Source organism: Solanum tuberosum, unplaced genomic scaffold (genome assembly GCF_000226075.1).
Source record: "Solanum tuberosum cultivar DM 1-3 516 R44 unplaced genomic scaffold, SolTub_3.0 scf00334, whole genome shotgun sequence".
NCBI classification, from domain to species: Eukaryota; Viridiplantae; Streptophyta; class Magnoliopsida; order Solanales; family Solanaceae; genus Solanum; species Solanum tuberosum.
The window spans coordinates 304,394-432,938 of record NW_006239254.1 but is presented as its reverse complement, the minus strand read 5'-3'; the positions used below and the strand labels follow the sequence as shown (position 1 = coordinate 432,938).

Sequence of the window (128,545 nt, the reverse complement as noted above, 5' to 3'; positions counted from 1 at the left end):
ATATTGAGTTGAGTATCCAGAGTCGAATAACATATCTTTGAGTTGAGTATCTTATCCTTGAGTACTTCTGAGTTGAGTAAGTTTGAGTAGTTTTGAGTAGTTTGGAGTATTCCTAGAGTTGAATGAGAAGAGGTAAGTATGTTTCATTCCTCTCAAGTTTCAAGCTTATGTTTATGTTTTAGAATTCCTCTTACATGCTCGTACATTCCACGTACTGAGCCATTTGGCTTGCATCTTCTCATGATGCAGACACATGTATTCAGGATCATCAACAGGAGTTTCGTTGATATATCCGAGAGTTCGAGTTAGCTATGGTGAGCCTTCTTGCTTTCGCAGGATTTCATTTACCTTTCAGTTATATCAGTTGTTAGGATGTCGTGGGTCTTGTCCCAACTTCCATATTTATCTGTTAGAGGCTTCATAGATAGTCAGTATAGTTGAGAAGTCTGTATCATTTAGTTTATTAAATGTTTTAAAGACTAAAGTTGCCTTTTTATGGCGAGTTGTATATATTTTATTATACAAAGTTTTCTTTGGACTTAAAGTTTGTATTTAAGTTTTATGAACTTTTATTTCAGTTTTAAGCTTTTGTATGCTTAAGTTAGTCTTTCGTTTGTAGTCAGCCAGGATGAGAGTTCGCTTGGGGGACCAACAATGGTTCTTGAGTGCCGGCCATGTCCAGGGTGTAGACTCGGGTCGTGACAGTTAAATAAATAAATTGGGAGGAACAACCAACATAGTTTGTGGTGCACTAGTAAAATTACTTAACTCTTAATCAAATATTTCAAATTTTAACCCTGAATATGGAGAAGAATCGATTGGGAGTGTCACCCCCTAATAAATCCTGAATATGGAGAAGAATCGATTGAGAGTGTCACCCCCTAATAAATCTTGAAAATGAAGAAAAATCGATTGGAAGTGTCAGTGTGTCATCCCCTAATGAATCCTACTATGAGCGATTCAAATTTAATTGATGTTTTAATGTGGACATCGGACATCAAATAGAAAAAAGGGAGGGACGAAGGAGGGAAAAACTTTAGTTTCATCGTACTCTTTCTCTGAGTCCGGAGCCTTAAGGGCAAAAAAGTTGGTCAAAAATTCTAAAAGGGCAACAAAAATAAATTTATAACCAAAAGGGCAATATTTAAACGATGGGCTAACCACCGTGAAAATTAGGATAAGGCACAAGGTGCAGCTCCCTAAGTGCCTTATAAGGCGCGAGCTGACAATGTCTTACAAGACACACGTCTTTTGTGCCTTGTAAGGCGCATAGGGGTTGCGCCTTGTTCTTGCCTATTAATTAAAAAAAAAAAAATCAAGTGTGAAAATTTTATCATTTGTATTGTTCTAGCTAAACTGACAGCTATTTTGTGGAGTATATTTATTTTCCTGTGTAATGTACAAACTTGCACTTAATGTGATTTCGGAAAACTGAAAATATATTATGTACGCATTCAAATTGTAATGAAGTTCAGCTATTTTTCATATTTCATTAGTATTTAGGTAGGCAAAAAATATTCACATACTTAATTAGATGAGAAGTTTATTTAGTTTCTAAGTTAATAGTTTAGTTTTTTTTTCATGTTGAAAAAGTTTTGGGTAGCTATAATTTTGCAAGTGTATAAATTTTAATATTTTTCCGTTGAATTTATCAAGCTCATGTTTCTTTTTGTCAAAGAAATTAGAGGTTATTTTTTTTATTGGAGGACATTATAAAATTACACTAATAAAACGCCTCTAGACTCATGTATGAATTTAGTTATGTGAGGCTTACGTCTTAAGCGATTGATTGTATGTCTTAAATATTTACCATACAATTTTACCATCGACATTAATTAGTTATTTCAAGTTGAAAACGTCTCTGGGGATATCCATTGAAAACCTCTTTGTTGCTTGTTAATATAAAAATAATAATCTTAAAACAAAGTCATGAATTTTTTAAGAAAACAGTCTATGGGGTCTGGACCAAATTAAAAGACCTTAGTCTTTATTCTAGATTAGTTAAAGTGAAAAAAAATACTTATATAATAGTCTTCATTTGCCAGCTATTATATCATATGCTCATGCCAACTCAGTGGTATTACCATTAAAATTCAAAATTGATTAAGTCAATCATATCTCTTTGGCCAATTTTTTTGCCATTTAGCTTTAAGGGGTCGTTTGGTGTGATGGATAAGGAATGTTAATTTCGGGATAAATTTTGAGCACTCTTTAATCCTTTATTTAGTTGCACAACATGAGATAACTTATCCCTGTATTAATAATTAGCCCTGCGATAAGTTATTTCTATCTTTGGGTGGAATAGTAATATCGGGATAACTTATCCAGGTATAAGATAGATAAAATGACAAAAGTATCCCTTTAAACTCATCTTATACCTCATTTTTTATATCCATGTATAATCATATATTATTTTTAATACCATGTATAATAATAGTCATAACCTTCACTACTCCTTATTTTTATTATAATAATTCTTCATATTTTTTCATTAAAAAGTTACACTATATAGATATAATTTTATTTATGAACTTATTTGACTAATTCTTATTTTTAATTTAATTTTAATTTAATTTCCTTACTATCAAATTACATGTTTTTAACTATATGTTCTTTTAGCCACTTGAAAATATATATTTTATATATCAATTAAAATGAGAGATAAAACGAAATGCTACAGTACTGAATACAAGCTTCTTGTGCAGTTTTCTCTAAAATTATTTTATGTTGGTATCCTTTTTAGCTAGATTTTGTGTATTTTTTTATTATCTTCTTTTCATCTCATGTACGCTAATTTCAAGAAAAATTCTATTGTTAGTTCACATAAATTTGAAGGAAATAGTAACATGAAATATGATTAAAAAATGAAGACAATTTTAGTACTTTACAATTTAGGAATGATATGTGTTTAAATGAAGTGACATAATAATAAATTATTTTGTACTTTAACAAATTTAAGATAAAAAATTTATTCTTAAATACATTTGGTATAATTATGGAAATGCACACACAAAAATATTTAAGCTAAATAAGAAAAAAGTTTTATTTTTAAGAATAAATAACTAAAGATTGAAAAGAAAAAATAAATAAAAAATAAATAAATATATATATAAACTAAATAAATTGAAGGGTATTTGTAAATAAACAACTTGTCCTTAGAATTTATATAATGCATATTATATTGAAAGCAACCAACCAAACAATCAATAAAAAATAATCTCAGCATAACTTATCACACACTAACTTATTCCAGCATAACTAATCGCATCATAACTTGTATTCAAATCAAATGACCCCTAACCAGTGTTTTAAAAGACTCTGTTGGGACTCGCCTTGGGGCTGGACTCTAGCATAACGCCTCGAGACTCGAGTGTGGAGCTTAGTTCTATTAGATTTACGCCCTAAGCGCCCGACGGAACACCCTAAGAACACCCAACGCCCAACGCTCGGGGCTCGCCTAACAGATCTTAGACAAATTATGTGTTAAAAACTTTAGTTAACATTGTTGACCCTCATAATTAATTCTTGAATAAATGAATGATACTTCATAATTTTTTAATCTATAGAGATAAGAAGATTGGAAGTAACTCAAATAACAAGTTGTAGTATTACATTTATACTATTTAATAGCATTGTGAAGGTGATTATACGTTACGTAACATTTCTTTTCAAAATACGTAACGAAATTTTACTATTTCACTTATCATTGGTCTTCATAATTTTGTCATAAATCTCGAAGTTATCATATTTTATTTAGCTATTTGAAAGTAATTTTATTTTTATTCACGAGTGATGTTTTTATTATAATACTAGTAAGTTTTATTGATTATTTTCTTTTAGGGGGTGAATTGTATAGTATGATAAAAATATATATTTTTAGAAAGAATGATATTTTTACATTTTAAGATTTTAATTTAATTCTTCTTTGTGGTAAGTTTTTTTCTGATTTTTATAATATACAGATAAATAATATATCTATATATAGATTATTATTATTCTATTATTATTATTATTATTATTATCTATATTTGTTTTTCTTTATATGAGGAGATTGTGGAAAGATGGTTAAAAATTAAAAATATACCTTTCCACAAAAAAAGGACCACAACTTTAGAGTGTTTTTTTTTTAATAAATACATACACATAATCAGATTTTAAAAAATTTAAAATCTGATTTAGTGTGGTGCTGACATGTGGCACTTTTTTTTATATGTGCAGTTAGATGGTTCAAATTTAAAATTTTAATTAAATTATTTCTTTTTTTATTTATATTTTATAATCTTAAATTGCAATTTCAAACTATTTAATTTTTAGTTATTTATAAACTAATTTTAATAAACTTTATTATAACATCTTTTAAAACAATTTTAGAAGTAGAGAGTTAACGTCTGCGGTTAGAATTTTTTTAGTTTTTTCTTTTTAATATTTTTTACGTGTAATTTAGTTGAAGTAGTTAATGTTAATAAACTTCATTATAACACCTTTTATATATGCTTTCACTATTTTTTTTGTATAATTTTTTTTAAAAATAGCATTCTTTTTCCCTCTATTTTTTAAATACAGATTAAAAAAGATTGATTAAAATTTGTAAATTGTATTTTAATTTTAATTAATAGATTATATAAAATTAATTTTACGTAATTATTAAAATAGTGATCATAATCTGAAGTTGCATATATATATGAATAAGTATAAAAAAAGTATTAAAAATTTAAAAAATAAAACAAAAAGTAATGGAGTTATAAAACATATAATTAACTTTCAGATTATTTAAAATATAACATATTTAATATCTAATATGTACATACTTATATGTATAGATTTTCCTGGAAAAAAAATGCTCAATTTTAAAAGTTTTTGACTAATTCTCTACTCGTTGAAAGAGTGAAAGATTAACATTGAAATATGGAGATGATCTTCATGTAATTTTTCAATGTTACTGAGAGATTCATCATCACTATCTAAGCCACTAATGTTATTTCATGAAACTCTCTTCATTGATGTCTTTTGATTTTATGCTTTGATCAATAAATTTACTTTGTTGGTTGCTTCCATTTTAAAAAAAAAATAAAGATAAAACTTACGTGAATTCATGATTGCTTTAAAAAACTTTCAAGCATATATGCAAAATCTTGTAAATATTCAACCTAAAGATAAATTATTTCACATCTAAATATTATCATACTCAATATTAAAAATAAAAAAATAATCCATAGTCACAACATAATTAAAAAAATAAAAATACATTCATTCATTTTTGAGGGTTTTCAATTTATTTATCATTTTTTAATCCTCTATATAGTACATAAAAAACAACATATTTCCTAACAAAATAGGAAGAAAAAACACATAGGCCTCAAAAAGTGAGATTTTCCAATATTACCACAAAGTCTATTCAGTACCATAGTTTCCAACGAACTCCTCTTTCTTGAGATATGAATTGCTCACTTAATTGTTCAACTTCTCTTGATTTTTCTCGATCATTTTTTCTTGACTCGATTATGATCATAAATTTGTACCTTCTTAAAGGAAGGATAAAGAATTTTTTGGAAAACAGTTACGTTGATTGGGGAAGAACTATCCGTTTGTTTGAATATTTTATCACTAACCACTCCTTTTATTTTAGGATAGAAGTGGGAAGTTAATGTGCAGTTAAAATATTTTTTTATTCTTATTTTTTTCACTATTATTAAATAAAAAATGTGCAGTTAGATGGTTCAAATTTAAAAAATACCTTTCCAAAAAAAGCAACACAACGTTGAGCTTATTTTTTAAAAAAAAATTAATTTTAATTTTAATTTTAAATTTTCTTTTTAGTGTTTGAAATTTCTATTTTTATTTTTAGAATTCCAATTAATTTTAATTATTTACAAATTTTGTTTTTTTTGGTAGTGCTGACAATAAACATTTATAATTTTTTTAAGAGTCAAAAACGTGTTAAAAATATATAAAAATTATTGTTATTCATAAGTTTTTATATTTTTATTTATAAGTTTTTATTTTCAATATTTGATGACTTATGTTTTTTACGGGTTTATTTAAAAAATATTTTTATTTTTATATTTTTAGATTTTAATTTAATTCTTTTTTGTGGTAAGTTTTTTTCTGATTTTTATAATATACAGATAAATTATGGAGTATATCTATATATAGATTATTATTATTATTATTATTATTATTATTATCTACATTTTTGTTTTTCTTTAAATGAGGAGATTGTGGAAAGATGGTTAAATTTAAAATATACATTTCCACATAAAAAGGACCACAACGTTAGAGTTTTTTTAAAAATAAATACATACACATAATTAATTTTAATTTAAAAAAAATCTGATTTAGTGTGGTGCTGACATGTGACACTTTTTCTTCTCCTTTTATATAGATAGATAGATTTTCATGGCATTTAGCACACTGTTTAAATATTGTCTTTTTGGTTATAAATTAATTTTTGTTGTCTTTTTGACCAATTTTTTTGCCCTTTAGGCTCCAGACTCAGAGAAAGAGTACGATGAAACTAAAGTGTTTCCCTTTAAATATTACTCCCTCCTTCGTCGGCCTCCCTTTTTTTCTATTTGATGTCCGATGTTCACATTAAAACATCAATTAAATTTGAATTGCTCATAGTAGGATTCATTAGGGAATGACACACTGACACTTCCAATTGATTTTTCTTCATAATCAGATTTATTAGGGGGTGACACTCCCAATCGATTCTTCTCCATATTCAAGGTTCAAAATTTGAAACCTCTGATTAAGAGTGAAATAATTTTTCTAGTGCACCACAAACTATGCTGGTTGTTCCTCCCAATTTATTTATTTAACTGTGCTCAAATTTACAGAAGAAAATGTATATTTTTAAAATTTATAATTAAAAAAATCATGTATATATAAAAATAATATTCCCTTTGTCCCTAAATACTTGTCCACTTTTGAATTGACACACATATTAAGAAAACAATTAATGACATAGCGAGTTTACCATTTTACCCCTATTAATTATGAAGTGGATGAAAAGTTCTACATTTTTCAAAATAATTAGTCATTTAATTGAGGGTATAATAGGTAAAAAAAATTGTTCTTTCTTGATTTGTCAAAATGGACAAGTAATTAGGGAAAACTATAATAGGAAAAGTGGACAAATAATTAGGGATAGAGAGAGTAATATTATTTCTTTGAGAGTAGATACCAAAAATACTTTTTAATTATTTACCTATTTTACTTTTGATTGATAAAGTTATTTAATATCTACTGCGGGTGAAAATAAATGAAACTAGATGGTGACATGGCTGAAATCGACGTAATTATGGTGCCGTGGTCGGTGGTGTGCCTTTGACAAATGCACATGACCCACTTGAGAGATTTGTTTTTCCTTTTTTGTACACACTTCTTCATTAAAATTCTATTTGTCACTTTTTTATTGTACAACCTACTTTACTGCTTGTCTGCTTCCAATTTCATTAATGTCTACATTTTTTAGAAAATTATACTCCATTTCTTTCTCTCTGTACAATAATAATTGTCCACTATTAATTTATCACATTTTTTAAGAAATTATAAATATATGATAATTTTACTATATTTCCCTTTGAATATATTATTTTCGTCCATTTTTAATTGTCATAGTTTTCTCTATTAGAGTCAAACGACAATAACTTTGACTAATATCTTACGATGTATTTTTTCATCATATTGATATAAAAAAAATTGTAATTTAAAGTACTTTTCATATAGGTTTTGAATATATAATTTTTTGTTTAAAATATTGAATTAATGTAATATAATTAAACTTTGAAAATTAGTTAAATTGACGTTCGAAAAGTGCAACATAACAAATAAAAGTGGACAAAGGGAGTAATAAATAAAATGTTTTGAAAAATGTAATAGAGAAATGACTATAATTAATGATAAGGTTAAGTTAGGAACTAAGTGTAAAATTATTCATTGATTTCATAAAGTGGACAAGTATTGTTGGACATCCCAAAATAGTATAGTGGACAACTATTGTTGGAGAGAGTATACTTTTATATTTTGTAATTTTTAAATTTTAATATGTCAAATGATATGTATAGTATTACAATATTTAAAAGATTGTTTTGATATATTACACCATTTTTTAATTTTAAGTCACAATTAAATTAACATACACAAATTGTTGGAGTCCGAGACTTGGGTTCAAAGCTTCTTGATCTCATTATATATATATGATCTTGGACCGTTGAACAATCTTCTCCTCACAAATTAGCTTTTAAAGTTAGAGTTAAATCCAAGGTTGACATTTTTTTTGTACAATATACAAATATATATAAAAGATCAACGGGTCAAAGAATCAACTTGAATCTTCTTTCTTTAGGTACATATACCTATCTATTTTTGGGGGCGGTGCCAAGAACAAAACAATTATTCTCAGGGCTCGAACATGAGACATTTGGTTAAGAATAGATAATCTCAATCATCCCACCACACCCCAATATTTGAAGTATATATGTGAAATTGTGGATCAACTCAAAAAATAAATATAAACATAAGAACTAACAAGCGTCACTACAATAAAAACAACTTTTAGAGGTAATAATTATAGACATAAATAAAGAATGTTAAAATTTTTACCGGCATTAGTTAAGTGTCATTAGAATCAATGTTGTTAAAGGTTTTAGGGACATATATAAAGAGTGTTAATTGTCGCTAAAAATATATATTTAGCGGCAATTAATCTATTGCCATTAATTAATTGCCGCTAATAATAATTTTGATAGAGTGTGTGCTGATGGTATACAATTATCAAGAATTGATGTCTACGAATTAGGTAGCTAGGCTAACAAATGAATGATGCAATTAGCATAGTATAATAAATGAAGTCCAATTCGTAGTAAAAATATAGATTGCAAACTTATCCTTCCATGTCTAAGTTTGAACATGTCAATACAACACTTATAAATAGAGTATATATGATATGTCAAGAGGGATTTATATATATAGGTTGGTCAATTTCGCAAATTGCTCATTGAAACTTTAGTAAGTAATTGTTAAAGAAAATCAAGTGGCGAGATAAATATCTTTTTTTTTAAAAAAAAAACAAGACGAGATAATATTATTTATATGATGGGATCGATACAATAGGATCAATCACATTACTTGTAGTGTTATAGACTAAGTTAAGTACGAGATTTATACATCTTGTAATAGTACAATTATTACTGAAATATTTAACAAAAGAAGTTCCACCCGTATCTACTTCTAATACTTCTAAAACTAACACCAGAGAAACTCTTTTATCCTTTGTTTGGTTACTATTTTTTTCTATTAAATATAATAAAAAATATTTTTATAAACAAATCAAATAATTTGAAAATAATACTAGCTAGATAATCAATCCGACATAACTAATTAACATATCTTCAACCCAAACGACCCATAGTCAATAACTTAAGATTTCCTTTTGCAATAAAATATAAAATCTAGTAGACTAACCCACCTTATTTAAGATTCTATTTTTATTCAATTTCTGGTTTGGTTAGTTAGGCAACCAGCCTAGCCCTTGCACATGGTCGTAAATCAGATGGGGTTATTGATATGATCTGGAGAATTGTCGCTAACAATTGGTATTCCATTCTTATCAATGGACAAACTTATGGTTTTTTTCATTCTATCAGAGGAGTGAAGCAAGGATATCCTTTGTCTCCTGCTTTATTTATCTTGACTGTTGAAGTCTTATCTATAGCTTTAAATCATTTGTTTGTTCATAATTATTTTAAGAGTTTTGGTATGCCTAAATGGAGTTGACTCTAGGGGGCGTATCGTCTACTAATACCTCATTTTAATCATATGCTACTATAAAAATCATTAATATTTTTTAAAAAGGGTAAAGATTGAGTTACTGCTATTATAATGCATAGTCAGAAGAGAAATAAATGGTATCATTATTTTTTAGTTCATTTAATTCAATTCACTAGGTTATTTATCTATAAAAAGATAAAAGATCAATGAATCAAATAATATTAGTTTAATTTTCATATCTTCCGAAAAAATTGAAAAAACTATAGAAAAGTAATATTATGAAATTAAAGAAAGAAAAATCAATTAAATAGATTTTGTTAAAAAAATATTCACGACTTTTAAAATTTTTTGTTTGATTAATTTAATTTACTTTATTGTATATAAATATTTTCTTAACGCAATTTAAAATTTAATAACTATTCATCTATCTTCAACTTAGTATATGAAAAGAGAGCTATATAAAAACAAAATGAGCAATATAAAATAAGAAGAATAAAAGATAAAATTACAAAGAATGTGACCAACAAATTTAAATAAAGACAAATTGAAAAATTGAAAAAAGGAAATATTATAAAGAAAAAAAAAATGAAAAATAAAAAGAATAAAATTTCATATTCAACCCAATGGAAAAGACTCATTGGATTGGGAATCTGACCCCATCTCAGCCTTTTAAAGCAGCCAAAAAAAAGAGAGGTGGAAAATGTTGCATACAATGGGAAATGAACACAAACCCTTCAAACCAACAATGACCCCCCTAAACAACTGCACCATCCTTTTCTTTAGTATTCAAGAGATTCATTTTAATAAATATACTTTCATAAAATCAAATTTTGACTTTATATATACATTATAATTTTTCGACGAATGAGATTCGGATGAACCCGGTACACACAGCTCCGCCTTAGTCTTAAGTCATTTCTCCAATAATTTCTTAATGATAACCCTTTTAAAATATATTGCTTCAGAAAAATCAGAAGACAAATGACACTCTCATTATATAATATATTTTTAATTTTTTACATGAAAAAGTGTCTAAAATTATCTTCAAACTATTGAAAATTGTATAAAATTATCCTCAATCCACCTATTGGCTCCCAAATACACATACCATCCACTTTTGAGTCCAATATTGATAACTTTTTTAACGAACAATCATTAAATATTTTAAATAAAATTTTTAAATACATGACAACCATTTATTGATTACCTTTTAAGTTACTTACATTAATTAACAAACCCACCCATTCTTAATTATATCCGACCCCAATCATATACACCCGTTCCAAATTAACTTAACCCAACCGATTAAATCAAATACACCTTTCGTTCCCAACATTTCATGACTTCATCTTCCAATCTGAATGGTAGATGTGTTTACAAGGCATTTTTCGAGCTTCAGATCCTAAATTGAAAACTACTTTATGAACAACGCAATGAGTCTCAAAATTTACATGATTCGAAGCTATTTGAATAATCTGCATGGATTCAATATGTGCTAACTGATCAAGTAATCGATCAAACTTAGATCCCATCAAAACTATGACATCGTTGTCCACAACGGCCGAAGACCTGATCATAGTAAACCTTTCAATCGGCATCTACCATTCTGATTGGAAGATGGAGTGAACTATTGGGAATGAAAAAGTGTATTTGATTTAATCGGTTGGGTTGAGTTAATCTGAGTTGGGTATAATTATGAATAAGTGAGTTTGTTAATTGATTTAAGTGAATTAAAATGTAACCTCATGGTATCACTGAGGTTTACTTTTAATTCTTCAATGAGACTTCCATAATGTCATCACAATATGTCTATTTACTATCTTGGTATCATTCATGATGATTGCTTCAGTCCTATTGTGAGACAACTCCATGATGATGTCGCATTATAGTTATATACATATATACTTTTGTGGTATCATTGAGGTTTGCATATGTCCTTAATGATACGAGTCATAATATATTTATATACTGTCATGATTCACGAAAGTTTGTTCTAGTTCTTTAATGAGACATTTCTTAATCATGATTAATTATTTGTTATTGTAATTTATTTATCAGTCTAAAAATAATTATTTAATAATTTTTTTTATATTTTTGTATATTTAAAAATATAAAAAAGCAAAAATATATACATTTCATTTATTTAGATTTTGATTTAAAAAAAAAACTAGTCAACTTTGATATTTTTTCTTATTTATTTATTTATTATTGTACTCTAGTTTATTTATTTATTATTGTACTCTAACATTAGGCACACCCTTTTCTGCAAATCTTGGTGAGGTTAAAATTCCTATTGTTGTTTAGCAAAAGTTTAGGCAGTACAAGAAATGGTTCAAAAGTTGATGAGTTTGAAAGAGAAGTTTTGAATTTTGAATTGGGCTATGTAGACAAATGTTAAGGTGTTAACTGTAGAATGTAAAATGAGTATAGTTAAATTTTGGTTTTCTTGATTTTACCGAATTAAATTAATTAAAAATAAAAAATCGAACCGAATAAGTGAATTTTAAAATTTTAAATTGAAACCAACCGTTCAAACCGAAAAGTGAAATCAAATTAAAAAAAGTTTAATTTGGTTAGTTTTTTCGATTTGGACCGTAATATGCCAAGCCCGCAAATTGGGCCTAAATCAAAAGGGGACAGACTCTGTAATGACTTTGGGCTAAATGAACATTTAAGGAATTATTTAAGAGTGGGCTATGGGATGGTAATTTGTTTGATTTTACTGTCCAATTAGTGTACTAAATACACACACAATATATCATGCTATTTTATTTTTTTCAGCTATTACTGACATGATCCATCTCATTACTGAATTATCATGCTATTTTATTTTTTTTCCTGTTTTTTTTGGAGCCTTGTAGGGTTTGAGCCAATTTTTCTCTACAACATGGCCTGTGCTTTCCTTAAATTTTAAAGTAAAGTATCCTATATTTTAACATAATAATGATAAAAGTAGTATTTCTTAGGATGACATAGCCTTAAAAGTGAAGGGCGAGATTCAAACGAGGAGCATAGAGTCACCAGCTATTTGCTAACTTGAAAATGTGCGTCTTAAATTGTGATATATATACACTATTACTGCTGTAACGAACTTTGTTTCTTCCTAGAATTTACTATTACTGCTGGAATTGAATTAAGATATTGTGGTTAAATATTGCAATTGAGTTTCCTATCAAATAGATGCTTACCAAACTAAAATAGAGAGATGTAGTAACTTATTACAATCCAGTTCAAAGCTACTCTTTTAAAAATCATTGTGTTTTCACAGCTTATTTATATTTGCATCATAGTGCCCATTAATGGATTAGTCATTTACATGTGGCTGGCTCTTCATGGGGCTATCAGGTGATGTAAACATAGGTTCCCTGATTTCTATCTTTTCCTCTTTATTCATTTTAAACTTTATGTTGAATTTGCTTTTATTTCCTATATCAAATTTGTGTACACTTGATAATGTGGACACTCTATCCAATAAAAATGCATGTTAGGTCTACTTAGTTTTGTGGCACCTATGTTGAGAGGCAGACTCAAGATTTAAAGTCTCTGAGTGTTAAGTAAATTTATCAATTAAATCAATTTAAGCGTTGAATCAAATTATTCATTTTTTTGATTATATGTCGACAAACCTAACAACAAAATATAAACACTAATAAGATGACAATTTATGTATTCAGACTACAAATTTCCACTCCACATTATATTCAACTGAGATCATGAAGTGAACAAAGCTAAAACTTTTAATAATAACATCATAAAATATTCATCATTTATTTACAATTGTCTCGACGAGTTCTCATATTCTGAAAGCAGTCAATGATGACATCATTACTTACATTTACAAATACATTACGCAAATCATTTAAATATTGATCACCAATGTTATTCTGCACTTCATTTTTTATGTATGCTCTCTTTACAATTGTCGTATCAACATTTAAAATTAGAGTCAACTTCACAAGTGAATGAGTTTTCACAAAATTTGCCTCAATAAATGCCTTTGTCAAATTACAAATTCCTTTCAAGTTGAAAAATTTGGAATTAATTACCTCCTCACATATGAATTATGAAAGTATCGAGTTGGTAACTCAAATCTAGAGAAAGAAAGCAACAACAACGGGCTGATTGGGCGAGGGAGGTTGATCTTTGGAGAAGAAAACAGACATGATTTTCGATTTGAAGAGAACAAAACTTTTCTTTTTAACTTTTATATCTTTAAATAAATATAAACTAATAAAAAATAAAAGAGAAGTAAAAGTTTAATAAATTAATTAGTTAAAAATAATCATTTATTAATGCTTAATAATAAATCAATAACAATTAGAAACAAAAATAAAAAATAAAAAATTGTAACCAACAAGATTTGATCCCGCAACCTCTGCAGACAATATATGACCCTTTGCCACAGGCACCACAAAGTACTTTGTATCATTGGGTGGCAAATTATTTATATGTTATATGTATATATACACCCATATATAGTTTCTGTCAAAACTCGTGGGTGGCATGGCACCCCAATGAGCCTTCATAGATCCGCCTCTGCCTATGTTACTCGAACTTTTAAAAAATGTAAATGACTGCATGTCGAATTCTCAAATACGACACGAATACAACATGAAAAGTAGAGAATCCATGCAACTTAATGTAGCACTGCACTCTATTATGAGATGGTGAATCATTCTCCTTCCACCTTTTTTCCCCCTCTCCCTTCTTTTGTTCACATCAGTGTGTCCGATTGAACTTGACACACGTCCTATGGTTTTTCTGTGTGCCTTTTTAATATTTTCTAAATAAAAACGACTTCCAAGATTTTTTATTGCACAAAGTGTTCAAAATTTTGAGAATTAGTTGTTTTCTTACTTTATAATTTTTCTTTACTTTCAATTACATAATATATAACTTTATTATTATTATTTTCATGGATTTTGTGTTTCGAATTTAACCTTTGATAATTTTTAAGATCTAATGGAGCTCAAAATATTTTTTTTCAGATTGCGGAAAAAAATAATTTGGCTCAAATTTGTCTATTAATATAGCATGAAAATTATTACACCCCTAAAATTGTTTACTACTTAGAATATTATACAGTCATTTGACACTAACAAAATTCTTATAAATTCTAACAATAACATAAAAAATTTACTCTCTATATCACAATTTGTTTATTGCTGAGAAAACTTTTAAGTTCATACGTATAAATTAGTTTAGTTTAATTTGATATAATTACCTAATTAATCTATTTGGCCCACATAAATCAAACATATAACCCCAACTCCCCAAAATACCCCTACTATGCCAAACAGGAGCAGATCTTTCTATAACCCAAAATTCAGTTGATTTAGGGTTTCACGTACAACTATGTCGATGCCGTGTGATTGTGGAAGGACTGTAAAGGAATCTCCACCGGAGAAGAAATTGAAACTGGATGCGGAGGTTGATGGAGATCAAAACGGGAATGAAGAATCTTCCGGTTATGATTCCGATGATTGGACTACTTGGCCAAATAAGGACGCCTTTATCAAGTACTTTCAACAAGTAAACGAGAGCGATGTATGTTCATTCTTACCATTCCTTTTCCTTATTACACTTATCACAATTGCCATTAAAATTGTATGTAGTAATTTAAAGTAGAGTGTACGCATACGTTACCCTCTATAATGTTGTTTCCGATAGACCATCTGCCAAAGGAAAAACATTTTAAAAGCAGGTCGAAAGAGGAAATACAACTTTATGTTAGAATATGCTTTTATTTTTGTATCGTTTTGTGCCTAGAGATGTCTGTGTGTTTTACATGAATCCCTCTTTCAATATGCAATTTTTTTTCTGTATATGGCTCAAGACACTATGGAATTTTATGTGCTAACACTCCGATAATGCATTCCTCCTTTCTGGGTCATTCAACATCTATGTGCGGTAAAAAGCTGGTTAAACTCAATTATTTTTTAAAGGGGTATGTTTGACCTACATTCTCTTGAATTGAATATCTGACGGGTAAGAAACTTTTAGTCATATATATCTGTGTTTGTGTTTGAAATTTGAAGGAAAAATTACCCTCCAATTATTGGAAATGGAGCCGATATATACCCTCCGTTTGAGTTTGGATGCAAAATTACCCTCACTGTTACACAATTGGATCAATATTATACCCTCCAGTTATTGAAAGTGTTCTTTTTTGTGTGACAACTGAAATGTTGGAAATTCATTACAACTTCTCTTTACCTGTTTATCATCTTGTCTGCACAGACATACATACATACATATGTGCATGCATAACTTGTGTATATGGCAGAATCTGCTCCATGAACAATACACATTCTGTTGTTGTACAAGCAACTATCGAATTTGTGATTATATATTACTCTCTTTGTTCAGATCACTCATAATTCAAATGCTGAATTATGCCCTAAAATATAAACCTTTTGACTCTGTTGATATTCTCATCTCGTTGTTTGTATGTATCTTAACAGGGCTTTGACTTTGACGAATACCCTGGGTCGTCCATGTATACACCCATCCGCCCCCTTCTAAAATTTGAAGGATTACCTAAGTTTGCTGATGAAATCAAGGGTTACGCTTCAATGGCAATCAAGCATTACTTTGGCGATGATGTATGATCTATATCTTGTTATTAATTTGCCCATTTATGTTGTGTAATTATTCTAAAGTATTGACTATTATTTGTAGGGGAAGGAACGCAATGTTACGAAGATTGTAAAGATAAATGCAGGTGGTCCTCGTGACGTTACCTATTACATTACCTTTAGAATTGATAATGAAGGGAAGGAAGAAACTTTTCAAGCTAAGGTGCAACTCCCAATTGGGGGAACAATAGAATTTCCAATTTGCAGGCGCAAGGATTAACTTCTCCCCTCATGTACAAAAACTTTGGTCTCCGGTTTACTATAGTGAATTAGTTGAAGACTTAAAATATTGTTCTTTGTTTCAATTCTCTCTTTTTTTACGCTTTTCTATATCCCAAGACCACACTATTTATAGGTGAAAAATTCTTACTAGCAATGAATAGAAAAATAACGAGGAAGATAATAGGATAAACGAATGGCCTAAAGCTTACATAAATTACCAAAATAAAGAGGTAGAATTATGGGTGAAATGATGAGTTGGTGGTTATAAAAATTACTAACAACTAATGACCACATTCTACCACAATTGATGAGAGTAAAGAGGCATCAATGAACATAACATGATACATAATGTGACTTATGATACATTTTTATTAATATTAAAATGTCACACTAACAAATTCTCTTTATTATAATTATCTTCACCCCTAATGTCTTTGCTTATATTAGGTTAATGATGAAAAATGTCAAGTTTAGCTAGTGACCAGTAATTTGTGCACAAACTGATAGAACTTGACATTTTTAGTATGCTAGATATTTGCTTTTGTATCAAATAGTATGCTAGTAATTTGTGCCTAAAACCATTAAATTGAATATAATCTATCAGTTTTGAATAAGTATTAGTAGCACATAATGTTAGGTAGATTAATTGCAAGTAGAAAATATCTAGCATACTATTTGATACAAAAGCAACCAACTGATTTTGCATTATTTTCACAGCTTGAATGTACAATATATTGAACCTACGGGATTCATCCTCAACTATTATTATCAAGAAAAAAAATCCTAAACCGTTACAAAATCGGTAACCCGATAAAAATAAAATCTAAATTGTTATCAAACCGTTAAACCAATAATTCATTACCGAAAAGTAATACAACATTTTATCGATTCAGATTATCAAATTCGATTTGATTTTAGACAACTCTAGCTAGGGTGATGTGCATGTTGTCTTATTCTATCTTGAGAACAAATGTATCAAGATTGTTTTCAACAGACTCTCGACTCAAGTAAAACATATTAGAAATCACGTAACAAATATACATGAAGAAGTTATACTGAAAATAACAAAGAAAAAAATTGTAACAACAATAAATAATAAGATAATAAAAGCTAAGGAGATAACATGTGATTTAATTAAAAACAGTGAAATAACTACCATATATATGCTACATACATAACAACATAGAGTAAGTAGTCCACATTTTAATGAAAGCCTAAAAACATGCATTGTTTCTTTCTGTTTTTGTTAGGTCTTTTTTTATAGTTAAAAAGGAAATTGGAGCAGAAGACAAAGGTTGTTCACAATCAGTCTCAATAATATTACTCTCTGTATTCTCCGTTTTTCCCAATGTACAACATAAAATGTAGTGGAGAAGTTGTTTTCAATCTATCCACGACTCAAAAAAAGTGTAATTAACATAAGATTGTAAGAAAACTAAATTTTTTAAAAGTTAATCAACATGAATAATGCAAATGAAATGACAATAAATAGAAAAAATTAAGAGTATAAAATACTACATAAATACTAATTAATATACATAAAATACGATAACACTCGATTACCTACTACTAGTTTCTCTAGAATTATTTAACTATATCAAAATTCAAATAAGTTTATATAAACAACAAGAGAGTTCCTGAAAAACCATTCCAATAATAAAATAAAAAAGTTCAACAAAATGATAATTTGATTGGAATAAAATGGTACAAAGTCCCGAACAAAAGTTGAAAATCGTACAACGTGATCATTACCATATATTAGGGATAATTTCAGAAATTTCCCCTCAAGTTTGACCTTATAATAGTAACCTTCCTTGTGGTTTTAGTTATTACGTTCACCTTCCATATTATGATATTTTTATAACGAAACTAATATAAATGTTAAATTCTCTATAATATTCCAAAACTACCCTTATTTGCCACTCTTTGCTAGAATTGTAGGTTCTTAAATCTAAACACCTTCTCAATTTTTTTAAAGTGAAAAGTAATTCAAAACTCATGCCAAACACCCTCTTACGAATTTTCAAATACAAAAATAGAAATAATATATTTTGCCGAAAATGACCCTTAATAACATTGCATTTACAATAAGTAAAATGTATTTATTTTTGCAACAAAAAGAAAACATTGTATTGAATGCAGAGGTGGATCCAAAATCTGCATTTTATGTGTTCTATGTCGGGGCTCTACCACAACTCATTTGATTTATAGAGGTCTAAATTCTATTTTAAAACTAATTTAGCATATTTTTTAACATCACAAAATTACTATGTTTGGACGAATCCATGTCTAATGCACTTGGTCAACACATTAGTTGTGGCCTAGAGAACCAAGTAAGGCCCAAATTAACCAACCAACAAGATTAAGATTCAACCAAAACCTAACAAAGAAGAACAGATAAACAATAATTACTTCAGTAACACATTGACTTGCACTAAAAACTGCTAATAATGATTTGTTATTTTCTTATGCAAGCATTCACATTGTTAAGACTAATGCCAAGAAAGAGAAATAAGAATTTGTTTGGTGCATTGTTTTTTTTTGGATTAGTTCGATACCGTTTGTTAAGGTGGATTAGTTCCAACAACAGTATGTGCCGGAGCTATTTTACACGTTTTTCTTTCAAATTAGGAGTTGTGGCTTGGTGAAGCAAGTAATACTGAAAGTAACCAACCAACAAAATTAAGATTTAACCAAAACCTAACAAAGAATAATAAATAAGCAATAATTACTTCAGTAACACATTAACATACACAAAGAACTGCTAATAATAATCTCTTATTTTCTTATATAAGCATTCACATTGTTAAGACTAATGCCAAGGAAAAGAAATAAGAACTTACTTAGTGCATTGTTTTGTTGTATAATTAATAAATTTTCTATTATTTGAAACAAGAAGTAAGCCGACAAAGCAATTGTCAAGGCTACATCGAAGGCGGTTAAGGACAAAAGATTGACTTAGAGGGATGAAGGAAGTGAAAGAAGTTGAAAATTTGTGGTCACTTTTGGGGACCACGTAAATAAAAAGACTAAAACTTCAAAAGTTTAAGTATTTGGATTAATTGTTTTGACTACTTTGATGACTGAAAGTTAAGGTATTTGGATTGATAATTTTGACTACTTTGATGACTAAGATTCAGGAATAGTTTAGGGCTTTGGATTAATTATTTTGCAACTTTGACAACTATTTCATTCATAGACTGTTTCAGGTCTACAATCTTTAGTCTCTTACATGATCATAATAGTTTTTATGATTCTCTTATAGCGGCTTTCTTATAAATAAGTTAATTGATCAGATCTTATTAAAATTTATATATTAATTTACTAAAAATATAGTGACCAATATGTACCTATATTAAATGGTAAAAAAAATTATTCTAGGCAGAACATGCTCTAAATCGGTTCACCCAACATGGACACAAGAATATTAAGTTAAAAATAATAATTTTGTAATAGTCAAACTTGAGGAGAATTTTTAGGCCCAAATCGATTACTTTAAATAGAAAAGTAAATATGTTTTTGATGAAGATTTTTAGGCCCAAATCGACTACTTTAGATACAAAAGAAACTATATTGTTAATGAAGATGTTTAGACCCAAAATGACTACTTTAAATAGAAAAGAAACTATGTTGTTAACGAGAATTTTTAGGTCCAAATCGACTACTTTAGTTAGAAAAGAAACTTAGTATTTTGCATAATCACCCGTAGCGGGCCTGTTGTGGTACTCTGACATTGTAAAAAAAGCATGTCTTGCTTCTCAAATTTTCCTCATGATCCCGCAGGCTTGTTGTGGTACTCTGACATTAAAAATCATCTTAGCTTGCATATTAGTGTATTAATGCTCTTTGTGTAAATAAGTGATACTTCTTGATGAATTTTTCAAAAACAGGGATGTAATTTTCTTTACTTTCTTTTTAGTGTTGTATTCATTCCATTTATATTAATAGGAATTTACATTGTTTATGTTAGTTAGTCTTGTATGTAAGCACACAGGTACTTAGTTACATACGTACTTGTCAAAAAAATAATTCAAATGGCAGTAATCAAAGTTAATGATAGAGTATAAAATGTATTGACAAATGTGCATTTTGCTACTAATTCTCAGTATTGGATTTTGTGAAGTCAAGAAAAGAAGCTCTATACAGAATTGAGTCCTAGAAACAAAACTTTTGCAGCTATACAAATAATGTAGGTCATAGGATGTCTTTAACTCATCTTTTAGATTTAGAAAAACCTTGTGACTGCCCATTTATGAAAATTAAATATGAGTTATCTAAAAACAAAATCAATTAAAATCTCGAAGATGTTGAACTTCCTTAGAATTATGTAAGGAAAATTCAAGAAAACCTATCATATGCTTTGGTAATAATGTATAGCTTGATAAACCTAGTAATTTAATCTGCTAATGTATAGTTGTTAATGCAAACTAATTGGTCCTGGGTGGGAAAAGAATGTCTCTGTGTTGTGGAGGATCAGGGAAAATGCTGTGAGTTGATAAATTCAAATTTAACACTTGCATTTTCATTTTATACATTTTGTCTATTACTATCTTACAAGTTTTTGTTTGTATGATTCTTTTGTTCATTAAAGGGGCATGTTGGGCATTTGTCGCGGCGGAAGCCATTACTGCCTTATACCACATTAAGTTGAAAAAGATGAAATTGTTGTCAAAGCAACATGTTATTGATTGCTTGTTAAGTGTATTCAAAACGTCAAAAAACATTCGATACCACGAAGAAACAGGGTGCTACACCAATCACTACAACAATTACTATCAATTTGCAATGAATGAAGGAGTTTATTCTGATGCTTCATATCCATATGTTGACAAGAGGGGAAATTGTCGTAACCTACCGAACGAGGTAAGCACATACTATTGAATTTGTTGTTGGGTTGAATATTCTGGTTTATGTTACATCTTTTAAATTGTGTAGGAGAAAACAAAAATTAAGGGGTTTAAAAAGGTTGACAATCTTGACATGGGCAAAAAAGGAATTGAAGAGCTAATTCGAAAGCAACCAATTAGTGGATGTGTAAAATTGGTGGACAGCTTTCAGGGGCATTTAGGAAAGGTAAGAAGAACTCAATTGATCGACTTTTTGTGTTTATGTTTTCTTTAATCTAATTTCATTTATGTTGATAGGATATCTACATGGACCAAATTGAAAAGGAAATTCACTTTGAAAAGTTGCTCAAAAGTGGAAATCAATCCTCTGTTGAACGTCATGTAGTGTTTATCGTATGCTTTGGTGTTGAGAACGGCATAGAATATTACTTGATTAAAAATAACTAGGGAGTAAAGTGGGGTTGAGAGGAGCGTTGTTTCAAGCTTATCTTTTCCGGTTCTTGATGACTAGATAAATAGTCTTTGATTCCTGGTTGGGCTCGGTTAACTAGTTCTCTACTATTGTTTTGTGCTACATTAACAGTAGTTATTTGTAGAGAAGCTTTGAAGTTCAGCTAACTGATTAACTAGTGTGTTTTTACTGCTTTTTGTGCTATTGTTGCAGCTCTTGGTTGAAAATTATGACCATATATGTAATGATAAATTTGTTGTTCATGTGTCATGTGTTTGCATCTTATATTAATTTATGAAACAACCTCAATGAAAGGCTACTAAAAATACTCGATCCATTTTTAACTGAAACGATGTGTATGTTAATGATCAGTTGATCATGACAATCTTGCTCTTATTATGTTAGATATTGATAGAATGCGTGCGTCCACTATCAGTCAACGGACCAGGTCCTTTGACTCAGCAAGAACAGTAATGAAGAGTAGACAATAAAGAGAACACAACACAAGCAGTTTACATGGAAACCTCTTTGCTCAAGGGAGTAAAACCACAACCTGTCTTATAGGATTTTCAATTGTTTCCACTAATCTCTTCAAGCAAAAGTGAAATACAGTTACAACCAAAGTGAAAAGAGGTTATTAATCTCATAACTAAGTAATAACTCTATTACTTACTGAGCCTAAGCAGATACCACACTGCCCACTAAGCTATCACCACTAGACAACTTAGAATTCAACTAAGCAGATACCACACTGCCCACTAAATCAACTAACTCCTAGATGACTTAGAATTTTACTAAGCAGTAAATAATGTTGCCTACTAAATCAGTTAGCCTTAACTGATTTAGACTTTTACAAACGAACACAAGATCTGAATCCTTTATAGATTAGGAACAAATTTACAATGTTAGTACTGAAGATATAATCCTAAAACAACTAGACAGCTTCCAGCTCTATCAGGTCCCTATTGTTCTTGAGGATGATACTTCTCTTGAGTGTTAGCCTTTGCAAAAGTTCTTGAGAGTTTTCAAGTTGCAAAAACTAAGGTTGTGTCTATTGGACATATCCTGTATGAAGAATAGACGCAATCTTCGAGGCCATACCATTGGCCAAGGTTTCTACCATAGTTGGAGACTGTGCACCAACCAATTGTACTTTTTACAGCCTGACATTTGTGTGATATTGACACCAGGATCAGGTCCCTTTACAAGGTTCCATGATTTTGTCAAATCACCAAAACTGCAAATAACAATTTCCCAATTTTTGATGATGACAAACTCCACACAAATGCCTTCATTTCCATTCCCCTTGTCAATCAGACCCTTATTCATTCCCCCTATCAATCAGACTTTCCGCCAACCTACGCAACCAACATTTTAATTTTCCCCCCTTTTTGGCATCATAAAAAAAGAGTGCAGTAAACCAGCAAAACAAATAGGATTGCTAAGTAAGATCATGACCAAAGGCAACACCAAGATGGTTATAAAAACATGAATAGAAATAAATCAGTCACAACAAAACAAGAATCAACTTTATTGCACAAAAATCAGCAGTCAATACATTAAATTTAAACTGACATAGAGAACCCCGGACACTGTCAACACAAAGGAAAGACACAGGAAGGGACAGAGAAGAACTATGAGGAAGGAGGTTGATGTGAGAGGGACTTAATAACAAGAGTAAGCTTAGCATTTGCTTCATCATTATCCTTGATCAATTTCTCTTGTAAGGCAACATTTTGAGCCAGGATCACATTATTCTTCTTCCTCAGCTTGTTGACCTCTGCAGTACCAGGTCCCTTAGACTGTACTTTGAGTAACTCAGCCTTCAATAGGGCAATCTCCACATCTTTGTTGCTCACACGCACAGTCATCTCCTCCAGCTCGTGCTTCAACTGATCTTGTTCAATTACCAACTGAGATATCTAGCTCAGTGGACCAGTCTTTCCTTCAATGCACTCACATTCCACCAGAGTAGTTAGAGAGAAGGATTGCTTGGCAGTTCCAATTTTACCCTTTCCTACTGGAATGTTCAGATGTTGAAACACCTTGATCAATAAATAGCCATAACCCATGCCACGTTTACCCTTGTGTTCAATCACCGATTTGTACATATGCTCCATCATTAGGGCTGGAAGGTCTATGGGTTCAACCTTGCATAGTGATTCCATGATGAACATATCAGTTGCAGAAGCGACTGTCCGCTTTTCGGTCCGAAGAAGAAGCACTTTATTGACAAATTCAAACAACAGCTGGTACTCTCATTTAATGAGTTTCTTTTGAATCCTCGCACGGTGCATGTCAGGGAGTTTGGAGGATTCTTTCACAAACTCATTGGTGCAAGATTTTCTGACTACGGACCTGATCCTTTCTCTGGGTACTTCTAGTATTTGTCCCAACAGTTCCTCATCCAGATGTAAACTTTTGTCTCCTACCATGGTGTTGAGGCTACCATCCTCTGCAAATTCTACATTATAATAGAACTCTCAAACCTGCTCTTCATATAGAGCAAAAGATTTGATCTTGAACAAGTGAGTCCACGATTGAATCTCCACAAGATCATACAGAGAATCCATACCTGGCTTGGTAATGATATCAGTATCAAACACTCATCCTCCTAGAACCTTCTGTAGGCGCAGATTATTAACAATTGATTGTTTGCTTACTGCATAGTCATCTTTATTCCTTTTGGGACCTCGTTCCTGTGCAGAGTCTTGCTGGAGAACATGAAAAGTTTCTTTTTTCCTCTTTGACGGCTCCCTCCTCTTTTATGAGTCGCTTCATTTTTCCTTTTGTAGGGTTACCCTTCGTGACCGCAGATGCCTTAGATTTTCTTTTACTGGTCTTCTTCACTTGTTTTCCTTTTTCCTTTCTAACATCACCCAGGGGAGAGTCTTCTCCCACACACTTATGCTCAGAAACTTCAATGGAAACATTCACTATATCATCAGTAGGCATCTCAAAGACCGTATCACCAGATCTTCTTCTCCTTCGATTTTCTGCCGTAGTTGTTTCAGTGGACTTCATAGCATCCCCCATAAGTTTTTGAGAGACTGCTCTAGTAAAGGGCCTTTTTCTAGGGGTTTCTTCTGTGACCTTTTCTTTTCCCTTCGAGGTGATAGGGACCATTCTCCTTTGCAAGGACCACTTGAGAAGGACATTGTCCTCGTCAGTGTCACTAGGATCAGAATACTGATAGACACCAACCTCTGGAATTTGGTCAAATACGGGTTAAGAACCTTCAAGTATTTCATCCACAAAACTTCCTGCTTCTTCATTCATTACCCATTTCTCTCATTTGTGCTAGACTCTCGATAACCAGGCTTTCACTGGCGGCAAGAATATTTGACTCAGAGAACTTACTATTGGGAAGATCACCCTCAAACAGTTGGTCAAATAAAATACCTGAGTAGGGACTAGGTTGATGTGAGGGTGCAGGGTTATTAAGATCTATGGGAGTCTGGGGAGTAAGAGGACTGGCTTCTGTAATGTTGACCGGAGAGATGGTCGACATTTTCGACGGAGAAGGAGCATCAGATGATGTATAGAATGCCACTGGATCTATTTCATTTAAGAAGTCTAGCATTTTCTTCGAAGAAGACGATGACTGAGACATGTTAGAGAGAGGAGAAGACATGTATTGCAGAGAGAGAGAAATATTAGAGCTTTTGGCGGAGAGCTTTGAGAGAGAGGGAATTTGAAATGTGAAGAGATGGAGTGGAGGAAAGTTGTATAAAAAGAACTGAATCGCTGTGTCAGGTCCCTGAATATACGCGTCGCTTGGACTTAAAGCGATGGGACAACGGTCAGAATGGTCGATGACTGACACGTGGAGATCTCAACGGTTCTCATTCAACAGTTTAAATAAAATGTAGAGAATGCTAACCTTTGGAGAGGACCATGTCCCGATCTCCAGGTGTTATTCATATAGATTATAGATAGAAAATAAATATAGAATCAATAAGTTATCCATATTCGAAATTCGGAAATTACAAGTTTAAAGAGGAAAAACAAAAGGCACAGACCATGAGAGGGAAGTAATTGCACTGACAAATCCTATAATTTGCAAATTATGTATAACGAAGTATGCATCATATTTTTCTCCAGAATAAAATAATACTTAGTTCTGACAAAAAGTAGAGACAAAATTTACCTGCGGTGCTTGACATCATATTCATTGCTTCACACACCATAATATATATATATAATGTGTTGCATATATATTTTTAGCTTTTATTATAAAATTTGTGTAACAAAATAATAATTCAAAAATGTATTTTAAAAGCTAGGTCACTTGAGAAAATATTTGTTATTATGATACGGAGACACCATTTAAAATTTGTGAATTTAAAATTTGAACTTGTATTGTTTTTACTGTAATTCATTACTTTAGTTATTTATTTGCTGAAAAGAAATAACTTGAATAAGCGGACAAACACAGTTACCATCTAGCAATAAATAAGTGAAGAAAATCAATATCGTATAGCCCCATAATGGTATATAGAAATATGTCTATTGAATTTCATGCTCTAGATTACTGTAAATGCACGTAAATACCTCCAACTCTAAATACTGAATTAACTAAGAGAATTGAAATTTAATGACAAAAGAAATCTTAAAAATTATCAATAACTTATCAAATAGGATGAATAAACATATTTTTTCGACAAAATTTGCTAACAAAGCAAAATAGATGTACATTTATCAATTCAGCCCAAACATAACTTTCAAATTTGTTGTCTGATTTTATAGCTGTTTTTTTTAATAATTATAACATATCTCGTGAAATCCGTCTAGGGAGTGTAGGGTGTGCACAGATCTTACCTCAATTCAGAAGACCCTCAACTTAAGTCGAGTATAGCAAATCAGAGTAAATATGAAAAAGAAAAATGACAGTGAAGAGAATATAATATCATATAACAACTATTACGAAAATAATAACAACAACAACAACAAAATATGTAATAACCGAAACACCATAAAAACAATTGGTGGTAGAAAGCAAAAGCAAGACAATACAAGAATAAAAGTACTACTACAACAGACACCACTAAGCTTAAACCCTTTGGAAAGCAAGAGAACACTCCATTACAACCTTCTACATTAATCGGCGATCTCCATGCTTAAGCATGCATTTTCTGTAATTGATGAAATTAGTTTCGTTTTTCTTCTGAGCTTTGAAAGGCGAATTAGCTTATGTATTTGTCAATAATAATTTTACCTCATGCACATGATATTTATAAGCCAAAAGTTTGCCTAGAATTCTGTAGAAAGCTCAAAAAGTTTATGTTTGGAGAATGGAGAGACATTCTTAAAATGCGTTTTAAAAACACCTTTTTCATTTTTAGTATTTAATATAATATAATATGATATAATTATTATTTAATATTTAATTGCTTTAGATATTTTATAACATTTTTGAATTAAGATAGGGGTAAAATAGTATTTCAACTTTTACTTTTGTGACTTCCCACTTTTAATATAATATGATTACTATACTATATTTTTTACTTTAAAATATTTTTGTCCTTATATTTTTAGTCCAAAAATATCCTTTAAAACAAAATAGTAGCTAAAAAAAATACTTCTTTCTGACCGTCACTTCAAAACAAGAAAAAATAAGTAATATTCTTTCAATTTTTTGGGATAGGATCGAATTAAATATGTGAGATATATAAGAACATATTAAAAGAAAAAAAAAGGAAAAAAGTTTGATATATACCTCAATGCGATTTGAAGTTGATATGTATAGTCATTTGTTATAAAATTAGCTCACATATACCTTTTATCACACACAAAGACAGATCTACCTAAGAGTTAGGGGTTCACCCAAATCCCCTCAATTGAAAAATTATATTTTATATGTAAAGTCAAATTTGAGTATTTTGTGTATATAATATTAAATGAAGCCTCTCAGTACAACTGATTAACCCAATGGTCCAGGTGTTCAAGTTTCAACGTATCACTCAGTTTGCAAGTTCAATTTCATATTTTGTAGTTTTCTCCATTTTTTTAGTTAGCTAACCTTAGCGGACATCTCACTTTGTTTTTCATCCTATAATTTTACGTATTTACTTTTTCATATTTCGAATTCCTTGAATGAAAATTTTACGTTCGCCATTGATCACGCCCCTAGCAAGAAAAGGCAGATATTGAGGATTTATACAAACGCCTACTGAAATATATAATAAACTCTTGCTAAAGTTGTAGTTTAATAGGAAAATTCTGCGTCAGCCATTGATCACACCCCAGCTAGAAAAGGTGGATATCGAGGATTTATACAAACGCCTACTAAAATGTATAATAAACTCATGCTAAAGTTGTAGGTTGATAAGAAGCGGAACATGTACTAAGAAAAGGTTACCTATATTAATTCAGAATGTTAATTAATTAATTAACGGAATTAATTTGCGTAACGGAATTGTTTTGAAAATTCGCGTAACGGTACAATTTGAAAGTCGCTCAGAAGGGACATGTTCCTTCCGAACAAATACTTCTAATCCCTTTAGACATCATCATTGTGAACATACTTGTGTTATCTCTTGTATTCAGGTTAATAAACAAATAGTAAAGATGAAACAGAAAAACATAAAATAAAACTATCCGAGTTCAGATAAGTATCAACTATGTGTTCTTAAGAAAAAATTTAATCCCCTCAAGTACCCCATGGTTGTAGATTAATTTCTCCCAAGATAAAATGGATTAAACATTTAAAAAGTAGTGGTACCTCAAACTTCGATAATTTTAGCAAACTCAAAAATGCAGCAACGAGATCACACACACAGACTCGATTGATCGACAATTTTATTTATAAGAAGAGAATTTTCATGTGTCTACCTTTTTTACTTTATTGCGTGTACAAGTTTTTGTCCAGTACAAATAGTTTGTTGCCGTGAAAATCAGGAAGCACGATTTTAGATAGAAGAATTGAAATTTTCAAATTTTAAAATCAATTTATGTTGAGGAATTTAAGGAGAAAATAAGGTAAAGGATTATGAAAAAAGAGAAGGAATCATTTTTATATATGAAATGGGACGACTTACACGCTTATAAAAATAGAAAAAGTCGACAACGTAATTGTAACCGAGATTTGATGGCGAGTGATAACTAAAATAAACTATAGCTATGATGACTAATTAACTAGTATAAATTTACTTAATCGCGTAATTTCCCCGTATAGTAATGAATTGTGGAGCTATGATGACTAATTAACTAGTATAAGTTTGTTTAACTGCGTAATTTTCCCATATAATAATGGATTGTATTTGTTATACCACTTTCTCTGAGTCTCGTTTGCTCCAAAATCAAATTTTATTAGGAAATACTTGTACAAGGTAAATTATTACTCGATATATAATTTATTCTCTTATGTTATCCTTTCTATTAAACACTATTTAATATTTAATACATTTCCAAAGCTTAAATTTAATATATTCAAAGGGTAATATAGTAATATTATCTTTATTATTTATTGTTTCTTAAGTTGTGTGTCAAATTAATAGTGGACAATTATTATTGGACATAAGAATAATACACTTAATAAATTAGATTTTAGTTGATTTTTAAAATTATTAAATATAAGAAACATAGTAAATTACAATTTTATCTATGGTAGATTCTTTTAATAAAGGGTAAAAAATTGGGGAAACTATATAAATAGGCCATAAAATTCAAAATATTACAAGTTCATACCCAAACCTAAAGTAATTTTTAAAATACTCATTCTCTCATAAATAATTACAGCTTATACACATTCATTAACGCTTATAATTTTCGCTTAACTGATACTAAATCAACATATAGTGTATTGGTATCATTAAGACTAATAATTTTCGCTTAATTGATACTAAATCAGTATCATTTATTGTATTGATATCATTAAGACTGATAATTTTGCTTAACTGATACTAAATCAGTATACTTTATTGATATCATTAAGTTTTCTGTTCAAAAATTACTCATTAGCAATGATACTATAAGAGTATATATGTAATTGGGTTAAGTAAGTAATTTGATTTTCTCCTCTTATCATATTTGTATAACTTGATAGTGTGTATAGTATATCCAATAGTGTTAGTGAAAAATTACAAAATAACATAATTACAATATTACAATTGAAAAATAAAACGAAAAAACAAAAATTTCTTCATGTTGAGGCACAGATATTTCGCTTTCTTTAAGGAGATTCAAGCCCACTACAACAATTGTTTTCACCGGTCCAGCAATAGTCCTTCTTGACTTGTCCCCTCTTGGATACAACAACCTTAACACAAAATATAACTCAACAACTTTGGACAAGAGTTGAGTCCAAAGCTCAACAAAAAGAACACCTCCCTTCAACTAATAAGAACTCTCTTTTTTGACTAACTTTTTCCTCTTTATATTTTTCTTGTATCTCTTAACCAAATGAAGATCACCACTATTTATAGTTGAGAAAGTCTAAATAGCAATGAATAAGAAGATAATGGGGTAGTAAATAGTGAAGATAAATGACCTAGAGGTTACCTAAGTTACAAAGAATAATGGAAGAAAAATTATGAAGAAAGAATAATGGAAGAAAAATTATGAAGAATTAAGTAGTGGTCATAGTTGACCACTACACACGTTCTGCTAGAAAGCCCCAACGGACAACAAAAATTCCCAACGTTCACATCAAACTTAATCAGCAATGAAGTGTGACAATTAAGCCAAATTCAATGGCTAAAGGAGTAATGCACCATGCTGAGTAATTATGCTATAATGGTCTAATTTCTGACAGGTATGAAACCATGGAATTGGAGAAAGCACTTCAACATAATTTTAAGAATATTAAAATAGTCCTAAAACCAACAATTTAAAATATGAAAATGCTCCTAAAACCAACGAATAAAAATGTATGTTGATAGTTATGAGAGATAGGATGGCAAACCATTAGATTTGAACTGGATTTCATTTCAGTGTTTGTAAGATCACTCAGAGATGCAGATGGAGTTGGTACTCCTTTCTCTACAAAATCTGGTTGCCTCTTTCTCTCATTCTATGCATAATTTGTGTATATGATGGAATCATGGAAAAATGATAGCCTGGTTAATTTGCATAAAATCAACTTCATTTGGACCATTTCTCCAAAAATGTCTTTACACTACAAATACAATTTAAGTTACTATAGAAAATTGTTTGTCTTACATACTTCTCATAATTCCATTCAAGCTTCTACTATTATCTGAAACTTGGGCCAAATTTTATGTCTTCGTTTGAAATTGTTGCGAAGACGTAAAAAAGTGTTTAACCAAACCTAATTACTTCATTATTTGTACATATAAGCCCAAACACAAACCCATATTACACAAACAACAGTAATTCATTAACCATATAGTAACTGCATGCACCGGCTTGAAAAACAAGTAATTAACATACATACAATACTTCTTCGACTATAACTGACTACTACTACTATAGCACTACACAGAGATTAGGATTGTTGTTGACTCCTTTCATTCATCCGGCAGCTACAGTCACAGAAGCAGCTACTCCACCAGGAGTGGTGGACATGTCGTGTTTGTTCCGTAGCTCCGCCCCTACCACTCCTTCTGCATCCTGCCTCGTCGCTGCCTTATCTGCCGGCAATACCTTAGTAGCACCCTGCGCAAGTTTAAATTAGCTTCAAGTTGAGTCTATCTACTATATCGAGTCTCAATTTATGTGGGACAATTCAAATATATCAATGGGGCAACACTGGAATATCGAAATACAAACTTCTCACAGTAAAATTCATACGATTTGTTACTAACCGATAAGACATCTCCAAGCTTAACTTTGTCCTCGTCTTTTATCATAGATTCATTATAGGCAGCAGCCGACTGAGCAGTGGCTGCTACGCCTCCAGGTGTGATAACATTGCTGCCTGTTGCGCGTACTTCAGCTGCTTGGATTGCTGCTGCATCGCATTGATCCACTGGTTTGCCCGGTATTGTTTGTCCAGCAGCTTCAAGAGCTTCTCCTATTGTGATTTCTCTCGTACTGCCACCACCACCACCTCCTCCGGTGGTTGCTGCTCCTTGTGGCTGTCCTCCGCCACCTCCTGTTGGCTGAATGTATTGTCCAACTACCTTTATGTCATCAACCGTACATAAAATTAGCCGCTAATCAACAAATATAGGAGCTAGCTGACCTTTCAATTGGTGAAGTGCCAAAATGTTGTTGGCAGTGACGGATTCAGGATTTGAAAAATAAAACATAGTGCATGAAATTTGAACTTGAAACTTAGAGATGAGTTTTGAATTCCCTATGCCACTAATTAAGTCGACCTCCAATCTTCTGTTTAGGTGAAACATTTGGAACTACGGTGGTCGTAATTTGGCCACCTAATCAAATCATTTGGTGTTTTCATCATTTTATTTTGACGAAAAATAAGTGATATTTTACATAATCAAGTTGCGCGCAATACATAATTAGTAATTAATAATGAGACAACTTTACCTGTCCAGCAACTGATTCAGTAATAATATTAGCTCCAGGAACCGCCGTCCCAGTAACGGTAACACCCTCTCTAGCCGCAACATCAGTAACATCACCCGGTTGAACCAAACCGGCGCTCACGTTAACATTAGCAGCTGATTGCATGGCAGCCGCTGGACCGCTCTTTTGCATCTTCCCGAGCACGGCAGTTTCAGCGCTCTGCATCATGGCTGCATCTTCCGGCTTAACAGCTTTTTCTCCTAGCTCACCAGAGACAGAAAAAACGTCGCCGTATTTGATCGGATCGGCTGCTTGATCACCTTGTTCCCTTCTTGGTTGTTGTTGACTCATTTTTTGTTAAAATTAAAACACTTGGAAATTATGAAAAGTAGATGTAGGATATGGCTAGCTAGCTCGAGCTAGAGGAAAAAATGATATATATGAATGTGTAATGGAAGAAGATTGAGGGATTGTTTGGATGGAGATGAGGGATTTTGGGACAAGTGGCTATTTGAAGTAATGTGGTGGCGTTAAACTATAGATATGGCAGGCCACTTGTCAAACTACTACTACTACCACCTTGAATATTGGCGGGTGTTGTGAATTAAGATAACTTTGTAAGGGTATATAAGTTAGACGTGGTGAATAAGACATATTCAGTTTATATTATTAGGTTGAAAAAAATATTGAACAGTTTTATTTTGGATCCAAGCTTTTTTAGCTATTGTTAAAATTAAAAGGTTTAGGTATTAAAAAAATGATTATGTAAATTATGTTGAAACTTTGTCTATCACCTTAATTAGTGCATTACTATTTTGTTATGCATATTCTACGTTATAACTATATATATATAATAGTGCTTGTGTTGGTAATCAAGTTTGTTACCGTGGGAGTGTTTGTAACTATTAAGTGCGGAGCTATATGGACAATTCAATCGAATTTAATAAATTTTGTTTGCTACATGGGTAATTTGATCGAATTTAATAAAGTTTGTTTGAATGGTATGTTTATATAATAAATTTATTAAATATATATAATTATTAAAAAATAAAATTCAATATTATCACTTAAAATTATTATTAGAAAATTTGGTACTCATAAAATTAAATTTTTATTATTATAGTTCGTTATCCAATGCGGGCGCTTGTATATTTTCTTCTATTATTCGCCTTAAGTTCATAGCAAATCAGTTATTGCTAATGTTTATATCGACAATGATCTGATTATGTCTCTGTTTGGTTGGAAGCTAATATTCGAAACTTTCTTCTTGAATATGGTTAATTTGAACCCTAATTTGCACCATAGAACTAGAATAACGTGACACCAGGGTGTATTTGGTATGAAGTAAACATTTTGTAATTAAGTCTTATTATAATTGGTGTTTAGCTAGTATGATCAAACTTTAAACCAGCTATTTCAAAGCAAAAGCCGATAGTGTAATAAGAGTTAAGTTGTGACTTGCAAATTAATATACGCAATTCCTTTTTCGTATTGAGGATTATATTTTTTATTTGCATAACCTAATTTAATTTACAAAGTAGGGGACCTTTACATAACCTGATTAACGACTAATTACAAAGTACCAAAACAAGTAAAGGAACAAGCTAATTAACGAGGAAAATATTAGTAGTAATATTATATACATTGTGAGCCAAGCTTAATTATGAACTTCTTTCATTTAGTCTTGCAGCTGCAGCCACAGATGCAGCTACTCCACCAGGATAAGCTGTTGTCAGGCTTGGATTATTCCGAAGCTCCGCCTCCATCACCCCTTGTGCATCTTGCCTTGTCGCTGCCTTATCAGCCGGTAATTTTGCAGCCGCACCCTATAAATGTTTGATTCCAGTATGTTTAAGATCACAAAATTTAAACGAATTTAATTAATTGTATATATAAATGAAAATCAATCATAATGAAATTGCTAGTCTCTTAAAGAGTCGTACAGTTAAGACATCGTTTAATTTGATTTTATCAACATCTTGAGTCAATCCTTCATTAGCCGATGCTGCTGATTGAGCTGTGGCAGCTAATCCTCCAGGGGTTACAACACTAGAGCCGGTGGCTCTAGCTTCAGCCGCTTGTATTGCGGCTGCATCGCTCTGTTCCACCGGTTTCTCCCCTGCTGTAAGGGCTGTTGCTGCCAAAGCTTCTCCTATTGTTATAGGCGCTTCCTCCACATCTCCCTCTGTTGTTGCTGCTGCTGTTGCTGGAAGAGGCTCAACATATCGCCCCAATACCTACAATTATCATTTAATTGTCTCACCTGACATCTACGCAATTTGTATAAAATTGACAAGCGTGTTAAAGTCACCTGTCCGGCAACTGATTCGGTAATTATACGTCTACCGGGGAGTTTGGTTTCAGCGACAGTAACACCTTCATCACCAGCAAGTTGAGTGGTATCTTCATGACTAACATGTCCACTTCTTTCGTTTTTGGCAGCAGCAGTCTGCATTACAGAGGCAGGACCACCCTTTTGGTTTTTCCCAAATACCATGGATTCAGCACTTTGCATCATGGCTGCATCTTGTGGTGCAATTGGTTGATCAGCTAACTCACCTTTTACATTAAAAAAGTCTCTGTATTTTAGGGGCTGCTCTGTTTCAGGCCTTTGAGGTTGTTCTTGGCTCATTTTTTTTTTGTTATATACGTATGCTTTACAAAAAAGGGTTATATATATCGATTATTTTCTTCTAGGGAAGTTTTTGTGTTGGAGATGCTCCAGGGACGACACGTGGCAACTCTGTGCAAACGTGGCAGACTACTTGGAAGCAGGAATGGTGACTCAGATTGGCAACTTTGAAATGTTCTTGAATAACCAAGATAACTAAATGAAACGTCCAACATTAGCCTTAATTGATCGCGATAAACAAAACTTTGGCATAAGCGATTTTTCGCTTCTGCGTTTCTAGGCTTCACAATAGCTCCCTTTTATTTCCAATTCCATTCTTTTTGCTTCCTTCAAGTTTCTTAATAATCATAATCACTGCTTAAAATCTATTAGTTTTTTGTTGATACGGCTAACATGAGAATCATGGCTATTGAAGTACAACAGTATACATCTATCTCAGAGGCAATTACTACTATTTACAACTAACTCCACTAGTATTGTCTTATTAAGAGATCAATCTACATACATACAGTTCTTATGCTATCAATTTGGCAATAATCAGAGTACAAGCTTCTTGGAGGCAATTGCAAGGAGAAAGCATAACTACACGACACAATATTTTCATACCAATACGAAAATTTACACAAGGTCATCATCCGAGCTAATGTTTTTCGAGTCCTGTGGGTTTATTATACTCTAATTTTATGGCTAACAGATACGTGAAACACCAAGAGTTTGGTCACTGTTTAGGAGGCAGGAGACCCACTGCTTACCTCCAAACCATTTCCTGCAGATTGAGAACCATATGTTATTGAATTGAAAACTTTGCCTAATCAAATGCAGAACTGAAAAGAATTTGATACACTAGCATCGACATCAGGTTAAGAGATTCAAATTTAAGAGTGTAAAGAACATCGGTTTTCTCTTGTGTTTTTGCCTTCTATGAGGTTAAGTATAGTCATCCAATTTCATAAACTTCAAAACACTATCACTTCGGAGGCAATATGATATATAAACATAAAACGGAAATCTAACCATCTGGATCAAAGAAAAAGGCTTGTTTGGTCTTGCCATCTGGTTGAGTCCTCTCGTGAACTTCAATTCCTTTCTCCTACATGACAAAGTTAAGAGAAAAGCAGTGATCGGCAGATCTATTAGTCATGGATAACCCAGAATTGAGAAAGAAACGAGACTAAACTTCCATCACTGAAGAACAAAAGACACTGGTCTACAATTCATGCATTAACATTATCTAAAACAAATAAAGCTATAACTCTGCAAAAGAACAATTAGCAGTATCACATTATTTTAACCAATTTTCAATTGCTTCACTTCACCTCCTATTAAGATGAAGCTAATGCTTTTGTTTTAAATACTCAATAGTCAATACAAATAGAACAAGAAAACACATGCTACAATACTGCAGTCCCCTTGAGAAAACTCAAAGATGCAACAATTAATCAACATCTCTTCCTATCCTTCACATACTCATTCAAAGGAATCTCGTTTACACACCTTTATTTTCAAATTGTCGTTACAAGAATTAACATCATCTAGAAAGGTAAAAGGGAAGTAATGGATAAAAAGATGTCAAAAATCATCAAATTAAAGATGATACCAACTCTTTGACATCAGGGCAAAAGAGCAACTCGGTGAACTAAGCTCCCACTATACGCCCGGTATCAAATTGACAAACCACCAAAAGAGCGAGAAAAAGGGGGTATTAGGGGAAGGGCCGGACCACAAGGATTTATTGTACGCAGCCTTACCTTGCGTCTCTACAAGAGGCTGTTTCCACAACTTGAACCATTAACCTCCACATCACATAGAAACAACTTTACCAGATACGTCAAGACTCTCATTCAACACTTTGACATCACTTTTAACATAATATTTAATGAAAATGCTTTCCCTTATTCCTCAATGTTGCCGATCACAAAATCCTTGTCTCCCTCATCACATTCTAGCTATTCATCTTTTGCTTTACTCGATCAAGCTTCTGAACATCTAGTGCGTTCACATTCTCCTACACACTCTATCGCGCCAAGGTCATTATCAAATATTCTAATTGCATTATCTATCCCCTCTAGTACTCAATAATCCAATTCTTGAAACTAACATTTTCTTTTAATCATAGTAAACAATTAATTTAGGGTAATCTTAAACAGAAATTGAAATTGAAAACAGCAACAGATCTTCCATAATACTTAAATCAACCCCCTCCCACCCCCCAAAAAAAAAAAAAAAAAACATTAACCACATAAAACTTTTTAACAAAATTGAAAGAGGATAAAATAGAGATCAACCTTGAGTTTCTGAACAAAATAATTGAAATTGGAGATGGTGAAGCAGACATGGTGACCTCTGGGCAGATTCTTCGGGTCGGCGATGGCTGACGTGGCACTCCATGGACCTTCTGGAAGCTTCGTAGTCGGGTCTCTCTCGATAAGGTGAAGATAGAAAGATGGTGCCAGCTTCAACCATATCACATCAAATTCAAATCTTGGAGCTTCAACTTTCTCAAACCCAAATATCTGCAAACCCATTTTCATCAAACAATCAATTTTACTCTAATTTAAACAGAAAAATCATAACCCTGATGTGATTTATGAAACTTAAGTAACGAAAGTTAATGCATTATCAAAACCTCAATGTAAAATTGGGCTAGGCGATTGATATCAGAGGATTCTCGGGAGACGTGATTAAGGCAGGTTCCTTGTGCTGCCATTTTTGTTGTTGTTTGTGTCTAGAGAATTCTAGTAGAGATATTTATTTGGGAAAACTACCTTAAACATACTTTTATATAATTACATATTTTCTCATTAATTAAGTGTTTTATTATCGTATATTGAGGAATTTATATCTAAATACATGTATTTTTGTTATCAAAATATACTAAAATAAGGAGAGACACGAGTGAGATAGAAAGGGAAGGGAGATAGTCATTATCCCAGATACATGTGAATCAAACTAGATTCATGTATTTTGTATGTAACTAGTGTGATTTGCATGAATCTGATTACCAGATGCATAGGAGAGTGGTGAGCAAGATGGGTGGGAGGTGGGAAGAGTTGTCTATGTATTTCAACTATATGTGAATTCACTTGAATACAATGTATCTAGTAGAATTTTCATATAATTTTGACGTATCCGAGATACACGTATCTAGATGTATATGGAGTGTATCAAAATATGATAAAAATTTAGTAATATTACAAATTAGTGTGTATCTAAGTAATAAACTCTAAAACTAATTGGATTTCTATAAGTTACCTTATTTATTTGCTGGGCTTAATCAACTATGCAACGTCGTAATGGAACATGTACACTCCGTCTGATCCATATTAAATGAATTGTTGGAGTTTGATAAAAGTTGAAGTTACTTTTCATATCTATTTTCTTTTTAATTATTTTTAAAATATTTTATTAAAAAATATAAAATAATTAAGAATCTCATTAAATAAAGATAAATATTAGAAAACATTTCAACAGTTTTCTTTAATTTTGAACAGTTAACTTATTTTAAATTATGAAAAATATCTAAACAATTTGATTAATTTGAATTAGATGGAGTATTCCTAATTCTTGTAATAAAATATTATTTATATATTTATAGAATATAATCTTTACCAAAAAATGGTATGAATGAGAAGTTTTTGCACGGATACTTAATTTAATTTCCTAAGTATAGTTTAGAGATCCTTTTGTCTCTCTCAGCATAAATTCAATGGAAATTAAGTTGTGCAATATAAATTGTGTAGTTTTTCAAAATTTATCGTAACGTGTAAAAGTTAAACTTATGTTTTTTGGTATATATTCTTTATCATTTTTAGAAGAAGAAGAAGAAGATATGTGTATTATTATTTTTCTCAAATACATTATATCCTTCTAACATATAATAAATTATATGTTTTACAATATAACTTATAAATATAATGATACGAATATATAAACTAGCTACATTTGCTATTTTTCTATTAAATGTTGTATCTTGTAATATTCCGAATTAGGTCTGCTGTTGTATCGACTATCGTCATATAAATACTGCTGTATGTACCAAAAAGAAATTTCTGGGTACTTTTGTTCCTTTGTAGATAAATAGAACATTGTTTGCTTTGGAAAAAGAATACTTTTGCTCCAACTTTCTGAAATGAAAAGTAAACGAATTTCATCTTAATTAATTCATTTGCAACTTTTTGATCATATTTCCTTTTTTAAGTATACTAACTAATGGACTCATCTTATTTTATTGACATAATTTGACTAGGCACGGAAATAAGATATTTTTTTTCATAATTAGATCAATTTATATTGAAATATTGTGTATTAATAAGCATATCACTAAAATTTAAATTGTATTTATAAAATTTAGAGAGCTAGTATAATTTTTCAATGGACCAAAAAAGCAAAATTAGTTCTAAAAATAATTAATTATTGTAATAAAATATTAATATAGAGAATAATTATTATAAATTTATAATCAGGTCAAATTGTATCAAAACGTTATATCATTATAAAAGTATGTTCTAAAATTTAAATTATAATTATTAAATTTAGAAAATTATAATATTTTAAACGAACTAAAAAAAGAATACCATCCATATAACTCAAATAAATTATTAGGATAATTTATGAGTTACTTGAACGAAGAGTTATTTGAAAATAACATTTTTATCTTTTTAAGTGATGAGTTATTATAACTTATGAATTACTTGAACCGCGATAACTATTTGAAATAACATTTCTATCTTGTTAAAATATTACATAGATCATATCGAAAATAAAATCTCGATCTCTTTGAGTCTTGAAATAAAGATACACCCTATACATCCAAGAGCCTATTAGAATTCCATTATTCTTGCCCTATGAGTATTTTTCATTTCTTGAATTTCTCAAATTCTCTTAACCCAATGGAATCAATGGACCATTAAGCATCTCTTTATCACTAATTACTGACAGTTTGACATAATTCATCAGTTCTACCCACTTAAACCTCTTTAATCTTGATCATCCACTTTTCAACCTCAAAAACCCCACTTCTCTTCATCTCTCTGCTGCTGCAGCAAAAACCCATTGTGGGTGTTCTTCGATTTGGTCTAAAGTTCTAACTTTCAACAGTAAGTTTTTCGTTTGTTCTCTGTTTTGATTTGATTTTAGCCTTTGTGATACCCCTGCTGGTTAAGTGAATGTTTATTTCGAAGTAAATTCAAGATTCACTTTTGTTTTTGGGCACATTTTAACAAAGATCAGAGATTTTAGTTAAGAAAAATGTAATTTTTTTTCATCTTTACCCCCATAAGATGAAAGAAAAAGAGATGGGGTTAGGTTGTTAGGTTGTCAGGGTCAAAATTTAGGAATGGAAGGTAGTAAACCTTGGTAAGGTGCTGATGCATTGGATAAGTGATTTATTGCTTTTAAGTAGAACTCCATTTTAGAAATGTTAGTAATAATCATGTTCAAACCCATAATTCTTCCATTTCTGGTCATGAAGTGGGAAGAGAACCATGAGGTCTTAGGTTCGAATCCCAGGTGGCCAGACTTGTTCGGTATGTGTGTTAACGGGAGGTAACAGCTACTGGTTGAATAATCAAGGCGTGCGCAAGCTGGACTGGACAACATTGTCCAAAAAAAGGATCTTTCATTTCTGGTCATGTTGCTGAAAGTGCAAGACAGAGGGGGAAGTGCAGGACGGGGGTGGGTGGTGAATTGTTTTCTTTTTATTATCTTCGTCAACTATCTTAGAGATGAGTCGATTGACACTGAAGGAGATACTAAATATTAAATACCAACTATAAAGGTAATGACAGGAAGTAGAATGACACCAGATGTTTTTATACTTGTTGGGATCCAATGTGGATCTTAGTCCAGTCCCCTCAGGTTGCAAGGGTGTTCTCTGTAAGCTCTTGGAGTTTGTCTTGTACAAGTCCTATGAAGTGTGATTCCCACGTCTTCACTCAATCTTTCTCACTCTTGATTGATACAATGTCTCACCAACAATGCTTTCCCTCTCCTCTTTTTGAATACACAGCTATTTTAAACAAGAAATATAATGTTGGTTAAGAGTAGAGCAAAGGTATTTGAGAAGGTTTAGACAAGTGTATATCTTCTTCATGTCTTGTTTTCTCCTTTTATAGTTTCTTGATCTAGCCTTTGAGGTCTTTGACAGAGATGGCAACCCCCAAGCTATGTTGCTCGGATCCTTCGAAAATGCCGATGGGTTGTGTGTCGGATACTCCAAAAGTAGTGCATTTTGGAGAATCCGATGCGGGTGTGGCAACAATTTTGGAGAGTCCGAGCAACACAACCCCCAAGAGAATTGATTCTTGGAAAGATACACAGATGATCCCTTTCCAAGAATAAGTTCAGAGCTTTTTCTTTATTCCGTCGTTGTAGTCTTCAAGAAGTCTTTAATAGCTTCTAGGGTTTCAGCGAGAAGTATGTGCATACTTGTTTCCATGGAAGACTCTTGATTGTTGCCTTGAGATCTTGAGCATTAATTGGCTCAGAATCTTCCTATTTAGTTCTGCTTGCTTGAAATCCTTTCTTCTTTATCAGATGTTGATTTATTCCTTTCCATACAGCTATATTTGTATATGGCTATTTTACTTGACTTCCTTTAAAAAAGCTTGTATGATAGGCTGCATATAGAAAACACTTACATTAAATTGTCATCATTAAAACTAAAGCCTAACAGTTGCGAACCACCTAACCCCATAGTTTACACTCACTTTTTTTTTTTTTTGATAACTGAGAAATCCGTCTGTGACCTGCCCTTTTGGGACCAATCACAGCCTTCTAAACTCGGTGGATAATGGGCCCGCCCCCTCTACCCCTTTCTCCACTTTAAAATACCGGGGCTTTGCTTTGCATGGTGTGGGGCTTGAACCTGCGACCTAAGCCACAAATCCTCCACCTTTTGCCACTCGAGCTAGGCCTTGGGGGCAGTTTACACTCACTTTTTTTTTTTGATAACTGAGAAATCCGTCTGTGACCTGCCCTTAGGACCAATCACAGCCTTCTAAACTCGGTGGATAATGGGCCCGCCCCCTCTACCCCTTTCTCCACTTTAAAATACCGGGGCTTTGCTTTGCATGGTGTGGGGCTTTAACTTGCGACCTAAGCCACAAATCCTCCTCCTTTTGCCACTTGAGCTAGGCCTTGGGGGCAGTTTACACTCACTTTTTCCACATTGAATGTACTGCTGTCTGAGTTTGGTGTTTAATAGTTAATACTAATTTTCATTTGAGAAAAAAAATAGTTTATCACATTATGGAGTGCAGTGATCTGTCATATTTGGAGAGTTAGAAACTGGAAATTGTTTAGGGGAATTATGTAAATACTGACATGGTAGTGATACAGGTTAAGAAAGAATTTGTTGAGAGATTAGATTTACTTTGGCTGTCTAAGAAATCTTAGAGATGCAGTAGATTGTTCAGAGATTCTTTGTGTAACTAGTTGCTTGTTGGAGGCCTAATACTCATAACACCCTTCCTAAGAGATATTTGGTGAAGTTTAAGTGTTATTTAGGTGTATTAGTTTATGTTGGTTAATGAGAATATTTACTGTTGTTACCAAAAAAAGTAGTTTATCTTTTGATACAATGCTTAAATATCTAGAAATTGCATATACTATACAAGACTATTAATTTGGAAAGGGTACATATATTCGGCACCTTTCCAGAAATCTAAATGCACAATGTAATGATAACACTGTTAATTGATCTGCCTTTAAAGTGTTAATTAGCAGAAAATATGTGATATTTGGTTTCATATTTTCTGTTTCAAGTCTCTAGTATCTCACTTGTGTACAAAATTCAAGCTGTGCAGTTCCTCTTGATTCTTGTCGATCTTTTTTAAGCAATGGACGAACTTCATTTGGTTCGTCATAACTATAGAGCAGTGTACTACACTGTACTTTGTTTTTTTTTGTATCAATTATAAGAATAAAATTAACAGTTTTTTTTTTCATAATCATGATTCTTCTCTCTTGGATGGCTTCTTGATTGCCAGGTGGTTTTACTTTTATAGTTGGCAACACACTGTATTAGAATAATGGGAGTGAGTCTGTGATGTTTCGCTTTATTACATTTTCTTCAGCATAGAAAGTTCTCCAGCTTCTATATCAGGATTCTTGAACATAATCTGTGTTGTGCATCTATTTCAAGTTACAAATGAAAGTGAACGAATTTGATAATTCAACACCTCATTATGCATTAATAAGAATGTGAAAGATTGTCATACATCAAATAGTTCAAAGCTCTTTCGAAGTCACGCTTTATATCCATAGATCTTTGTGCATCATACTAATAAAAAAACGAAATTAATTTAGCATGTTTTCATGTTTATAGTGGAAGGTGGTGAGAAGATTAGCACTTCAGAGGCAAACGATACCTGCATGACGGATGGTTTTCAACTCAGGCCTGTTGCATTGTTGGAGTCAGGAGAAGGCTTACCTTACGCTCCTGAAAATTGGCCAAATCCAGGTGATATTTGGACTTGGAAAGTTGGGAGAAGAGTGAAAGCTTCAGGATACTTTCAAGATAGGTACTTGATTGCTCCACCAAGACTTCAAGAAACCCCAAGAAAGAAAATGTGGTTTTTGAGTAAGCTATCTCTTAAAACTTATCTCAAAACAAACTACCCAGAAGCTGATACCAATGCATTTTTCTCGTCATTTGTTTGGGAAGTTCCAGCTGATTTCAATGCTTTTTTCACGTCGCCTGAGGGCAAAGGTTAGTAGGAGAACTATCAAATTTCTGACACTTCTTGATGAGATATTTGGACACTATCATGTATTATTAGTGTTTTCTGAGATATAATTTACTGTTGAGATACATAACCTCCCGTTCTATGATTACACAGTGCTGTCTCTTCTCTGTGTCTCTCTGTTTTGCTCTCTGTATAGGATCTTTAGACTTGAAAATTTGCAACCTTAAATAGCATAATAATTTTTACATCTGCTCCACTCTCTTGTCTAAGCATGGTGCAATTACTTAAATGTCTAGAGCTGCCTCAAATAGCATTATTATTGTTTCTCTTGGTTATAACTATTTACTTGCAGCACCCTCTTCGTTTTGAGTTGATTAGATTCTATCATACCTCTCTTTCAAAGCATCATACCTGAAACATTACTTGTTTTCTTTTTGGTGTTAATCTTATGCTGGATTTTTCTCGTCTCTCTCTATGCTTTTTCCTTGTTTGGAGACACCTGTAATCCTTTGTTTTGAAGATTGCAATATCCTGCAGGCATTTATTTTTAACACATTAGTAGAGGGTAGGACCAGGAATCTTCTCCACATCCTTGAGTTTCAACATGGAGCTCGTGTGATTTGATGAATTAAAAGTAGTTAATAAGCATCAAGTGCGTAGAAATACTTTTTAAGTTTCGCAACGTGATGCTTATTAAGGCCATTTGAGTTTTTTTAACAGAAAAAATGCTTATCACTTTTTTACTGGTTTGACCATCTTATAAGTTTATCCAAACAGCCTGCAATCGCTCTGTTCATGACTTTATAGGTGTAAATCCTATAAACATGAAGATGCACCCTTATGAATGGATCCCTTCCTATTCTTCTATTTCATCCCTCCTATTTCTCTATATATTTCTCTCCTTTTTCCCTTCTCCCCTTTGGTGTTCCATCAGTTCTGGTATTGGAGCTAAGGGTACAATTCATTACACTACACCCTTTACTTATAAAAGAACCCCTTCGTCTACTTTCCACAATTTTAATAATCCATATCATTTAACCAACATCTTTTTATCATTTCCATTTTTGGTACGCGGGATGCCTCTTTCAACAGAAGATTCAACTACTGCGTTCTGTTATTCAAGTCTTTTGGGAGTTACACTAGCAATCTCATTCATCAGTACCTAAATTTCTCCATCCGGAGGAGAATGATATATAGATCATGACAATGTTAGCTATCTTTATCTTATAGTTAGAAATAAGAATAAGATAATCTTGTCTTGAAGATATTTGATCAGATCTTAGATTTTAGATTTATCCAATTTTATCTTTTGAGCTAGAACTCTAGTTTTTCCAAGAGTTGCAACTCCCTATCCTATAGATATGACAGCATCCCGGGGAGAGCACTGTAAGTCAAAGTGAAGTGGGGGAAGATGGACCTTGGAGTAGAAACTTGGACAAGACGACAAGATAATTGAAGTGGTTGGAACTTGTTGGGGGTTCAACAATGTAATGGCACAACCAACTTGTCTTTCTTTTTTTTAAAAAAAAATTAGGGTCTTGATGACTTATGGGGGTTTCAAAATGGGTTTGGACAAACCAAAAGTGCTTATAAGTTGTAAAATCATAAGTGAGGAGTGATCAACTTATGTTATTTGGTTGATTTGGAATTATAAGCACTGTCAGTGTCAATACTAAAAAAACATAAAAACTGACCAACTCCGTCACTTTTTCAATGAATTTTTTAAAGGAAAATTGGTGGTCTTTTAGAAAAACCGACCCAAAAATGCGTCTAAACTATAAAAAGTTTTTTTAAAAAAAAAAAAAACTGACCAAGTCCCTCGGCTTTTAATTATTTTTTTTACGAAAATTGAGGGGTTCCTTCGGTTTTTTAAGTGCAAAACTGCAGTTGAGGAATATAAATTATAAACAGCGGAAGTATTTCATCAAAGTGCTTGTGTGGTCTAGTAGTAGAAATGTAGAATTGTTCAATGTCATAGCAAATACATGGGTTCAATTCCAAGTTGCTACATGTTTTTATCATTGCTCTTAAACAAAAAATAAATAAATTAACCTGGTTGTTTGTTTTGTTGCTGTTAAAGATGTTGATTTTGAAAACCTTCAGTCAATTTAGAAATATTAGGATCATATTAGTACATTAGAAACCAACTGAATAGCCTTTGAGAAGTTTACAGACTTGGTCTTCACTTTGTCATGATACTAACCACAAAGATCCAGTTCCAATTTTCTAGTCGAAAATTAGCAGAACAAAAAGTAGTTGCTTTCTGATATCCATGTTGATTGTTGCCTCGGTATTTGCTTGATGTTTAGTTTTAAGCCCTTTTTGTGGAACATGTTGAGGCACGTTTTAACTTATATATTATTCCTTGACATTTCTATTTTTACAATTCACATTCTTTTACAGCGGAACCTTTGCCTATTTCTCAATCACCTAATCCTGGAAATGCCCATAAAACTGGCCAATCACCCAACTCTGGAAAGGCCCGTAAAACTGGCAAATCAGCTAATTCTGGAAAGGTTCGTAAAACTGGTGAAGGAGGAGGAACTTCTTCACGGAAAAGGAAGCCCAATATGAAGCAGGAAGGAAGGTATTTATGGAAGAAAGTTAATTCGAACATCACCAATACCGAGGTTTCTAATGCACTCCTAGTTAAGGAAGAGAGCATAGAAAACAATGAAGCACCAAATAAAGTGCAAAGTTCTTTGTTTGAGAGTCCAGTGTCTGATGACAATGCAGCCATTTCTCCTCTAGCTTGCCACCAGGAACTAGAAACTCCTCTCAAGGATTCTCCTCTTGCAGTAACTCCAGAGGATTTCGATAACTACATTAGTTCACTTGATGACATTCTACATTTGCCTATTCACGGAAGTCCAAGCATTATCTCTGGCTCTTGCGGAGAAAAAGAAATGACTGGAGCTCGAAAGAAACTTGTTAACCTCCTACGTATTGGTTTTCCTGCTTTATTTACCTCTGACAGACTTACCGAAGTTGCAACCTTGTCTTTGGAGCTGCAGAATGAACCTAACCTCAGTGATAGAGAGCTTTCAATGCTGAAGCTAATCCAAGAAATCCCACTAGCCAGCAAAGATTTCCTAGAAGCTAAGCAAGTAACTAAACAAGGTGACAAATTCTTTGCTGACCTCGAGGCTAAAGTGACTCGTGTTTCTACGCTAAGGGATGATTACAATGCCTCAAAGAAAGAAATAGCTCTACTTGAGGTTGAAGATATGTCTACTTCCTCAGCTATACAAGAAATTGATGATAAGATTGCCATCTTGCAATCACGCCGAGCTGCATTAGCTAAGGTTTCCAACAGAACCAACAAGAAGATAGCTGAAGCGAAATCGAAACAAAGAATGGTGATGGACCATCTTCCTAAGATGGTAGACGAAATTCAGGTGGCTAACTCCGAAACCTCAGAATGGAAACTCAAGAAACAGAAATCGGCAGAGAAGGAAGTCGAGATATTGACCAAATTTGCTCCACTCAAGGGGTTCTCCATCTAATTGAACTTTCTGTTGTACATGTCTTCATGTTAGTTCAGTATCTGTTGCTATATTTGTGTTTTCAAGCCTCAGGAGTTTGATCTTCCCTTCTTTGCCATTAGGGATTTTCTTGTAGGTTATCTAGTTTTCATGAATCTCTGATCCAGAGAGAGGGGGGGATCTCTGATCCTTTATTTATTTAGAACTCTTTTTCTTTTCATCCTATGTAGAACTCTTTCAGTGTGATGTTTCTGCTGTTTTAATAAGATATGTTTAGGAGGAGTCAACTAGCCAGAAGTGAAAGGCAACTGACTTGCAATCAAAATGCCACAACAAAAACATCATTATTGTGCCTTCAGGAATGAGGTCTAGTGGTCAACGAAATGAGTTGATACCACAACAAAAACATCATTTTTGTGCCTCCAAGAGTGAGGTCTAGTGGTCAACGAAATGAGTTGAGGGTTACGAGGTTTTAGGTTCAACTTTTTGGGAAGGCAAAATTACTTGGTGATTTCTTTCTATTTGTCCAAATTTTGGTGGATAGAATCATCCAATACCTAAATTGAGGGGAAGTAACAAGTATGATATAGAATTAATTGAAGTGCACACAAATTAAATTGAGAATGTTAGTATTGTTATGTAACAAATCAAAATGTTTATCACCTCTAAGGTGGCTGTCTTCCTTTTATCTTTTCTTTTTTTATCACCAAAATTAAACTTATATTAAACTAGTAGGCATTATAAGTAGCAGGCAAAGGCCTAACGTGTTAGTCGTTAGACATTTGGTAAGAAAAACATCTTTTTAATATTTATGTTTGTCTTGTGGCTGAGCTCGTCATATTGGATTTGCTTAATACGAGTTATTTCTCCTATGTGATTTGTGAGCTATTGCACAAGAGTAGAGATTTTACCTTGTGCGCACTCAAAGAGTAGCGACTATGGTTTCCATATCATAAATATATACTCTCGCTTGATACTAAGTGTCGCAACTCTCGCTTAGGATCGTTTGATAGAATGTATTAGAAAAATAATTATATATTAATTTTATATATTATTAATATCTGATTTGTTACATTTTTTAATCTATATATGTTTATTTGATATTAAGATATGTATAACTACCGTGAAAATTTATGATATATTAATAATGTAATACACTAGCATAATTAAAAATACAGTTTAACTCTTATAACCTTTTTCATCATATTATAAAGAGTATTTTTGAAAAAAATTACATGTTATTTTTAATATTCAAATCAAATACTCAATAAAAAATAATTATAACACAATATTATATAAGGCTGTTCTAAATCGAACCGAAAAATGTTATTGATTGGTTCTCTTCTTTCTTTTTGATTTCAACTTTCCTTTTTTTTCCAGGGGTCCAGAAGGCTAAATGGTGGGGGAGAAGGAAACCGAACCTCTAATCAAAATGTACACATAAAGAATTCTCAACGTTGAGAGAGATTTGAGATTTCGTAAGTAACTCAGTGAGTGCTTTCTAAGAAGGGCTTGGAAGAAAAAAATGAAATAGGAACAACCGCGCTGGTCGTAATAGATTTGTTGATTTAGCGGTTTTGACAACTATTTTTACTTTTTTTATTATGAGGTTATTGGTTCTTAGCGGTTTGAGGTTTTTTTTAATGAGTTAACCAATAACCTAATAGTAAATTAATAAATTATATTCATACCATTCGGTATATAAAGTTGGCGGAATGACCTGAAAGACTCTTGTACTTGGCTCCGTTTGTCAGTTGAACCCTCATAATCATCACTTTGCCAACTAGACCTTTAAACCCATCAAAATATAATATTTTAAGCCCTTTTCTCCTCCGGTTAGTGAGCGTGTAATGGACACGATTACACGTGGAATTTCACATCATTTTTTAGTGCCACATGCAAAATTAAGTGCTAAAAAAATAAAATAAAAATCAAATAGATCAATTTTTTAATTTCTTAAACTTTTCAAATAGTCATCTTCTTCATATTTGGTCACAAATTGAGCACTAGATTCATACCCATTAGATCAAATTCTTCTTGATTTAACTTGTAAGTTCAACTACAAGTTCACCAACACAAACTCAATGAACCCCAATCAATTTTTTTTATTAATTTTACAAATTCACAAGATTTTAAACTTTTTCAAGCTTATCAATGGAGTTTTAAAATTTTCAATAGTCTCAATCATCCTTCACATTATCCACATCTCCTTGTTGAAACCATCTAATTAAAGAATGATACTAATATTTTTCAAACCTAAAAAACGAAAATTTTAGAGAAAGTTGAGGCTACTGATTTGTATATAAAAAATAAAAAAAAAGAGGTGGAGAAGAGGGAATGTGGGGCTGGAGAAAGAAGAAAGTTGAGGGTTGTGGTGAGGGGTAGAGGAGAGAGGGCTGGTGGAGAAGAAGAAAGGGTGGGTGTGGGTGAAGGAGGGTTGAAAAAGATGAATCTTATTTTTTAATTTTGTTAAATTGATTTTTTTAAAAAGTAAAATATTGTTTTAACTCACTTTCAAGCGCGTGTAATCACGCATATTTCCAACTCACCAATATTAATGTCACATAAGCTCGATCAATGGTCAGAAGAGTTTAAAATATTGTGTTCTGGTGAGTTTAAGGATTTGGTTGGCAAAGTGATGAGTAGAAGGGTCCAACTGACAAGCCAAGTACAGGGATCTCCCACGTCATTCCGCCTATAAAGTTCTTGACTTAGGGTTTAATTTAATACTTTTATTTTTTATTGTCTCAAACACTCGGTTATTCACAATGGGCTAATATTTACTTTTTGAGCAAAACGAAATCTGTCTATTCATGTGCATGATTCATTTGATTTGTTACTTTATTTTTAAGTGATCTTGAAGCCAATGTCTTAATGATTTTATAACGATTTACCATGTGTACGAAACGATAACCGATAAACTTCAAAATTAAACTAAACCGATCAATGCACAACCTTAGGTTTAAAGTTACTTTATACTCGATAATAAACACTATTCTTATACAACTTATCAAACCCACCCTTAGGTTTAAAGTTTTAACTTTTTACCCTTATATTCAGGAAAATTCCCAAATCTTGTCGGCGGGGAAGTAGTGGGCTGCTGAGACATCGCAAGCAATCGCCGGAAAACGCAGAAGAAGTGGCTGAGATATCACAAGTAGTCGCTGGAAAACGCAGAAGAAGTGGTTGAGATATCACAAGCAGTCACCGGAAAACGCAGAAGTACGGTTTCATTTCTTGAAATTCACACAACCTAGACATTTCTTCTTTCTGCGATTAGGGATTCTTTTACAAACAATCAAAAGGTACCTTTTTGTGTGTTACTAGTGTGCGTTTCTGAGATTGCTGTATTACCATGGTGTTTGATATACTACTGTCTATACTTGGAGCTCCCCTTCTTTTTTCTTTTGAATAATTGTGCACGTATGCGATTTGTCTCCCATTGTTTTTCTCGATTGTAGAACAGCATTTCTGAAATTCTTAAATGCAGTTACTTTTCAAGTATTGACTTGTGTTGCTGTGATCATTTGCACTCATTTGTCTTTAAAATTTGGATGAAAATTGTTGACAAGTGACTGATTAAATAAATTGAGTTGTGAACATACTTCATTTTTGTTGAAATGTTGTTGAAGTTGTGAACTTGTTTTTATCCGATTTTGTTAGAGGAATTTTGTTCATGTGTTGGTTAAAGTTTAAATAGATCTAGAAAATAGAACTAACAATCTAATAATCCAATATCAAATTACATTTGAAATGAATGGAGAAACTTAATATTGATATAACGAAAAATATCATGAACTAGGATTAGGGACATTGCTTACAAAAAATAAAACTTACATAGATAGTAATAGTGCAAATAGTTAAAGATAAGGATAAACTTTGTAAAGACTTGATCTTTCTAACTTTCTGGTACCATACCACCTTCATCTTCACCTTTTTCGGCCTCATCCTCGTTGAGACTTCTATCTGGATCAGTCCCCATTCTTGTCGAGGACCGAATGAATCATATTTTAGTCCCAAGTTTTCACACATTTCGAATTTCTCGACTATCATCAAACTTAGCACTTGTGTTGTTTCAACAATAATATGGCCCTTCACAATCCAATGTTTGTAATAAATATTTTGGAAGGCCATCAATTGTTGGATATACTGAATAAAAAAAAATCTCAATACAACTTTTCAGTTTCTAGTAGGCCCAACACCCTTCTTCATCTGCTTGAAAGAATTTAAGATTCTTTCAAAGCATGAAAGGTGACAAGTGTTCTTTTCAACTCTAAGATTTCTTTATACAAGGCTTGGATAACCGGTGGTTCATCTCGAAATCGACTGTTTTGAGAAGTTTCGTTAGTGCTTGATATAACAGCAGATTATGCCGGCGGCATAAGACTTCATAATGACACCTCTTCCAATATATGTCAATCCACTTAAGTTTTTCTCCGTAAATCTGTACATCTTCTGGCTTTGTAGAGTGTGCATTTCTATTCTTGTGGACAAGTTAGAGATGCCAATTTTGTGGAGATCCCTTGGCTTCAGTGTTATCAAAAGGAAAAAACTCAAGAAAGCTCTAAGGTTGTTGGGGTTTAAGCACAAAGCGCCGAAAAAGCGTGAGCTTTAATGAAAAAAGGTGCAAAGGGAGAAAAAGTACATATACATGTTCGGTCCAATACTAATAATTATAAGCATGAATGACAAATATATGAACAGAGAAAATGATTTTTTTTTCAAAAAAGTGAAATATAATTTGTTTGGTATCTCCCCTTCATAAGAAGTTCATTGGCAAGAAAAAGTACGCCTTAGAACCTTGATGATGCCACTGAAGCGCACATTAAGCGAGGCGAAGCGCTCATGACGTTTTGAGCCTCGCTTCAGCGCTTAACTGCACCTTTGACAACACTGCTTGGCTGGGACTATTCTTTTATCTATGTTCTTTGCTATTGTATTCTTTATTAAGTTCAATTATTAGCCAACTCTTTTTTGTACAGAGGTGCAAGTGTGCTATGACTTTTTAATCTTATGCTGTTTTTTATAATTTTAATCAATAGAATATAGGCCTGTTTTCTGATTTGGACTTGTGGTATGTCGTCTTCATTCTTCTATTATAAGGCTACAATCTACATAGTAATATGCATTTCTGTAAGATAGTAATTTAACAAACCTCTCCTTTTTGGGATTTTAAGTTGATATATATTCTTTTCTTCGGCTATCTACACAGTTAAAACATCTAGCTACATGTCATCCTACGAGGAACCTGTGGTGGTTGACAGTTCTGCTGAATGTAATGGAGATACACCTAGTACCAATAAAAATGGACTTCACCTTTATCCTGTTTCTGCCAATGATTCAGGCGAAGGTTTACCATATGCTCCTGCAGATTGGCCAAACCCAGGTGATAAATGGGCCTGGAAGGTGGGGAAAAGAATTGCATCTGCTGGCTACTTTCTTGATAGATATCTGTATCTTCCAAACCGTCTTCGTGGAAAGCGAAGTGTTTTCGCAAGTAGGCTTTCGGTTGAACAATATGTCAGGTCTGAGTTTCCAAGCACAGATATCAATGAATTCTTTGCCTCATTTAGTTGGAAGATTCCCTCAAAACTATTAAAAGGTTAGATTGGATACAACTTTTGTCATTTAGTACATTGAATTTTCTTCTATTTTGGTATTAGTGAGAAACTTTTGACATGGCTCACTCGGATGCAACACTTTCATGGAAAACGTGTGCAACTAGGAGCACCTTTCCGAAATTACTGATCTTAGGCTCTGGGCTCTGCATATGTAACTGACTTTGTTCCGTGCATGCTCTTTGCTGAGCTCTCTTTCACCATATTGGGGAACCTATTTATATATATATATATTTTTCAACTTTAACGCCATAACACAAATTTAAGAATACCTGGTTTTTTTTAGAGGTTATGTGTGAAAATGTATATATCAATGAAATAACTATCAATACTCCATGTGTTTCAATTTACGTAACGGTGTTTGTTTGGATACGGAGTTCAAGAAAGAAGGAAGAGGTTTGTAAAATTCTTATTTCGAGTGAGTTGTCTCTATGATTGTAAATTTGCTTGCTGTCAGTTGCTTGCAAATCTTTTAGTGTTTCTTGTTGTGCTTAAGCGAGTTACTTGTTACCTGATTTCACATTTGTCTTGTCTGATAATTGTAGGTGACTGGTATGCTGAGCTCACATCTTCAGGCATGAAATCTGATTCTCACTTAGGAACCATTAGTTGTAAGGCTGGTAATAGCTTGTGTGCGAGTGCGAGTTTAATAGAAGCAGGGAATCCTAGTCCAGAGACAATGTTTTGTGACATTTGTTGCAGTGAGCCTGGTTTTTGCCGAGATTGTTGTTGTATTCTTTGTTGTAAAACTATTAGTTCTGCTTATGGTGGGTATAGTTACATTAGGTGCGAAGCAACAGCTGATGGTGGTTACATTTGCGGACACATAGCCCATATAGACTGTGCTCTACGAGCTTATATGGCTGGGACAGTTGGAGGAAGCATTGGTCTGGATGCGGAGTATTGTTGTCGGCGCTGTGATTCAAGAACTGAATTGGTCTCACATGTCATGAAGCTTCTAAAAATTTGTGGATCAATTGATTCTCGTGATGACATCGAGAAGATTTTGAATGTTGGCTTTTGCATTCTACGTGGCTCACGGAAAACAAATTCAAAACAGTTGGTGCGTCACATTAAATCGGCCATGGCAAAGGTATAGCTGACTTAGAGGTAGATGAATGGTACTTTGTTTCCTCAAGGTATCTAGTGGTGCTTTTATGTGGTTTCCAATTTTCTGGAATGACCTCTATAATATCTTGTATCAGCTTCAGAAGGGTGCCTGCATTGGAGATGTGTTCAAAGAAGTAGAATTCATGGACGCCAATGGTACCTCCTGTCCTTTCAATTCTTATGTCACTGTTTCCCTTTGGCTCATGCATATACTTGGTCGAGAAATCTGCTTATGTGTGTAAAACCTTCTCGGGTCTTCAATTTGAATTTTTATAAATGCACGAATATATATGTATACGGACATGCATGCACTCTCTGTGTTAGCTATTTCTGTACTCTACATTTGTTCACAAATTCCAAAGGCATATCTTGCAACTGAAGCATAATATGAACAGAAAATTATCGACCAAGAGTCTTCTGCATGAAATCAATTTAGGAGAGCCTCTGAATCAGGCTGAAGAGGAATTATTTTGGGGTAGAAACCGTTTGTCAAGTCTATCCCGCTGCTTCTAACCAGATGAAGGAGATAGAATATGTCCATAAAATTTAGTATAACCACCCCAAACAGAAAGGCATCAATCTGTTAGGGACCAATCAAAAAGAATATAGTGATGCTGTATTAGTGAATTACAAGAGTAAATGGGAGGCACAATGTTGTGTACGACGTCATAGAATTCAACTTTTTACCTCCATAATATGATGCAGTGTAGGTTTTTGTGGTTCTCAGGTGAAACTGCTTAGGTATCTGGAGTAAGCTTCTAAGAATTAAGAAGGAAATCAAACTTGAGTCTCCCATTTATTAGCAATCCCAACTGTAAGAATGAGCATCAAGCACTAATAATATTAGATTTGTCATAGTAATAAAAAGAGTATGGTTCCAGCAAGGAGATCCGCAATGGTAACCATGAATGAACTTCATCAAGAAAAGTAAGGGTTATCTCACTCCAAGTTCTCCCCACTTCCTTAGGGACCTGACAGTCTTCTCAACTCACTAGGTGATATTCTTGGTAAAGCTTCAGGGTCATCAATAATATTCAATTCTCTCCTTTTTAAGCTATAAACATCTATTTATAGTCTAGGGTAGCTAAGCAAACACGTAGGTTAATACATGAAATGGGTCTCGAAACAAGATAATAAGAAGCTCTCCGGATTATGGGTGCAAGATATCCGGACCCATGAACTACTCAATGCAGACACTGGTGTGTGTGGTTGATGGTATGGTGTGCGGTCATAAGTTCACGAGTTATGGACATCCTGAATTGCTCTGAGGTTGGTTTCCAAATCCTTCCTCAAATGGACTTGGTTTCCATTTGGGACCTCCCATTGACACCCAATGTCTCTTGGCATGATATTGGTGGGAACCCATAGTCGTGCTCGTATTGACTATTTATTTTGTGCTTGAGATTTTTTTGTTGAGCTTGAAGTGCAACCATGTCTTAATGATGTTGGCGGTAGGTTGAATTTACTGGATTCTCTATTTTGTATTTCAGAATCCTAGGTCAGTTAATACGTCTAGATTCCTTTCAGTTCATCACATGCTTGGTTTCTGACGTCATTTAGGATGTTTTAGATCTTAAAAGATTGGAGCTTCCTATGGATCTGATTACTAGTTTTAGTGTCTTATTTAAACCAGTGAATTTTTATCAGTCAGATTCAGTGATTATTTTCTTATACTAGATAAATTTATTTCTGATATTTATAACTAACATATTAATTCATAACATTTTCTTGTTAATAAATAAATCCTGTTTTCAGTTATATTTACCATGTAGTGGTAGTGTGGTACCCTCACCAAAATGTTGCCTAATGGAAGCGACAATGCGTCCAACTACACCACACCTACTGCAGGTTTATCTGTATATTAGTTACTCTTAGGTTCTTCTTTACATTCTTCTAGTCCATCTTGATTTTACTCATTTTGTAGTAAGAACGATGTGCATGACTCACCGTTTAGGAGTCACGAGTACCTTCAAGGCCTTATTCTTCTGTTACAATGTACAGGAAGGAGTTTTGCGATGTGTGAAATATATTTTCATCTTAAATTTCCTTTTCTTTTCTGTATCTCTTGTATGTTTGTGTATATACTGATATTTATCTGATCATTATAAGAGCATATTTAGTCAATGCAGTAACTATGTTCAAGAGCTTTCTGTTTGAATATCTCTCTTCCTTGCAAAGCTTCATTCCATGTAATATCTCTTTAAAGCCTGAACGTACGCGACTTTCTTTTGATGATAGGAGGAACGCTTCATCATGGAGAGTCAATTCTTCGCGAAAGATCTTCACCACCAAAGATGACTTCAAATTTTGACCATCGAGTTGAATCCCTTAAGCTTGAGGATGAAATTGATCAAACTCTGCAGGCATTGAGGAAGTCACAAAACTTTGAGTACAGACTTGCTGAGGAAAGACTCCTTGTTCAAAAGAACTACATCATGAATCTATATGAACAGCTTGACAAGGAAAGATCTGATCTATCAAGCCATACAACGATGGTTGAAACAGATACCTTAGTTGATGCTGTTCTACAAAGAGTAGACCAAATAAAGCGAGAAGTATTGAAACTCAAGGACATGAAACAGGTACAAAATGGATTTGGAAGTACTTCTAAGACAATACTCAAGGACTACTTTGGTCTAGAAGCAGAATCTTCTTAAAGCAAAGCACTGCACTGTATCTTACAAAACATGTTTAGCAGTCTTATGCCAAAACTTTGCACATTGTATCTTACAGATACATGTTTGGCAGTCTTATGCCAAAGCTCCGCACATTGTATCTTACAACAAATACATGTCTGGCAGGTCTTATGCCAAAGTTTTGTTCCGAGCGGAGTATGTTGTTGTAAGTTGTAACTGTCGAATTAAGTCTTCTATATGTGAACATTTTCATGAAATCAGACTTATCTAGATTTTTCTGAAGTTGGAGTGCAAAATGAGCTTTTTTCTTTTGAAAAATAAGGTTCTTTCCCACCCAATTTCTCATATGAGAAGGGGAGCATTACCTTAGTGATATCTTAGCGCGACAAATTCATGTGCTTCTATTGTTGCATTATTTTGCTATCGTTATTGCTTCTTGTTTTTTGTTTACCTTCACGAAGTAGGGGTAAGGTCTGGGTAGACTGAGTCAAATACTATAAAATGTTTTTACAACCTTCACAATTTTGTAGGGAGTAAGGTATGCGTGCAGTGAGACAAATGAAAAGTTAATGTACAACAGTTTTTTAGAATCAAGAGAGAACAATTTATAAACGAGAAAACAGTCTTTTAAAAAACTGAAAAAAGTCAAATGTTAGCATATTAGTAGTATTATTATTACAATTTACATGGAGAATAAAGTTCCCCGAGTCAACCATAATGTACAACAATTATTATTATTTTATTTAGTATATTATTTCTGGAGAATAAAGAAATTCTGATTTTATAATATTAGTGATTCTTTTTCCTTTTATTTTCTGGTTACTGTACAAGAACAAGCCGGCCACCGCCACCCCAAACATCTCTACCGTCGGCGAACTCTCCACCGCCACGGCCAGCCTTTGGCACCGTCACAATTAACTCACCGTCCACAAACACAGCCGTAGCGAGCTCCGGCATTGTCGTAGCCGGCAACCTGAACCTCCACGTATCCACCTTCAGCTCTTCCAACAACAGCTCCTCTATTCCGCCAGCAACTCCGCCATCTCCGGCGCCATTTCTCACCACAATCTTCGTAATCCCAGTATGAATCTCAACCGCCTGCACCCTGACACCTCCCGCTCCGCCGCTTCCGCCGTCGTCAAATTCCATCACCGCCACGAAACGGAAGAATTCCGGACCTTCCTCAACCGCCACGTCAGCATCGGAACGAAACGGAAGTTCTAGAACCTTCCCGAATACATGAGGTAATTTTCGTAGCTTCTTCATTGGATTCCCTTCCATTGCTGCTAAAATTTGTTCCCGCTGCTCCGAATCCGAATCAGAACCCAACCCGATTCCTTCACGAATGGCAATGTTTCGTTTCAGGGACATAGGATGAACCCTCATGCTATAAAATTTGTTGGGTACAAAAAATCTCAATAATACCAATTCTTGATGAAAATTGTTGAAAATGAAAAAAAAGAAATGAGAAATAAAAATGCAGATGTAATTGAATATATAAAGAGGGTATGTATATACCTATGTATATATATATAGTAATATATATTCAATTACATATTGCCTCTGCAAATATGGATTTGGATTTCTTGGAGTTGGGTAACAGCCAGAAAGAAGGAGGAGAAGAAGAAAGAAGAAAAAAATATAAAAAGTAAATGAAATTAGATACAATATAAGTTAGCTCATTCGACTCGGCCGTTTGTCACTCCTAATATTCAGGATAAAGATAGATATATAATACGTGTATTTTCTAGAATGAGAAAAAGTTAAACCCAATGGTCTCAATAAAGATTGCACTCTTTCCCTACATATTGCATCTTTATCGTAATATCTTGTTATGACTTCTTCACTTATTATTATTTATTTTTTGAATTATTTTGTTATGCTTTTTCTTGAGCCAAAGGACTATTGATCTTTTCTTATAAACTGAACACCTTTTCCAAATCATGTTACAATTAGAGTTATGGAGATTGAGAAAGCTCATCCTCCTTTAATAGCAAAAGCCTTTTCACGATTCCGTGCTTTGCTGTTAAAGAGTACATTTCGGAAATATAGTTGGAGATGAGTCTATCGACCAATGCTGGAACTAAGAGAGTTTCAAAAGAGAAAGGGAATGAGTCTGGAAAGACGGGTCGAGAAGGGTTGCAAACTCAAATGAAAAGTATTCAAGCTGAAAGTGTTTCAAAATAGAAAGAGGAAGGCCGGAAAAAAGTAACTCGCCCAAAAGAAGAGGAATGAAGCGCTCATTTGCGATTGTTGGAAAAGAGAGGCAAGGCCCAAGGCACTTGCTAACGTGCAGAGAATCAACTTCGCTACCTCCTAAAGTAGAGGTAAAATCTGTGTATACACTATCCTCTCCAAATCCTCCTTGTGAAATTACACTGAGAATGTTGTTGTGTCTCGTATTTTGCAGGAGATAAAACGGTAGATCGCTAGAGCACTTTCAGATATGGGATACGAAAGAAAGTGTAAAAAGCATGAGAAACAATGAAATAATTTGTACACCACTGGATATAAAATGCTTCGAATTGACAACTTAATTATGTGAACATTGCATTGCATCCTATATTATAATTTATGCTGGCTACCCATTAAATTAATCCATAAATCATATCTATTAAATAAGTTAATGATCACAAAAGCCACTGAGCCATAAGCCCATAACTATATACAACCAGCTCTTAGGTAATGTCAGTTTCAAAGCATAGATTTTGCAGCAGATAACATTTAACAGGGCTATGCAAGACTGATCTCCAAAGGACAGATAAGTTCAATCTTGCATTGATCATGGTAGGCCAATTAGAAGCTCAACCTTCCTTGTTCTCGTGGCGATGCATCCGACGCCTGCTATGAGACCGTCTGGTGCTATGACTCCGCCTTTTAGGCAGCGGGCTAGAGGCATCAAGGTGGTGAATCTCTTCGGTGTTCCCTTGATGTCCGAGTATGCAATCAAATGGGTCTTCGGTTGACTCTAGAGCAACAGCAGCACCAACACCATTCATCTACAATTTTCAATACACAGCCTTGTAAAAGCAACTTAACTTATTCTGCTATAATGCAATATGACAGACTAAAATGGATTTGTTTCTGATTGACAATGGTAGCAATGACTTTTTACGCTCTTATATACACAGAAGAGAGCCCCCAATTTACTCTACTGCCCTGCCAGAGGGCAGTGCATAAATTTGGTGATTTTATGTAATTCCTACTACGACGTTGCACAACGGAAAGATCCCCAGGCCTCGGTATCCATTGATCATCTTCAATATTATATATAAAAGAAGCAGAGTACTCACATTAATTTGCTTTCTCTCAAGATTAGTTTTCCTCAGATCAGTATTCTCTGAATGGGATTTCTTACTGGAAGAGTCATCACCTTCTACCTCGTGAGAAGAAAAAATTTCCCCATAGGTACTTCGAAAACGCCACCTCGGTTTTGGCTTGTCTGTTGAATCATCATCATAAACATTTTCAGAGTAAAAGTATTTGGAGACGAACTGCAGTACAGGCGGATTATGCTGATACTTCTTCAACATTCTATCACGACAAAATACTACATCAATACATAGATAAAATGAATCATGCTGATACTTCAATTTCAATCTTGATAGAATAGTACATCAGTAGTTCATACATAATGAAAAGAAAGAAATAACCGTGATACTATTAACATAAGGAAGTATGATGACAAGATTCATCAAAATTCAACGAGTATCAAAGCTTTATTTTAAAGAATTATTGAGATCTTTCCCTTTTGAGGAATATATGTCTTGAATTATTTTCGTTTTGTTTTCATTGTTTGAACTACACAACTATGAAGTGCTCTTGTTATCGGTAGTTGAAGACTCGGAATATAATAAGGTTTCCTTGGATTAGCCAGGTCTCTCCCACACCCTTCACCAGTATAACTGTATGCCCACACCAGGATACCTATTTTGTGCAACGAGTTTTCCATTAATTCAATATTTTAGTAGTATGGTTTAAAGATGCATAAAATTCACTTACACCAGATTCATATATTCGAAGAGAGCCTAGATATGCAGTCAAGCCTGATATGAGGCAATACTATGAAATAAATAAATCAAGCCTTGAGGCATACAAATGAACAATCTACTCTTTCTAGCTTTTGACTGAATGCCTACTACTTCCATTTTTCTATGTTATTCTTTGTGTGTGTATATTCTTTTGCCATAAATTACTCTATTTCATTTGTTGTTTTCCTTTCCAAGAAAGTGAACAGATTTGAGTCTCCAACCAGATTTAAGCATGCAGACCAAGCATATGTAGAGGACTAGGCTTCAAACATGAAGTGATAATATAGCGCTCATTTTTATTAGTCCAATCATCTGACATTCCGTCAATTTAAAACATGAGTGAGATATAGTGATGCTTCGTATATTTCCTTCACATTATGTATTGCCATGCACGCTATTCTGTATTTTTCCATGACAAGTGTGCACAGATTTCTATACTTGGTGGAAATACATGAATGTATATATTTGAATTGAAGTAAGAAACTCAGATCATTCTCTAGACAATAGCATACTTCAATGTTAAACACTCACAGTGAGGACAATTTCTTGCTATCTAGAGTACTCTAGACTACGACATATTTTAAAGTTTAATACTCTTGCGGTGAGCCGGTGACAATTTCTTGCTATCTAAGGTACATCAAGCACAACTCTTCACACTTCTCAGTCATTCTTATTCTAACTGAAGACAAGGAAAGTACCAAAAGAAGAAGAAAAATCAGAGAGTATAAACATAGCATAACTGATCAGTCAGCATGTTCCTACTGCAAGTTGAATCCAGCAAAATAGCTCAGAGAGATAAAGATGTGGTACTTAAGTCGTTTAAACTCCTACGGCGCAAGTTATCATGTACAAAGCACTCAAGGATTAAGATCTTGAGAATTCAATTATTTATCAAATGGGAACAGTATGACATATTCAGTCCTTGTCAAAGGTTTAGCATCTTTCTCATTCAAATATCCAGAACTACAAAGCAATTTGAAATTCTTGAATTTGCTCCTTGGGATATAGAGGTAGCTGTCATAAAGGATTATCATTTATATTAATTATAGTTCCCCATTTTCACATGGTACCTCACTCTAACACTAATGGTGACGAGTAATAACCTGTTAGAACAATCAGGCCAACTGATCAAACTTAGAAGGATGTCATTGTTCAAAGTTTGTTTAGGTGTTTGATTTTCAAAGTAAAGTTGGAGGGGGAAATGATTTTAACCAATTAAATTCAGGAAAGTATTAATCTTGCAAATCTTACTAACACCACCCCACCCCCAACGCCCTTTGTTGCTTTTCGAGAATAAGATGTTGAAAAGTATTTAAGATCCCCTTCCGATTAAAAAGGCCAAACCCATCGGTGACCCCCTAATGTTGGCACGAAGACTTAGACACCTCAACTGAACGATGTTCATTTTAAACACCTAATGTAGGGTTTTGTTAAGTCATTTTGACACCTTTTTTTCAATAAACAAAAATATATAATGTGTGTTACACTCGCGAGTGACCTTTAAAGTGTCCAATAAAATGAGGACATTTGTCATTTAACCCCAAAATAATTCTTAAACAATAAATTTTGGTAAAAAACAAAAAAATAACTAGTGAATTGATGACACATGGCATTTTGCCCAAATAATTACAAAGAGAAAATTTAATCACTTTTAAAAAATGTCTTTTGCAGAACACCAAACTACCCCCACCTAGGGGTGGGCATAAACACCGAAAAACCGAAAAACCGAACCGAACCGAATTATTTTGGTAATTCGGTTTCAGTATTTCGGTTTTCGGTTCGTTATTCGGTATATGGTTTTGTATTTTTCGGTATTTCGGTTCGGTTTCGGTTTTTTTTCGGTTTTTCGGTTTACCGAAATATATTATATTATAATATATATTAATATTATATTAATTATTAATATTAAAAAATAAATATTATAATTTAAAATTAAAACAAATGTTTGTCTTTTCAAACTTTTCAACTTTACAAACCCACTTCCCAAAAGGCAAAAATTACCGTTCCCACTTCCCACGTCTAGTCGTCTACAGACTATAGCAGCGTCGACCGTTCCGGTGACCAGCAGCACGCAGCAGCTGCCAATCGACCAGCAGGCAGCCGCAGCACAACAACGACCGGTAAATTTCAATGTTATATAACAAGGCTAAATTTCAATGTTAACGACAATTTATTATTATGAATCATACAATAATTTGAAAAACAGAGTAAAATAAGCAAAAAGAAATAAACATATATAAAATAAACAAAAAAATTACAAAATTTTTAAAAGCCCACTAAGCAGGCCCATAACAAAAAACCGAATTAACAAAAACCGAACCGAAATAACAAAAACCGAACCGAAATATTTCGGTTCGGTATTCGGTACACATTGTACAAAAACCGAAAAAACCGAAAAAAAAAACCGAAACCGAACCGAAATACCGAATGCCCAGCCCTACTTCCGAGGGCATTGCTTAAATTAATTAAAGTATTCCTGATCTCTTTTTAATTCTATTTGTTGGATAACGAACCTAGTCACGAAAAGTTTATCAATGAAAGAGGATGCATTTTGGGAAAAACAAAAAGAAAATAGAACTTCAATGTAAAGTAGAGCAAGTAAGATTATTTGGGAGTGCTCAAGGTTAAGTTTCATTGTACTAAGTCATGCATGCATTCAGACTGTGTAGCACTTCATCTTTAGGGGTAAAAATCACCTCATTTATTTAGCCCAAAAACAAAAAAAAAAAATTGAGAAGTGTGTTTGAGGACCTACATTTCCCCCAACTCCTTTTGCAGACGAGTTCCATGCTGAGAGAGAATAAGTTCAACACCTGAATCCAAAGACTTGGCAAATCTCCACTTGCCATAGAACCAACCAGCACCTGGAGATAGAAGAGTTTGAAAAACTAAGCAATACACTAGGGAAAAGCAACTGAAAATGTTCTCTGTTTCGAAGCAGAAATCAATAGCTCTCTTACTAACTTGAGGCCTAATGAGTTTCTTGAACCAAGTATCCTAAATACAAAGATTGGTAGGCCTATCATAAACTGGACATATATAGTGCGAGACAGAGTTTACAAGTTTCCAGAGTTGCAAAAGCCCTTGAAATAAGAATGTCCATCTGTTTTTCTCTATACATGTAAAGGGCTAAAGGCTATTAGGTTGCTTCTGGAAATGTCAAACCATTAATCAGAAAGCTAATAACTAACAACTAGTTAAAAAGAGGAAAGAGAAAAATGAAAATAAATCTGGCTAGTCAACCATTGAATTCTTCGTTTAGCTTTTACTTCTGGCAATACTTAAGAATTTTTCCATTTTAAAAAGCTAAATATGTGAATAAATTGAGCACTTGACTGGCATCCATCAACTGCTTAGCATTTGAGAATTTATAGAAAACCGACACCAGACAGATAGATATTGTTGGTGGCCAATAGGTAAGAGTAAAAGGCAAGAACATGAGAAAGACAACTCCCTGTCCTCTAGGATAAGGTTGAGTATGCTCTCTGATTTTAAAGGTTTAAACAACAGTGAGGATCAGACTTTTTGGAAAGGGAAAACTGATGGTATCTTCACTGTTGAGGCATGCTACATCTGTTTATGAATGAGATGAACCGGTCACTGGTCAGCACAAAACTCTTGGAAGCAGATCTGGAATTCTAAAGCTCCTGTTGATGTTATGTGCTTTGTATGGTTGGTTGCCAAGAGGCTTGTCTAACTCGGAAAAATTTACAAAAGAGAGGCATAAAACTAATTAATAGATGGTATCTCTGTGGGAATAGTTCTGAAGGCATCAACCGCCTTTTTTATACATTGCCATATTAGTTATTACTTCACAGGTATGCCAAGATCAACAATAGAATTCCTTCTTTGCTGGAAAAGCAAAGGGCTGCCAAAACATTTTAAGAAGACTTGGAACACCATACCAGCGGCTATTTGGTCGTATATATGGATGAAAAGGACAAAAGACGCTTTGAAAACCAGAGAAGCTCAATCTGGACGATCATAGCTGACTGTGTTCTTATGATTTCATTTTGGTGTAAAGTGGAAGCATTGAAGATTCAGAATCACTGTTACAGTTCATAGAAACTATTGTATAGATAGTCACCTAGTCAGGGTTGTCCTCACTTCTGTTTTTGTTTTTGGTTATAATCACAACACTTTTTAGTCCTGTTTTTCCTGGCATCAGTAATACTTACCTATTCGGAAAACAAGAAAGAATAAGATTGAGGATGAGGGTGCATTTTAACTTACCAACTGCAAGGTTGATGCGGAATAGGTTATGCAGCCTTCGAGTGACTTCAACAAAAACAAATTGAGATAATAATATTAGGGGCTTTAATGAACAATATATATGGGGAGGGAAGACAATCACATAGCTAAGCAATACATAAAAGAAGTGAAAACATTAAAAAGGAAAAGAAGTTGCTTTCCTGAGCAGCAAATATTCATCACAGATAATTTAGAAATAGCCCCTAAGATTTGTGAAATTAGTCATCCATGCCCTCTGTTAAAAAGTTTGATTTTAAAATCACTTCATAGATATACAAATGTACCATATATGCCCTTCATTTCTAACAAAGCTGCAACTGACATATTATCTAGTTGTCCATTTTAAATTTCCATGTAAGTGAGACATGTGGAAAATAAGAAAACGGGAAAGTCCATATTTCCCCCTAACTTTGCGAAATTAACAATCTATTCACCCATTTTAATATTAGTCAGCTGACATGGAGACAACAACTATGCCTCAATCCCAATTCCCAAATAAGTCGGGATCGACTATATGAATTGAATCCCCACTTCTTCATTTAAGCTCATTTCATTTCATCAAAAAATAAATTGAAGATATATGATAGATAATAATAATAATAATAATAATAATAACAATAACAATATTAGAAGTTCTCTAACAAGTCTAATACCTATTCTCAACTAGTAGATACCACCTATATGAATCTTTTCTTTCATTGCGTCGTATCTTTAACTAAGTCTTCATTGATACCTAGGATTTGTAGATCTTTCGAGACAACTTTCCTCCATGTGATTTTAGGTCTTTCACATCCCTTTTTAACACCTTCACTTACCATCGTCTCACACCTAGGGACCAATGCATCTGTATGTCGCCGCACACAAGACATGTTCAAACCATCTCAAGTGACCTCGCATTTTATCCTCAATGTGTGGTACTTACACCTTCTGACAAAAGTGGTCATTTTTAATCTTAACTAATCTTGCATGACCGCATATCTATCTTATCATTTGCATCTCTACAACACTCATCTTGGACCTTAGCAGCCCAACATTCACTATCATATAATGTTGTTGGTCTTATAGTTGTCCTATAGAACTTAACTTTCACTTTGATAGGCACCCTTCTATCACATTAAACAACAGTAGCACTTCTCCATTTCAAACATCTAGTTTTATCCTATGAGTAACATCTTCATCTATCAATTCATTCTCTTGATAACAGCGAGCCTAGATATCTAGATTGTTTGCATTTTGGCACCGGAATCTCATCTAATCTCACCTTAACTTCTTTCTTCTCATGCTGACTAAACTTGCAATTCATGTATTCGATCTTACTACTACATATCCTAAAACCCTTGCTTTCTAAGGTGCCTTTCTACAATTCAAACTTTTGATTGATACCCTTGCTAATTTCATCCATTAACACAATATCATCAACAAATAACATACATCATAGGACCTCATCTTGTATTGTGTTGGTTAGCTTGTCCATAACTAGGGTAAACAAGTAGGAGAGCTCAATGCCAATCCCTGGTCTAAGCCTATTGTTAAGGGAAACTCCTCTGTATCACCTAATACTATTTTCACGCTAGTGACATCTTCTTCATTCATTTCCTTTACGACATTTATATATTTAATATGAAGTCCTATAAATTGAAAAATGTGGTAAACCCCCATTTTTATAAATTGAATATCATCAAAATGAACTCATTTCCTCCTTGCAACCAGTACTGCAACCATCCTCTAGCTTTCTGTCGCCACTACAACTACTCCAGCGACCAGCCACCTCCCTCAAATTCATCTTCCCTCTTCCTCCATTTTCCGGTAGACCAGTACTTCCAGCATCATCTACCTTTACGTTGCCACAACAACTACTCCAGTCACTATCTCAAACTTGTCTTCCCTCTTCCTCCATTTTCAGGCAGAAAGACCTTACTTCTAGAAAACATGAACAAATTCATTTTCAACCTCAACGTTTGAACACAACCCAAGTGAAGGCTCTACAATCTCATTGCAATGTCAAGGTTTAACCTTTTTCTTGTTTGGGATCTTCTTGGACTAATCATCATTGCTGAGATAAGCCACGTCAAATTTATAAACAAGAGAAGACGGAAAAAAAAGTCCAAAATCTTAACAGGTAGTTTCATACTTTCATAACCATCATCATTGTGTTTCGGTTCTAGAATGGATTTCGATAAAACTAAAGATTTTGGCCCGTTTAATTACTTCACTCTCTTCTGAAGTGAAAAAAGAACAGCATATATGTCTAAAAATATAAAAATTGGCCAATATTAAGGAAGAATTATCCAATGATACAAACAAATTTGACAAGTATATGTAGGAATTGTACCTAACCAAGTGGCAAGGGAAGCACCAATTGCACCAATGCCAAAATCTCTTACAGCAGATTGCTTCCATGAATTTAGTAGTTTACTTTCTTCAGTTGTCAAATTAACCTATGAATTTTAATAAGCATATTATATCTTCAAAAGGATACTGAAATTTACAACAAAAATTTGAGTTAATGATAAAAACACACATAAATATCCCCTTTTTCATGTTTCATACTTAAACTACCAGGTGTGCGAGTTATCAAGTTGAACTACCACCAACTATTTATCAAAAGGAACCTCAATTATCAATTGTTCATATTCCAAATATGAAACTTACACACCTATAGTTCAGTATAAAGCTGAAAAAATCAATTCGTTAGTAGTGTATTTGATCATTCACCCAAATTTTTGAATACAAAGATAACATAGGATAAATGAAATCACCTAATTGATAAGAAAAAAGAAAGAAGAGAAAATTGGGTACCCATTTCAATATGAAACATTTGGGGTCAGAAAAAATCAAACCTTTCTGGAGATGAGAAGTTCATTCAATTCAATGAGCGAGTCTGCCATTGTTGCGCCTAATTTCAGGGTTTGATCCAATCAAAGGTGGGTATAATGGTTCTTATCACATCCGGAGCATCATCAGGGATCCGAATACAAATCGGGTCAACAAGTACAACTCTTTGGTACCATAAAAATCATTTTAAAATGACAAATGACATAATACATAAACATATATTATTATTTTTTAATTTGATTTAGTTTCAGGTTCAATTTTGGATGTGCATAAATAGATTTTAAATTTGTATAAAATTGAATTTATTAATATATGTGCTCAGATTGACTCAATTGTCAATTGTCAATTGTCAATTGTCTCGTAGAACGCTTATATATTTTACTTAATCAATTTATTTTTAAAAATATTTATTTACTGATACATAATCGATAACGAATTTGAACGGCTTCTTTAGACCCAATATCTTCAATTATGGTTGAGGAAGTTTGGTCGGGTTCTTTGCATTCGTATCAACATGGACATAAGAGGAAAGACCGTGCTTCAAATGGGTCTTCCATCGACTATCCAATGGATCATGGACAAAATGACCACGGTCGAAAAAAACTATATATAGGAGATTATTGTTTTCTAAATCTATTTCTAAAGTCACGTCTTTTAGTTTTGGGACTCAAATATAGTACTTTCGAGTTTTTCTTTATCCTAAGTTCTCCTTCCAACTATAAACAGTTTTAGCATTTCTTGAATTGAAAAGATATTTAACACTATAAAAATTATATTTTGTGTCATCATCGATACATTTGACACATCCAACATATATATATATATATATACTCATTATATTCCGTCACAATTGAAATCTAGAAAAGTATGAATATACGCATACATTACTTCTACTTATGCAAAACATAGAGGTTAGACATTCCCCTCAAGAAAATCATTTTTAAAATTCACAAGAATATTTTTTCCAAAATGCAGAGCCCACATTCCCTCCAATGAATATCAGTATATCAAACACTCCAAAGTTTCCATTGTAGAGCTTCCCAAGCTCCTTTGCTCTTCTTCCCCACCACATGCCATGGCTATAATGACCCACCCCATCACCCCCTTCACCACCCCACCCACCACCCACCCCAAAACCACCCATCTGCACCTATCTACCTCCATCTCCAAAGCCACTTCTCTCCCTCAGCTCAAACAAGTCCACACCCAAATCCTCCGTCAAAACTTGTCCGATTCTGATTCCGATTCCCTCCTTTTCAACCTCATTCTTTCTTCAATTCCTTTACCTTCAAGCCTTCACTATTCGCTTTCCATCTTCTCCACTTTGCAAAACCCACGAACCCATCTCATCAACAAGCTATTTCGTGAACTTTCACGTTCTAAGGAACCCCATAATGCGTTATTGTTTTTGGAGAATGGTAGAAGAAATGGGTTGGAAGTTGACAGGTTTAGCTTCCCGCCATTGCTGAAAGCTGCGTCGAGGGCTTTTGCATTGTGTGAAGGGATGGAGATTCATGGATTGGGTTGTAAGCTTGGGTTTGATTCTGACCCGTTTATTCAGACTGCTCTGCTTGGGATGTATGCTAATTGTGGGCATATTCAAGATGCGCGGTTGGTGTTTGATAAAATGTCTGAAAGAGATATTGTCGCTTGGGATATAATGATTGATGGGTATGCTGTTATCCATTCAATTACTACAAAAGTTGAAGAATTTTGTTGCTGTTGTTGAATCATTTTTAGTTGATGAATTTTCAAAGATGTCTATTAAGTTTCTTATTTATATAGCTTGCTGACCTTTTTGCTATGCGTTTCACAGTTACTGTCAGAATGGCCTTTTTGATGATGTATTGGTGCTGTTGGAAGAGATGAGGAGCTCTAATGTGGAACCCGACTCGAGAGTTTTCACAACCATTCTGTCTGCTTGTGGTCAAACTGGAAACTTAGCTATTGGGAAAGTGATTCATGAGTTAATATCAGAGAATAATATCATTGCTGATTCTCGTCTGCAAAGTTCTCTTATCAGCATGTATTCAGGTTGTGGCTGCATGGATTTCGCTCAGAATTTGTATGACAAACTGTCACAAAAGAATTTGGTGGTATCAACTGCCATGATTTCAGGGTATTCAAAGGCTGGGCAAATTGAAGCTGCACGCTCTATTTTTGATCAAATAACAAATAAGGACTTGGTTTGTTGGAGTGCAATGATATCTGGCTATGCAGAGAGTGACCAACCACAAGAAGGTCTGAAGTTACTTGACGAAATGCAGGCATCTGGAGTGAAGCCTGACCAAGTAACTATGTTAAGTGTTATCTCAGCTTGTGCTAATCTCGGCGCATTGGATCAAGCAAAAAGAATCCATCTGATTGTTGATAAGTATAGATTTCGAGAAGCTTTGCCTGTAAATAATGCCCTAATTGATATGTATGCCAAATGTGGGTATCTAGACGGAGCAAGAGGAGTTTTTGGTCGAATGCGAAGGAAAAATGTTATTTCGTGGACTAGTATGATTAGCGCGTATGCCATTCATGGAGAGGCTGATCAGGCCTTGATGCTTTTTCGTCAAATGAAAGAGCCCAATTGGATTACATTTGTGGCTGTTCTATATGCTTGTAGCCATGCTGGACTAGTTGATGAGGGACAACATATCTTCTCATCAATGATGAATGAGTACAATATCACACCTAAACTTGAACACTATGGTTGCATGGTGGACCTTTATGGCCGAGCAAATCGTCTCAGAGAAGCCCTAGAGCTGGTAGAGACTATGCCTATGGCACCAAATGTTGTCATTTGGGGTTCACTAATGGCTGCTTGTCGGATCCATGGTGAGTTTGAACTAGGAGAATTTGCAGCTAAAAGGCTCCTTGAGTTAGATCCTGAACATGATGGGGCTTATGTCTTCTTATCAAACTTTTATGCAAAAGGAAAAAGATGGGAAAATGTTGGGGAGGTGAGACAACTTATGAAACACAAAGGCATACTGAAGGAACGGGGACACAGTAAGATTGAAATGGACCATGAGATACACGAATTTTTAACAGCTGATAAGAGTCATAAACATGCTGATGACATCTACGCAAAGCTAGATGAAGTGGTTTGCAAGTTGATGCAGGTCGGTTATGCCCCAAACACCAGTGTTGTTTTAATTGATGTAGATGAGGACGAGAAGAAGGATGTGGTTCTTTTGCACAGTGAGAAGCTGGCTCTTTGTTACGGATTACTGAAAAGTAGTAATAGGGGATCACCAATCCATATAATTAAGAACTTAAGGATCTGTGAGGATTGCCATAACTTTATGAAGTTGGCATCTAAAGTGTTTGAGAGAGAAATTGTTGTAAGAGATAGAACTAGATTTCACCATTACAGAGGCGGCTCTTGTTCTTGTAAAGACTACTGGTGACAGCAATTCGTGAAATAGAATCAACCGTATGTTACATTGTATCATATGTCCTCGTTTCTCTTTAGCATTCAATTTCATCGAATAAGTGCAGGCAGAACATTTCTGACTACAGGGGATATAGTATTTACAGTTGAAACGTAGAACAACGTAGTACCAAAAGATGCTAATATTGAATTCTCAACGTTCACAGAAGAACAAACATATAGAGCTTAAACCGCGAGCTCTCATGAGGGATGAGAAGGCTTTATCTTATAAGTTCTATTTAGGTTGGAATCTGGAGCCTCTCTATTGTGAAATCACTCTTCTGGCTCGTGAAAGAAGACGACAGCCAGAACTGTTGTTTCAACTTTTGAACTTCTCTTCCCAGCCTGAACTTTAAAAACTCCAACACAGCTGAAACCAATTTTCCATTTTCAGTTAAAGGACTTTGACTGTACTCTAACATCCATGTATTCGGGTCCATTTGCACAGCAGAAGCACTCCATTTTTGTTGAGTCCATGAACTATTCGACTTTCTAATCAAGTAACCAATCTCACCATTGGACCACTGTTCAAAATGAAGATGAAAACAGCAACAAAAACTTAACTTGATGAAGTAAACTCGAAAGAAAAGATAGGACAGAAACAGAACACAGTCGAAATTATGTTACCTCAGTGAGTCTTCCTGATAATATGGCATACGAACGAGCAGAAAATCCAGCTGTGAGCAAACCAGCTGTTTGTAAAGGCCATCCCCATATACTCAACTCTTCTGAATTGGATTTGTACAATGTACATCGCGAATTCAGAAGCAAACCATCCTATAAATTAGTCGAAAAATCTACTTAATATTGGTATCCCCAGACATGTAGCAAAAATATGCATAGCATTTATGAAATCTATACCTGGTTGATTTTCCAAGTAGAATTAAGAGGGCTGCAACTCGATATTTCTTCATCATCAATCAGACCTTCAAGCTCCTTCTTAAAGAACATCAATCTTTCATCAAAATCCTTCAAACCCCATGATTTTTCACTCAAATTCTTAACAATTTCCAGCGACAATTGAGGCTGCAAGAACGCAGAAACCACCGAAGAAAACCCAAATTCCAACCCTAAAACAACACCCAATCCAAAAATCATCCGCATCAACAAAACCCCAAATCCGAATTCCCTCTTCCTCTTCTTCACCTTCTTGTGAAAGCTCCCTCTAGCAGTGGAATTGAGCGGAGGGGACATGGACGAAGAAGCAGAACTGTTGCTGCTCGATTTGGGGGTCGAAAAAGTCCTCGATGGGGTGTAAGAAATGGGGCTTCTTGGAAATTGAAGAGCTCTAGCCGCTGAAAGTTTTGTGATTGAACTCTTGTGCATGCTGTTAGTCATCAGATCGAGAGTTGCATTGAAACTGGCTATGCAGATTTCGCAACTGCAATTGGTATCTTTTCGACATCCCGGGAAATAGTAGCTGTCTTTCGTCTCGGAATCCATGACGGTGGTGGTCGATGATTTCACGGAGGAGTTTGGAGTTGAAACTTGTGTTGATTTCATGGTATTTTGATCTATGAAAATACCCAAAATCTGGGGTTTCTTTGTTGTTTAAGGGAAGAAGATAAATGGGGTTTGAAATTTGAATACAACGGTCATATCCAATGTAGAATATTTGGGGGTGTGGTAATGACACATTTACCCCTTACATATCATGTCATTTATTTGGTAAAGATTTAAAAATTATATACATTGATTGTAAAAGATTTAAGATTTTTGGATCCGGCTCCTCCCATTTCACTTAATTAGCAACATATTATCTTGTCCATAAAAATAATTAAAAAATAATACTTAGTAATAATTAACCATATATAAAAAATATCCGCCCTTGCTTGATGGGAGTCCCACTTTGTTTATGGGCTTCAATGACGGCTAGATGTCTTTGCTTTGAGAAAATATGAAAATTATCCTTATTGAAGTCCAACAGTTCTTTTTAAAGCTGGTCAAACTTGACTTGGATCCATGACCAATTTGTTAGGATAATTTGTGGTAAAATGGTCCTAACTCTTTACTTTGATGTCGAATTGACAAATAGTTAAGTACATTGAAAATTAGACTTTGGAGTTAGGTTTGATATGTAATAGGTTCTCTAACTCCTTATATATTGAGAGATATGATCATTCCAAATCATGTCATAACAATTATATCAAAACACAATTATATCAAAATTTTCTTATAATAAAACTTTTCACTTAAGATTTTTGTTTCAAGGCTCCTATGGCCTCTAACTTCTGTCTAAGAATTTCAAGTGGCTTTATATAAGCGCAAAGTTCATTTTTTTTTTTTATGATATCGGAGTCATATATGATGTCCATCCCCCATCGCATATTGTTCACACTCTAAATGTCCAGTCTTGAGCGTATGGGGGTTGTTGAGTCTCATATCTTTTGTTGAATGGAAATATGGACTCATGGTATAATCTTGCACAATCTTTTATGAGCTGATTTTGAAATTGAATTAGACATAAGATCCATTTTTTTCCAAACCTATTTAAATAAAATAACATGATTGCTGAGCTACCTCCAATTTTCCCACAAGATGCATCTAAAAATGTTGTGACTTGTGAATATTGGATATATATTCAGTAACTTTCTACCATCCATGCACCATTGGTCTTTAATCTAGATGGTGAATAGAGTCCAATGTGGATGAAACTAAAAAACAAAATGGTCTCCAATGTATATCATTCTTTATTCTTTTTATTTTTTTTATTTCTTTCATTAAATATTTATATTCTATTTTTGTGATTGGGTGGCCATGAATAATTGGAAGAAAAACAAAAGAGGAAGGCTATTTTGGTGGATTTAGAATCTTGCATCTAAATAAATAGTACTCTCCGTCCCTTTTTAACTATCACTTAAGCTTTTTTCACACATTATAAAATGATTGTTAATTTTAATCTTGAAATCTAAAGTAACATTTTGGGATAGTATTTTTGAGCTAAAGTGACAGTTAAAATAAACTCCGACCCCTTTAATTTTGGTGATCAAAAGACTGCAATTCGACTGGCATTTCATGGAAATTCTTGTCTCAACTATTATTAGTTATTTACAAATAAAAAAATGCATGTGTTTTCTTATGACTAACTCCTACATATCTACCATATCTTATGGGAATGATGCGTCATAAATAAATAGGAGTATTCTCATGCCAATAGGAGTGCACTAAGCTCCCCTATGCACAGTGGTCAGAAAAGAATCAGGCCATAAGGGTTTATTATGCGCAATCTTATTCTGCATTACTGTAAAAGATTGTTTCTATCGTTCAAATTTGTGAGTTTGTTTCTATCGTTCAAATCTGTGAGTTGTGACCGCCTTGTTAATATGTAAAAGTAATAAATATATAGTTTGAGATGTTTGTCTAATTGGTTTCTAGATATCCAAAACTTGGATTACATAACTCCCTTTTGGTTTATGACTTTAACCAAATTGTAATAATTTATAAACAATATTCTTTGTTTGAGACAATGATTTAACCTATTAAAAGATAATCAATCAATCTTTGCATCTAATTAAAGCATATAATTAACAACATACCAAACAACTACCATTTGGCATATTAGGCCCCCACCTACATTTTGCCTTTCCTATATTTAGGAACCCAAATGACTTGGTTACATCAAATCCTAGCATATATATACCTAATCAAGAATTTCTCCAATTTTAATTAGTGGACAATACAAAAACATCTCAATTGATAGACTAGTTATAAGTTCAAAATTAATTGTTAACCACTCTTCACTATGATTTATCACGTTGTACTTATTTTTCTATACATTGTGTCAATACTAATCAATAATGAAATTTATTGTAGATTTTCGTGTGAGAAAATCTATGCATTAGCGTATGGTCGATGTCTTGAGGGTACACACTTATTAATGGGAGATGGACTATAATGAACGTCTAGGCGATTGATAAGACGTGTTGAAGTGAAAGCCTATAATATTATTAAACACAAATGATATCATATGATAAATTTTCAAAAGATATGTTCAGTCCCCATGCTTCATTTTTTTATTTGACTTTTAACATTTAGGTATATCAATTTATCTTGCTTTGTACTTGAGGAACAAAAAAATTAACAATTGGGACCATACATCAAGTCCTCCACAAAAAAGAGCTTATTATTAGGGGCCACTAAATCTAAATATTAAGTTGTCATAGATTCTGCTTGTCTATTAATTTTTCAGAGTGAAGTTTTTTTTATATATATTTTTTTGTTTTCTAATTTGAAGAAGAGCATGACCATAAGATGAGATTGTTTTTTAAGATTCATGGCACAACAATATACCCTTTAAACTTGGACTTGGTTATTAGAGGCCTCTCGATCGAAATGAAGGATAGATTTGATCGATCGGGTGTTGAATCGAATGAACACCCAATTACTGTATCATCACAACAATAATGGATGTCCAATCTTAATTTAAATTTTGCAAATTTTGTGGTGATTTTATGCTCCATATGTAGTGTACCATCATGCTCTATATATGGTTTATACAACGACGTACACAAGATTTTTCTGAAACACGATCAACCTATTTCGAGTTAGTCATGGATGGAATAACATTCATAACAACCTATGATGACCCACACCATTGTGGTAGGTCATAATTGGAGGATTTTTCATCAGCCTACTTTGTCAACAGGTGATATAGGAGCGCAATGACTTTAGTCTAAACCTTTTAAACAATACCTAAAGAATCGGTCCGGTCGTTTATAAGTGAGTTTAGGTTTAGTAGGGTAATTTCAGGTTTTGGTTACTGTTTTAAATTTATATATTGTTTTAAAGCATTGTTGGCACATTCTATCTAAATATATTGATTTTCACAAAAAAAAATATTATTAATAATTTACAAAGCGACGTTGAATGACAACGACAACAACAACAATAACATATATATCGAGTTTAATCTCACAAAGTAAAATTTAGAGAAGGTAGAATATACATTATTTTTACCTATACCTCAGAGGTAGAGATACTATTTTCAATAGACCATCGGCTCAAGGAGAAAAATAGTCTGAAGCAACCCAGAAAAAGAAGTAACCAAATATACAACAAATAACACATAGTAACAAGACAGTAACTACAACAAAATAATATGATAGTCAAAGTAAAAGAAACAACAAATAATAACATAACAGAAATCAAAGGATAAGAAATTACATGAGTAATACTATAACTATATACTAGTAAGGACTGATACAAGACAACCCAATGCTACCTACTATCATTTTACCCTAATTTGTATCCTCAACACTTTTCTATCTAAGATCATATCCTCGATAAGAAGAACTATGTTGATTGACACCCCTAACTAAATTATGGCTCTGCCAGAATATATGTACAAAATATTAAGTAGAATGGAAATTATCCAATTCCATTAATCTTGGCTTGACTGGAGTGAGATTACTTGGAATTTAAGATGCCAATAGTCTACACTCTAAGGTGTATTATTTTGACACCTCATAAACCTATTGAAATAGATTTAAAAAATGGCTGATTTTTTTTTTTCTCTTTTTGTCATATTTTTGCTTTCAATACTTTCACCATAGGAACTAGCTCCATGATCATGGGGCAATTTAAAATGTGCATGCCATTATTAAAAACAAAAAAAATCATATAAGCTATCAACTTAATTATATTTTCCTAAATCATCAAAAATCAAATCATGTATTAATTGACCCCCAAATGATCTTACCTTCACTATTAATATAACGTGAATTTTCGATTGAATCCCTCGAATAATGGATTATAGAAAACATGACGACTCGATAGGAATATCCGTAAAAAAATCACATATTTTTAGTAGTGAGTTCAATTGTATCTGTGAAAATATTTCGCACAATAGGTAAATTATGTGTTCAATTCTCACTATTCTCTTTAATTTCAACGATCCCCGATAATAAAATAAGTGTTAAAAAATGTTAATGAAATCAAGTCATGTGTTAGTTGAGTTGTATAAACCATTTCCTTTAATTGTTAAAATAGTTGGTGAACTAATTCTACTTTATTTACATGCACAGGGCATTGTGATGAATCATCCTTAATATAAATTAAAAACTTGAATTAATAATAGGTCAACTATGTTTAGCTTAATATAATCTGCTGGATCAGACAATTAAGTGTTCAATCAAAATAATTTAAACTTCTCTAATTATGAAACAGAAATATTTGTGTCAAAAAGGTTTTGAACTTTTTTAATGAATGCATCTTAAACATAAAGTTATTGAAGCATATGATATGATTCCTATAATAATCTTTATGTTTAGTGGGAAGTTGACCTGAAATATTAAAATTATGAACATATCTGCATTGGGATCTTCCTAGTTGTTTGAGTGCTTTTCAAAAATCAATTAATTAAAAAAGAAAAAGGTAAAAAATAAATTTAAAAAAATTAGGAGTTCAAAAAATAAGCTTGGCTTTAAAGATGAAATTTATAATTTTTTTGACCTTTCAGAATGATCATTATTATCTAATATAGGACTAGTCGATCAAGGATATGAAGTTTTTTCTCATGACAGATTTTATTAATGTAGCTTATAAACGAATTTGATATAATATTCTATTAAATATTTTTTAATGCACCAAAAAAAAAATAAAGGTAAAAAGAGTTTGAGATAAGTCCTAATACAAGAAAAAGTTCATTGTTTATTCAACTCAATGAAGAAAATAAAATCAACTTTCTTTCCTACTTTAGTCGAAAAGAGGGAGAAAATTTTGTCAAGCTTGATTAAAAAAAACTCCATTATTGTAGGAAGAAAATGGAGAAAAAAACATATCTTTTCTTTCCATTGGATATCAATTCTAATGATATAAAATGAGTTTAAATAAAAAGTCAAGATTAATATAGTCGATTTTAATTTTTTCGTATATGAGACGTAATTATTATTGTTGTTGAAAACCTCATAGTGATGGTTGAGGAAAAGTAATAAGTAGAACATAACCATATAACCAAAAAAATTTTTTATCTCCACTAGTAGATTGAAAAAAACAAACATCCTCTATACAAGACAAGATGGAAAATTGGAAATCAAGAAAAGATTTCTCCATGAGAAAAAAAAAAAAAAAAAAAACTTGTTGTTAGACCTTTTTATTTTCCACCAAAAGTTGAAGTTACCCTTTTTTTCTCAGGTGATTCATATAGTCGATTCCAACTTGTTTGAGACTGAAACAAACGTAATTAATAATAGGAGATAGAACTTGTTGATCTTGAATACTTCTTGGAATTAGATGAATTTGAAGATGATGATGATGATGATGTTAAATCAGACCTTCTTCTTAACATTTGTCTCATTCCATCAGCTACTTTAATTGCTGGATTTGATTTATATTTTCTACAAAATGACATATGTGCTTTAACAGCATCTTCCATACAAAGAAATTGTTGTTTTCCTCTGTTAACTTCATCTCTAACTGCTTCTGAACAAAGTCCACATAGCCATTTTCCATCAAAATTTTCTTTAACTTGACTAATGTAGTCTTGTGTACAATCTTCTTTTAGTCCACAACATTCACACTTTGCTAACTCTATGTCCATTGAAAAAAATCACACAAAAAAAAGTTAAGTGTTTTTTTTTTTTTTTTTGAGGCAAGAATTTTCCCTTTTGGTTTTGTTTTTTTATTGGTATTTTGAGGGGAAAAGAGAGGAAAAAAGAGTGGGAAATTGGGAAGGGAGGAAGTGAGAAATTTATAGTGGGGAAAAGTGGCATAAATTGCTCCATGTTATGAGGGACCATTGGCAAATGGAAAATTAGACAACTTGGTCTAGGAGAGGGTCCACTTTCCTTGTGATTTTCTTTTTCCGCTCGGTCGTGTTGGAGTCTGATTAAATTTGAATTAATTATGCGTTACAAGGTTCATTTCTAGAGGTGACACTCCTAATAGAATTATTTTTTTCATTCCAATAGGTTGAACAAAACCTATGTATAAAGATAGAGGAATACAACAAAAATATTTTTTAGCAGTAATAAATATACACATTAACTAAGAGTGTTAAATTTTTTTTACTGGTATTAATTAATTGTGTCATAGAAATCAATGTCGTTATAAATTTTAGCGACATTTGTAAAAAGTGTTAATTGCCTCTAAGAAACATATCTAGTGACAATTAAGTTATTGTCGTTAAAGATCATTTTTGTATAGTATCACAAATTCACAATCGGTGAATAAACGGAGTTTTACTACTCCTACCCCAGTCCCAAAAAAAATGAATGACATATTTCTATACTTAGTAACAATTTAATTTCAAAATGTCTATTTTACATTTAGTAAAATGATTTATATTCATACAAATATCTATCACTTATTAAACCACAAGTTTCAAAAGATATTTTTTATCTTTTAAATTTCGTGTCAAATTAAATTAACTCATATAAAATGGGACCGAAGAAATATACTATATGGTGTCATATTCTTTTGTTTTATTAGCTTGTCACTTATTTATTATTTTTATGTTATGGTATTTATTAATTGTTACTTTAGGTGGTGGTAGTTTTTGCCTTTGCCTTTGCCTTGAATGACGGTTACTTTCGGTTAGGACTATTCATCGATTTCCAAAAAGTTTATAGTAAGTTTTTTTTGGGTGACGATTATGTTTGAATTTTATATTTAAATAACTTACTTATTGTAGGCAATAATATAATTATATTATTTCAAATGTCCAATTAAGCTCAAATCAAAATAAAATTTAAAAAAAAAATAGAAGAAAATCTAATAAGTAGATAATAGTGACTATTTTGAATTTGAACTCGTAATACTGTTACATAAATTGTGATTTTTTCTTTACTTTTGACACGTTACATTAGAAACAATTAACATATTTTTTTCTTTGTTTGAAAAGACGAAAAGGGACCACGCTAAATTGTTTTGGGGTTCGAATCTATCGCTTCTTGTATTATTTGGGTATCCTTATTTTATGCATGTATTGACCATTTCCACTAAGACTTTCATTTTCAGAGATTTGATTAAATTAAATTAATATTAGGTCTACATCACAAATTCAAAATCATACTTTAACCACTTTTTCATGCTTTGTGTAACTCAAGGGATCAATAATGCTCTTATTATAAAACATGATCCAAAATTTACTCGTACAAAAATATAGATACATATAAAAAAAATATAAAAAAAAGCTAATGCCAAAGTTAGGCAAATTGTAATATTTGTGTTAGTTGCTAAGGTAATTATCGTCTTATTTGACTAAGTGTAACAAGTTATACGGTTTTTTAGTGTAAATATGTATTTCAAATATATGTTATAAATACAAGAGGAAATATTCTATTAATTAGACGGTGTTAGACTTTGATCATTCTTTTCAGACCGATATATGGACACACTACAAGAAAATCACTAATTCTCATGGCTAGTCGGAAATATTTTTGGCAAAAAAGAATGTCAAATTAATTCTGATGATAAATCCGTTGAAAATGTAACCAATGAGCTAAATATTAAGTGCATGAGGATAAATATTACCAATAGTAAATTATTACTTTAGTCTTTAAGCATACTGTATAGAAATGTTGACCTGCTAGTTATATTAATTAGTACTATATAGTATAATTTATTTTTATTAAACGTCTTAGTGGTGCTTTTATATAGGCATTTAACAAATTTTCTACCCTCATAATTCATACTTTAGACTTAAGGCTGTAATTATGGACTTCTCATTTCAATTAGTTTCCATATTTTTTTTAATTAATTTGATTTGATTACACTCCCTAAAAGTATGATCTACGTTTAGAACCCTAATTAAGTGTCATAATTAATCATCAACCTGAGTTGTAGTAGGAATGATCAGGATCCCCTCCACCTTTAATTAGAGGTTTTGAATTTATGTATTTGGGAATGGAAATATTTTTGTTGGGAGCGCCACTCTCAGAAATGAATTCTACAATGCGCGATCTGAATTTAGTTGGACTCTAATACGGATACCATATATCGGGTGGAAAGAAAAGATGTAATTATCATTGAGTAATTGGATTGTAATATAGCAAAACAATTTCAAGTTGAAGTAATTGTGCACATCACCATCCCAATGGAACTCCTCATGATTTTTTTTATTTTAAAAAAAAAAGAATCATTTTCCCCCCTTTGCTTGCATATTCTTTCACTTTTTTCCCTTTTCTTACGTGTAATATGGATTAGATTTTAGCATCATTATTGATATTGAGAAAATATTATCATAAAGTACGATACTCCTAGATTTTCTATATTATGACTTTTTTTTTCCTGTTTTTATTTTTTCTTTTTGTGGTATAGTTTTTGGTGGCCTCTTTTCACCATTTTATATCAAGATTTATTTCATTCAAACGCTCATTTTTCCATCATCTTGACTTGATTAGCCATAATGGTTTCTTCTAGAGGGCAATTATTGGCCCTTCTAAGCAATTCTATACCAAGATTCAATCACACGTTTATCTCATAAAAGAAAGGCAAATTATGTTACGACTTCTTGAATTTGTCGGTATATTTCATCTAAACATTCGAATTATATATGGTATATTTAATTGAGCATCCGAACACATAATAAAGGGTCATGCTAGATACTTCTGGTTCATATTTTGGAAAAAGTTTAAGCGAGTGATCACAAATGCCCGTAATCACATAAAATAATCATTTTCTTCCTTCCTTTAGTTATACGCATCAACATCAATTGGAATTCCAAATATGCATGAGATTTATTACTTAGTGAAATTAGATAATTAAAGGAGATGACATATTTTAAGTAGTTAACTTATCTACAAAATAATGAACACTTAGAGAACACGCACAAAAACTTTGTAAATTTTTTTGAGTTGGAAGTGTCTATATATATGAACATTTTATCATATGTTCAACCGTTCAATTCAAATTAAACATATCATAGTTCAAACGTCTAGATAAATTTAAGTGTTTCTCAATATGTTCTACTACTACAAAAAAAGTGTGTATATATAGATATATTTGAATCTAACAGGTAAATAACTCAATAGCCAATCAATACTGAATCAACAGGTAAATAACTCAGTTGATAGTAATAGTTAATACTATGTATATTTTAGCATGAATTTGTATTTAGTCGGGCTTTGATGTGGATATCGAATATCGAGTGGGAAATTTTTTTACTTAGACAACTATTACTTCATCCTCTTTTGAATGACCAATAAAAATCAGGAAAATATATTCTAGCTAGTAGGGGTGTACATGACCGGGTTGGTTCGGATTTTTAAAATATCAAATCAAACCATTTGTGTAAAAAATTTAAATTTATAAACCAAACCAAACTAATAAAATTCGGATTTTTTCGGGTTTTTCAACCTCGGGTTGGTTCGGGTTTTTTAAATACCATACCAAATCATTGTGTCGAATTTTTAAATTTATAAATCAAACCAAACTAATAAACCTCGGATTTTTTTAGATTTTTGGATTTTTTTGGTAAAGTTTGCATACAAACATATAATTAACTTGTGCTCCAAATATTTCTTTAGTCCAACCAAAATACAATTATCTAAGATGTTTCTTAAAAAAATAACACAAAATATGAGATGAGTACTGATGACACGAAAATATTCAATAAAAAATAATAATGAAATCATCATATAAAATAAATATTGCAAAGTCATAATGAAAATGATCATAATTTAAAAGTACTAAATCATGCTAAAATAAGTTTAATAAGTATTAGTTACATTACTAAATATTTAAGGAAAATTAAAATTAGATTATGTATTTTAATTGTCTAAACCAATGTAAAACTAAAGAACAAATATTCAATATTATTGTCATTCTTAGTGTTGAATTGATTTTCTTTTTGCATTAGTATTAATTTGATTTTGATTTAAGTTTTATTATAATTATCAACATCTATGAACTATAATCTTTATTAGACCATTCCAAATTCTAAGTTTTAAACTTGAAATAATATATTAAAAGATAAAAACTATGAAATAGTATAAGAAATATTTTTAAATTATATCAAAGTAAATATTTTATGTATAAAATAAAATTTTAAAATTACATATATAATGTCGGGTTGGTTTGGTCTCGGGTTGGTTTTTTTTAGTTAAAACCAAACCAACCCAAATATAGTCGGGGTTTTTTTTCAATACCAAACCAAGTCAAACCAAACCACTAGTCGGGGGTTGTTTTCGGTTTGATTCGGTTTGCGGTTTGGTTTGATTTCCGGTTCGGTTTTGTACACCCCTACTAGCTAGTTTGGAGTCATGTCAACAAGCATTATAGATATCAAATTGCTCCCTCTATTAATGTTGCTGTCCCTATATATATACCATAAAATAAGGGGGGAAATCCCTCATTCCAAAGTTAAAAATTATATATATGCACTCGTGAATTATTATTATAATTAATCTTGTATTAAAATAAATTAAGTAATATGAAGTAGTGGAGATAATAAGTGATTGTTAATGAAGGTCCAAATAATTGCACATATATACCTTTATCAAAAGAAAGTATAATAGAATAATTAAATGAAAATGACTGCCAAAACAAGCTTTCATCAAGATTAAGAAGGGTGATAATGTTGCTAATTAATGGACGTAATGTCAATAATCCATCATTATGTCTAATTTAGTTGGACTTTCAATGACAACTTAGATTAGACGACTCTAATTACCTATAACCCCATAAATAAGCAATGTACAGTCATCAAATATATATAAATAATTGCTTCTTTTACTACCTTTTTTTTGTGATGAATATTATCTATAACCACATGCAATTGACACAATAATATTTCAGAGGGAAATGCACTTAAAATCAAATATTTTGAGTCGGCTTAGTAGAAAATTCACTTTTTTTATGCTGCAATTACATAAAAACATAATTTTGAGGTTTAATGGCTAAATACATAGTAATTGAATCATAACCATAATTTCCTAATTAGCATAAAGGAAAATCAGGAGGATTGTTTGGTAGGATGTATAAAAATATAATAGTATATAGTATTATTTTTAGTATTATTTAATATTTTGTTTGATGGTGTTTTTAATAAATGTATAACTAATATTTATTTTATTTCAATTTATGTGACTCATTTTTTATAAGATTGTTATTCAAAGAATAGTTTTAGAACATTGCATAATCTTCTCATATTTTAGTCAGACACAAACTATTTCGCAACAAATTGGGACAGAGAGAGTACATGTATTTTTTTTGTGCCGTTAAAATACAATAATATCAAAAACTTCAATGTGAATATTTTATCGGTCTCTTCAGAAAAAATAAATTTAATAAAAAATTATTTCAAGGTGAATTACCAAATATTAGCCACACCCCAACTTGCCTTCTTGTAATTAAGGTAATTTGTATATCTACCATAACGACACTATTGTTAGAGAGAACTGCATTTGAGATGATAGTTAATACCAAATCAAGTAAAATTCGTTATAATCACTTAACTAATAATTATAACTATGTAAGATTTAATTTTTTAATTTTCTATTGGTGAAATGACTATCTGAAAAATTAACTCGATAAAATTCAAATATGTATCCTACAAAACAAAAAATGGAGAATCCTTCAAGCATAAATGCATATATATATATATATATCCTCTTTGTTTAATCAATATATTTGGATTACCTCTTCTTTAATTAATTTTTTTATTGAACCTAAGTCATGGCTAAAGTTTGTTATCCTATAGTAAAGAAATAAAAGGTCCTCATTCAGAATTCAGAAATTATATTAGATTGAAGTATCACATTTTGGTCCACAGACAAAGAATTGCCAAACTTATATACATGTGGGGTTCCTCAGGTTGAGAGACATCACATATTACTACTATAGTATTTAATATAATTTTTTTCTCTTTGAAAAAAAAAAAAAAAAACATTATAGACACATAAAACAGTGTAGTTATTGTCTAGGATTGAAAACATGTGAATTCTTGTCTAGTAAGAAACCAGCATTACTCAGTGGCCAACACAGTTTCCTCCATCAATGTTTATGAGGGGTCTATAAGTTTTTCTACATATTATATATGTATATATATTGCTAGGTCTAGGGCTCTAGATATAGCACTTTCAAGACTATGGTCTAGTCATCTTGTATATGAAGGAAATGCAAATATTTGAATAATTACGGATCTAAATCATTCGATCATCTAATAATAAAATATGTATAAAGGGTATAAGTAATGTATATTTCATATATAATACACATAGCTATACATAACATATAACATTGATTAGTTATATGTTATGTATACTTTGGCCATTTTAGTAAATTAATTGGACGAAGGATATATATCCGCAACTTTTCCAAATAATTTTATACATAGCTTATTTGGTTGGCTACCTGAACTCCTACCTTATTGGTGAGGGTTCGATTCCCCACATTGTAATCCCCTCCCCATTTCCCCTTCTCCTATCCTCAATTTTTATTTTATTTTAAAAAAAAAAAAAAGATAAACCAATGTGCATACATCCATGGATTATTTGTTACCTTCTACCAACATGGGTGGGTTAGGTAGGGCAGATAGAGTTAAGATGTACCTCTTTCAACAGAAATTACATTATTTATATATAGTTAAAATGATTTTTTATTTATATATAGTAGATATTGAACCTTCGATCGACTTCTTCATATATTTACTTCTTTATATTTAGAATCTTGTCCCCTCTTCATCACTTTCTACCAACATAGGTACCATATAACTTTGTTCATCAAGGTCCAGAACAAATAGGAAGAAATCATCTAGTTTTTTTGCCTTCGGTGAAATTTGAACCCAAGTCCTTATGATATTCATTCACTTCATTGACTATTAAGCCACAGACCGTGAATGTAAAATCAGTAACTAACATTAATTTTTCCATTTTGGTAATTTAATTTGTCTTTCATATTGGCTTTTGGCTTCTTCTTTTTTTTTCTCATAGAAGACATAATGGACTTTAATTCTATGTTAAAACAATATCCCTATTTTATGGAATTTAGCTCTAGATCCATTGTTCAGAATATTAATCATTTCTCACCTGGAATCTTTGTTAAATTAAACCTTCAGTAATGGATGATTATGTATTTAGTGCATTTCACATGGCTTCCCACATGCTTTTTGGATATAATTATCTATCTTTTTGAACAATTCCCTCCCAACCAAGAACTCTACTAACCAACTACCCTCATTCCCACTTCAATTTTAGGTCATGTCTCTTACCACACACCTATTATCATATCTGGTATGAAAATGAACCAATAAACTAAGACAGAATAAGAAAGAAAGTGAGTTTAATAATTATCGAGACGGATTCAAAATTTTAATTTATAAGTTTCTATAACAAATCAACTTAATATTCAATAATAACCGAACCAACTAGTTTTCAAGCTAAATATTCTTGTATATTATCGAATATTCTTATTTAAAAAAATATAATTATTACATAAAATTATTGAGTTCACGTGAATCCATAACTATCAGAGTACACCAAAAAAAAAATACATCATACATTTATGCTAGTTCGCACTCAATTGTCATAATCTAGATAATTTAATGCCATACCAATCCCCTACCATGCATATCTCCCTCTTAACATCAAAGGGCAGATGTAGAGGGTAATATATGGTTCAGCTGAATTTAATAATTTTGATTCGGATTTTTTATATATATGTTAAGAGATTTATAAAAAATTAGTAAATATTGAATTATAAATTCAATTATTAGTATTTACAATTGTTATTTTAGAATTGCTTATAATTTATAAAATTTAAATTATGAATCTGTCCTTATCTGCACCTTTCTCCATCCCTAGCCCCAATATCGCTACTTAACCTAGTTGGCTGGTCGATTGCCAAGAGGTGGGAAGGCGATGGTGACCGTGCATAAGGGCTTTAAAGATAAAAGTAGATCATTATCAATGAATTAATTAGAAATTATCGATAAATTTCATATTTTCTAATATATCGTCTATTATATCCTTATTACTTTTGGGGTCTCCTACTTTTGACTGATTTTAATAATTAAAAGATGCCTTGGCAATTGAATTCTTGAACTCACTCTTTAATTATCCTTGATTCTTAGAGAGTTTATTGAATTAAGAATATCCCATAATAATTTTGCAGTAAAATACAAGTAACTGAATATATTATATATTTATATATGGTGCATTATTAATTGCTCCAACAACATTATTCATCAAATAATTCTTCTTTATCAAGTGCTTTATTCCCTTTATTCGCTTATCAATTATCATAATCATTTCTTATAAGGTCTCCTTATAATATCACTAATCATTGCACCAACCGATAAGTGGCTAGTCAAAACAAATATAAATGAAAAATGGAGTATATATGTTCTCATCTAAGTTAATGTAAGAAAATATTTATATAATCATATTATCTAACAAGTAATTACAGATAGTTCTATTTAATAGCATAGTTTATAACCTAAAATAAATGGTAATTACCCTTCGGGTGACCAGTGATTTGGGTTTGAAACTTTCATATTAAAGATCTCAAGTTCGAAACCCCTGCCAGTGAAAGCATTGCTTTCTGGGTCGAGCTCGTCGCTATGTGGTTTGCAAGATATTGCAAAGGTTTACGTATTTGTACCCAAAGAATAGCGGCTACAGATTTTTCTTGGCATAATTTTTAAAAAAAAATAAATGTTTGATTATCTTGTTATTATATGTTAAATCGCATTAATAATCATCTAAGAGTATATAACTTAAATACTTTATATATGTAGTGTTTTGATTAACTTAAGTTGATATATTAGACTAGTCACTTGTGATTGCTAAGTATATATATTGTATAATAATCAGAATCTTATTATTGTTAGGTAGGGTTAAAGTGATTGGCTAGAAACTTAGGAATATTATACTTGTATATTTACATCTTATTATTAAAAAAATTCCAAATTATTAATAGTTCTTCTAGTCAAGAACTTTATGTTATATTAATTAATAAAGTAGTTCAATGATTGGAGTGGAGGGTCTAACAACTATTCCAACTTCCAACTTCCCCATCTCCCCATGTGACAACTTTTGGGATGTTGGGTATGGACAAAACAAATATTGAAGAATCTTACAGTATAATTGGTAGATTCAGATAATTTTACTTATCCAAAAATTAACAAGCAGAGAGACAATCTTACATTCATATGTGGAAACAGGTACAATTTTTAAATGATAGTGTTTGCATTCTTCCCCCATTATAATTTGTGTGACATAATTTAAATGAGCATAGAGTTTGAAGAGACAAATATTATGGTCATCACAACAATTATGCAGCTATAAAACTTATGAAACTTAGATAATATTCCAATCGTGTATCGAATGCACCAATCCTTGAAATAAGTAAGGATATAAATATGGGGATTTGACCCGGTCGTTACGGGTGGTCAGAGAAACTGTCAACCAGAAGTGTATATTTCTACTTTGTCTGGGTCCGGTATCATAAGTATAGTTATATGAGAAGTGTAAAATTAATTATAATCATTATCAAATTTAAAAGTGATTTTTTTTTATGATTAAAAAAAATGTGTCACATAAATGAAACGAAAAAAATATTTCATGCCCCAAACCTCTCAAAAGCATTGATCAATTTTTCTTCCATGTGCATCAACTACATGGAGGACCATAAAAAACTCAAGCATTTTGATAAACAATGAAGTATATCCACTATTCTCCTTTAGTTGCTTGTGCAACTTATAAAAGAGTCATATAAAGATAAGTCTCCATGTGTAATTGTTCTTTTTATCACAAAGTGCACTTCAATGACAAATAAATTGTCTCCATGTAATTTGGGAGTTTCTATTATAACAATAATAATTACGCTTCAATTACGAGTTAATTTGAAGATTTTATATCTGTAATATTTTCCATCCTTTTATTTTATTTTATTTTTTCGCATCTATTGTTTTGACATTTAAAGGTCTGGAGGTGCTGCTAAGGACAAAAAGAAAATTTTATGTACATCTATGATCATAGAGCTGTCTTCTTCTTTTTCTTTTTTTTTGAGGACAAGGGAAACCCGCAGCCGCTACCCTTTGGGTGCGCACAGGGTAAAACCCCCGCTCCTATGCAATAGCTCGCAAACCACATAGGAGAGGTAACCCGCACTAGGCAAGCCTGGTGCGATGAGCTCGACCCAGAAGGCAAACCCCTTGCTTTCGCTGGCAAAGGGTTTCGAACTTGAGACCTCCAACATGGAAGTCCCAAGCCCAAACCACTGGGCCACCCCGAAGGGTCAATCCTTTTATTTATTACAATAAATAAATAATTATCATAATTATTTAGCGATAATAATATAATTATTGCTATATTATATTTAGTGGTAATTATATAATTGCCGTCATATTATATTTAGTGACAATAAGATAATATAAATATTTTTTATCAACACTTTATATAAATATCGCAAGGCAATGGCATTAACTTAATTGCCGCTAAATAATTTTGAGGAAAATTGTGTTTCATGCCCAAGTCATCATGCATAATGATATGTGAGAATTGTATAAAGACATCAACATATTGTACCAACTAGCAAGGCAAAAATAGAAACTCCATATCATGATGATGAGAAATCATAGACAAGGTGACAACAACCCAATTAGAAATTGGAAAAGGATTTGTGGGGGCAAGTGGCTAAAATAGAAAGGAAATGGATTTTTGTGGAAATTATTTTTATTTTATTTAAAGAATGAAAGTAACATAGTAATGAATCATTTAGTTCGTACCAACAAGGGTTATGGTGGGGTGGTAAGTATTCCTTCATCCTTAATCAAAGGTTTCGGATTTGAGTCCCTTTAGATATGAAGTACTTTTGTTAGAGAGCGTTTTTACATCCCCAACTGTGAGACTTTCTGACGTGAATCCAAATTTAGTCGGAATGAATTTTGAATTGAATTTGGTGGAAATTAATGGGCCTTTGCACTTTTGAGATGTGACTACACTAGTGTAATTTGTTTTTGTAGGAACCTTTTGAGGCCACCCCCATGTGAACTTCTATCAATTTGTCACGTGACAGGTTTTCTTGTATAAGAAAATTTCTCAATCTCAATGATAATATATTTGTGGATTAACTTCTTTTTGTTAACTTGAGTTTAATAGATAAAAGGACTAATTAAAATGTATTGGAGAAATTTATGGGATAATCTTGTAAGACAATTAAGTAACTCCTCATTTTAATAAAAAGTGGAAAAGTTAAGTGATCATATATTTTGAATCCTTTTAGTGAAATTTTTTTATTACCATACTGCATACACAAGTATACGGTAAGATGGCTAACAAATTTGAATAGGTGCCTAGAGACATGACATGTGTCATACGTGTCATACGTGTCTTTGGACATGTCACAAATATACGACACATGTCATGTATGTATGCTTGGTCAGCATAACACTGTAACACTCCAGAAAAATTTTGAGCTAAGACTCAAACCGTTCTTCGTAGTGAGTGAGATTTTTGCAAGGAATTTAAAATTTCTTGAGTATTAAAGTCACTAGAGGTAGCACCTTAAGTTTCAAGAAGAACTAAAGAGAGTTCATTCAAGTAATTCCTAAGTTTTTCTTAAGTTTTGGGTCAACTTCAAACGGTCATAACTCCTAGTACAGGATGAGTTAGGTGAGCTACAAGATAGAAAATTAAAGCCCTTCGAGTCCTCTTTCCAACGCCACCGAGTTTGCTCAATTTCGAACTTTGAGTAAAAAGTTATGATGGATTTACTAACGTCGCGCAAACCTGGCAGCAGCTCCGCGACGCGGAGCCAACACGGACCTCACTGCCTGGTGAAAAATTATTCCAACTCCCAGCTCGTTTTATTTATTCTTTAAGGGTATTTTTAGTCCTAAAAACCCTTGGGAGGTCATCTAAATTGCCCTAAACGTGTAGAAAACCAGTTTTTCATAAATCAAACCCTCTCATCCACTCCAAAAAATTCTACGCTCAAGAGATTCAAGAAACGCTAAGGCTAGGGTTCATCTTTCAAGATTTTCCTTCAAGTGCTGCTAGAAGATGGTTCTTTTAGGTATGTAAGCTTCCATAGTGTTGGGTTTGTTCACCCACACGCCAATCATGTAAATTTCAGCGTTAAGTTTGTTCTAGAAAGTTGAAAATCTGATGTTATTGATATGTGTTCTTGAATTTGCTTTCATTCCTGAATAGGGCAGAGATTTAGGAGTTCTTGAGATTATTGTTTCGATTTATAGAGTAGTTGTGAGTTAGATTCTTGTGTACATGTGATGGTTATCTGAATCTAAAGAAAAGTGAGCAAAAGAATCGAATTTCGGCGATTTGGGGTTAGAAAACGAAGAAGAGAAAAGTAGGGCAAATCTGGCACTTGGCTCCGCGTCGCGGACTTGCCTCCCCATTTCATAAAGTTGTCTTCGCGCGAGGAGAGGTCACGGACCTCTCTGCCTCAAAAGTTATTTCGCGACCAATTATTTTAATGCGTCTCCACGTCACGGACTAGCTTCCAAGCAGTGAATTTTTTATCTTTTCTCATGTTTAGCTATCTAAAATCAATCCTAAACATCATGAGACCTTTCCTATCACAAATCACAACCTTGAATTCATAAATCACATTCAAGGTAGAGTTGAGAGTCAAGTCTTGAGAGTTCTTTCGAACATTTTTTTCAGAAAATCCCTTTTTGTCTCTTTGAGGAGTCTTCTACAAATTCTAATAACTTGTTTCAAGACTCGAGCAAGTGAGTATGAGAGTGAGAATAATGTATTCATGAGTCTACCTTGTCATCATGAGATTTTTCTTATCATGAACTATAACTCTTGAATTCATAATTCACATTCAAGAGAGCGTTAAGAGTAGAGTTCAAGAAAGTCTTTGAGTTCAATCGTGAATCCTTTGAGATCCACTATCGATTTGAATTAAGTTTTGAGGAAGTAAGTCAGAGAATGAGAAGAGTCATATACATGAGTTCCATATTGTTTTGTAGATCATTGAGTCGAGTTGTTTCATGCCTATAACTCTGCATGAACGTCGTAAGTTTAGTATTCTTCAGAGAAGTGGTATCTTCAAGTTCTAAGCCTTTAAGTGTTGAGTTCATAATCCTTTTTGAGAAGTATTTTTGAGTCCTTGAGTTGAATAATTCATGCTCATAATTCCGCATGAACATTATAAGTCGAACAGTCTTGAGATGAGAAGTATCTTTGAGTCATTGTGTTGAGTAGTTCATGCTCATAATTCCGCATGAACTCTGAGTTGAGCATTCTTGAAATGAGTAGTATCATTGAAGTTTTTGAGTTCCAAGTATTTGAGTTTTATCTATGGTTATTGAAAACCTTGCATTGAGTTGTTCATGTCCATAATTCGGCATGAACCATATTTTAAGAAGTCTTTTACAAACATTTTAACTTTGTTTTAAGACTTAAGTTTTGAGTTCAGTAAAGAGGAAAGTTGAAGTTCTTTTCCTCAAAATGTATATGGGGACTAAGTATTCCCAAAGAGATTTAAAATGTTTTCACATTTAAATAAGAACGGAAATTGAGATTTCCAAAGAGCCTTGGGGCTAGTTTTCAGAAAAGAGTAATTGCTTTCTAATGAAGCAAGAGAGGAAACTGAGATTTCCAAGATAGCTTTTGAGCTAAGTTTTTTAGCACTAATCTCAAATCACAAAAAGAAATATGTTTTTAAAACATAAAGAGCTAGTATATTTTGGGAGTAGTATTGAGCACAGATATGGGAGAGAGTTCAGATAACTCACAACCCCCATAAACCATGTAGCCATCATGGGTAGAAAAGGGACATACTTTTTAGATTAATCATTTTCGCATAGACTAGTGGATCCACTTAGTAGTTCAGGTCCTATGCCCTTGGCAAGGTCTAAGATGTGCTGGCAGCGTGAGGAAGATTGTTGTATCATCACAATAGCTCTTATGTGATGGTTGTCGGTTAGAGAAACTCCCATAACAGTATTTTATATTTTTATATACACCAAATTATTTGTATTTTTACATACATCTCAGAGTTATATGTATCTTTGCATACACACAGAGTTGGCATCATGTTTTAAACAGCTTTCTTATATTGCACATGTTTTAAATTGCTTTATATTGAAATGAGTTCAGTTATGTTGAGTTTGAGTTTGAGCCCAGGTAAGTTCTTCAGTTTCTTTCAAGCTTATGTTATGTTTTAGAATTTCCCTTACATGCTTGTACATTCCACGTACTAAGCCATTTGGCCTGCATCTTCTCATGATGCAGACACAGGTATTTTGAATCATCAACAAGAGATTCGTTGATACATCCGGGAGTTCGAGTTAGCTATGGTGAGCCTCCTTGTTTCCGGAGGATTTCATTTACCTTTCAGTTTAGTCAGGATGTCGTGGGTCTTGTCCCGACTTCCATCTTTATCAGTTAGAGGCTTCATAGATAGTTAGTATAGTTGAGAAGTATGTATTATTCATTTATTTTATTAAATATTTTAAAAACTTAAGTTGCCTATTTTATGGCAAGTTGAATATATTATTTTTATTCTAAGTTCATTTGAGTTAAAGTTTTGAAAAGTTGGGTCATTGAATTTTATTTCAGTTTTTAAGCTTTGTATGGTTAAATCAGTTTTCCGCTTGTAGTCAGCCAGGATGAGGGTTCGCTTGGGGACCAGCTATGGTTCTCGAATGTCGGTCGCGTCCAAGGTGTAGGCTCGGGCTGTGACAAACTTGGTATCAGAGCTCATAGTTTAAGTGCCCTAGGGTGTCTATGAAGCAGTGTCAGTAGGTTCTCGTTTATAGTTGTGAGGGGCCCACTTCTATAAATGAAGGACTGCAGACATTTAAGAAAAGTTTCCCTTCTTTCATACGCTTAATCATGCAATAGTGCTATGTCACAGAGACTTATTCTAACTCGTGCGTTTCTCAGAATTATTTGACTACCCATCATCATAGTAGAGGTGGTTGAAAAGCAGAGTCAGACCATTGATTATGAGAACAAATCTCTCAAATAAAATTATGTTGATAATACTGGTTGGTTTAGCAGAAATTGTTTGCCTCCAATTATAGCTAGACCATTGATTATGAAAGCAAATCTCTCAAATAAAATTTGGTATAAGATGAGTTTATTTAACGTGTATGCATCAAGCCAATAAGGTTCTCCCATCACAATTGGTTCAGGATCCGGAAAATAATAATTTCCATCTAAAAATTTGGTGTGTGCACATATGATTTTATTGCTCCACCACGCACAAAGATGGATCCCCAAATGAGGTTGAGGGTAAATGTTAGATTTCCTAACATTAGGGGGAGATATGTTTAGTAGCTGAAAATTATGTGTGGGGTGAATTATCTAGATCCTTATTTAAAAAATGTGAACTTGAAGTTCAAGAGATAATTCATTTGCAAACTGTTGCAAATAATTTGCTAGTTGTATTTTCTGACCTAATATTTTAATTAAGCTACAAATGCTCCAATAAATAGTCCTTGAAGGACAGAGTCTATGGTACGCCAAAAGCGTGATAGACCAATCGATTCCAAATGTAAAACTCCTTGAGGAAGGAGATGAGCAAATTATCAAAATGGTCATGATAATGAAGTAAGTGCTTTGAAAGAGCACTATGACATAACACGTGCAAAGGTTCAGGTACCTGAAAATGATGAAAACTGAAGAGATCTCGATAAGTTATGTCGTATTGGAATCGATATCAAAATGACTATCGACGGTATCTTTGATATGAAGTAGCACTCAAGCTATAAATGGTTACAAGGATCTTAAATTCGAATATGTCATATAGTGTGGACAGATAAATGATTGGCCAAATAAAATGCACTATTCAAGTATTTATTTCACTTAGAAAAGTGATGTTTTTGAACTTATAGTTCATAGATCAAAATATATGTTAGTGGGGTACAAAAGAATCATTGTGCGAAAGTATAACCGTAAGATATAAAGTACAGTTTGTGCCTCGGGGCATAAAGGGTTTTCGCAAAAACTGACATTATTAAATGGAGATATATCTCCAGTGATAGATGCAATGAGACTTGTTTTAGTCTGGCAATAGATAAAATACTTGAATATGTATAATGAATGATTATTATGTCTAACTAGACGATGAATGTTATATGAAAATCCTTAAAGGATTTAACAGGTCTTAAAGTAATTCCATTGAGTACCCAATGGTTTTGAAACTGCTTAACACAGAGAAAAAATCTTTTTGATCTCATGAAAATGATTTAAAATGTCATATATTAGTGCAATTGGTGCACTTACATATTGTTGGTTATGCAAATGTTAGAAGATTATTTGATATACATAACGAAAGTTATGTGAAAGGATTGTCGTATTATCATTCAAGTTATGACAAGAAACTAACAAAGCGAGTAACTCAACACATAGAAGATTTGTGATTTTCTTTCAGAAGAAAAGACGAGCTTCAATAAAATTGAAATGATCAATCCCCGAGTCAGAAATGATTTGATTATGTAGATGCAGAATATTTATTTGATCTGCATAAAGCTCGATCGCAAATGGACTATTTATTTACATATGGAGACACAACAATATCTTGGCATTCAAAGAATCACATTAATAACCACTTCTTCAAATCATGCAGAAATAATATTGATCTATAAAGTAAGTTGGGAGTGTGTTCGGTTAGAATCATGATCTATCATATTCAGAAAATATGTGATTTTCTTTTGAAAAGGATATTCCAGCCAGCATATACGGAAATGATATATAGCGCAATTGAAAGGAGGATACAACCAAAGGAGATCGGACAAAGCATATTTCACCAAGTCTTTTTCATGATCTTCAACAAAATGGTGAGATGACGTTCAAATACCCATTCAAGTGATAATCTTGTAAACTTATTCACTAAGGATTGCCAACATCAATATTTGAGAAGTTGTGATATAAGATTGGAATGCATCGTCTCCGAGATATCAAGTAAAGTTTTTATCAGAGGGAGAAAAATATGCGTTGTACTCTTTTCCTTAACCATCGTTTTATCCCAATAGGGTTTTCCTTGTAAGGTTTTTAACGAGGCAACATTCAAAGCGTATTAAAAGATATGTGTACTTTTTTTCCTGGGATTTTTTCCCATGGGGTTTTTTCCTAGTAAGGTTTTAACGAGGCATATTATATATGGACATCCAAGGAGGAGTGTTATAAAATATTTCAGTGTGGATGTCCACTACACCAAGAAGTTACTCTCACCCATTATCTCCATTACTTTCCTCCATTATGAAGATAACCATAACCTCCAACTTTATAACCATTATTCTTGTAACATTTCACTTCCATAACCTCCTCCATTATATTCATGTTAATGTCATGTTTATGACTAACCTTTTGTATGCCTCTATGTTACACTATAAATAGAGGCATAAGGGTTCATATTGTATACACTTGAAGATTTGGTGAACACTTGAAAAAAAGTTATCTCATATTGTTCCTCGTCTTATATTCTTCTTGTCTTCATTTTTATATTGTTCTTTTATTCTTAAGTTTTACAACATATTTCTATTTTTTCAGATTATTTAATATATATTTGGGGGTCCGCCCCTGGTTACATGCAACATAGATGGTAAGTAATTGATCACTATTATAGTTGGTAATTACAACAAAGTTGTCAAAACGAGATAACTTATTACACGTAGATATTGCCACTAATTTACTAATAGTCACTCCATGTTAACAAGGGGCAGGTCAAACAACAACAGACTCTCAATTGACAAGCTTCTACAGATGAGGTGGACATGATACTCAAGCGAATACTATGTTTGAGTGGAAAAGAAAATGAAGAGTTTTATAAGGCAATTCAAGTTCACATAGTACACGGATTTTTAGAGCTCGATGAAACATAGCTCAAAAGATAAATTTCTGCAGAGTGCAGACTTGAACCCAAAGAAAACAATGTGGCATGGACTTGGTCCTAACAAATTCATATTCATCTCTTTTTACTGTAATGCTTTAAAAATTACTGTGTATTTTGCTAAATAGAATTCCCAGTAAAGTTTTGCCAGAACTTTCTTCTCCTCTTCCCCGTCTTCTTCTTTTACTTCCTCCCTTTCCTCCTCCTTCCAATAAAGTGCACAACAAAAATTGAAAACCAATTAAATATGTGCTAACATTTTATCACAAAATATCAAAGCTGGTCGATACACAATTTCTCAATGGGCATTCAAGACTTAGGAGGGTCATTCAGAAATACATATGTTAAGATCAACATGGCTCAAGTTCGAAACTTGGTAGATGATAAGCTCGCTCCTCTATCCTACTCCACTTAAATACCAAGTTTCTGTCTACAGGAGGATCCGAACTCATGACATGTGTCTAACTCACACATCATGCAAAACGCTCTTACAACTATACCAAAGTCCTGGATCACGGAACGAGATCTATCTCATGCTTAAACAAGTTCCTAATCCATTAAATTTTTTCTGTGGTGTGATGAATTGACATCATGACTCGTATCTTTAGTAATTCAATATTAGTATTTGTATTTACAATTGTATTCTCTCCTATTGTTTTCTTGAAAAGCTTCAGAGATACTTGGGCAGATTCAGGATTTGCACATCAGGGAAGAATTCAATTAGACTTCATCTCGATATCAGTATTGTCTTTTGTATCTGGTTCGTCGCCAGGAAGAAGACCAAGTAGGGGCAAAGGCAATAGAGAGCTGAGATTGCAGAGAATTATCAGAAAAGCCAAGTTGTCAAACCTGTCCTTGGTGACACCAAATACCTGGGTTAGACCTGCACCAATTAGACCTCCAAGGACACTCCCTCCATTGGATATGGACATAAGGGTCGCGAAGAGAGTTGCTTCCATTCCTTGTGGACAAATTCTTGCAGCTAATACTAGAACAGGCATGAAAGATGCCTGAAAAGGTAACAAGTCAGACAATGCTGATAAAAGGGTTGCCAGAATACTCTTTAACTCTGTTAGACAAACATTTGTGATTCAATTTCAGTTTTACATACATATATTAAAAGATAATAAAGGAGCGCCTTAGACTCAAAATGGAACTAAAGGAATGGACTTTCAAAGCATTTGCCAAGTTTACCCTTTGCTATCCTCTAGCAGATAATGTGAATTGACGTAGAAAGCTAGCTTGCCAAAACTCAAAAGTGTTTCTTCCCCTCGTCTATCAGATAAGCAATCTCGTCAAATGACAGTTTGGATGCAAACTTACACTCATTTTCCAAGTTCACCCACTGCGCTCTTCTTACAATTTGTATATGATGTGCCTTTTATCTCACTAAAATTTAAACTGAACACCTATGTTTCCCTCAGTACTCTAATCAGATAACCATTCTCCTAAAAGACACCAAAAGATTTGTTCTTAAATAGTTTTTGTATTCTATAAAAAGCCATGCACCATTTTTATTTGTTCTCACATTTATCCAGCACGTAATGGGGCTCCATCAATGTGGTGAAAGCTTCCTCCTTTGTACTTCAACTTTCGTTTTGAGAAATCTAAGAATCATTACTTTGACCATTCACCTATTCTTGCAAAAGGTTTGCCCTAATACCATGTAAAAGATATAGAATATCTAACCAAAACCTTAAGGTAATGATAGAGCGGTCAAGACCTTGATAAATCCCTTTAGATGCCCTTTTATAGTCGAGACCATATAGTTCAAGAATAGAGATAGAGTTTCTATAAGATGGAACCTAATGAAGATTATCTTTCTACTTATCAAAACTCATGCTGGCCAAAGAAAATCTAGTTATACATCACATAGCAGTCCTAGATACACAGTTTTATATTCATAGCAGTTACCTGAAATTAGCATTCCAAAGAATTATAAAGTTAATGTGCAAGTACATTTTTATAAAAAAAAAATTGGCTCTATGGCTGCTATAGTTCTTAATTGGAATACAGACCTAATTGGAATTCATGAGACTCTACATATATGAAAAATTACATAATCACTTCAGAGGCGTATCCAAGATTTTAGATCTATGGATTCAACCCTTAAAGTTCTTAACATTAAATCCATTATATTTTAAAGTTATGGGTTCATATTTGTTGCAGTTTTAATAGATTTTTACATGTAAATTTGTACTCCACATGGGAAGACTAGGTTCAAATGAACCCGCTATCGAAAGCTGCAATCGCCCCTGAATCATTTTCATTATGTCCCAGTTCAATTGTTTCCGAAAGAAACTCTCACGTTCTCTTTCTCAAAAACAAAAACTCTCAAGTTGTTGTTTCTCACTAGCCAAATACATCTTTGTAGGTAGGTTCAGTGAGTTTCAGCTTGCATGTCGCAAGTTGGCCATTATATCCTTTAATTGTTTTGTGTGCCTTCACTGCATTATTATTATTTTGATTTGTACGCTTAAGTAATGCTTCGCAGATTTTCAACTAAGCAAGACTGCGCTCAAGTATAAGAAAAAAGATTACCTGACCCAGAACAGTTATAATCAAGGAATCCCCAATAGCAAACCACTCATCACTAATGCCAAACTGCCGGTTCAATCCAGTCACAAGAAGAACCTAATACAAACAAATCATACTTGGAATTGAATCATGACCCAAAACATAAGAAAAATCATAAAGCTAAAGTAGAAAATATATGTTGGAACACGTACCTGAGTCATACCAAGAGCTGTACCAATGAGAGTCATTACGAGGAATATCTTCCGTAGAGGAACTTTCTTTAAGAACCCATTATAAAGCCCCACACCAATAAGTGATGCAACTGAAGTGACAAGCTTAACACGACCAAGGAATTCCGGAGTGAAACCAAGTTTGTTTGTCCTACAATCAGGACAAACTTCTATCAGATTTAGAAGTTTGCATATATGTTTACATTATTTAAAAATTTAAACCTGAAACTGCACATACGTGAAGAAAAACATAGCAGAATCTGACTGTGGCGTTGCCTGCCATAAGAAAATAAATAGGGTGGGAAGTAGAACGCTAGGCTGCTTAACAGCTCCCCATAACTGGGTAAAATTGTTTTTTGAGCTCTCTATGAAGCCATTGCCTAAAGAAACTCCCCTTGCTGGGCCTCGTACAGGCTGTTCTTTCACAAGTACAGATACCGCAGATGTTATGAGTGGAAGTAATGATGTTGCACCAAAAACAAACCTGGAGGTACAAAAACAATTAGATTAACCCACCAGGACCATTAGTATTACTCACAAAACCACAATCATATGATATTTAGAAATATGACGAAGTAACATACCTCACACCATAAGCCTCCACAAGGGAGCCACTAAAGTAGGCACTCACAATTCCCCCAAATGCCGAAGAACCCCAGCACAATGACTGAAGAGATCCTGACATGCTTTGAGACTCACCGCGTGCCCTCTCAACAACCATGGAATCTACAACCTACATGATTACATAATTATATATGCCAGCTGAATGTGGTGCAAAATTAAGATACCAGCTGGAAAAAGAGGAACATTACAAACAAAGAAAGAAAAGATTAACTCAAATTCATTTGGCCAGTAACTCCATTGGTTTGAACATGTGTAACAACCAAACATCAAGTCCAATAATTCCCAAGTGACATTAATATTGTCAAGATATCAACACAAGGATCAGTTGATGACGCAGCAGCGGGTTCATGGCAGTGGGTGGAGCTATAGCTTGTGACCCGATAATATCATTGACATTATCCAAGCAAGAATATACAGTTCATCCACACTACACTATACAACTCTTGAATTTGCATAGAATATCCAATTTCAAACTACAAACGGCTCAGTCTAAAATAAGTTCTAATGGCCCCACCGCAAACCCTTCTTTTGAGAGGACGGTGGTGTTCGGGTCAGCTTGTGCACAATGCGACTATTGCACCAGGTATCTGCTACCACCCACCAGCACCAGTACCGGGTAACTTGTCCACTAGGCTTAGGCAGATGGGAAGAAATTATTGAGTGTTGTTTGCCTCCACTAAGATTTGAACATGAGCCTTCATGGTTCTTATGCCCTTTTTATCCTCAAAAAAGGAGTAGCAACATCATAACTTCTGCTCCATTCATCACTCTGGTTTAAAAAATCATCACTCACTAAATGTACAGTAGTTCTCATGAGAAAGTAGTGACTATAAAAGTAGACGCCAACAACATTTGTGGAGAGAAAACACATGACTTTGCAAACTCGAGAAGTTTTAAGAGGTGCTGCTAATGCTCAGAATAAAAGTAGAACAGATACTAGGAGTGTTGTAAAAGTCATTTGGCACGGCTAGCCAGCATGGCCCAACTAGGTGAAGATTTAGTGAGAGTGCTTCCAAAGTGATAAGCAGGTCCTTAGACTCCTTTCATTTTGAAATTCCCAAAACCACAAAGGACAAATGCAGGTGATCTTTCGTTCTCTTCTCATGTCTTCTGAGAACAAGCAATGAAACCTCGGAAATGGTAAGGGACACAGCAAAGGATGAGGCATAAAAACTTAAGTTAGATAGTTGTGTACTACCTGACATTTCTTGGAAAAAGCCCTCTCCGTGATACATATTTGACGCACCAGTGGACTCTAGACAACCTTTCTGAACTTTTGAGATACCCTTTTTCATACTAGTTTGATAAGTTCTTCTCTCAAATGAGTTCTTGAAAACTTGGAACATATTATGGTGCGACTAAGTCTCAGGCCTAACCTATGGCCCTGTTGCCAAGGTTGCAACTAAGGACTTCCTTCAAATTTTCAAAAGGCAAAACACATTTATGCAAGTCAATCTCATGTATAATGGGCAAGAGTTTTTATCATGCAATGGAATACCTGAACAAAAATGAGGGCATAATGAGTACTCAACTAATACTAAAGGTCAACAGCCAAACAGATTGTCATTAACCTTCGGAGTTCAGACCAGTTAAAAAATATCACTAGGCAATGAACATAACAGCACTAGTCTCAATTTATTGAAACTAACTAGGAACAAAAGGAACTTACAACATCTGAGAAAGCGACAGAAAGAGAACCAATAAGTATGGAGAAGGCAGCACTATACTTGCTATCAACGAAGGTGGCCATCAAAAACCATGAGAATGCTCCAAGAAGCCCTGAGAGTACCAAGTATGATCTCCTCCGGTATCCAAAGAGTGGGAAGGAATCACTATACAGGAAAATCTCATGTCATGAAATCTTTCATCAACTAGCTAGATGAATAAGGATGAAAAAAAAAGTTGAGTCCAACCTGATGAAACCATACAATGGTTTCACGAGCCATGGCAATGATGAGAAACCAGATATGACGGCTGTCTAGTCATTCACATATAAATGTGTCAGTCTGTGGACTCAACTAAAATGGTGAGGGGAGAAGAGAGAAGAAATGTGCAAATAGGTGTCCATTGAAGAAGGTAGAAAATTTTGGGATAGTAACAAAATAGAAAGGAAGGTTAAGTAAAACAGAAAGAATAACTTACTGCTGTGGCAGTCTAAATTCGAGAGAGAATTGTATTTCAAATAACTGAATGTAACTGTAGTTTAAATTCCAAAACAACTCTTAAATTCAGTATGACAAGTAGATTCCTAAATCCAGGAAAATATACTAAAAGCATCTTTGGCTAGAATCTGGAGTTTGAATTTGATGAAAATAATTTTGTTCCACTAGGAAGATTGACAAACAACAGGAAATAAATTACTCTATCAGGATGACGTACCTCTGCAGGATCTAGGTGTAGGTCATCTTTCAAGTAAAAACTTACAGCAAGCCTAGCAAGGCCCAGGACGCCTTGGACAAAATATACCATAGCAACAGCAATGTTATCTGGGGTTAGATCCACTCCAAAGCAACTGATTGAACTTAAAGAATATTTGTTCTTGTGAGGCACACTTTTATTGGACAAAACAGAATCTTCTTTAACAGTGGTTGTCGGCTGATCCCCCTTTCCTGCACATGATCATATTGGAGAACGTAAATAAGATTGAGACGGCCAAAAAAGAACAACCACACAAACAGAATAGTAGAAAACGAGCTCATATTGTGACATAAGCCACCATGTATGAGCATGATAGGTGCTAAATCCATGATGAGATTTTCTTGACAACCTACTGAATACTAAGCACCAAAAACGGAAATGATATATAACAACAAATTCTTGTTGGAAAGTAGGCAATCCACAAAAAATTACTGAAAGGAGGTTATATTGGGGAACTTTTCCAAAAAGATTTTAGGCTAAAGAGATCAAGATCTGCTAAAATTATACTGAAAAATACAGAGTCCATACATGGTTGTAAAGTAGGCAATCCACAAAAAAAGGGGGGGGTGGGGGACTGCTAGGTTTAGTCTAAGGTGCACCGACTCTCTCAGCTATGATCAGATGTGGCTCTCACTAACGATTGAACATCATGAGCCATCAGGTACAAAAATAAAACATATTAGAGCATTCAAATTCCATTATGCAAAGTTTTTGCTTCCACTCTAAACTATAAATTACCCTCCGAAGAATCCTTCTCCGAAAGAAGTTATTTGCATATCCAATATGACATTGACAATCATATGCTCCTCTAGATTGACTTTTAAGCAGCCAGTTCATTTTAATTCATCCTATAATTTTGATGAAATAAGGTGAATTCAATGATAAGCATCAAGAAGATGCAAAAAGTTCTAATCTATCCTATAATTCTTTCTAGTTTCCTGTGTTAAACTACTTCCTTATGGTGCATGCCAACTCACTCTTTCCCAATTTGCACAACAACACTGTAGAAATGAACCATACTCTAATCTATCGTTATCAGTTCCAAATTATTAAAAGTTTATTTTAAATGGAACTTAGGATGCAATCACAAAAAGACTTGACAAATTTTTTGCATTTGTTGCAGAGTTGTTAACAGCCCGCTTGACGTGCTATAAACTCTTAAAGCTCGGTGAAGCCCAGTCTAGGCGCTTCGCGTCACTTAACCAGCTCTTTATTACAGATAGCACACTGCTTCAATGCCCCAGGCATTCTCTTAAGAAGTAAAATATTAAACCATAAGAGTAGATGATGAAGCAATATACTAATTGTTAGAGAATATATTAGTGATTAGGAATAGGAAATTAAAAATGTAGTAAAATAAAGTAGTTGCTAACCTGAATAAGAGATTTTCTTCTAATCACAATTTAAAATAATTTTGAAGTTGATTGACATGGGTTTTTAGTTCACCTATTCCAATTCATTATAGATTTTTAGTTCTTTGATCCATATAATTATTGTTTGTTATTATATTTGATTTTGCTTTCATTTCATTTTTTTTCTCTCTATTGTTCCAATTTCATCAGATGTCCCAAAATGCCTTTTGAATCTTGTGGACCTAAGCATGTTGTGTGAGATGTTGGAATTAAATAGTTACCAACTATAGAAAGTAATATTCTTTTTGAAATAGATTAAAAAGGAAAGTAGGGCACATAAATTGAAACAGTGGGAGGACCAATGTTACTGCTATCATTATGTACCTCTACTATGAGCTCTCCTCTGCTTCATAATTTTTTCTCAAGGTCTTCTACATTTGATGTGTTCAAAGCAACAAGAAAAATATATTAAAAGCTATCTTTGCCGCTGAAAGTGATGAAGTGACGCAAAGAGATAATTTATCGCTTCATGGGTGAAGTCATGCGCCTCAAAGAAGTGTGCGCTTCAGACAAGGATGTGCAAGTGATCTAAATGAGAAACAGTTGGTTCAGTTGTTAGACATGATTCCCTTGTCCATGACAGGTTTTCCTTCCTCTGACCAACTCATTTGCATATCACATGCATAAGAATGGCATCTGGGCATTTCAATTTGAATGAACAATGTGTTCCTACTAGCACACTAAATCCGTAATATTAACTTTGGAAAGACATACCATTGACAACGTGGGTTTTAAACCTCAAGGCAGTGTCGTCAAAGGCACACTTATGCCCTGAAGCGTCTTAAAACGTGTTAAAGAGTGTTTTGCCTAGCAAACTGTGCACTTCGGTGTCGTTATCAAGGTCTAAGGCATACTTTTCATTGTCAATGAGCCTCTTCTGAAGACGCTAGGCTAAACAATTGATATTTTACTTATCGTAATATTTTTTCAATTGATTTGCTCATATATTTATCATTCATACTTATAATTATTAGTCTTGAACTAAGTATATATATTTGTATTTTGTTTCTCCCTTTGCGTCTTTTTTCGTTAAAGCTCGCACTTTATTTGTATATTACTTTCGATAACACTGCCTCAAGGCAATATTGACCCAGGACAGGATATTAAGAAGTAGATCTTCAATTGCCTGCTATCCAGCTCGAAACTGTATCTATCACCAAACACTCGAACCAGACAGACAGATTCTGAAGCTGCTTAGCTTTCCTTTATTTTAAAACAAAGCCTTGAAAGAAAAGCTAATAACCTCAAATTTCATTTTTAATAATTCAACTAAGCAAAATCAAGGTAAAATTAGTCTACTTTGATGAATCCTCCTAGTTCTAACAAAATGTGGAATAAAGTAAAATGGATAAGATACCGATAAAAAAAAGTATAACGGATAGGATTGAGGTATTATTGATTGATTAAGCTAAGTAAAAATAAATCAATAATTAAAAAAAACGAAAATAATCAGGTCCACACAATTAGAATTGATTGAGCTAAGTAGCAAACTCACGATTTCTAGAATCTATCAACGGTTCAGTTTCGACATCTCGTCCGACGGAACCAGCTGGAATCTGTACTGAGACTGACATTTTGGAGTCCGGTGGCTCAAAAGGCGGTCTCCGGCGGGAGGAGCCAGCGGAGATGGTGAAGGAAAGCGGTTTCCGGCGGCGAAAAGGAGAGAGGATTGGAGAGAGGGAGAGGAAGGAGAAAAGAGGATTAACTGAGGGTAAGATTGAGAATGAGATTGAATTGGGAGTTATTGTAGCCATTATTTTTAATTTTTAAGTTATGAAACTGCTTGGATTCGTACAATCTACTTGTGATTTTTTAAATGAGAAATTGGATTTTAAAATGAGTTAAAAGATAGTTTTTGTGTTCAAGAACGTCTCCCAAGAATAGCATGATCCCATGCCCTATGCAAATCTCGAAATTGCCCTTGATTAAATAACAAATTCGCTTAAACTCGCAAAGAATTTAAATTTCTCGTATAAAACTTGCAAAACTATAATTTTAACATCAAATTTCTTAGTTATTTTTTAATTCTTTTCTCTAATTTTCTTTTTTTATTATTTTCTTGACTACTCGAATTCATAAACTTTAGATCATAAGTGAATGTACCTTTAAATGGCACTGTAAAAATAGGTTGTCACCTGTCTATGCAACTTCTTTCCATTTTCTCTGCCACTTGTCCATTACTTTGGGCTGGTTTTGTGGTCCATAATCTCAATTCTCAAATAATAAGCTTACAAAGAAGTCCAACCCAATTAATTAGTTCGAAAATTAGAATTTTGTCAAAACTTGAATTTCTTAATATTTTCTGGATATTAATTTTCTTACTTATTTATTAATATCAAAAAATAAATAACAAAATTTATTTATTTTAAAAAAATATATTTTCTAGGAATATATTTTTGTGGAAAACATTTTTGTTCACACCAAACACATCCTAAGGGTGTGTTTAATAGGGAAGAAAATACTTTTCAATATTTTTATGTTGAATTGATCAAAATATTTTCTCTGGTTAAATAACAATGTAGAAAAATGACTTTCCTATAATAGAAGTAAGTAAAACAAATTGCATGAGTAATATTAATCTAAATTCATTGTCTCCTCTTCAAGCATTCACACTACACCAAAAATGATCGTTAACGATAATTAACTAACAGCTATAACTTAATTATCGTTAAATATAGATTTTCAGAGACAATTAAAACTCTTTGTAAATGTCACTAAAACTTATAGTAACATTGGATTCAATTGAAATTAATTAATACCGATAAAAAAATTGTCATTTTTTTGTTAATGTACATATTTATTGTTGCTAAAAGGTATTTTAGTCATAGTGCATCCCCCAACCCTTGATCATCCCACCCTTGTATTCTCACTCCCCGTCTCATTTCATCACGCTTCCTTAGTATTTTGATAAATAACATATAAATATTTTTAGAATGATATTTTCTCGTTGACTTATTAAATACTCACTTACTTTTTAAGAAGATACTTTTACGAAAAATATTTTTCTTCATACCGACCACCGCTCTAGATGGGAAAGAAGCCAAGAAGAAAGTTAAAAGAGTACTGTAGAGGTAGACATTGGTAATGAGTTACATTTATGGTCCCAATTCCCAACTTGCCTTCATAATTTATGTCTGCACCTGTTGAGACTAAGCTTCCCATGCGTGTCTCCTCTTATCCAACCATTTGTCACGACCCAATTCATCGGACGTGCGGACACCCACTCTAACACCTAAGTAGGAGAACCCTCATATTCCAATAGTCAATTATGTGGAAAAATTTAAAGAAAATAGATGTAATTACAATAACACGATTTTATAATTAATACCCTTTTTAAATAAATTATAGTTAAAACTTGTAAAGTAATTAACAATCCCAAGGATCTAGTCTAAACAGGTACAAGAGCTACTAAAAGTACAACTGGACAAGATAAATAAAAGACTTAGCTCCCACCATGCGAAAGTAAAAATAGAAGCTGCTGGAGATTTTCTTCGTCTTCACCTAATGAAACGTCACCAATCCTGCATCCAGACTATGTCAAAAGACATAGCAAGAGTAGTATCAGTCCAAAACACACGTATTGGTAGGCATCATCAGTCAACCCGACGCCCACCACATAACATAAGAAACCAACTAGTAAGATCATGAAATAAACCACTCGCTTCTCCACCTTCACCCATTTCATTGAAATACCTCCAATCACCCTAGCATTCTAACTACTAACCCATTTTTAATCAACCCACTTACCAAATTCTTGATCATAGCTTAACCATTCTAACACGTAAGAATTTTCCCAAGTACAAACACCACTAAATCAACTAACCCTACACATCCTACCTTACTTCCTCATCACATTACCAACCATAGTCACATAATACAATGCTTCAAACTTTCTTAAAACTAACCCAATCTCATTTCCCCCAAGGTGAAATCCATCCAGCCATTTCCTTTACATACACTATCTCTACTCTCGCCATTACAACCCATGAACAACCAACTATAAATCGTCATAGCACGGGTCCTCTAAGTACAACATAACTAACCAATACAATACTTTACTCACAAACGTATATCAAGCATATACAATATTGTCAACAAGTACACGAACAACGAATAACTCACATTTATATCACATCATTGGTCCTCTCACGGAACCTAATCTCAAACGGCTAGCATGCCGGAACGTGGCAACCGATCTCAAGTTAGTGTGCCGGAATGTGACAGTCAATCCCATGTTTATGCAGGAACATGACAATTCGATCCCATTCACACATCACAATCACAAACACAGTACATCATCAAGATCTTACATTTAAGTCATGAATTCATGGCAATGATATTCATCTATCTCATTTACAACAAGTGTGACCAACCTTGCAACATTCATACATATACAAGCATCATAATGAAACAAGAACAAGCATACATCGCACAAACATAGACTCACAATCATCACCTACAAATTACTCCTCAGTCCCCATCACATATAAAATAATTGACCATACTCAGCGCTAGTTCATCATTAGGATTTTTCATTAGGGTTTAATCACAATTCATCATAATTTCTCAATGTCAACACTTCAATTATCGGATGTAGCATACATTCATAAATATAGTTCCACTCTTGATTTCATGCCCTCATTCTTGACCCAATCTTATCCATGATGGCAATTCTAGGTTTTTTTAACAACTCAGCAATTCCTCCTCACAAGGCATAAACCCATATACTTTAAACTCTAAGGATTATTCATGTAATTCACTAGGTGCACGAAGGTCTACACACAATCCTACCATTGATTTACATATATCACGTAGTAAGCACAGATTTAAAACTACTCAATTGTAAAAACCTAGCCTACCTGGGCGCTAAGCAGTTGTACGGAGTTTTTGACTTCAAATCCAATTTTTCGGGATTCGCGACGGTAGATTTGTCCAAGAATCCGCAAGATTTCACCATCCCCACGCTAGAAATCTCATTCTCCTTCCTTCTCAAGCTTAGAGCAGCTTTTCTACGACTTATTTAGGTATTTTAGGGAGATGGAGAAAATAAGATTTCTTGCAATTCACATTCTGCCTTGCTTATCCCGCTCTGGCGCCAACTTACCCTGCCCCAACGGCACCTGGCCCACCCTGGCGGGATAGTGGCCCAGATTTTTTTTATTTCTCGAATTCTTGTTTTTCCCAATAATGACGGTTCGGGTCGTTACACCTTACTTTCCTCTGCTCCTTTCAGGTTTTATTACTCCCAAGACCAATTTTTCTTTTGTTTTCTTTCCAAACATTTATCGAAAATAATTTTTCTATCGCACAAAGAAAAATATATGTGCGAATCACCTTTATAGGTTTTTAGTGTCGGTAGATCAAAATTTACCATCAAGAAAAAGTCTTGACCTTAGATTAAGCTAGTCTCATCATTCACGTAATTTCTCCGTTCATCGATTGATCACGCAAATAAGCATTAACTCAACGCATAGCGAAATGAAAAAAACTCCCTACTAGTGAAAGTGCACAATTATATTGTTGTAGTACTAAAAAATTAATTATATTACAAGTTCGTAAGAAAGATAATAAAGTTAGTATCATAGTCCATACAATTATTAGTTTTAATATATAAGACTATATTATATAACATATTAGCCTAAACTTTACCTCTTAGCACCTCATAAAACTTCAAATATGATGGTACAAAATTTCTTGCACTTATAGTTATACCAAACTATAGTAACATGATATTTGTATTCGGCATATATTTTTTTTATCAGAGTGACCTTATTTATATCATAATAAAATAAATTGATTTGTTGTAAAAAAAAAAGAGAAGGTAAAAAGTTCCATGATCAAATGTAAAGTATTGGTGAACTCGATGATGAAGCTAGAATTTTTTGGTTCAAAATATGAAATTAATAGACACAAAAAAATCGAAGGTCGACAATTACTCTATATATCTGTGTAATTTTCTACTAATAAACCCCTCGAGCTTATCTAGGTGAACCCATCATGTAAGTTGCTACACGAGGCACACTAATTTAATATTCTAAAATTTGATCCGTATCTCTTTATTTTATTTCATCTAGGTTGTCACACAAACATTAAACAATAGCATAGGTAGAATAATTTGTTGTATATACACTATATAATAGCCAAAAAATTCTTTTGGCCAAAAAATTTGGTCAGAATAATATTTTACACATGATTTTACCTTTATAAATATTTTTACCGTTTTAACTTTAATAACTTTTAACTAAAAAATAGAAAAATGATCAATTTATTTTAAAATAAAAAAAGATATTATAATTTTTTAAAATTTCTGATCAAATTTTCTGGCTATTTAGCATTATCCTATAATACTAATAATAATAATAATAATAATAATAAGACTAAACATCATGATAGTCTCTAGGTGAATAATTTAACCTGAAAGCCTAGTCAAAAAAACTAAACTTAACCAATAAACAAATAAAGAAAAGGTCACCCCAAATAAGATAAAAAGAATCTACTCAATTGAGGTCATTGGTTATGATGATGTTTGCATTATTATGGGATTGATTAGTATATATTATAATACTATAATTAAAGATTAATGCCATCAACTTTACTCTAACATCATCAATCAACATCATTTATATTAATAAAACTTTCAATAAAGCATCCAAAGTAGTGTCAGACACCATAATCACCTACTACAATATTTTTTTTCAATAAAATAAAAATTTCACCAATCACTTCAAATATTATCTCATTAGCCTTCTTGTTTCTCAACCAAGACATTTTTTTTACCCACCTAAACCAAAAAAAAAAAAGTGCCAAATATGTCTAAAACAGATTCAATTATCCAATTTACAAAAAACAGTTTCTGAATCTGCAAATAGTCTTTTAACACCTTGCAAGTTGCTTACTAGGACAAAACTTGCTATCACTCATCAATTATTATTATTACCATTATTATTATTAGGAAATAATACCAAATACATTATCATCAGTCTCTGATTTATCCATTCCTCTTGTTTCTCAACCAAGACATGTTTTTTTCCCACCTAAACCAAAAAAAAAAAAGTGCCAAATATGTCTAAAACAGATTCAATTATCCAATTTACAAAAAACAGTTTCTGAATCTGCAAATAGTCTTTTAACACCTTGCAAGTTGCTTACTAGGACAAAACTTGCTATCACTCATCAATTATTATTATTACCATTATTATTATTAGGAAATAATACCAAATACATTATCATCAGTCTCTGATTTATCCATTCCTTCTTCCAACATCATTTCTTTGTATCTGCAATCACTGCTGCAAAATGCCTTCTCACCTCTACAAAGAAAACACAATACACAATTACAAAAGGGAAATTTTTCGAGGGTAGAGAATATGCAAACCTTGGAGGTTGTTTCTGAAAGACCCTCGACTCAAGTGCATTAGTAGTTATGAATGAGGAAATAGGCCAATGAAGAAAACATGATAACTAATATGGAGAGCAATACAAAGCATATAGAAAAAGGAACAAAAACATTGTCATATATATGGTAACAAATATCAAAAGGCAAGAAACGAATAAGGCTAATACTACGACATACATGATGCTCCAGACTACTGCCAAGCCTAATCCCACCAAAAAGCACGACAACACCTACTAACCTTCTAACTTAATCTACGACTCTTCAAATGTTAGTGTCATTTTAAAGAATCTTTCACAGAATACAGAACCTTACAGAAGTTCTCAATCCTACTACCAAAAATTTGCAAAGAGTAGAAGAGTAAACTATTCTAAAAAAAGGTGTGTCAGACAACAATTAAATCATGAACAAAGAGAAGTAAAAATCTGACCCTCATGACCACATTAATCAAACAAACAGATCATATGAAATCATCAAAATACTTTAGAATAGGCTATGAAACTTTAACATCTAAACCTACTTTTGGACTTAGTCTCATAATGTCATAAACATTTTTTAAAGGTTATTTTACAGAAAAAAAAAAAAAAACTTTGCTAAAACTCTGAATGCTACTAGAAATTTGCCAAAGGGTAAGTTCAAATTAACCTTGCTCAAGAGTAAATTGTACTAGAACAAGTATAGTGAGTATCAAACAACTTAAAGGACATATCAAATAAGTTAAATCATGCAAAAAGGAAAAGTCTTCCCCTTATGACTAAGATTAAGCTAGCGTTTGGCTATAGATTTTGAATCTAACCAAAAACCGGTCTAGACTAGTTTTTTGGTTTTTGGGACTTCAACTCACAAAACTTCAACTTTTTACCAACATAATGCATATCCAAATACAACTTGAAAGTTCCAAAGCCACACTTCAAGATTCAAGTTCAAAATCTACGGCGAAGCGAGAGCTAAACAGATCATAACTAGGAGCTACTAGTCAAGTTTTGAAATTTTGTAAAAACCAGAAAATTTGGAATACCTGTACATGTAAATGTCTTTCCCTATTCCAAGATTCTTCTTGCAATTGTGACAGAAGCTGAGAAAACTCTCAGATGGATAGCTCATTGGAGGATTAGGAAAAGTTTCATTTTCTTTTCTTGATGCAGAGTACTTAACAACACCACAACAGCTTTCAAGAATACAATCATCAAATATATGAGTTGTTCTTGGATTTGGACCATATGAAATTACACAAGTATACTCCTCAGAAAGCTCCATTTCAGCAGCAGAGAGACTACTAAAAGCCCCAGGTGAATTTGGGATATCTATGTTAGAATTTGAGGAACCAAATGGAGATTTCTTCACAGGAGATGGTGAAAAGCCAGGAGAGAAAGAACCTAACTGAGAATTTCTAGTCTTGATACCAAAATCACCAGGTGAAGGTGGTGAATCAGTAGGGTAATTAAAAGAAGGAGGCAATGTAGGGATCTGAATCTTCAACTGTGAACCAAGAACAACCATTCTACTAATAGAATTCATTTCTTTAGAATCAGATTTTTCATCAATCAGAGCATCAACAAGACCAAGACCAACCCCTTTTGAGTCAAGTTTCTGAAAATGAACTCTACTTTCTGGTTTAGGAGATTTTGGATCAGACCAAAAGGGGTTTCTCAAAACAGTGAAAGGCTTACTATCAAGAATTGAAGTTGGACTCATAATAGACTCAGTATCAGGAAACCCCTTAGCAGAAAAACAAGTAAACAACCTTGGTGAACCAAAAAAAGAAGAGGTTTTTCTTGAATTCTCCATTGGAGATGGTAAAGAATTATAATCTGCCATTATAAACTGTGCTTAAAAGATTCTGATCTTGAACTTCTCCTTATTCCTATACAACAAAATCAAACCAAAGTGTTACAAAGTTTCCAACTTTCCAATTTAAGAAACAAAAAAAAAACTTACTTCCAACAAAGATTACTACATACCTTGATTATTTCAGCTTGAATACACCATCAAGATTCAATTTTTAAGCAACCCCAGAAACTGATTTGTACCAAAAAGTAAAGATCCAAAGAAGGGATGAATAAAGCAACTTTCTTTCAACAAGAAGAATCCATCATATCTAAGAACCGACATGAGACCTCAATAGTCATCATCAACACTAAACATTTACAAAAGCAACAAAAAATTAGTCATCTTTTTCTTTCTCTTCCCCTTGCTTTTTTTTCTCTCTTTTGTTTCCTGTGAATACTTACAACACTATATTATTTCAGCAAAATTGCAACATAAAGACACAAAGCCTTACATGCAGACAAAGACCCACAAATCAAAAGTTAATCAACAAAAAGAAAAATTAAAAAAATACCCCATAATTTTTTTATTTTTTTATTTTTTTTTAAAAAAGTCTGATTCACTCTTCTAGTGCTCCTAACTGCAACTTTTTTTTTTTTGTGGGTTTTTGTCCTCTTTCCCAACCCACTACACTTTTAGTCCCTTTTCCCCTTTTTTTCTCCACACCTTACTCTTGTTTCAGTTTCTTGAAACAACTTTTATTTATAACTTGAAAAAAAAAAAAAAAAAAAAAGGTGCATGAAAATCAGTGGTTTAGATGAAAACATTGGGCTTTAATCTGAAATGTGGCAGGTTATTCATGGTGGTATTTTTTTTTTTTTGGTGATTGAAAGCTCAGTCACTGAAAGGGAGTCTGCTAAACTGAGGGAACTGCTTATTAAATGAAAAAAAAAAAAAAAAAAAAAAAGGTGCATGAAAATCAGTGGTTTAGATGAAAACATTGGGCTTTAATCTGAAATGTGGCAGGTTATTCATGGTGGTATTTTTTTTTTTTTGGTGATTGAAAGCTCAGTCACTGAAAGGGAGTCTGCTAAACTGAGGGAACTGCTCTTCTCTAATACCTCTAGACTTCAGCAATATATCTATATATGGAGTTGGCCATTGAGTTAATTTCTTGAAGAGATGAGCAATGAATAGTGTTGTCAGTGGTAAATGTCAATTTTAAGGGTGTGGGGTTGTACAAGTTTTGTACAATTTGAGTATTTTGTACATTCTTTATAATTCTCTAATCTCCTCCACTACTTTTGTGAGAAATTAGAAATAATTTGATGGTAAAATATCATTTCCAAGATATGCAAACACATTATTCTCTATGAATAAATTCCACTGAATTATTATTTTTATTGATTCGTGAGTATAACACCAATAAAAATTGTGTAAAGTATTGATTATTGTTTCTTTGATCTTAACTTGAACTTTTAAATCTGAATTCTATTTGAGTACAAATTTGTCTATATTATAGAGTGCTTTATCTTAGTATAATATTTTTTAACATAAATTTTTGAATACAAATATTGAACATGCATGAGTAACGAGACAAACAATCAAAAAATAAAAAGTTTTAAGAATTATTTTCTTAAACTTATGACTTGTTTTCAAATACATTTTTCATTTTTAAAGTAATGTTTAAGTCTATCGACAATGCAGGTACGGAGTGGTAGAGTGAATTGTTCAATGTCATTTTAGGATGTCAAGAATGCACGAAGAATATATGTGGAGTACAATGATCTCATTCAATCATTCAAGAACAAGGAGATATTTAGATTTACAATAATTATAGGACTAAAGTTGTTAAGCCAAATTATGGAAGTTTGGAAAATGGTGATGGAAATAAGAGTGACAAGTAATGTGTCTATTATCGAGAGCCAGTTTAATTTATATTGGTGTGTTCAAGTACAGAAGTCATTCATATCTTAGGAAGATTAGTAATGCAGTATAGCGAGAGAAAGAGCAACTTACATATGATGTTTATTAACCTAAAATAAGCATATGATTAGTCCTTAAGGTGGGGGGAGGAGGTTTCCTATTGAGGTGTTCCAAAACTAAATAAGTATATGTAGCTTATATTAGGTGATAAATACATACATGACAAAGCTATTACACGAGTGGGGAAGGTGGGAAGAGACTTAGAGCACTTTGCAATTGTGATAGGATTGCATCATGGATCATATCTTGGCTTATTTTTATTTGTCTTAGTGATAAATGAGCTGACGCAACATATCCAAGGATAAGTATCATGTTGTATGTTATTTGCGGGTGATATAGTATTGATCAAAGCAATGTGTGATGGAGTTAATTTTTATAAGTGTCTGGAAACAAGCCCTAGAATCTAAATGATTCAGGTTAAGTAGGACTAAGATAGAATACTTGCAGTGCAACTCACAAGACAAATGTGGAAGTGAGAATTGATACTCAAGTTATCTCCAAGAGAGAAAATTTCAAGTATATTGGGTCTGTTATCCAGAATAATGGTAAGGCCAACGAGATGTTACACATCGCATTATAGTGGGTGGAAGAAATATAGGTTTGCATTCAATGTCTTATATGATAGGAATGTGTCACGTTAGACTTAAAAGTGACTTTTATAAAGTGATGGTCAGACTAATTATATTGTATGAAATAAATTATTGATCAATCAAAAACTTGCGGTCAGAATTTTAAAATTTCCCTATAGAAAAAGGAATTCTACCATATCTAATATTGGAAAAGAAGTTTTAAAATTCTATAAATAGAATATATTTTCATATATTACATAACACAATACTCTTTCATAATGAGCCGTTAAGAATTTAGTTTAGAGTGAGATTATACTCTCAATAAGTTTTATGCTATTAGTTTTTCGATATGTCGGTCAGTTGACCAAATCATATTAGATATTATGTTTCTTTTAGTAAAAAATTTCTTAGTCATTTGATTCGCCGTTGCCAAAATCTGTAATTATTGATTTCCACATGGCGCCCTACAATTAAAGGACGAGTATATTATTGACATGGAGGCAATGGGTTCATGATGGACAAGAGGAGGAAGACAAGACTGAAACTATTTGGACATGTGAAGAGAATATGACTAGAAAGGATGTGTGGGAGGTCGGCTCTGTTGGGCCTAAGGAGTGTAACGACTTGCTTCCGTTGTTATAGAAAAGCCAACGGGAAAATTTTTGGAACGTAAAACTTTTTGGTAGTAACTTGAGAATTCCTAGCCTAGTCCAGATTTGGACGAAATCGGAGTCAATGAGGTCTAGGAAAATCTAGTAATGAATGAGAAGTTTAATAATGAATTTGATTACATGAGTGGATAGCTAAGATGTTAAGGAACCCGTACGACTTTACGGAATCGAATTCAGGCGAGTAGAACTCCTGAAACTGATCTTAGCGTGAACGGGTAGTTTCTGAGTGTCATGGGTTGAAGGTGTGTTGTGAAATGGGGGTTCAAAACTCAATTTTCAACTCTCTGTTTCCGTGCAAACCGCCAGGGCAGTATTTATCCCGCTAGGGCGGAGCCGCTGTGGCGGGCTAGGTCCCGCTAGGGCGGTACAGTCGCGACTTAAGTCGGAAATAAACCCCAAAAATGTCATTATTCTGCACACTTCGTTCTTAAGAGTTAGGAGACAACTCCAGGCGATTTCTTGGGAGTTTTCCTCTACTTTTGGTGCAAAAGGTAAGAATTTTACTCCCCTAATCCGTTTTTCGATTCGTAGAACGTAGAATCTTAGTTAAATATTGTTGGGGGAGGGTTTTGGACTGAATTGGGTGGTGGGAAAAATCTCTAGCTGCACCTTAGGATCATGGTTTTGGTCTTAGGTTCTTAAAGTTTCATATTCTGGGTAAATTAGACCTTAATTATTGATCCTCGTATTGAATTGGTTGTTTGTAGACCTAGAACAAAGAGAAAGAATCCGGAAAGGGAAGAATCAAGTTTCTTAGGAGGATTCAAGTTTGTTTTCGAGGTAGGTGATGGTTTGATTTCTTGTTTGTATGATGTATGTTAGTTATTGCTTCATTGTAATGCATGTATATATGTGAATATTGCACTATTGATCACACATAATGCAATTGAGTATGAATGGATGATTGTATGCCATGAACCAACACTTGATTGTATGATTTTGAGAATGTACATTGTGATTGTGATTGTGGCTTGTTGAATGGATCGGGTGTTACGTTCCAACACACTAACTGGGATCGGATGTCACGTACCGACATACATATTGGAACAGGTGTCACGTTCCGACACACTAACTTGGATCTGGTGTCACGATCCGACACACTAACAGTTTGGGTATGGGTTCCATGAGAGGACCATTGGCTTGTCATATATGTGTGTTATTGAAAATGTGAAATGGTACATTATTCCTTAAATGACAACTGATATTGTATATGTTCAGTATATGCATGTTTACTTTGTTGTGACTGCTTTTATGTGTTTCACTTACTGGAATAGCCGTGTGATCCTACCATTACACTATGGTTATGTACTGATACTGCACTTGTTCTTTCTTTATTGAGTACATGGCATCTTCAGGCGACTACTGACAGACTTCGATTAGGAGATCAATGATCAAATCGAATTTATGGGTGAGTCAGTTCTTCCAGGCTGCCATGAGTTCTCCTTTTTGCTCAGTCCACTTTATTCGAACTTAGATTAGTACTTTAGATATTCAGTTGTTATAGGTTTCGGGGTTGTACCCTTTTTCTTTAGACTTATGATTTTGTTAGAGTTTTGGTACACTGACTTTCAGTTCTAGGAAATATTTCCGCAATATTTGATAGTCTTGTTACATTCCCGGAGTTTATGGGGACTCCTTATTTCGTTTCTGCATTTAAACATGCTTATGTATCTTTAAATGCTTAGTTCTTGGGTTAGCCGATTACTATTAATGGTTCTTCCACCGGAGGGTTAGTGTGGGTGCCAGTCACGACGGTCTGGGTCGTGACAAGGAGAAACAAAGATACATTGAAGAAATATGGGATAGAGGTGATTAAACAAGATATGATTCACACAATTTATCAATGACATGACCCTATATAGGAGAATATGAAAGTCGGGGATTATGAAGAAGGCTATTAGGTAACTAAGAGTTGTCTAAGGTATTTTGTCGGCGTTCTTTCCTCCATTATTTTGCATGACTACTTCAATACTTTATTTTCTTTTCATATTTTTTTTTTACATATGTGTTTATCATGCCTAGAATTATTGAATATAGTCTTTCTAGTTTAACAAAATAGAAACAAATTTTCGTATGCACTATCTTTCCCGAACCCCAAACAAATAAAAATGGATGAAAAAATGTACAATTTATCTCAAGTATTTATGGTTGTAGAGCAAGTTTTAACCAAACCACCACTTTTTACTATTTTTTTAAACTTATTAGTGAATATAGAGAGTAATAATTGAAATAAGAAAGGTCCAAAAAATGATAGGGAAAAGAGAAGAAAAGATGAGGTAATCCAATTATTATCCCAATAGAGTTAAGTGAAAGGAGTGGGGTATAGGGATGAGTGGCTGAATGGTTCACGGACTGTCAAGTGGGCCCACTATCATCCTTCTCAAAACAAAAAAGCCTCGAATTTCGTTATAATTTTTCATGTCTTTTAACTTTTTGTGGGTCCACCTTTTACCGTTTATTAAGCTCTCTTTCTTCATCCAATCACTAATTTTCGCGCTTGGAAAAAAAAAAATTCTTTTTTTAACGAGCGAATACACCGATGAATGTATTAATATATATTTTGATATCAAATATATATATTTATACAAGATGAAACTGATATTAGATGCAAATTATAAGGATATTTATGACTTTTTTCAAAAAATTTAACATATTATTGATACAATATATCACTTGTAGATTTCATTGATTGTGTTATTGTTGTTATTCTACTGATGCAGCGTACATTCATATATTCTGTGATGGAAATTGTAATTTATAAAAAAAAAATTCTTTGATTTTCTGAGTTTTCTTTATAATTAATTCACGTATTCTCTGCATTATATTTGTGTCCTAAATTAAGGACGAGATATGTCAAGTTATTATAAGTAAAAAACATAGCAGAACTTGTTTTAAAAGGTTAAGAATAGTGTTTGAATCAATAATTACTTTTCTTCGATCAACAATTAACTAAATCATTAACGTAGGACAATTCTACTCAATTTAACTTACTTTAAAGACAATATTTGACTCTTTTCCATCTTAAAATGCAATATAGAGTTATTTTAGTGAGTCATGACAAAGATTGATGTTTATAAATAAAAAAATAATATTTTTTCGAAAACATAATAATATTAATTATGCGTCTAAAGTTTGAATTTACATTTCTCAAGTTTATTAAACTAGTACATTTCTTGCATTTTTAAGTAGTGTTTCATCTTTGTATTGAAATTCGTCTATATTTTGACGATTTCATGCTTAAGATGATTTAAATTTGATACTTCACATTAAAAATGAAAGAATATCACATTTCTTGTTAATAATATCCGTAAGATTATTAGGGGACATTTGGTTGTGACTTGTGACAAGTTATCGTATAATTAATTATTCTGAAATAAGTTACCCTGAGATAAGTTATTTCATTATGTATATGAAATAATTTATTTCAATACTATGACAAAAATGATGGGATAAATAAGACCAAAACTATCTATTATCTCTAACCAAATACGAAATATAATAATCTTACTTTTTATTTTGAGATTATTATACATTATATCTCACGTCAAAACAACTCTTTAAGATTATTAGACTATTACTAGTCAAACATTGCACCAATGGCATAATCATTTGAATGGGTTACCTGCTTCAACTTTAGTGACCCACAAAGATTAATCACTCTTTTGTATATTCACATCATCCTCGATAAGGATTAGATACAGTATAGTCTATAGAGATAAGACACTATTTGAAAATATATTTCCATTTATTTGCTTGAAAGTAATTTAACAAAATTTTTTTATCTATTAGTATGATATTTTTATCAGGTCAATACATACACAACACATATTTTTGGGTACATTTTATTACTAAACTATATTTAATTAATTGCCTAGAGAAATCGTTTAAAAAAGATTGAGTTAATTACTTTACGCTATTCATAAACAAGCAGACTATACTCTAGTTGACTAGGACATTTTTTCCTTAATGAATGATTTAATTATGAAATTGAATATAGGTTTATATAAATAATAACAAGTGTGGGAAATTTTTTACGTTAAAATTAAAGGCCATATTTGGTTGAAGTTAATGTTATTGGTTTTGTTAGAAAAAGGAAAAAAGATTGTTATTGGATTAATTAAAGTTCTTATGGTAGGATTACATTTTGATATTTATTTATTTTTGGTCCCCCCCCACCCCACCCTAGCCCATGTTTGTATTTGTATTGGAAAGTCGGGTAAAACGTTTCCTAACAAAACGAGTTTATACTTAAAGAAATTTAAATATGAGATTGAAGGATTACTTTTCATTTTATTAATATTTTAAAGTGAAGTTACTTTGTAGTATTATATTACCTAGCTTCCTGTAATTGTCACATTCACCTTTTGTTCTTTTCTCATTAATTTTTTTTACAGTACTTTCAAATACATGACATTATTATTCCATTTCCAATAAGCTAAAAAAAGTTCAATTTTGGGAGAGCTTTAATCAATTCCTTCTTACTTTATGTCTATGTCTGGTTTTACAAGATAAGATTGAATATTAAGTATTGTCTAATAACTTTTTTCTAGTTAAGAAAAATCTATGTTTCTTGTATCACACGAACAAATATCAACAATAATATATTCAATATAAATTTATTAGAGGGCTTTAGGGACGATATAATATACTCAAGTTTATTCCTTTCGTGCGAAAATAAAGAAATCAATTCAATAGACGATCGACTCAAATAACGCATATCAAATTAGATATAAAAAAGAAATATAGTAAATACAAAATCATATCTCTGTAATCACGCCGCTCAGTCTATCTTTTATATCATTTTATTTTCCACTGTTTTCTTCTATTGGAAAAAAATAACTTGTAATAGAGTTGGTCAGCTGGATAATCAAGATGGCCCTTCAATCAAATTGGTAAAGTATACTTACATGTTATATTACGTTATTTATGAAATTATATGATATCAAATATAGAGTAACAATAAAATTTTCACAAAATAATCAGAAGTTCATGGTACAATTAATTAAAGATTTGTTGTATTGAGTCATATATCATATGAATAAAAAAAAATAATTAAGAATTTACCAATAACTTTAAAAAAAAACTATGATCCCCCTTTTTTATTTAAAAATATCTATTATGTAAGAGATCTGAAGAAAATAAAAGAAAAGTAAAGGAGATTATTATATAGTGAAGTCTCTTTCAAACTTTATTAAAAATACCTAATTTCATATCTTTCCAGTCTCATTTAATAATTCACTTCTTCCATTTCATATTATCGATTGTCATTCACTTTTATAAATTTATATGAAGAATTTTCAGCATTATTTTTATTTTAGAATATAAATTTTAAAATTTAATATTTACTCTATTGAGATGTTTTTAATTTTTTAAGATAATTACTATTAAAAATTAAAAAAATATTTTAAACTTTTAAATAACAAACAATTAAAAATAGGCGGAACTCATAAACAGGTCCCTAAACTTGTTGGGTTTTTCCCCTCAGGTACCTCAACTACATCATTTTCCTATTGAATCCTTGGACCACCCATAATTTGTTCCTTTTAAACACTGTGGGCTGATGTGGCACAAAATGTGATCTCACGTCGCTTGAGCGCGTGAAGATGTTTTGAAGGCGCTAATGTGGATCCCTGAACCACCCACCAACGCTCTTCTTCCTCTTTTAACCCTAATTTCTCCCCTTTTTCTCTTATTTCTCCTCTTTTCTTTCTCTTCATCATTAAGTTGGAGTTGCTCATCAGAATATATCTCTTCTTCATTGATTTATTCTTAATCATCAAGTTCCAATGTCGAAGTTATCTTGTTCATCGATTTCTTTAATTCTTCTTCTTCAAGTCAGAAGTGTTTTTTAGGGGGTGGGGGGGGGGAAGTGAAGGGGTTTTAGGTTTTTAGGTTTGGAAAATGATTATGTGGCGCTGACGTGTAAATGGATTGAAGTTCGATTGGTTGCAATTTCCACGTGGAAAAGGTGGATCTCACGCTTACAATCAACAAAAAAATATTTGCGGAAGTTTTGTGCCACATAACCACAATGTTTAAAAGGAATAAATTATGGGTGGTTCAAGGATTCAATATGAAAATGACGTAGTTAAGGTACCTGAGGGGAAAACCCTAACAAGTTTAGGAATATGTTTATGTGTTATGGCCTTAAAAATACTAATTTTCAAAATTCACGACGTGAGACCAAAATAAGTACTCCCTCCGTCCCATTTTATGTGGCAATATTTGATCGGGCACGGAGTTTAAGAAATAAATGAAGACTTTGAAATGTTTATCAAATTGTCTTTTAAAAAGTAGACTCACTTTTCTCTCTCATCATAAATGTATTGGAATATTATTTTAAGATTAAGTGGGACCAACAAGGATAAAAAAGGAATTGTACCTTTAAATACTTACCATATAAGAAAATATGATATTCTTTTTGGGACTGACCAAAAAGGAAATGGTGCCACATAAAATAGAGTATATAATAAGTTTGTCAATACTAACGTGACAAGTAAATTGTTAAAATATGATACTCTATTTCAAAGACGAATGCTAATGTATTATAATCATCTACAAGTCTTAAATATAATAAGTACATTCATTTACTTGCCTTTATTGAAAAAAGGAATGTCATTTTGGTCATTATTGTGGTTTCCTCTCGTCTCGTGTTTGATATTTATTTTAAGACTTTATTAATTTAGATTTGAGACGGAAAAGTTTACATAGGGGATAATATGCTTTTTATTAAATGTGATTACATATTATAACTTTAAACTCGAGATTTCTAATTAAGAATGTAAGAGTCTGATCTTTTTAATTAAGTTAATTATTCACACAAAAGGTAATTTGTTAATTGATTGATGAATTATTCTAACAAGTAGGAGCAATAATTAACCAAAAGAGTATCAAGATCTTCTCATATAATCGTTTGTTCCATCAAATAAGGTGGAATATTTTAAGATTAAATTTATATTTTGTTGATTTAAGGTATAATTAATTTCAAAATAATTTATACATCAAATTTTGTGTTGTTTTATTCTACCTAGGAAGTTGATAAATTAGGACCCGTTTGGTAGGCGGTATTAGATAGAATAGTCCATGGATTAAAATTTAGTCCATCTAATACATTATTTGGTTACTTTATTTAATTTAATCCATGGATTGTTTATCCATTATATGTGGTCTTATCTTATCCCTAGAAAATGGAGGGGATAACTAATCCAAGGTTTAACAAACCTTGGATAAGACCCCTAAATGACTAAAGTATCCCCTTATTCTTTTTCCTAAATTTCTTTTGTAATTTCAATTTCCTTTTTATTTATATTGGAATGGTTATAAATGTTCCTTTTTAATTCTCCAAATCCGTTTAGTGTAATTTAATGATTTCACTAATATTTTTTTCTTGATTTTTTTTTATTCAAGATAGTTTGTCGATTAACCACTTGAACTATTTGTTTTGTTTTTTTTTTTTAAAAAAAAGCTTTAGGTATTGAACAATTTAAGTAGTCTTAAATCTATGTTAAGTTTAAGATATACTTGACCAACAAAAAATTAGAAATACACCAAACATCAATGATCTCTTTAGTGGTATCACACCTTAAAATTAATAACAACTTTATGTATATATATATATAATATTATTTGACTTAACTAGCTAAATGGAATAGAAAATCCTACAAAAAATAATAATATCTACATTGACCAATTACATGAAATAAACAATCTCATAATAACACAAGGGTATAATAGGAAAGAATTTTTTTGTAGAGTTTTAAATCAAACACAAGATTAAGTAGAAAGTAATGAACTAAACAATTGACAAAAAATAATCCTTCCACTACTAATCCTTGCATTACTAATCAATGCGTTATCAATCCCTGCATTACTAATCTATGCATTATCAATGTTTGTACCAAACGACCAATTAGTCTCACCGTTAATCCTAAGATAACTTTGTTATCAAATCATAAAACGACGAACATACTTTAAACTATTTTCAGAGAAAGCATTACTCCCTATGTCTTTAATTACTTGTCCACGTTTTTTTTTTACTTATTCCTAATTATTTGTCAATTTGACAAATCAAGAAAGGACAAAAAAAAATTTACTTGTTATTAATTACTTTGAAAAAATAGAATTTTTTGAAGATCTTAAGTTTTTAATTCATCCACTTTATAATTAATAGGGGTAAAATGGTAAATTACTATATCAATTATTGCTTTTTTAATAGGTGTGTCAATTTAAAAGTGGACAAATAATTAGGGCGGAAGAAGTATTAGTTTCAATATTCCTCTTCTTTTTTTTCTTCTAAAATTTATCAACATGTTCTACAACTGTGTGATTAGATTTTTTCCAACTCTATTGTCAATTAGTCAAAACCAATTAGATTGAAGAAATTTTAATTTGACCACTCAACTATACCCCTTTGATTTGATTAGAACATTTTTTTTTAAAAAAAAAGTAGGTTGCATTGTCTTGATAATTGATATATGCAATTAATGCCAAATGGCAAAAATAAAAGAAATGGTCAAAGTAATTAAGATATGTAATCAAGTTCTGGTCATTGTCCAAAATCATTTATGCAAAGTGCACATTGGTCCCTACAAGAGTTATTTATGATTTGAAGTATTTTCATTTTCCTCGGTTTTAAAATAAATGATGTTTTTAATTTGAGCATATTCGAAAATTACTCACTTTTAAAAAGTAAGAAGTGTTTTTACAAATAACCCCTTTAATCAAATGTTTTATTTTTTTAAAAAGAGAAATTTTTTAATGATTTTTTATTGTGTAAAATTTATTTATTTTAAAAAAGGGTAAAATAGAAGAAAAAGTCGTCAATGACTTCTTAATTTGTGAAACATCACCTATTTTGAAATTTTGAAACAAAAAGATAAAAGAATATGACTAAATTTTCCTGATTCTTTTTAAAAACTATTTTACTTGAAAATTATGATGCATTCATTTTTTAATTAATGTAAAATTATTTGACCGATCATTAAATTTCAAAAATTAAATAAGACCTTTGATACGTAAACCAAATATATATTTCAAGAAAGAAACACAAAAATGTACCCATATTAGAGTAAAAATGATTAGTTACACATTTTTTCTTTGCGAGGGTTCTAAAACTCCTCTAAACTATTTTAACTAGAATAAGTAATACCAAATATTATACCAAACTATATAAATATAAATTTAAAATATATATATATATTATACGCTAAATTCTTTTTAACTTTTCCGTATATTTACTTTTTAAATATTTTGATTCGATTTGTGAAGTCAATTATCATTCACTAAGTTTATTTCTGTTAAAAAGAAGTAGGTCCACTAAGATCTGTCAACAAATTAAAATGAAAAATATGTCAGATAAAATGAAATAAAGAATTATTTTCAAAAAGAAATCATGCTATATTAATACTATAATTAGTACCAAAATTAGATGCACTATTTGCTGTCCAAATGTGCAATTAATTTGGAATGTACTTTAATTTCCAAAACTGTCCCGAATAACAATAAACGTTTTGTGTCCAATTTCAAATGAGTCACTTTTGGTGGGTTGAAACTTGAAAGTGATCTTATTGGAATTAATTAATGTATTTTTCATTTGTCATCGGTATTCAATATCATATTAAAGAAAGAAGTGAATCTACGATTTCTAAATTATAGATGCATCATTAAAAAATAAAATAAAATATTTAAAGTGAAAATTAGTCTCTAGTCCTCAAGAAAAATAATTTAACATTCAATTTAGTCTTCTTGTAGCATATGTATTAACATATAATACTATACTAATTTTAAAAATATATACAAAAAATATTTAATTTTTTCAGAAGACCACAAATTCACGTGCATTAAATTTTAGTTATAAATTCTCACATAAATAGAGATTCGATTAATCCAAATTCATAACGTAAAATCATTTTCGCGATTTTTTTTCTTCGTATTCGAGGGTTAAATTTAAAACTCTAAGTAAATGTGGAGATATTATATCCACCTCCTCGTTGATGGGTTATATTTATATTTTAGCAGAATATATTATATAAAGGGACCACTTTCTTGGTTGAATAATGGAATTCAGAAGAAGCCCTATTTAATTTAATGAATTAAATTGGTGAGACAAGGCATTTCTTAATGTCCTATCAATTGGTCCACTTAACATAATTGCTAAGGCTAGCTTTGTAAAACAGAAATGATATGTTTCAACTCAAAGATAAGTGGCTCCAATTTATCTTGTCCATAATTTGTTCCCATATGGTTTTGTTTTTAAATTATTAAAATTGAATTAAATATAACATATATTTATCAATTTGATTGTTATCGCTTTCATTTTGGTTATTAATTATACACAACAATAAAAGAAATGATTAATTCAAAAGGAAATATAGTTAAAACGGTTGGCATTACAGAACTTTTGAACACTAAACACATTTACTGTAAATAAAGGTTTTCACTACTTTGATCTAGACAAAGAAGAGATAGTGGCATTCTTAGTCCCACCAAAAATTGCTATAGATATTCATAGTACATGAAATAAATAAGATAAATGCTTTCGTCTTAGACGTTTTTGCTTTTATAAATAATTATAATTAAATTTTGATAAAAACATATATAAGATATTTGAAATTGCTTATAAAAATAATATGTTATGTATGTATAATTATAAAATATATGTATATAAGTTATTAGTTCGATTATTTCTTTGATTTTCTTAAAATGAAACTAAAACTAAACAAAATGTTATCGGTTTTGAAAAATGTAAAAGCAAACCAAATCCAATCTAAATAAACTCAGTTTATTTAATTGGTTTAGTTTGATTTTTTTATTTGAATCAATTTTTATCCAAACCGTGATTCCTCGAATACCCCTATCCATGATGATAATAATATTACTTTAATTTATCCCTTTGGTTAATTTCCTGATTTAAGCAAGTAATTATTTAGGTTAGAGATAAGGATAAATAGCAAATTTGATCTCAAGTTATAGCCATATTCCAGTTCTAATCCCTATGTAATTTAGCTAAGCATAATTAACTTTTAATTAGTGTAAACGTGCTATTTTAACCCCTTAAGTTAACATAAGTTAAAAATTTAGCCAAATAAGTATTATTTTTTAAAAATAATAATATTCTTTTGGTCTTATTGCCCTACCAACTTATGAGACTTAGGGACCAACATGGGTTGTGGTGCACTGGTGGAAGTGCTTCACCCTTAATTAGAGGTCTCGGGTTCGAGCCTTGGGTATGAAGAAAATTATGTTAGGAACGCCACCCCCGAATGAACCCTACAGAGTGCGATCTGAATTTAGTTGGAGCTTCAATGTGGGATCCAGACACCGAGTGGGAAACAAAAAAATAAGTTATGAGATTTAGTGAAGAGAGGCTTTTTATCAAATGTCTAGGCATTTTCTTTTATTTATCATCTTCATTTACAAAAAGTACAAACTAAACCCAATATTCAAAAAAATCTTATAGTTAATAAATAAAAATTGAAATAGTATTTTGATTAATTTTCCAACCCTCCATTAATTGTATTCAAGGACAATACAAATAATGAAAAAAAAAAGAGAGATAGAGAAGAGTAAGCGTAAAAGAGTGGAGAAGAATTGTCTATATTGCAGACAAAGTTATATTCACAATTACTTTCCTCAAAGTACAATTATTAGTTAGACAATGACAAGGCTTTCTTTCAGTTTTTCGTGTATTTTTTTTTACATCTCAAATGAATAATCTTTTTTTATCATTTCATACTCATTAAATATTTACTCTATTAAGTTATTTATAAGCTTTAAGTACAATTATTATTAAAAATAAAATAAAAAACAATTGATATTGTTTTAAATTTTAAAATAGGAAATACTTTAGAATAACTATTTTTAGAAATCACATTTGAGATGGAGAAAGTATCAACAAATGGGAAATAAAAATAAAAATATGGAAAAGATTTTTTGGAATATACATAAGAGTCTTATAATTGAGATGAATAACTACGATGTAGAGCAAGAAATGACTATAAAAGTAAAAGAACAACTAGAGACCAAAGTAAGCCGGGTATGGAATTTTTTTTGTTGAGAGCGTTACTTCTAAATGGGTCTTACAATGTTCAATTCAAATTTAATCGGACCTTTAATGTGGGCTTTGAACACCG

General features: G+C 32.5%; 14 protein-coding genes and 1 long non-coding RNA gene across 17 annotated transcripts; 6 read left to right on the top strand and 9 right to left on the bottom strand.

Moving 5' to 3' along the window:
- Positions 1 to 15,092: 15,092 nt before the first annotated feature.
- LOC102587441 (uncharacterized) lies at positions 15,093 to 16,694 on the top strand. The gene is made up of 3 exons (XM_006360754.2): positions 15,093 to 15,321; positions 16,239 to 16,379; positions 16,456 to 16,694. The coding sequence occupies exons 1-3, from the start codon at positions 15,130 to 15,132 to the stop codon at positions 16,630 to 16,632; spliced, it is 510 nt and encodes a 169-aa protein (XP_006360816.1). The 5' UTR covers positions 15,093 to 15,129; the 3' UTR covers positions 16,633 to 16,694.
- Positions 16,695 to 21,054: 4,360 nt separating this feature from the next.
- Positions 21,055 to 22,406, top strand: LOC107063297 (cathepsin S-like). The gene is made up of 5 exons (XM_015314974.1): positions 21,055 to 21,121; positions 21,226 to 21,497; positions 21,570 to 21,707; positions 21,779 to 21,874; positions 22,338 to 22,406. The coding sequence occupies exons 1-5, from the start codon at positions 21,055 to 21,057 to the stop codon at positions 22,404 to 22,406; spliced, it is 642 nt and encodes a 213-aa protein (XP_015170460.1).
- Positions 22,407 to 31,406: 9,000 nt separating this feature from the next.
- On the bottom strand, positions 31,407 to 32,717 carry LOC102587111 (late embryogenesis abundant protein D-34-like). The gene is made up of 3 exons (XM_006360753.1): positions 32,388 to 32,717; positions 31,700 to 32,017; positions 31,407 to 31,550 (listed from the first exon to the last, which is right to left on the bottom strand). The coding sequence occupies exons 1-3, from the start codon at positions 32,715 to 32,717 to the stop codon at positions 31,407 to 31,409; spliced, it is 792 nt and encodes a 263-aa protein (XP_006360815.1).
- Positions 32,718 to 33,948: 1,231 nt separating this feature from the next.
- On the bottom strand, positions 33,949 to 35,344 carry LOC102605352 (late embryogenesis abundant protein D-34-like). The gene is made up of 3 exons (XM_006360724.2): positions 34,678 to 35,344; positions 34,310 to 34,603; positions 33,949 to 34,192 (listed from the first exon to the last, which is right to left on the bottom strand). Exons 1-3 carry the CDS (start codon positions 34,996 to 34,998, stop codon positions 34,028 to 34,030), a joined length of 780 nt encoding a protein of 259 aa, XP_006360786.1. The 5' UTR covers positions 34,999 to 35,344; the 3' UTR covers positions 33,949 to 34,027.
- A 108-nt stretch (positions 35,345 to 35,452) lies between these two features.
- Positions 35,453 to 37,758, bottom strand: LOC102605017 (uncharacterized protein YwkD). Its single transcript, XM_006360723.2, has 4 exons — positions 37,625 to 37,758; positions 37,284 to 37,511; positions 36,013 to 36,088; positions 35,453 to 35,764 (listed from the first exon to the last, which is right to left on the bottom strand). The coding sequence occupies exons 1-4, from the start codon at positions 37,703 to 37,705 to the stop codon at positions 35,724 to 35,726; spliced, it is 426 nt and encodes a 141-aa protein (XP_006360785.1). The 5' UTR covers positions 37,706 to 37,758; the 3' UTR covers positions 35,453 to 35,723.
- A 2,065-nt stretch (positions 37,759 to 39,823) lies between these two features.
- Positions 39,824 to 47,457, top strand: LOC102604673 (uncharacterized). Its single transcript, XM_006360722.2, has 3 exons — positions 39,824 to 40,094; positions 43,325 to 43,708; positions 46,089 to 47,457. Coding segments are annotated over exons 1-3 (1,488 nt in total). The 5' UTR covers positions 39,824 to 40,093; the 3' UTR covers positions 47,192 to 47,457.
- A 2,728-nt stretch (positions 47,458 to 50,185) lies between these two features.
- LOC102604129 (protein OBERON 2-like) lies at positions 50,186 to 56,816 on the top strand. Of its 3 annotated transcripts, none has more exons than XM_006360721.2 (5): positions 50,186 to 50,392; positions 52,383 to 52,772; positions 53,334 to 53,881; positions 53,994 to 54,054; positions 56,137 to 56,816. In XM_006360721.2, the coding sequence occupies exons 2-5, from the start codon at positions 52,400 to 52,402 to the stop codon at positions 56,553 to 56,555; spliced, it is 1,401 nt and encodes a 466-aa protein (XP_006360783.1). In that variant the 5' UTR covers positions 50,186 to 50,392; positions 52,383 to 52,399; the 3' UTR covers positions 56,556 to 56,816. The 3 variants fall into 3 exon arrangements, with proteins under 3 accessions (XP_006360783.1, XP_015170469.1, XP_006360782.1); XM_015314983.1 differs by having other exon boundaries at positions 50,186 to 50,475; positions 54,000 to 54,054; XM_006360720.2 differs by having other exon boundaries at positions 50,186 to 50,475.
- A 481-nt stretch (positions 56,817 to 57,297) lies between these two features.
- LOC102603793 (uncharacterized) lies at positions 57,298 to 58,166 on the bottom strand. Its single transcript, XM_006360719.2, has one exon. It carries the CDS (start codon positions 57,918 to 57,920, stop codon positions 57,354 to 57,356), a length of 567 nt encoding a protein of 188 aa, XP_006360781.1. The 5' UTR covers positions 57,921 to 58,166; the 3' UTR covers positions 57,298 to 57,353.
- Positions 58,167 to 58,460: 294 nt separating this feature from the next.
- On the top strand, positions 58,461 to 59,080 carry LOC107063300 (uncharacterized). Its single transcript, XR_001475192.1, has 2 exons — positions 58,461 to 58,861; positions 58,945 to 59,080. It is a non-coding gene; the product is annotated as an uncharacterized lncRNA (long non-coding RNA).
- LOC102603448 (uncharacterized) lies at positions 59,051 to 67,812 on the bottom strand. The gene is made up of 6 exons (XM_006360718.2): positions 67,657 to 67,812; positions 67,149 to 67,254; positions 64,799 to 64,843; positions 63,321 to 63,429; positions 59,828 to 60,068; positions 59,051 to 59,533 (listed from the first exon to the last, which is right to left on the bottom strand). Exons 1-6 carry the CDS (start codon positions 67,702 to 67,704, stop codon positions 59,339 to 59,341), a joined length of 744 nt encoding a protein of 247 aa, XP_006360780.1. The 5' UTR covers positions 67,705 to 67,812; the 3' UTR covers positions 59,051 to 59,338.
- Positions 67,813 to 68,529: 717 nt separating this feature from the next.
- LOC102586763 (pentatricopeptide repeat-containing protein At4g14820) lies at positions 68,530 to 71,093 on the top strand. The gene is made up of 2 exons (XM_006360752.2): positions 68,530 to 69,322; positions 69,468 to 71,093. Exons 1-2 carry the CDS (start codon positions 68,727 to 68,729, stop codon positions 71,050 to 71,052), a joined length of 2,181 nt encoding a protein of 726 aa, XP_006360814.2. The 5' UTR covers positions 68,530 to 68,726; the 3' UTR covers positions 71,053 to 71,093.
- Positions 71,094 to 71,101: 8 nt separating this feature from the next.
- Positions 71,102 to 72,642, bottom strand: LOC102603117 (uncharacterized). Its single transcript, XM_006360717.2, has 3 exons — positions 71,937 to 72,642; positions 71,703 to 71,852; positions 71,102 to 71,599 (listed from the first exon to the last, which is right to left on the bottom strand). The coding sequence occupies exons 1-3, from the start codon at positions 72,576 to 72,578 to the stop codon at positions 71,315 to 71,317; spliced, it is 1,077 nt and encodes a 358-aa protein (XP_006360779.1). The 5' UTR covers positions 72,579 to 72,642; the 3' UTR covers positions 71,102 to 71,314.
- A 5,381-nt stretch (positions 72,643 to 78,023) lies between these two features.
- Positions 78,024 to 78,681, bottom strand: LOC102602782 (uncharacterized). Its single transcript, XM_006360716.2, has one exon. The coding sequence runs from the start codon at positions 78,610 to 78,612 to the stop codon at positions 78,256 to 78,258; it is 357 nt and encodes a 118-aa protein (XP_006360778.1). The 5' UTR covers positions 78,613 to 78,681; the 3' UTR covers positions 78,024 to 78,255.
- Positions 78,682 to 97,057: 18,376 nt separating this feature from the next.
- On the bottom strand, positions 97,058 to 105,869 carry LOC102602444 (folate-biopterin transporter 1, chloroplastic). The gene is made up of 9 exons (XM_006360715.2): positions 105,524 to 105,869; positions 102,578 to 102,807; positions 102,112 to 102,176; positions 101,868 to 102,030; positions 100,159 to 100,307; positions 99,813 to 100,058; positions 99,557 to 99,725; positions 99,369 to 99,461; positions 97,058 to 97,837 (listed from the first exon to the last, which is right to left on the bottom strand). The coding sequence occupies exons 1-9, from the start codon at positions 105,780 to 105,782 to the stop codon at positions 97,544 to 97,546; spliced, it is 1,668 nt and encodes a 555-aa protein (XP_006360777.1). The 5' UTR covers positions 105,783 to 105,869; the 3' UTR covers positions 97,058 to 97,543.
- A 4,778-nt stretch (positions 105,870 to 110,647) lies between these two features.
- On the bottom strand, positions 110,648 to 114,117 carry LOC102602108 (uncharacterized). The gene is made up of 4 exons (XM_006360714.2): positions 113,383 to 114,117; positions 112,440 to 113,285; positions 111,244 to 111,338; positions 110,648 to 110,990 (listed from the first exon to the last, which is right to left on the bottom strand). The coding sequence occupies exons 2-4, from the start codon at positions 113,237 to 113,239 to the stop codon at positions 110,977 to 110,979; spliced, it is 909 nt and encodes a 302-aa protein (XP_006360776.1). The 5' UTR covers positions 113,240 to 113,285; positions 113,383 to 114,117; the 3' UTR covers positions 110,648 to 110,976.
- Positions 114,118 to 128,545: the final 14,428 nt, after the last annotated feature.

Bases quoted from the DNA above. Each gene is read 5' to 3' on its own strand.
- LOC102586763 (XM_006360752.2), top strand. From the start codon at position 68,727: ATGGCTATAATGACCCACCCCATCACCCCCTTCACCACCCCACCCACC. The intron at 69,323-69,467 runs GTATGCTGTTAT...TGCGTTTCACAG, and splicing joins TGGGATATAATGATTGATGG to TTACTGTCAGAATGGCCTTT.
- LOC102605017 (XM_006360723.2), bottom strand. From the start codon at position 37,705: ATGGCAGCACAAGGAACCTGCCTTAATCACGTCTCCCGAGAATCCTCT. The intron at 36,089-37,283 runs GTTGATCTCTAT...TTTGTCATGTAG, and splicing joins ATTTTGTTCAGAAACTCAAG to GAGAAAGGAATTGAAGTTCA. The intron at 35,765-36,012 runs GTTAGATTTCCG...CTCAATCTGCAG, and splicing joins CTTTTTCTTTGATCCAGATG to GAAATGGTTTGGAGGTAAGC.
- LOC107063297 (XM_015314974.1), top strand. From the start codon at position 21,055: ATGCAAACTAATTGGTCCTGGGTGGGAAAAGAATGTCTCTGTGTTGTG. The intron at 21,498-21,569 runs GTAAGCACATAC...TAAATTGTGTAG, and splicing joins GTCGTAACCTACCGAACGAG to GAGAAAACAAAAATTAAGGG. The intron at 21,875-22,337 runs GTATGCTTTGGT...TTATTATGTTAG, and splicing joins AACGTCATGTAGTGTTTATC to ATATTGATAGAATGCGTGCG.
- LOC102587111 (XM_006360753.1), bottom strand. From the start codon at position 32,717: ATGAGTCAACAACAACCAAGAAGGGAACAAGGTGATCAAGCAGCCGAT. The intron at 32,018-32,387 runs GTAAAGTTGTCT...GATGACATAAAG, and splicing joins CTGAATCAGTTGCTGGACAG to GTAGTTGGACAATACATTCA. The intron at 31,551-31,699 runs GTTAGTAACAAA...AAACTTGCGCAG, and splicing joins AGCTTGGAGATGTCTTATCG to GGTGCTACTAAGGTATTGCC.
- LOC102603117 (XM_006360717.2), bottom strand. From the start codon at position 72,578: ATGAAATCAACACAAGTTTCAACTCCAAACTCCTCCGTGAAATCATCG. The intron at 71,853-71,936 runs GTATAGATTTCA...ACTAATTTATAG, and splicing joins CTACTTGGAAAATCAACCAG to GATGGTTTGCTTCTGAATTC. The intron at 71,600-71,702 runs GTAACATAATTT...CATTTTGAACAG, and splicing joins TATCAGGAAGACTCACTGAG to TGGTCCAATGGTGAGATTGG.
- LOC102603793 (XM_006360719.2), bottom strand. From the start codon at position 57,920: ATGAGGGTTCATCCTATGTCCCTGAAACGAAACATTGCCATTCGTGAA.
- LOC102602444 (XM_006360715.2), bottom strand. From the start codon at position 105,782: ATGGCTACAATAACTCCCAATTCAATCTCATTCTCAATCTTACCCTCA. The intron at 100,308-101,867 runs GTAAGTTCCTTT...GTAATCATGTAG, and splicing joins CTGTCGCTTTCTCAGATGTT to GTTGTAGATTCCATGGTTGT. The intron at 99,726-99,812 runs GTATGTGCAGTT...TCCTGATTGTAG, and splicing joins TCTGCTATGTTTTTCTTCAC to GACAAACAAACTTGGTTTCA.
- LOC102603448 (XM_006360718.2), bottom strand. From the start codon at position 67,704: ATGGCAGACTCGCTCATTGAATTGAATGAACTTCTCATCTCCAGAAAG. The intron at 64,844-67,148 runs GTACAATTCCTA...TTTTTGTTGAAG, and splicing joins TTCCCTTGCCACTTGGTTAG to TCACTCGAAGGCTGCATAAC. The intron at 59,534-59,827 runs GTGAGTACTCTG...TGAAAATTGTAG, and splicing joins TTGAGAGAAAGCAAATTAAT to ATGAATGGTGTTGGTGCTGC.
- LOC102604673 (XM_006360722.2), top strand. The intron at 43,709-46,088 runs GTTAGTAGGAGA...ATTCTTTTACAG, and splicing joins CACGTCGCCTGAGGGCAAAG to CGGAACCTTTGCCTATTTCT.
- LOC102587441 (XM_006360754.2), top strand. From the start codon at position 15,130: ATGTCGATGCCGTGTGATTGTGGAAGGACTGTAAAGGAATCTCCACCG. The intron at 15,322-16,238 runs GTATGTTCATTC...GTATCTTAACAG, and splicing joins AACAAGTAAACGAGAGCGAT to GGCTTTGACTTTGACGAATA. The intron at 16,380-16,455 runs GTATGATCTATA...TATTATTTGTAG, and splicing joins AGCATTACTTTGGCGATGAT to GGGAAGGAACGCAATGTTAC.
- LOC102604129 (XM_006360721.2), top strand. From the start codon at position 52,400: ATGTCATCCTACGAGGAACCTGTGGTGGTTGACAGTTCTGCTGAATGT. The intron at 53,882-53,993 runs GTATAGCTGACT...ATCTTGTATCAG, and splicing joins TTAAATCGGCCATGGCAAAG to CTTCAGAAGGGTGCCTGCAT. The intron at 54,055-56,136 runs GTACCTCCTGTC...TTTTGATGATAG, and splicing joins AGAATTCATGGACGCCAATG to GAGGAACGCTTCATCATGGA.
- LOC102602108 (XM_006360714.2), bottom strand. From the start codon at position 113,239: ATGGCAGATTATAATTCTTTACCATCTCCAATGGAGAATTCAAGAAAA. The intron at 111,339-112,439 runs GTATTCCAAATT...TTTTCTTTGTAG, and splicing joins AAAGACATTTACATGTACAG to AGGTGAGAAGGCATTTTGCA.
- LOC102605352 (XM_006360724.2), bottom strand. From the start codon at position 34,998: ATGAGCCAAGAACAACCTCAAAGGCCTGAAACAGAGCAGCCCCTAAAA. The intron at 34,604-34,677 runs GTGACTTTAACA...TGATAATTGTAG, and splicing joins CCGAATCAGTTGCCGGACAG to GTATTGGGGCGATATGTTGA. The intron at 34,193-34,309 runs GTACGACTCTTT...AAACATTTATAG, and splicing joins AATTAAACGATGTCTTAACT to GGTGCGGCTGCAAAATTACC.
- LOC102602782 (XM_006360716.2), bottom strand. From the start codon at position 78,612: ATGGACATAGAGTTAGCAAAGTGTGAATGTTGTGGACTAAAAGAAGAT.